At 40.0% G+C, this 105353-nt stretch overlaps 8 protein-coding genes across 16 annotated transcripts; 5 read left to right on the top strand and 3 right to left on the bottom strand.

The window, feature by feature from the left end:
* Positions 1–2088: 2088 nt before the first annotated feature.
* Positions 2089–11667, bottom strand: LOC139813749 (uncharacterized). Its single transcript, XM_071779438.1, has 7 exons — positions 11542–11667; positions 11057–11117; positions 10548–10618; positions 10000–10111; positions 9665–9716; positions 3148–3419; positions 2089–2708 (listed from the first exon to the last, which is right to left on the bottom strand). Exons 6-7 carry the CDS (start codon positions 3210–3212, stop codon positions 2162–2164), a joined length of 612 nt encoding a protein of 203 aa, XP_071635539.1. The 5' UTR covers positions 3213–3419; positions 9665–9716; positions 10000–10111; positions 10548–10618; positions 11057–11117; positions 11542–11667; the 3' UTR covers positions 2089–2161.
* Positions 11668–12479: 812 nt separating this feature from the next.
* Mcm6 (minichromosome maintenance 6) lies at positions 12480–17075 on the top strand. Its single transcript, XM_071779407.1, has 12 exons — positions 12480–12726; positions 12843–12986; positions 13060–13324; positions 13409–13611; positions 13684–13882; positions 13957–14484; positions 14572–14877; positions 14948–15284; positions 15374–15499; positions 15587–15726; positions 15807–15968; positions 16312–17075. Exons 1-11 carry the CDS (start codon positions 12635–12637, stop codon positions 15918–15920), a joined length of 2454 nt encoding a protein of 817 aa, XP_071635508.1. The 5' UTR covers positions 12480–12634; the 3' UTR covers positions 15921–15968; positions 16312–17075.
* LOC139813743 (urea transporter 1) lies at positions 16936–24595 on the top strand. 3 transcript variants are annotated; one of them, XM_071779412.1, is made up of 10 exons: positions 16936–17075; positions 17590–17712; positions 19364–19483; positions 19831–19982; positions 20676–20823; positions 21993–22079; positions 22577–22724; positions 22943–23121; positions 23203–23364; positions 23902–24595. In XM_071779412.1, the coding sequence occupies exons 1-10, from the start codon at positions 16962–16964 to the stop codon at positions 23968–23970; spliced, it is 1302 nt and encodes a 433-aa protein (XP_071635513.1). In that variant the 5' UTR covers positions 16936–16961; the 3' UTR covers positions 23971–24595. The 3 variants fall into 3 exon arrangements, with proteins under 3 accessions (XP_071635513.1, XP_071635512.1, XP_071635514.1); XM_071779411.1 differs by having other exon boundaries at positions 22943–23127; XM_071779413.1 differs by lacking the exon at positions 23902–24595 and having other exon boundaries at positions 22943–23099; positions 23203–23357.
* Positions 24596–27193: 2598 nt separating this feature from the next.
* LOC139813744 (uncharacterized) lies at positions 27194–55799 on the top strand. Of its 2 annotated transcripts, XR_011732230.1 has the most exons (5): positions 27194–30661; positions 31004–31265; positions 34309–34613; positions 47609–47899; positions 55666–55799. XR_011732230.1 is itself a non-coding variant. In XM_071779414.1 (4 exons), the coding sequence occupies exons 1-4, from the start codon at positions 30220–30222 to the stop codon at positions 47686–47688; spliced, it is 1089 nt and encodes a 362-aa protein (XP_071635515.1). In that variant the 5' UTR covers positions 27194–30219; the 3' UTR covers positions 47689–52822. The 2 variants fall into 2 exon arrangements, 1 of the variants encoding a protein (XP_071635515.1); XM_071779414.1 differs by lacking the exon at positions 55666–55799 and having other exon boundaries at positions 47609–52822.
* Positions 52968–61776, bottom strand: LOC139813741 (trehalose transporter 1-like protein). 2 transcript variants are annotated; one of them, XM_071779410.1, is made up of 3 exons: positions 60207–61776; positions 57571–57646; positions 52968–56951 (listed from the first exon to the last, which is right to left on the bottom strand). In XM_071779410.1, the coding sequence occupies exons 2-3, from the start codon at positions 57620–57622 to the stop codon at positions 55570–55572; spliced, it is 1434 nt and encodes a 477-aa protein (XP_071635511.1). In that variant the 5' UTR covers positions 57623–57646; positions 60207–61776; the 3' UTR covers positions 52968–55569. The 2 variants fall into 2 exon arrangements, with proteins under 2 accessions (XP_071635511.1, XP_071635509.1); XM_071779408.1 differs by lacking the exon at positions 60207–61776 and adding an exon at positions 58081–58168.
* Positions 61777–61942: 166 nt separating this feature from the next.
* Positions 61943–67707, top strand: Tsp97e (Tetraspanin 97E). Of its 2 annotated transcripts, XM_071779416.1 has the most exons (7): positions 61945–62255; positions 63113–63280; positions 63567–63665; positions 63746–63850; positions 63913–64050; positions 64273–64400; positions 64644–67707. In XM_071779416.1, exons 1-6 carry the CDS (start codon positions 62196–62198, stop codon positions 64345–64347), a joined length of 645 nt encoding a protein of 214 aa, XP_071635517.1. In that variant the 5' UTR covers positions 61945–62195; the 3' UTR covers positions 64348–64400; positions 64644–67707. The 2 variants fall into 2 exon arrangements, with proteins under 2 accessions (XP_071635516.1, XP_071635517.1); XM_071779415.1 differs by lacking the exon at positions 64273–64400 and having other exon boundaries at positions 61943–62255.
* Positions 67708–68539: 832 nt separating this feature from the next.
* On the top strand, positions 68540–71801 carry LOC139813798 (cyclin-dependent kinase 2). Its single transcript, XM_071779549.1, has 5 exons — positions 68540–68952; positions 70618–70813; positions 70899–71171; positions 71259–71462; positions 71538–71801. Exons 1-5 carry the CDS (start codon positions 68837–68839, stop codon positions 71646–71648), a joined length of 900 nt encoding a protein of 299 aa, XP_071635650.1. The 5' UTR covers positions 68540–68836; the 3' UTR covers positions 71649–71801.
* Tau (microtubule-associated protein tau) lies at positions 69157–91207 on the bottom strand. Of its 4 annotated transcripts, XM_071779519.1 has the most exons (10): positions 91148–91207; positions 84620–84753; positions 81242–83162; positions 80609–80649; positions 80351–80498; positions 79863–80074; positions 79501–79686; positions 78453–78494; positions 77641–77802; positions 69157–73372 (listed from the first exon to the last, which is right to left on the bottom strand). In XM_071779519.1, the coding sequence occupies exons 2-10, from the start codon at positions 84680–84682 to the stop codon at positions 72770–72772; spliced, it is 3378 nt and encodes a 1125-aa protein (XP_071635620.1). In that variant the 5' UTR covers positions 84683–84753; positions 91148–91207; the 3' UTR covers positions 69157–72769. The 4 variants fall into 4 exon arrangements, with proteins under 4 accessions (XP_071635620.1, XP_071635619.1, XP_071635621.1 ...); XM_071779518.1 differs by lacking the exon at positions 91148–91207 and having other exon boundaries at positions 84620–85188; XM_071779521.1 differs by lacking the exons at positions 69157–73372; positions 91148–91207 and adding an exon at positions 74349–76624 and having other exon boundaries at positions 84620–85173.
* Between the last annotated feature and the right edge of the window lie 14146 nt (positions 91208–105353).

The following is a 105353-nucleotide window of genomic DNA, read 5'->3' as shown; positions in this document are numbered from 1 at the left end:
CGATCTCGCCGCCGTAAATCTCGAAGAAACGGACGGCGAACCCCGACACGGAAAACACAATTTTCCGACAATATGCTTTTCTAGCGGACGAGAGGCAATCAAGCGTCACTTAAGAGCACGATCGTCCGTTTTATGATCTCGCGGCGAGTTCCACTTCGGACGGCGAGATTGAACGAATCTGCGAAAACCTGGCCACCGCCTACCAATTCGCGATATTTCCTTTCGCCATCCCGCCACGGGGTCATGTTTTCTTCGAAACGCATTTCGTAATTTTGTTACACGTTCGTTTACAGCGCTTGTCGAATGCGTTATAGTTGAGCGATTCCCGTGTATCCCCGCATCCAAATTTATTACCTGTATCAGCAATGCAAATGTAGACATACGTGGCGGCTGTACACATACATACATGTAACATATATATATATATATATATAACATATAATATGTAATACGCGTCATACAATATATGTATTTATATTTACTGACTAAAACTCGCCAATGCAAATGGAGACTCACATGCATCCGGTTAACGTATGTCTGTACGTACTTGTATATCATATTCACGGTCTAATTCAAAATTTATTCATATAGGATAATCTTGTGGAAACGGATAGATACGTATCCGGGCGTAATGTATATTTGAATATTTATATACAATGGGTCTAGGATATTAATTGCAATGTGTGTTTTAGCTGAGTTTGCACAGTTACGCCCGCGTCAAGGGTGAAATTTGACGTGCGGGTTGAGATCTCTCTGCGCGGGAATCATCTATTTATCTTCATATGCTTGTAAATTTCGCTTCCACGTTATTTCGGTGAAAGTCACTTTTGCAACTAATCATCTCGTTACCTGACGAGTTATTGAATCAGGAATAAATCGATAATTGTTTTATAATTGCGAGTCTACCTCGCCGAGGAAGGACGATCCGCGGTACGCGGTTTAGATAAATGAAGAGCCCGAACGCAGGAGCACCTATTCTGAAACCGGCAAGTGAGACAGAAAGGTGTAACGAGAGTAGTTTACTGCTTAATCGGAGTTTCTCTCGAGCGGATTCTCCAACTACTCCAATTAACCCGCCGTAAAATCCGATTGTGAATAGGATTTGTGAATGATATCAAGGATAAATTCGGTTGCAATATCGATTAACCGTCAAGAACGCGACAGTGAGTTAAGGAGCCCTTTAATAGCGCTTTCTAAAGATTCATGCTGTTAATTACAGCGCAGCCACCGTACGAAGAAGACAATTGTAACGCTAACTGTGGAATCGTTCCTACAGATGGTTTAAATGTGACCGGACTTAAATTCCTACAAAGATATCGATTCCGCCGATCGCGAGCAAATAAAATGTAATGTACGGATACGATAGGTACGTACCATCCGTGTTTAAGCACGGTCAGCAAACGTTTAATGTGAGATTGATCGACGGGACGCAGTTTGCGCTGCGGAGAGAAGTGCTACGGTCGTTCAGGGTCCCGCGCAGGAAGCGGCCGAGGGCCTTGATGGGCGTCGTTATGCCTTTGTGAATGGCTATGAGACAAATTACATTGTGGGCGGCACGGGGAATAGGTGCGGGGAATATTTTTATAAGTGCGAGAGCTCTTAACTGAGGAGAAAAACAAAGGCCTGAACGCCAACCCACGCCTAGAAGACGCGAGTATTTAGAATCGTATTAATTTATTTATTTCCCTTTTTCAACTTTCTTTCGCGGATATAATCAACCGTTTATCTGTTGCAATTAAAATTGATTCTTCCTCCTTAATATATGTATATACTTTGCCTTTCTCTGCGAAAGAATTGGGATAACATCGGATTTATATGGCTCGAGATAAAGCCGGAAGAAGGGAATGTTATGAATTAGGTGCGACAGCCTGAAGGCAATAGCAATCTTCGACTATATATCATCTAATATTTCATCACGAGCAAACTATGAGAAATTCTCGTAAAGCGTATTCCAAGATCTCGGAGCACGACGACAATTTATGTAAGAAATATTTCGCTCGCCTGTCAATCATCTTACTATATTTTCTGACAGACACACTCAAATAAATGCTCTGAGAACGAATTTTTCCAAATAAAGTGTACAAGCTATTGTCATTTTATTGTCATACGTTTGCTTACATTATCATATTTTCAAGTGCATTAATAACATTTGTTACATTCGCTATCTTCTCGCCGTGTAAATTGGCTCCTCGTCGAACTCGTATTTGTACTTGCCGAAGGGTTGATGGTTGTGGATATTGTTCGCCGCCAAATAAGCGTATACGCGAGGGTTTCGCGGTCCAGGCACGTAACGCCCGTATCGGGACAGAACGAGGGCTAGAACGGGATTGGGCGGCGGATGTACCTTGCTATTGTAGCCATCGTCGTTTAGAGTATGGCTCAGGAAGCGATCGAGGGCCTTGATGATTGCCGTTATGTCTTGCGGCCCTCGACGGTAATACGACGCTGTCTCAATTTTTCCACGATACGGCAGTTTATCGTCATACGGCTCGTTCGTCAGGTATCTGTCGAGTACATCGACATCTTGATACGCCAATCGTCGAGGTACGTGGGGTTGATATTCCCGGATACCTCGAGGTCCCGATAACGTCGTCGTCGTCATCGTCGTCGTCGCCATCGTCGTCGGCGCTTGCGGCAGAGGCGACGGAGATGCGTTTGGCACTTTCGCCGAAAGCCAAACGTCGTCCTGGTGAATTTCCGTAGGGAACCTTCGAGTATCGAAGAAGAAGATATAGTATAATATGCGCATTTTTTTGCGAGGGAGATACCACCGCAAGAGTCTTCGTCTCAAAATGAGAATAGTCGACATGTATTTTAAAATTATGTCCATATAGATGTTTTAGAATCGAAATAATTTTCAGTTATATTTTTCAATACGATATTCAAATTTATAAATTTTACTTAAGGTTTTCTCCTTAAGAAACTCATTGTTGAAAATTGGAGCTTTCTGATAAATAATCTTCGACTTTTTTGCTGAGAGAGAATCGATGATAGAGTAATCAAAGAATTCTGTTGAAGTTTTACGCAAGATTTTCAAAGTGCCATCCATATAAATGACGAATATTTTTTGTATAAATATATTCATTACTTTTTTTCCTTCTTCCACACATTTTCGTAATTTAAAAAGCGAAATGACAATTTTAATACCTTTGAGGACCCGTTTGCGATTTCTGCCTGTGATTACTTGAAGTCGACGCGGATTGAAGTCCCATTGGACGCGGTATCGGTAGATCTTTGGAGGATGCTAATTTCTCCAGATCGTTGCCGATCGCGCGATGATCATCGTATTGATGATTCGGATGTTTCGGAAATGGAGCGCTCGTAACCGACAGATAACCGTGCCACAAATGCGGTATGTTCGTCGGATCCGAAGATGCCTTAGTCACCAATATGGCATTCGTCAGGCAGACGTGTATCACCTACATTCAGGCAAGGGTATGTCTGTTAGCCGTATTCGCGTCTGTTTTTCGGAAAGGCATTCCTATCGTGCCGCTCCCGCTATACAGCGGCACAACGCCAGACTCGTTTTAGGACCAGGGTCGATGCACCTAAGCACCCTGAACGAAAATGTACGAGCCGACAGCCAAGTTCACGGCACCGATAGCAAATTTCGTGACTGTCCAATCTTCTACTTCGCGATTCTTATTTTGCGATAAGGGGAACCGTGCTTAATATGAGTATATAGTAAACGTAGTTGGTGTTAGCTTCACATCTCGATTAGCATTATATTAAAACGTATACTATAAAAATTGTATGTAAAATTACATTAACAATAAGTGTAAAATCACTCATTTATAACGAAAATGTATATAATTATTATTTATATATAATTATCACAAAACGGAAGATATACGTCATCATAATGTGAGATATACATTTTCGTTAAATCACATGATTTTTATTTGCTGTTCATCTAACTTCACATACTTTACAACGTATTTTACGGCGCACAACATTGTTACTTTATTTTATTTAAGACAATTATATATTTGTCTCTTGTATATTATCACTACGCGCAGTTTCGTGAACTAAACGCATCACGAAACGCGACAACTTGGATGTTTCGGAACTCTCGTTATACCAGACAGACAATGCCGATTTTCTTGGCAACCGCCATCCTCCGCCTATTTCGTAAAAAGGACTAAAACGGCGGCACGCACTTCGCGTGCCATTTATACAGCGTGCCGTCGCGTCTGCTTAAGAGCCAAGTCTTGTCCTGGCCAGGAAATGCGTAGAGCGACGTTATTCCCGTCTCTGTTCTTTACACGATGATTTCTACACTTTCCCCCCGTTTCTGTGTCAAGACCGGTATACGCGCCATTCACGCGAATTGCGAAGCATTATTAGGAACTTTCCTTTTGTCTCCGAGAAGACACAGTCGCGAGTCGAATTCTGCGTGACGAATAACTCCTGTTTCATTTAAATTTCTTTTGCCGGTTCGTTTTATATTGTCGAACAGCTTTTGTCATGCGGATTGCGGATGCACTTTCGAATTTAGAGTCGAAAGTATTTTTCATCGCTTTGGAGGAATACGTTTTTTTATGCAGAAGAAGAAAACTAAAATTAGAATCAATATCAAAGCATTAATGATTGTTAATAAACGCTGTATTTAGTCGTAAAAGTCAACAAAACGAAATATTTGCTGCGAGAAAAATTACATGAGTCAGTCGTCGAATAATTTATCCATATAATTTTGCAATAATCGTGCGACAAATAAAAAATAATCATTAAGATATTAATTTCTGTCTCGTTTAAACGATAAATGGGACCGACAAAATGGCGACTCATTGGATGGTTTCATTTTATTTCATACTCTTCCTCCAGAGTGCACAACGTTACGGTCGATATCTTCTTGTGCTCTCTGAACAGGCAAATGAATGCTGAAGAGACTTCAGAGATCACAAGTGACCCTTGTACGATATGCGATTCCTTGTAACTTCTTCGATCGACTGCTGGTACATGATTCAGAGAGAAGTCTGAGAGTGGATAATGTGGATATGCCCATGATATTGATTTTTTTTTGTCTGACAATTGTTAGATCAAAAATACATTGCCCTTAGGGAGAGGGACGATACGATTAATAAAGTGGCAGAATGTTTGCTCATTGCTTTGTCGCACATTGGAATACGATTAGTAGGAGTGCACAATTAGCAATTTAGCAAATCCACTTAATTAATTAAATAACTATTCGCAATGATATCACGATGACGTCTATCTCGCGAATCGACTTCTTTCCGCGACACTCTTATTAAATGCAAATGATAAACAGAAATTATGAAATATTTAAATAAAAAATTTCTGTGCAATTGTTAATTTACTGTGAATGGTTTAAATAGAATAAATCTCATATCGCAATTTCTTTTTTCTGTTTCAGCTGTCTCATTATAACTTGCAAATCAACTTAAAATTCCGAGCTCGGAATAAGGTATACGTACATCGTCAAAAAAAGTCAACGGAATTTAGCGCATATTGTATACATATTTTAATTAAAAAAACTGGAAAATATATTCGATTTAAGACTATTTTACATAGTGTTCAATATTTCATGATCATGGAAATACAAGGCCGGCCTTGGCATGTGTTTTTCGTCAGACAAGTTTTTCGTTCCTGATGTCGAAAGCTGTAAAAATTATAATTAAAAATTATAATTAAAAATCTGATGTTTCGATAGTATATATGGGATTTCATTCAGAACGTTAGACACAACACTTTGTCTTGGACAAATGGCTCGGCTCTAATTAATATAATTTAATCAATCGTCACTTCTCTCGTCATGTCTACCAGCCGTACATTCACCAGCCTATAAAAAGCGGATTCGAGGCGTAAATCCCTTTCTAATTGTGAGATGATTAGGCAAAGGTTGGTATCGATTTTACGCGAGTTGAGAGGTTGTCTTCCATTGCCTGGATTGTTAGACATCGGCAATTGCAATAAAGTGCTCGATTATTGTGCCATGCAAAGTTCCACATAATCATCGCATTTGGTTAATTATAATACGCAATTGTATAAAAGTATGCATTTTATACATTCAAAAGAATAGAGAAATGAAAAAAATGAGAGAAGGAGATGATATTAGGTAAAAATTATTTTATAAAGCACTAAATATCTTAAGACCCTAATAGCTTATATGTTTTATAACGAGTATATTTTATTCTTTAATTTTTGATTTTTGATAAAAAATTATTTTAGGGCCCTGTGGGACAGAAGACTGTGTTACCCGTTGGAAATGTTTGTTGCATGGCTACGTAAATCAAAGCACATGATTCGTGCAAATAGAGGCGCTAGTGGATGAGTTCCATCAGAGAGAAACCTGATCTGAGAACGGTCACGCCGCGCCGGGGCGTTTTGCTGTGCTTGATACGACACTCGCATCCATTTTCAACGTGGGTGGCAGCGGTGGCAGTGTAGTCTTGTGGTAAAGCGCCAGACTCGTAACTCCGAGGAACCGGGTTCGAGTCCACCTGATCACAGAAATTTTTATATTCTAAACTGCACCCCCCGCACGATTGGGGCTCGTGCGGAGAAAACTGAGCTATCTTTCGGAGGAGACATTAAATTTGAAATTGGTCGTCAAGCTTTCGGGAGCTTGGGAGTTTCTTTCGGCGTTGGTGGACGCACACCACCAAAATACTCTTATATTGCCTTTTAAATCCTGAACCTCGTTACGCAATATCCTGCGTTCTTGATCGATCTTATCAGTCAATAAAAAAATCTTATCTTCGTATATTTTCTTTTGTAATTCTGAATCTTCTAAAGAATTTTTTAAGATTTAAGATTAAATTTTTAAGATTTTTTTATTGACTGATAAGATCGATCAAGAACGCAGGATATTGCGTAACGAGGTTCAGGATTTAAAAGGCAATATAAGAGTGATTTGTCGAGTGCGTCCACCAACGCCGAAAGAAACTCCCAAGCTTAAAAAAATCTTATCTTCGTATATTTTCTTTTGTAATCCTGAATCTTCTAAAGAATCAGAATTAAAAAGGAAAATATACGAAGATAAGATTTTTTTATTGACTGGTAAGATCGATCAAGAACGCAGGATATTGCGTAACGAGGTTCAGGATTTAAAAGGCAATATAAGAGTGATTTGTCGAGTGCGTCCACCAACGCCAAGCCAAGCTCCCTAAAGCTTGGGAGTTTCTTTCGGCGTTTGTGGACGCACTCGACAAATCACTCTTATATTGCCTTTTAAATCCTGAACCTCGTTACGCAATATCCTTGCGTTCTTCATCGAACTTATCGATCTTCAGAGAGCTTGACGACCAATTTCAAATTTAATGTCTCCTCCGAAAGATAGCCCAGTTTTCTCCGCACGAGCCCCAATTGTGCGGGGGGTGCAGTTTAGAATATAAAAATTCCTGTGATCAGGTGGACTCGAACCCGGTTCCTCGGAGTTACGAGTCTGGCGCTTTACCACAAGACCACACTGCCACCCTGCTCAACCATTAAGTGATTTGCCACATGTTCAGCAAGCGGCATTGTATATAAACATATCTTATTAATTCCGGATTACACGAAAATGTAAATGCGTAGGAATACTAACACATCGTCCGTAATTTATAGTAATATAACTTCACAGAGTATTGATAATCAACATCTATATATAATTAACCGATATTTAATATCAATTACAAACTTAAAATTACGAAGCTTACTCTCTAAATCTGAATCAGTGAATAATACTGCTGAATCAGTAACTATTCACTGATTTAGATTTAGAGAGTACATATGACATATACGCGTTTCGATTTTGTGTAATCCAGTTCACACAAAAATTAAATAAGTACAATTTAATTATACATATACAAATTATACATATACAATTTTGTACAATTGACCATTTTCGCGCGACAGAATATATTGTTTTATACATAATTTTTAGTGTTATGTTATTACAATTTTACACAGATAAATTTAAATGTCTTAAAATTATAAAAGAAATTAATTTTTGTTCATTGTTGAATCACACCCTCCCGCTTTATCCCTACCTACCCGTATCCTTACTTATTCCTACTTAAGTCCCTTACAATTGTAATATTAATAAAGTTTCTTTTAATTGTCGAAAATTACACTCCCCCATATCTCTATCTACCCGTACTTTTGCTTATTTCGTTTTTTTATCTATCCGATTTTCATCTAATTTTTACCCGTATTCCTACCTATCCGTATCTCTACGTATTATAGTACACCTATAGTATATAGTTACAACCGCGATTACTCGTAATCAGGCAAGCGCTCGCAAATTTTAAATCGGGTTTTTAATCGGTTTAAATTACTTAAAAAGATCATTTAAAAGTATTATTGAGAGTTTTATTTATGCGGAATAGAAATGTAATACAAGACACGACACACACAGAAAAATAATCATTCTACAGCCAAGCAGTAAAGCACTTTACTTATTTTATTTTATTCTTTTTAAGTAAGTTTTCGTTCAACTAAAAATATTTTCTTACTAATAGTTTTTAAATATCTTGACACAAGTCAAGAATATTGTTTTGAGTAAATGTAATTCTTACAATGACTTTATGGTAGATTTGCGGATTAAGTAAATGGTAAACTTGTATATCCGCAAATCTACCACAAATAAAGTCATTGTAAAAATTACATTTACTCAAAACAGTATTCTTAACTTGTGTCGAGATATTTGAAAACTATTACTAAGAAAATATTCTTGGTTGAAAGAAAACTTACTTAAAAAAAGTAAAATAATATAAGTAAGTGCTTCTCTTGGCTGCAGAATGATTATTTTTCTGTGTAAATATTTCCGTCTCTCTGATTATATGTACAATCGAACGTATATAGATAACCTTACAAGCTTACCTTTACCTGTATTTTTTATACTTTGGTTGATGTGGTACACCAACCTACCTCGATCCTCTTCGTTTTCATTTTTCTGGCCAGAGTATAGTATAGACTCACCTTTTATAGCACCTGGCCGTATTCTGGCTATAACCAGAGATCGGCAGCAAGGAGAAATACTCCTGCTGCTACAGTCAATAAGCGTAAGATTTTACGCTTTCGTATGATGCGCGAGACACGAACGCGTCGCGAAGAGGCCATCACATTAATTAAATTAATTAAGTACACAGAAAAAAAGAAGTGTCAAATCAACACTTATATGTACGTAAGAATATTTAATCTTGAAATGAGAGAAATTATATTACATTAAATGAAGAAAACTTGCTTGAATAAAGTCATTTATATAATTAAATAAAGTTTTATATACATAGTTTATTCAAGAAAAAATTTTTAATTTAAAAACAAATGAATAAAAATTGCTAGACGCGCTATTCGATAGAATCTAAGGCCATATGCGTATTTTCATCGATTCGAACGGTTTGTTGCTGAATCTCATCTCAAAAGCATGCAGAAATGAGAAATTCAGATAAATGACGTAAGATCCGAAAGGGATAATAAATTTCCCACACAATTAGAATTTATTAAAATTATTTTTTTATATTTTGCAAATTATTAAAATTATTTTTAAATAATATAAAATTAATTGGTTGTAAAATAATTATCTAGATTATTAACTAAGGAAAAATCTTCTATTTTATAACAATAAATATATGTATGTATTAGATCTTACGTCATATTACTACTTTAACTGGTAAAATCCAGTTATCAATTATCTCAATTGATATGTTAATTTATCACTCACCAATCCCGATGCGCAACAGCGGAATTATAACTGCCACGTAGCTATGTTGATTCTGTAACAAACAAATATAAAATTTGTATTAAAACAGTATTCAAAAAACTCAATATTTTAAAACATAATTTATATAGCATCGAACATTTTATTCATTATTTAATTGGATATTTATTTTAATAATTACATATTTCCGAAAATGATATTTACAAGAATCACAATTTTTATAAAAGACTAAATTACTTCTTTTCTTCCAACTATTATTTCTAAATCATGATAAAATAAAAAGGCTCGAGAATAAACAAAAAAAATTACTCTTGCACAAAATAAAAATTAATATTTACCTCAAAGTTGCTTCGCTGGCGCCCGATGCCTCTCCCAGGCCTCCTCCTCCTCTCAAGCTATCCTCTCGGGTTGTCAGCTCTCTCGATGCGACACTTTCTGCGTCGTTTTTTTCTGAAGCATATATATAAATGATTTAATATTAAATAATTTTTACGCACATCAAACTTCTTAATCATCATTTAATTAAAAATATATAATTTATTTAAATAAATATACATTTTCCGAAAAAGATCTTTACAAGGCTGAACTTTTATAAAATTTCACAAAGTACTTCTCTCTAATTATTTTTAAATCATGATGAAATAAAACAACTCAAGAATAAAAGAAAGAGAACTGATTTTACACAACATAAAAAATAATATTTACTGTAAACGACGTCACTAGATTGATTCGCGCGATAGATCTTATGTACAATAGGACGGACAAGGCTTTCGCGAAACACGCGTTCGAACGGATTATCAATTTCCGAGTGCTGAATCTATACTTCGCGATAGCTATTGATTGCTATGAATGTGAAATGCAAAGTTAATGCATGTTACATACTTACCAATTAAATAAGTCGTGCCACTCGTTCGGAGCGGATCCATCTCCGTCTCGTATTCGTCGCATTCTGGAAATCTGGAAAAGCAGAACGTATAAATTAATATAGCGGAGGCGCTTCGTCTCTCGCGCGCGGTTAACTCGCGCCGAAAGCGCCGCGGCGCACGGCGTCACTATACGCGTCCTACTCTCAACTTTACGATCACGAACTTTCCGAACTTCGAAAATTAAATATTATAAACTCGACTGTTATCACGGTTGTTATTCTGCATTCTATCGAATAGCATATTAATATTTTTGGCAAATATCCTTGATATTCGCGACACTCGAAAGTATACGGTCGTCAGTCGTCACTTTCGCGATTGCTCGCGCGACGCGCCTTCGGTCGTACAAAAGTACCGCATGCAGAATACGTATTTCCAAGAAATATATCAATACCCGAGCTCTAAATCTATACTACGCGATAGATGCTGTAGTTAATATAACGCACGCAAGGTTAATATTTGTTGTACGTACCAATTAAATGAGCCGCGACGCCACTCGTTCCGGAGCCGATCCGTTCCGTGTCAGCCGCCTTCTGGAAATGGAAGGAGAAGGTCATACGTCATCAATATGGCGGAGGGTTCGTTCCCGCGCGAGCAACTTTGTGCGCCGAAAGCGCCGCGGCGCGCGGCGGCGGCGCTACGCGTCGCACTCTCAACTTCGCGCTCACGAACTTTCCGAAAATCATATAATAAACTCGCCTATTATTATGATGGTTATTTTGCATGTTTTCTAACGAATCCAACGTATTAATATTTTATCCGCGATATTCGCGACCCTCGAAAATGCGACCGTCACTTTCGCGATTGCTCACGCGACGCGCCTTCGGTCGTACATACGACAAGTACCGCGGAATACGTATTTTCGAGAAATATCAATACCCGAACTCTAAATCTATACTACGCGATAGATGCTGTAGTTAATATAACACACGCAAGGTTAATATCTGTTGTACGTACCAATTAAATGAGCCGCGACGCCACTCGTTCCGGAGCTGATCATCCGTTCCGTCAGTTCCGTGTCAGCCGCCTTCTGGAAATGGAAGGAGAAGGAGAACGTCATACGTCATCAATATGGTGGAGGCTTCGCGCGGGCAACTTAAGTGCGCCGAAAGCGCCGCTTCCGCGGTATTACTACACGTCCCGTTTTTACTTTCGCGTTTATGCGTTTTTCTCATTTTAACAATAAATGCTATACGCTTGCCTCACACAGCAGTCATTTTTCCCTTTATGATCCTGATATGAGTTAAACATATAGATATAAGTTGATATTGTAGATTTGTAGTTTGATATATCTGCAATATTTGCAATATCGTTTAATAATGTGATCGCTTTGTCGAATATTCACACGAAACATCTTCGGCCGAATAGTCTTGCGAAATATGCGTTCTAATAATAGATCGTCAATGTACGAATGCCGAATTTATATATACGCGATGGTTAAATATGTTATATTACAAGGAATATAAAATACAAAGTTGATACGGGTTTTGCTTACTAATTAAACGAATTATGACGCCAGTTGTCCCGAAATCAATTTGTTCCGTGTCCATTACGTTCTATTAATAATGACAAAATATATGAATATATGCAACTTTGATACGTGACACTGCGTGAGTCAAGTGGATGACTAATAAAAGCGTACAGTTTATTATTTATCTTTATTTAAAACAATAAGCTACAATACTAATATCAGAGAGAACCGAATACATCATACATATATATACATATGTGTGTGGCGTGTCAAACGGTCCAATATATACATATTATATTATATTGCACCAAACGGCGATACTTTATCGACAGTGCCAGACAATGTGTATGCCAAATAGTTCCAACGTCGAAAATGATTGTGTGTGGCGTATCAGGCAGTCCAGTAAAACGGTATCAAGCAGAACGCCGCGCTGGCGTGGCCGCCTCATGTTTCTCTCTGATTTCGTTAACCTGTGTCTTCCCGCCAAATTTCCATCATTCTTGTGTTTACATCAGCTTTTATTTATCAGTACTTTTCTGAACTCATATATAACGTGTTTTGTTATAATTCATTGAAACAATGGATGCTGCTCCTCCACAAGCTGTTCGAGCACATGTGCGAGATGAGGTCGGGGTCAAGTGTCAGAAATTGTTTCAGGATTTCCTGGAGAGGTAATTTCTTTATAGGTTGAATATCTTCAACACTACAAAAGTTTATTCAACTTAATTCGTTTTGTTTGGATAAAAATTGGAAACTAATATTTTCTTCATTGACTTTTTTATCACAGATTTAAGGAATTTGAGGTTGTTAAGTATCTAGAGCCAGCTAAAGAGCTTGTCAGTCCAGAACGCTGTACCCTGGAGGTGTCTTTTGACGATACGGAAGCATTTAATCAAACACTCGCTACAACTATAATTGAAGAATACTACAGGTTGTATAATCAGTAATCACTGTCTTTTTTTACTTAGGAGAAATAAAAATAAGGATCTGTTTGCGTGTTCCAGAGTATATCCATTTTTATGTCAAGCAGTGAGCAACTTTGTTAAAGATGTGGGAAATTTGCAGAAGGATAAGGAATGTTACGTCAGTTTTACCGAAGTACCTATTAGGCATAAATTAAGAGAATTAAATACATCGCTGTTGGGTACTTTGACTCGTATATCTGGACAGGTCGTACGAACGCATCCTGTTCATCCAGAATTGGTCCTTGGCACATTTATTTGTATGGACTGTAATGCATATATTAAAAATGTGGAACAGCAATTTAAGGTATATATAATATAAAGTTTATATATAACATAGGATTTGGATTAACTTTTTGGTGCAGCTGTTTCTAATTTTCATTGTTTTCAGTTTACAAATCCAACAATCTGCTCTAATCCAGTATGTAGCAATAGACGTCGTTTCCTGTTAGACGTGGATAATTCGGTGTTCGTCGACTTTCAAAAAGTGAGAATTCAAGAAACACAAGCTGAACTTCCTCGAGGCTCTATACCCCGCTCTGTTGAAGTAATTCTGAGATCTGAGATAGTCGAGATGGTACAAGCTGGCGACAGGTAGGTATAAAAATACAGATGTTTTAACGAATGAAATTGTAAACTTTAATAACCCTATTCTTATTTTTACAGATATGATTTTTCAGGAACTCTTATAGTAGTGCCGGATGTAGGGGCATTAACTTTACCGAGTGCCAAGGCAGAAATTGGACCAAGAAATAGAAATAGTGAACAGAGGGAAGGTGTGTCTGGCCTTAAGGCGCTTGGTGTTAGGGAACTGACGTATAAAATGGCATTTCTCGCCTGCAGCCTTACCAATACGAGCGCAAGGGTAGGCAAAATCAACGAGTAGATAAAATATACGCGTCTATTTTTTAAGAAAATATTTATTTTATATTGTTACAGTTTGGAGGAACAGATGCGATGGAAGAAATTTCGCAAGAAGCAATGAAAAAACGAATGACGGAAGCAGAGTGGAATCGTATCTACGAGATGAGTCGCGATAAAAACCTGTACTCAAATATAGTTTCCAGTCTGTTTCCCGCTATACACGGCAACGATGAAATTAAAAAGGGGGTCACGCTGATGTTCTTTGGCGGTGTAGCGAAAACCACGGAGGAGGGCACGTCGCTGAGAGGAGATATCAATGTCTGCATCGTCGGTGATCCCAGTACCGCCAAGTCGCAATTTCTTAAATGTGTAGCCGACCTCTCGCCCAGAGCGGTTTACACGTCTGGAAAGGCGTCAACTGCAGCTGGTTTGACGGCTGCAGTTGTACGAGACGAAGAATCTTCGGACTTTGTCATAGAAGCTGGAGCGTTGATGCTCGCGGATCATGGCATCTGCTGCATTGATGAATTCGATAAGATGGATCCGAAAGATCAGGTCGCGATTCACGAAGCTATGGAACAGCAGACAATTTCAATTACTAAGGTATTTAATATACAGATAACTTTATACACTATACATCTATATAATGTACAGAGAATTTTATGTACTAGAGCTCACATATGTTTCTAGGCCGGTGTGAGAGCAACTTTAAATGCTCGAACTTCTATACTAGCGGCAGCAAATCCCATCGGTGGACGATATGACAGAAGAAAATCATTACAGCAAAATGTACAATTAACCGCACCTATTATGTCGAGATTTGATTTGTTCTTTGTAGTGCTGGATGAATGTAATGAAATCGTCGATAACGCGATTGCTAAGAGAATCATAGATTTACATTGTGATAACGTGAACGATATTCAAGTCGTGTACCAACAAGATGAGATTATTAGATATATGAATTTTGCTAAACAGTTTAAGCCCATTTTAAGTCAGGTGAGATACATTGGATTAAATTATTTAATGATATCAAATCAGCATTATTGATCTTATCAAATTTTTGTAGGAAGCTGCTGAGCTTTTAGTCGAAAATTACACAGCTCTCAGACAAAGAACAGGTAGTGGAAGCGGCAAATGGAGGGTCACTGTGAGGCAGTTAGAGAGCATGATTAGATTGTCCGAAGCATTGGCGAAAATAGAATGCATGGACGAAGTGACAGTAAAGCACGTCAAAGAAGCGAAACGATTGTTACAAAAGAGTATAATTACAGTAGAACAGCCTGATGTAGACCTCGAAGAAGGAGTGAACGACGCAAACTTAGGAATGGACATCGATGACCAGCCACCTCCGCTCATGGCAGCATTTGTTGCTGACGGCAACAATGATGCACCGCCTTCAACACGTATGTCTACGTAATTCTTTTATTGCATATAGCGTACCTATTGTCTTTATATACATTTATTTTTATATTTACTTTTATTGATTGTTTAGCGTCTAACGGAACGCCGGACGAACCGTCAAAGAAAAAATTAACTCTATCCTTTGAGGAATATAAGAATCTGTCGAATATGTTAGTGCTTTATATGAGAGGCGAGGAAAGTCGTGTCGAAAGTGAAGGTATTTTTATTACTACATTGACAATAGAAATAAGTACCACTATCAACTTTGTATCATATATTATTTGTTAAATTAATATTTTTATAGATGACAATAAGGGTGGCATGCGGAAATCCGAATTAATTGCGTGGTATCTTGATCAAGTACAAGATCAACTAGATTCAGAAGAAGAGTTATTAGACCGGAAAAACTTTATTGAGAAGATTATCGATAGATTGACGTATCATGTATGTATTAGCATATTCATGTATTTTATAGTCGGCACATTTGTATTTTATAACAGTACATTTCACAATTTTATTTTTAGGATCAAATTATAATACCTTTAACAACGACTAGCTTGAAAAGCAAAGATAGAGGAGACGAAGAAGAGGAGGATCCTTTACTCGTTGTTCATCCCAATTATGTCATGGATATATAATTTTAAGAATCGAGGTACCTTGAGAGAAAGCGCATTATTTTATAAAAAGTAATTATACGTTTCAGAAATATTCTTTTATCTTAATGTATTAATGCCATATTTTTTTACCTAAATTCCATAAATGTTATAAATTTTATGGAATTATTTTCAACGATTGTGAAAATGATAAAACACATTTTTACAGCATTGTTAAAGCATTTATTCATTTCTTATATTCCACTTAAACACCTCAACATGGAGGATATAAAACAACTTGTTTGCTATGATCTCACATATTTAACATTGCTCATACATGAAATGAATAAATCAATCTGATTACGACATGTATCAAGATATGAGCAATATCTTTGTTAACACGTCTATTCCTTAGTATTTTGTTTTCTATTTTTAGGATGCAAAGATCAAAATATCTATTATTTGTTTAAACATGACGTACACTCTATTTATGAATCATAGAATGCATAAACTCGGCTTGTACCTATTCCAAGAGTACATCAATTAACATGGTGTAAGTAATGATAATTAACGTACCATGACTTATGGTGCGCTAGTTAACACGCAGTTTAATGTGCCTGTTAGAAAGCGAAACCATCTGTTCTAGATCGAATGTTGAAATCAACAGTAGCTTCAATAGCTTTAGTAGGTTCGGATCGTCGTTTTAACTGCATCTATACGATATTAAAAGAGATGTTTATATGAACTTAATCTATTTTAAACATAAGGCTAATAAATACAATGAATCTTTACATTTCAAAAATTACATCTTATTACAAAGACATTCATATAATCAGTTAATGAAAATTTTTAAATTATAATCTTTAAGATCTTGTCACATGATTCATATAATTAATGGTTTCTATTAAAGTTTAATTATTTATAAATTCACGCGGCTATATGATCGGCAGACTGTTACTTCTATATTAGTGTTCGCAGTTTTAATGCGATGTAGCACGTGAGACTACAGCACGTATGAGGATATAACACGTGCTTTTATTGCTGTTTAAATATACGCAAAGCACGCTACAAATGTGTTAACTGTGTATGGTGGGGGTGCTCTGTGCAGTAATTAAGAACGTCACTTTGCCGTACGATTTTAATATTATTTGTCGATACGCGATGTCTGCGAAAGAGGTACCGATAGCAGAATTGCAACAAGTGAGTTATTTGAAATTTGACATAATATGTTATAGTTGTAAAGTGCTAAATTATTGATGACGCGCAGTTCTGTAACAGCTAGATTATCGAAGATCTGTTTTGATAACTTTTCTATTTACGTGCTCAGTGATACAGTGATACGACTTCAGTCATTGCTGGAAGTACCCGAAAAATTTCATTAATTGTCTTCAACGCGGAACGTAATTTTATATTTAGTTATTCACGATTTATTTATATCTGTTTTTAATATAAACTAATAGCTCCTCTTATTTGGAAACTTGTTTGTATTTAAATTGTATTGTGTGTCATTTCTAACAAATCGCGGTTTTTTTTTATATTAACATCTTGATAGTCTATTCAAAATGGAATTTTGTAATAGAAAAGACGAACGTCTCGCGACACATCGTTTTTTTATTAAAGATTCCCTGAAAAGGAATACTATTTTACATTTGTTGAAAAATATGCAAAAAGTTTTCATAGAAAGTATATTTAACGAATAAAATAAATCCGACAGAAAAAAGTATGGGTACCTTTCGTTGGCGACTTTGCGATTTTGAAGGAATTTTTCGCGCACAAGAGGCGGCGAGTTTGGCACGCAGTGCAATTATTTGACGCTTTTCTGCGAGGATTTGGACAGGTGAGTGGTAAAATTCAATGTATCACATATAATATTCAATATGATATGATTTTCATAATTTGTAGCTATCTTTGAAAATGTATATTGTTACAGTTCCGTTATAATTCCGTTAGTTTTTGCGTTGAGATAAACGTAGAAACAAGAAAATTAGAATATTAAAAAATTTCTTCGTAATTCTCATTAATGAAAGAACACGATATTATATTATTTTTACAAAAATTTACTTTATTATTAATAATACTGAAGATTAATCTGTATCTATATTTTTACCGTAAAAATCAAAAGCAATCTCAAAAATTATAAGTGAAAAAGACGTTACAACAAATAAGATTTATATTTTAGTACGGTGAAATTCTAAATTATGATTCGTGCGTTTCAAATCCCTTGTACTGAATATAGATTTTAATATTTTACTCTTGAGCAACTCAGAAATCAGTCATTTTTCGAAAGCAAGTTATAACTTTGTGATGAAACAGAATTCGACATCAGCACTTGTTCCGCACTTACATATATCTTTCTTTTTCTCTCTCTCTCTCTATATATATATATCTTTCTAAGACAGGTCGCATATGGAGCAATATGCAATATATAGTGTGAACATTGTCTTTGGCATTGATCCATTCATAATCCATATTTTTTCGTTTCCTGTAAATTAATGGCAACAGCAACACATTTCTAATGTATATGTATGAATAGTTTGCCACACCTTACAGGCTATGACGTATTTTTTTTTAATATGATAGCAATTATGTGATACATTTCAGGCGCAATAGTTTGCCACGCCTTGCATACTATGACGTATTTTATAAGATTTCTGTGCATTATACTTGTGTATTATACCTGAGTATTATATCTGTGTGTTATACCGGGACGGGTTTAAGTGGTATTTAGATTGTCATGGAACCACTGCCGAAATCAGCCGTAAGCGTGAGGCGTGATCACGGCTAATGTACACACAATGATTGTGAACGTATGCGCGTGAGCCGAGATTTGATTCTTATATACGGCTGTAGGAATGGGCCGTGGCGTCGGCTCACGCGCGTATGTTCACGATTGTATGCACATTTTAGCCGTGATCACGCCTCACGGCTCACGCCTCACGTTCACGCCTGATTTCGGCCATGATTCCTCGACAATGTAAACACCGTTTTACTTCCAATGCTGAAAGAATCCTAAAAGTTTATAAGAAACGTCTGAGATACGAGATACGAATGTAATCAAAATTTTATCTACATTTTGCGAGAGTTTAAAATAACCCATCCCGGTATATCTATAACAAGTATACTACATAAAAAATCTTAGAAGAAAAAAAGAGAAAAGAGGGAACGAATTTATAAAATTAATCTATATTTATATTTCAATAAAAGTCAGAGGAAAGTTTAGAACCTAAGACGTTTTAAAAATGAGTAATAATTATAAAATATGCCAAGTCATTTTGACCTCCTTGGTAGTTCTAGTGTTAAAGAATATTTTATATGCCATTTTATGAAAGTTGCGTCGAAGGTGATTTTCCGCGACGAAGAGAATCTCCATGTATTTGTTACAGCAGTAAGGTCGGGTTACTTTTTCAATTCGTCGCACTGCAATGCCACACCGGAATTGCCGTACATAATCTTTAATTAACGTCGATTGGCTTTAATTAATGTTGCAGACCGTTTTTGCGAATAATCCTCTCAGCGGGCTGCTGATAATAGTTACCTTGGCTGTGGTAACGCCAGGTACATTGATGTTGTCTGCGGCTACCGCTGGCCTTGGCCTCTTACTGTCCGTGGTATGTTTTATTAATTTATTAGCCGCGGTGTCCAGCGGTCTGTTCTTGGCCAAAAAGATGCAATATACTTTTTTGCCGCATTGCGCTCGAGAGACTGACCCTAGTTTCTACCGTTACTATTCATACGCGACGATGCATCGTGACGACGAACGCTCTCGCTATCTCGTGTTCATCTCTTTTGGACTTAATGGACCGTTTGCGTGCATACGGGGAAAAATCACTGCAATGCGGCACCGCTTTTCGCCTGGTAGCGACCCGAGGAGGGATTTCTAGCGCGGAATCCTCCGCCGCGGAACTTCGCTATGCGATTCAAGAACCGCGCTTAAGAACCCTCCGTTCTTTTGCAGCTCATACGAGAACCCGATGCTATTGTAGAAAACGGATTAAGCGTCTACAATCCTCTACTGGTCGGAGCCGTATCGTACAGTCTGATACCGCAAATTTACGGAGGCTTCGACTCCTTCAGCTTCCTACTCCTGCTCCTGGCGACGATACTCAGGTACATTCAGTTATTTCACGTTTCACGGAGTATCTGGAAAATATTTTATGACGCGGATAATAAACCGTAATTACTCTTCAACTGTCGTAAATTATACAATAAAATGCGCCCGAAGTGCATAGAAACGCGGAAATAATAAACGATAAATACGCTTCCGGAAATGTTGTCCAATGTTCATATAGACACATAACGCCAATATAGGTATGCGTTTGAAATAATTCTATATGTAAACAAATTATTTATTTGTAAATAACATCTTGATGGAGATATACTGACATTTAATTAAGTCGAAATATATAATTAATTATTTATATAAATTAATATAAATTGATGTTGATAATTATGTTATATTGTCAGAGAGAATAACGGTTTATGCATTTAATGCACAGTGGCGTAATAATGCCTTAAAGCTAGAACTTTACGCATTCAGCATTACGGATAATGTTACGAGTTTAGACAACTCGAAGCTGAACGTATAGTACGTATAGATAGAAACTAACGCGAAACGCATCATGACAGTCCCGGCTTGAGATTCGAGCAAGATATCTGGAATAATTTGCGACGGTAGATTATGCGGCAAACCGGATTAACCGGATTACTAGGGTTAGCCGGAGTTCACTCGTCATCCACCACGTTGTGACTGGGTGGTGCAACGTTCACAAATTTCAACAGCTCCTGGTTAATGTTTTCCAGCGTTTATCTCTCACGGTCCCTGAGAAGCGATAAATTCTCATGCACAACGTGGCCATTTAACTTGGTGGAATTCACATTGATTTTCGCTCTCTCAACGCAGAATGGGGCGGATATGGTAGCCAAATCTGTGGAACCAATGTTTGAAATGGTAATTTTATATATGTACATAATAGTTTTGATGATTACACAAGCATACATTATTGCGTAGAAATAACACGCATTTTAATAAAAAATAATTGATATTAAGAGATATATAATCTCCTGAAATGTTACAATTTTGCCATTTGTCAGTAAAGACACTGATGCAATCTGTCTTTTGATGAAAAAAGTTGAAGCTAATAAAAAACTCATTTAATAATAATCTTCTTTATATAAGTAGGTATATAATTTAATGAGAAGAAAACAGAGGGAGATGAGATTAATGAAATACGTCAAAGGTATTTTACTTGATAACTGCTCTCATTTTAAACAACGGGAAATGAGCGCTCGAGGTAGAATCACAATTTTAAGGTGTTGGTCCCGAACGAGAGTAAATTTGATGAGAATAGGGCGGGGGCTTCGACGCGGAATAAAATTCGCTTGGAAAAGCGCTCTCAGTATTCAGACCATACATATTTGACGTGCCTTCACGAGGGAGAATGCTATCCTCCGTGGGTAGGAGCATGGCTTTTCTCCGTATTGATCAAACTCCAGCACGAACAACTCCGTCAGCGATATACTTACCTCGGCTCGGATTTATTTCGACCTAACTAGTCGCCGGTTTGTTTCAGTTAAATATTGGGCAAGTTTCTCTCTGCATTTCTCTTTTTCGCAGACTGTTTTCCGTTGGCAAACAGCACCGCAACAGTGGAATATATGAAAATATTGCTCAGTTGGGTGGCTCCCTTTCGCGTATACGTAAATATATTAACTTCTATGTACGTTGTGCGAGAGCGTGCCATTATTTCTGCCAGCCTGGATCCTCGTGATAACTGATAACACATGAAACATTAACTTTTGTATTCTCGTATAGTTGAACTTCGCGATTCCCGCACGCGGAGTAATATCTAATCATAAACAAGAAAATTTGCAAAAAATCGCAACTGCGCGAAAAAAAGTGTGTACCTTCTTTCTTACAGCTGCGAAAAAGTTTCTTCCTCGCGTTACAAAAATTTACGGCCGAACTCGACGCGCGTAATGGAACATAAATTACTCCTCCATGAAGCATATTTCATCATAAAATAGTTTGAACCTTCTCTACACTCGTCGAGTGACTGCAGCGTGTATTTCTCCGTCATGCACGCGGGTTATTGTGCAAGACTCTCTCATTGTTTTCAGCACAATGCAACAAGTGAGACGATGACAACGGACGGCGCCGGTTTCTACGAGCAGAATGCGACCGGCGTTTACCTCGACTGGGGAATGGTAGAGTTTACTCATGTTCTACTTTTTCAAACTTTACGTACTTGACTTCGCATATATTAGCATCTCGAGGGTCTCAAGAAGTACCACAAAGCTTCATTAGTTGCGCAGTTTCATATTCGAAACCTATGATTACTTTTCCAATTGCAAATATACTTATATACAGTCAAATCTTATTACCCAAGGCATTTCAACAAACTTTCAACTTTCATTGTTTGCATTCCGCTACATTGAGTTTTTCATATATTGGTACAGTGTTGCTAAATAGGAGGTACTTTTAAATTTAGACTTATTGAATATTGTAACAATATCAAGAGACGTTTGTTGAAACAGAATTTCTTTCGTAGCTGTTTAGAATAACTGTGTATTTGTGGGGCGTATAAAAGTAAAATGGAAATAAATATATCCGTACCTCGGTTGCTCGAGGGAAATGCTGGAAAAGGTATATAAATGGAGATATCAATCTATTTGCTTGTCCTCAAAGTTAAATCGTGTTTCAGGTTGTACGAGGCAGCGTTGTCTCTGCGTCACAGCTGTACGGAGTTGATAATGTGGTCCTTGGGTCTATCATGTATCTGGCAATGTTAATATACTCGCCTCTAGCGACCGTGTTTTCGTATTTCGGCGCTCTCTGCGGAACATTCGCAGGTATTTAAATAATTTTTATACAAAATTTACATACAAAGAGATCGGAAAAGATATGAAAAGAAGAGATGAGGAAATTATTGATCTACAATTAAAATGTATATTTTAAAGGGTATATGAAGTAATTAACGCGGCGTGAACTTTCTCACGAGGGATAAAGAGCATTAATTTTAAGATGAAAACTTGAAGAATATAAATTATCATCGTAAATTTTCCGTTAGGTTTGGAGCTCGGAGCGGACAGGCACAAAGCTTACAGCGGGATGTGGGGATACAACAGTCTGTTGACCGGGGCTGCTTTGGGAGGGAATCTGTTAGTGCTGAATGGTCAAACGGCCTTCTCCGCTATCTTGGCGATTATTTACACTCCACTCCTGCAGTACGCCATAGAATCGATATTTGTAAAAGTGACTGAAGCCTCTCTTTCTGCTCGATTAATTCGCAATGTCTCGCAGACTCTTAACATTTTATTAATATTTCAGACGCAGTTACCGGTGCTGACGCTACCGTTCGTGATAGCGACTTCGTTGTTTCTAAAATTAAGTGACGGCAAGGAGGATCCGACATTTCCATGGCCCGTATCGATCACCTTCCCCGAGAAAGAGCGTTATCGTTATCTCGCCCGTCGTACGGCATTTCGAGAGGTACGTCTCTTCCGATATTTCATATGCTCTCTTCGTAGGCCTCTTCTCCTTCGTCTAGACTCTAGACCCTAGACATAAAATTTTATATTCGCGATGATAGAGGTTCGGGATAAACGGCGTACTTTATCATCGCGACTTATATCGAATTCCATCCCAAACCTGATTTGTGACTGAAACTTTTCTCGCGATAATATGGTCTCAGGACCCATCAAAACCACGCCCTACATTCCCTACAAGAAGGATGGAAATTGATTTCTGCCCTACTCTCATTTTGTACGTAGGTCAAATTGTTTACCGGGCAAACGTTTTTTTAAACTAAAAAAAAAAGAAATAAAATTATCGACGCTCGAATCGTAATCATAATTAATGATCTACTTGAAAAACTGAAAAAAAATAAAATTTAAAATTTTATTTTTAAAATTAAATACTAAGTAATACAATTACTACTTTTTTATTACAAGTGATGACACATTAGATTGAATGTACATTTAAGATGTGAATTTAGAACGTGTTGTTTAAATTTGTGCATTATTGTAGGAAGATCCTGCGGAAGAACTTGAGCTCGTCACCCGGAATGAAAGGAGGCCAATCCCATCGGATAATTAATGGCTTGTCCCTCTCTCGGGTGATATATAATTACAATTTAGTATTACGTAGGCGACAATTTTGCACGTTTTTCATATCGCGTCTTAATCTCCTCTTAAAATAATCTCCTATCATTTTTAAATATTTATTCAAATGTAGGTATTTATGCTTGACTAAAAATTGATCATTTAGCTTGATTGAACTCGCCGAATATTTCTGACAATGACATTCAATTTAAGTAACGTCAATTCAACAACCGAATTTATCATTTGTATCTTCTCAAATAGAAAAGCGTATCCTTTTTACTGATTCGCTCACGCGGAATAGATAAAATTATTCTTACGAAACTTGTGAACATACACATCTTTCAAGTATCGGTGAATGTTAATAGGATCGGCTAACAGCTTTGTATTATATAGATAGAAGAATGATAGTTAGATATAACTAATCTATTGTAGCCTGTACAATATTCTTTATAGACCAGTAACAAAGATAATATATGTTAAAACTTTCGAAAAGCACGAGATAAAAAATTTACGAAAACAGACGAATACATAGAAATAATTAAGTTATGCATTGCGCTTACAGTAAAAAAATTCAAAAGTTATAAAAAACATGCAATAATATTAATTTGCTAGAATTCTATTTTAAAGGAAAAAAATCTAATTTTTCAAGCCGTGCACGTACGCTCTCTTATTCGTATGCAGTTCTCGCGCTAACGTCCCAGAAACGTTTCTGATTCCACCAAGATTCTTCGCCGCGTTTCCAGATAATGGCGTACGTGCTAATCGTTTTATCTCGCGTGGGCGATTCACGACAAGGGCGGGAAAATGAGATATGGAGGCTTCTTTTGGTGGAAGGGGGATTTTTTCGGCGGGGCGCCTTTTTATGAGCTACGAGAAGCTACAGGTCGATCGATGAAATTTATTTCAACGCTTTGGCTGTCACGGGTCATAAATTCGATCGCTAGATTTTCAGAGAAAGTGAAATTGTACCAGGGGAGCCATATATGGAGCTCAACTGCTTACTGCTACTGGATTTCGATTCTAGATTCTCGATTCTCACACATTCGCACGCGAAGGCAAACCGCCGCGAAATATAAGGCAAACGAAATTCCGCACATGAAGAAAATAGAGCCCGATTGGAACTCTTTTAAACCGAATGGATGGCGACGAGTAATCTGCAAAAGAAATTCGTCCCGAGGACGTTTTAACAAAGACGAGGCCACCCCGAGGGCCTTCTTCGACGCCGGCCGACCTAATCAAACTAGCGAACAGAGCGCATTACTGCTCGTGTCGGAACGACTGTCACAGTTCGTTCTCGTTCTTCAAGAAAGGAGAGTAAATGAAGAAAAGTGGAGCGAGATTTCTGATTCCTCGCACGATCGTTACTTCTAACGCGATTGTTACTCTGGCGTCATTTTTTAGTTTTAATTTGCAATTAGAGGTTTATCTAATCTTGGTTATTAATATTAAGAGTGCGTTATAGCATGTTACGACGTTGTTAAAATGTAGAATTTTATCTTCGTCTGGTACAGCAAGTATCACAATCTATCTTTATAACGTAACTCGTAAACTGTGCTGCTGCAGCAAGTAATAAAATGATTTATACTTCGATAAGCCTGGTTTAACACAGGGCCCAGATGCCTCCGCAAAGTCGGCTTTTCCTCTGCGAAACCTGTGTAACGGACAATTTCACGTAGATAATTATATGCGATAGTACGTACGTTAAAATTAATGCTGGTAATTTGCGGTTTTCCGACACACAGTTTACTATTTCGGGAGTAATTAAAGACCAATCATTTCAATTTGAAACATCAACTCACTCACTAATAGCAGGACAGTGAGTACGTTATATATTGATAATTAAATTGCGAGTTAAAGTTTAACTACACTAGAAAATTGATTTGAAATTAAATTAATATTATTAATTGTACACATGATTCTCTTTGCATTATTGAAATGTAATACTTGAAAAGTCTCACAGTACTCGAGAACTTTTTATACCGTAAAAGCTATTGATTCTTGGATATTTTAAGAGCTGCCATCCTTTTTAGTTCGGCTTTGAATATTTCTAATCCGGCGAGAAAAGAAGACTGCGCAATTTATGGAGCGTACGATATACCCCGTCAGATTAATTAGCACACAAACCTACATTTCAAAGTTCGCTGAAACTGGCGCGTGTTCGCGTGCAGAAGAAAAAGCGCGTGCGAGGTATGGTAGTAAGGACTTTAAAGGATAAACATCTCGGTTCGTTGGCACCCTTAGAGTCCAGCTCTCCAGCTGGGAGAAGGGAGAGAAGAATCGTCCGTCGACGGTGACGACGGCGCCGACGTCGGGTGGCCGGTGCTGGTGGTGGTAGTGGCGTCAGGAAGGGGTAGGGCTGAACGCATCCCTGCCAGATCGGCTACCTGCCTGCCGCCAACCCTGTCCGTTCCGCGACGCTACCCCAGTACTCGGGCGATCGCTAGCACCCGCGCACGCGACATCCCTCCGTCGGGGGTGCGCGTCACCGTGTGTCTGCATGTATGTGTGTGTGTGCGTGCGTGCTCGCTGAGGGTGCTGCCGATCGCAGTGGCAGCCACCAACGTGGTGCAGCCAGCAGCATGACGTAGCCCACCCCGCGTGGCACGCTAATAGCTCGATCAGCCCTCGCGCCCTGTGCCGCGCGAGGGTGCACAGGGTGCCTAGAAACGTCACGACCTCTCGCACTAGGCGTACGAGAGAAGAGAGAGAAAGAGAGAGCTAGGCTGTGGACCTCTGGTCAGCATCCGCGAGATAGGAGTAATGTAGCGTCGCCAGTAAATGTGTACGGAAGAATCGCGAATAGTGAGTAATTATAACATGAGCAAGTATTGTCTTAGGCCGCGGCAAGTAGTAGTGTCCGTGTTTGTGTGTGACAACAAGCACTCACGTTCGGTTGACAGATCTATTACACTCTGCTTCAGTTCCTGTCTCTTTGTCTCTTGTTTACTCACTTTTCTCTATTCGTTGCAGATATCTCTCATTTTCAACAGTCTACTGTTTCTTAAAAAAAAAAAAAAGATTTTGATGATCAAACTCATACCCGTAACGTTCTCATTGCGTGGTCCGAGATCTCTCATTTCTATCTCTTCGCTTTAACAGTAATCCGATACTTACTTTCTTCGGACATATTTTTAAAAGTTCTTTCGCAAGAAAAAGAAACGCGTGTTTGCGACGTCTCATTTTTCCGAGGCTCTATATCGTCATCTCGTCGCTCTTTTTGTCTACATTCGGCTAGTCCCCTCGTGTACACTTTGTTTCGGCGCCTCTCCCCACTTACGAGATATCATGTGTATCCTCGGGATAGCTATATATCTCCTCCTTTATTCCCTGGAGGGACACGAGAACGGTAAGGTGTTTGGGGTCTGTGGAAGAAGGATTGCTTGGAAAAATTGAGGACGACGTGAGCAGATTGGATACTACGTCATGGTGGTCGTAACGAATAAATTAGGACGATGTTCGGAGATAGCCATCAAGGGGTAGTCTGAAGCTCAGCTCTCGCATTTTCACGTATTCGTGGATATCCGGCTCGCGATACGGACGTAATCGCGAGATCGTCGGATAATTCAAAGCGCGAGAAAGTCCCCACATAGCCCAAGCATTCTCGGCATATCCACATAGTATCGGGTAGCTTTATGGTCAATCGGCTGCCAAAGCGTATTGATGTGTATCGGTTGCGCTAGCCGACCGAGTCCTTCAGATGCTTTGACGCTAGAGCGATGATGCTTGCCAACGAGCCACTTCGCTCGCTCCATCGTTTACCGCTTTTTATGAAAAGAGAAATTTCACCCTCTCTCACCGCATTTAAATTAGAAAGGGGGCTCTTTAAAGAAGTAAAGAATCTCTTTCCAATTTTGTTATTAAAAGTAGAGAGTATATATGTAGATGATGTGATATTTTAAATTCGTAAAATTATATTTTAAGCAATATTTTATATTCGTTGCTAAAACGCTATCAATATTTTGTATGCAATATAACGTATAGTAAATTCAATCGCATTGTTAAGATAATCTGTCGAAGTGGGCCGATAAAATGGCTTTTAGTTATTTATCTGTTGAAAACATTCCTGAAACGCTTTCAACAATACCCACCAGAGAATATTTATTAGTACTCGCGTATAGTTCCAAGCTATTCAAGGTATTTAAGAATCTAAAAATTATCAAGTATAATAGTTTAATCACTCAGTAACACGATGTAGCTAATTATTTGTAATTTTCAATATTTCATCTCGGACTCCAAAAAAGTTTCAAAATTTACGGATCGAAATCCAGGCAATCCCGATTTAATAACAAACGATTATCGCCTAGAATCTCGTCGTTGCGAGATTTCAGCATTGGACAACTCCCAATCCCAGTTTACTCGGGATGATCTCCTCGCGGTCCCTCGCATTCTAGCCGGACATATGGCCTGCGTGTTTCGACCGTCCTTCGCATTGCGTCGTACGGAGAGGAACGGGGTCATTAGCTACGCGGGGGTAGTCGGAATGGGTCGTGGGAAATCGCTCTCGAGCAGAAACTACCCACCACCGGCGCGATTCTGATTTTGTTTTCGAGAGGGTCTCAGTCGATCCATCACCATTGCTCTTGCTGCTTTAAGCTTTGCTTAACAATAATGTCTCAACGTAGATCGTTTCGATTAGCCAGATATCTCGGTAAACCGCGCGACAAACACGATTTTTTATGTTTGCGAAACACGCGATAACATCTACGAGGGTTGTGTCGCCAAACGACACTCAAGTGCGTGTGTCTGGGTGATTTAAAGGGTTCGAAGGACCTCGAGTTTTTCGAAGAGGGCTGAGAGCAGCCTGGGGCGTCGCAGCTGATCGTGGAAAATCGATGGGACGATTGAAGAAGATTAGCTTTCACCGCGTTAAAACTGTATATCCACTGGAAGGATATACGACCAGCGGTGTATCTTGTTAACGGACACCGAGATCTCGCGATGAAAGACTGAGAGGACGTGAAGCAACATCGGCAAACGGCATCGGGGTTTTCGGGCTGTTCTCGACATCCGCGCGTGTATATCTGCCGCGAACAGTGAATCCGATTAATCGTCCCCTCGTAAAGCAGACACTTGTGAAAGCAGATATACTCGCGTATGATGGAAACGCGAGCGCCGGCGGAGCCGCTGGAAAAAATTTACGGCAACCGCGGGGAATCATCCGCCTCGTCGAGCACGGCGAATCATCTGATATTTGCCATCAGATAATGCATAGCCGTCGCCGATAATGGAGCGCGGATCCGGCTGAGAATCGCCGCGCGAAGCTGACCGTTGCAGCCGAGAACGGTTCGCCGAACATCGATTGGCTCCGGACAACCGAACGAATCCAGACTCTTTTTTCTGACCCGACGATCGAGGCGATCGAGCTAATCGGACGCGTGCAATTACATCTGCGGGGAATCCTCGACCGCGACGACCGCCGTGATTTTCGATCCGCGGCGACGGAGAAGCGCGAGAAATTGGAATGCACGTAAGATTGATCAATGTTTCATCTTTCTTGCCAATCGCATCGGTAGAGCAACAAGCAAACAAAATTGAGTCAGATACCGCCGACAGGATGCTTGCGCAAGTATCGGGATATTTACACAAATTGCGCGCATCATTTGGCACGCGAGAGAAATAGAAACGGGCGTCTCTCTTCCTGCTTCCCGCTCGTTTCCGACTCGGTGAAGAAGCAGTCCCAAAGAAAGATCTTTCCCTCGCCCGGCGGCCGTCGGTGGAAAGAAGCAAGAAGCGCTTGGCTGCTAATGCGGACCTATTGGAACAACGGTGATTACCAGCTTTTATGCGGCTTGTAGCTGTTATCGTTACCGGGGAAGAAGATCGTTAACAGCGTCCGGAAATCCTGCGGAAGATTAATGAACGGTGCGCGGTCGGCGGAATAGCATCGCTGCGGCGATAGGGGAGATCCTAACTTAACCGATAAGGAATCGCGGCCGAGAAAGAACAACGTCGCGGGCTTCCTCGCGTTTTCTTTCTCTCTCTCCCTATCTCCGGTGTCGAAGCGATCGGTGACAAAGGCTTGATGTTGTCGCGCTTCCTGCAGGAGCTATCATCAGCGGACAACAGGAGTGCCGTCGCGGCGAAACGGAAGGAGGAGGGTTTGTGATCGTTTCGGCAGCGGGCCGATCGTTCCCGCGCCACCACAACCGATCGCGGTAGCGCGGCGGCGATCGCCACGATCGCCGTCGATGAGGGGGGTGGTGATGTGACAGCGGTGGCAGCGAAGGCAGCAGCAGGCGAAGAGATGACGGTGACGGTGACGCCGTCGACTTCCGACGTCGCCGACAAGGCGGTGTCGACGGACGACGGCGGCAGCGGCGGCATGGAAGTGGCGCGTCTCGAGGCCGTTCTCGCCGCCCTGGTGGAGACGAAGGTAGAGGCGATGAAGGCGTCGTCGACGCTCAGCCGACGTTCCGGCAGCGCGCCCGCCAGTCCACGCCGACCTAGATTGACCTCGACCTCGACGGCCTCCTCCTCATTGAACCATCACCATCATCATCACCACCATCACCATCATCATTCGCAACAGCAGCAGCAGCAGCAGCACAACAAGAAGAAGGGTCAGCATCATCATCATCATCAGCAGCAGCACCATCGCCATCGTCGCAGACGTCACGATTCCGCGCCCTGCGGAAGTGATTACCTCAACAACGTGACGGATCATCCTCAGCACAAGTTGTCTAACGGTAAGAGAGTAGTTGTTAACGATAACGTTAACGATAATCGACGATAATTGGTTTAAACTTTTAAATCTCCAAACACAAAACAGAGTTTAGGTTTTTAATTTTTTTAACTTAAATCCTTTTGCACACAAAGTAAGATATTAGTAGATTTTACTCTACGTGAGCAAATCTGAATAAAAAATTAAATATACGTTTGGTTTAGTTGAACATGAATATATTGTGATAAATAAAAATAATAGCACATAGAGTTCGTCGCGATGCATAAGAATAACGAAAACATTTACAGGGTTAAATATTGATCAAGGCTGAGCGACATTCGCTAATTGTTCTCCTTTTGTTTGCCAGGAAGGGGCCGGAGAAGGGTCTCTGAAAGTCCTCGAAGCCCTCGAAAGAAGCGCAGGCATTCGAGGAGCCCAAATATTCTCCAAGGCGTCGTCCAAGACGTTCACGCCGGCCTCGATTCGCGCTTCGAGCTGCTCGGCATTGACGGCGATCAAGACGTGGCGCTAATAAATTTCGAAAGGGCTAAAGAAGTCCTCGGCGACTCCTGCGAATATCCGCGGCTGCACCGAAGTGCCTGCTACTTTTCTCAAAGCGCAGCTCAATTGTGAGTACTTAAAATATGATTGAACGCGATATGATAACAATATGCCAGTAGGACAAACTTTCGATGGATTTCGTAGGAAGAATCAGATTTTTCCTGGAGCCGAGTCACCCTGCTGAGATATTTTCTCAACGCCGAGAATTAGGACGTCGCGACAAAAACGCCTTCGCTAGGAATAAATCGACTTTAAATTCCACCAGAACTGACTTTATCCTCTCCCGTGGAAATTCGTGGAGCGTCTCAGGAAATCTTCGCATGTACTTTGGCATAGTTTCCGCATTTATCGTTTCGGTAAAGCTGCGTCGCCGCTATGTAACAAACTCTCTCCGTACTCGCGAGTCTTCGCTCGCCGTCTTCTCGTTTATATCGGGATCGCCAGGAGCGTGTTGCCGCGACTCTCGTCCTTCTTCCATATTCGATCGGTCGACCACGAGGAGAGAGAGAAAGACACGGTTTCGGTGAGCCAGCTTATTCGGAACTGGGTCAGCGTGGTGCGTGGTTGCGCGCCTCTGTCACATGCCGCTCTCGGCAAATATGGTTTGGCGGTTGAACGTTGAACCACCTGGGCGACAAAGGACGAGCGCGCCGTTGGAGCGTGTAATGAAACTGAGGAGATAGCCAGCGGCGATTAGCGATCACGAAGAGGCGTCCCGCGTATTTTCTTTTTTAATTTGGCCAAGCAATTTCAAAATCACACTAAAATCATAGGCGGATTTGATAACATTTGATTACGCGACATGAGACCTGGAAGAGATCTCTTATAACTGTTTTATATTGATTAATTTAGTACTGAAATCTCATGGTTTATCACATAATTTTAACAGTTTAGTACAAATTAACAGTTTACATTTAAAAATAATTTTTATTAATGATCCTAAAAGTATATTTTTGTATCGCAGATAAAAGTACATTTAATTAAGCAGAAAGATATTAAAAAATACAATGTTTCAGAAATTTATATAAATTGCAATAATTCGTTGAAAAAAATGAAATATTTTTAAATTTTTAAATTGTACTGTTAAATTGTATTCTATACCGTTTGGTTAAACGTAATATGATGACAAGAGTGCCGTAGATATATGTTCAAGATCGTGGGATAACATATCTTGACAGTTATCAAATAACTGTCCGATATATCGTAAAGGCAATATGAATCAAAACTTTTTTTTGCACGAGAATATAGCTGTCAGAACGACTGATTCAACATCGTCCGACGTTTACTACTTGATACGGTTTTCTCTCGATACGATTAAATCTAGTATATCAATTTACTTTTCTCTCTTTCTTTATCGAATATCTCCTTTTAATTGAATATCCTGTCGACGTAGGTAGAGAGGCTTCTATTTATAAGCTTTTCGCATTTCTCCCGATAAACGTTATTAATAAATGAACTTTGGATATAATATATTTTTAATGCCCAGGAATTAACTTTATCGTTGCGCAAATGTAGAATGACGAAAAACGTGTATTGACGTATTCCGGAAGAATACAATTTCTCTTAACAGACGCGACGAAAAGTGTGCAAGCGGCGATAATGCTCGAATCGCCATTGTCTGACCACACGTCGGCTGTTATCACTACTTCGAATTTCATCCAGTCGTCCACAATGCCCCGACACCTCGGCTATCGTTTTTCCACTTTTCCGTCCTATTCCAGCGGCATTTTCTAAAATTATACTCAGAGAGCACGTGATGGCCTTGCGTGTATGTGTATGTGTGTGACGTAGATAGTCCAACGATTGTTCTTTGTTCAGCTCGATATCGGGGTCTGCTTCTCTCGTTGGCTGTTGTGAACGCATATCGAATTGCTGGCCCGCTTTTCCGTAGTACGTTACCAAGCTTCGATGTGCAATGTGCAATATAGAGAGCAAGTTGAGCAGTTTTATCGCAAATTCATCAAGTAACCTTGTTTGTTGCTCTATATTACTTTTAATACGTCAGCAAAACTATACATAGTTCTATCACACACACTATCTTTATTTTTATCAATACATTTTTAATCATTTTGTGTTGAATATTTTCCATATTTAATATCAAAGACTTATTCACAGTCTACATTTTTATAATATCTAGTAACAATTAAAACTTTTTAATTAATTTCGAATTTTAGTTTTAGCTTCAAGTAGCTTTGAAGTATAAATATTGCGTGAACATTATAGCTACATTATATGTAGCTTATTTTCATGCATTTACGTTTAGTTTCTCAGCATTGCAAAAGCACGGCTGATCTTTGCAAGTTTTTATTCCTCTCGTGCCGTTCAACTTTTTCTCTCGATGAAAAATGGGGAAATAGCCCTAATTCGAAGTCTCGATTGAGAGTATGCAGTACATAACAATGCATGGCCTTTCTGTCGCCGCCACCCGCGTACGGCAAACAGCAACTTCTCGAGATTCATGAACAATGCAGGTACCACGATGATCGATACTCATTCGTCGCTCGCTTTTTTTCGAGCCTTTACAATTGGTGCCAGAATCAGAAATGTATTCCGATTGTTAAACGAAGTGCGAGTGAATGTACATTTTAATTAACGACGTTCTATTATAGCTCGAGACGTCTCATTCAGAAAATGAGTATGAAATCTCATTATACAGACAGCCTGAGAAAAGACGAAGTCAGTCGATTTCTATTTAAACAATCTATTTTTTAGAAATAGGTTTGTTGAGAATTTTTTATATAATTTGTAAATTTATATTAATATTTATATTAACATATTCTGTTATTAGACGAGTTAATTAAAGGGGGAAAAGTCTATTTTCGTATGCCCGCGTGAGATACACAAGAAAAATGTTATTTTTCAATTTAAATTAAACGTCAGATGCAGCCGGAGTGCTGGCACGTTTCATTTCCGAAACGGTATTGATCGAGAGTAACGATTCGACGAACAATGGCAATAGTCCACGTTGTGGGAACAATAGCTCGTGTATTATTTCTGCGGTTTTTGCACGTGTTGTTTCAAAGCAAATCGTCGACCTCACTCGAGGTTTTCAAGTATAAACTTTGATTGACGGAGAAGAATCCTTGCTGATCCTCTCTGATCTACTTTCAGAAAAATTCATTACGACGACGACGACTACGTGGCGTTGAACGTAGCCGACGAGCTGGAAGAGGAGGAGACTCTAAGCGGACCGGAGAAGGTGGAGTCTCAGGGAAGGTATCACCGACCACGAAGAAAGCGCAAACGTAAAAGACGCAAAATCGATCCCGTCGGTCCGGACGAGGAACTCGTCGATCCAGAGGAACTCCCGCCTCGTGCACGATGGACGATCGTCGCGACCGCTTGTCTTCTGCTCGCCATGTCGTTGCTCCTGGTCGGTGTTACGCTGCGAATGGCGCCTATAATTGACGACATGGGTGAGTCGATTGCGACGATAAATCTCTCGTCTTTAGGCAAATGAAAATCGAGCGTTGCGTATTTATTGCATTTATTACATTTAGGGCCGATTGTTACAAACCTGTTGGTAAACTAACTAGTAGTTAAATCATATATATGTCTTTGTTTATCTTTTACATTAGACAAAGATAGATATGATTTAACTATTAGTTAGCTTACCAACAGGTTGGAACAACCGGCCCTTAATAACACATTTCTGTACCTTAAGGGTAAAGAATCGTATCTCCATTTTTTGTCAAAATGGAGTTGATACATTTTTCAATATACCAAGAGCTTAAATTGTATAATGATAAAGGGTCTTATGTCTATTATTATTAGTTTCTAAAATACAATGAAAAAGTCGTGTTAAAAATTTTCATAGTTCTTTAATTTTAGTCAGGTATAGCGTGTTATTGGCAGTTGTGGTATTAAACATGTCAGTTCCTTTATTAAAAATTACTTTATGAAAAACTCAATAAATCAAGCTACTATTTTTATTTTATTTTATTTTATTTTTGTTTTATATCTAAAAAAAGGCACCATTTCGCTATTTAAAACTTTAAATCTTGTTTTCTCTGAATTCATAATAATGGAGATACAATTCTTTACCTCTAAAGTACAGATTTTTATTGTATAATCTACTTTGTTTTATATTTTGTAACCAGTTGCGTTGGCACGATCTTTTTCTTCTTCTTCTTCTATTAAATTTATGGAAAAGACATTCGAGAAGATCTCTTAGAAAGCATTCTATGCTCGATAAACGCGTTTATTCCCTGGCGATTTTATTAGAACGCGATAAAGCGTACGATTTATTACGCACTACGGACTTTTCACGAGCGGAAAGCCATCCAATGGTTGACGTGATGCGTCCGAAAATAGTAGCTAAATAGTAGCGCGGATTTATACGTTTGAGAACGTGGGAGAAAATCATGTCGGATTACCGGCGTTAAAATATGCAAGGCAGTCCCGAGGGTGGTAACCTCCGGATGAAGTTGCAAAGCATTAATGATTTAATGCATCTTTATTATACAATCCTGTTGGAGGAACGATATTGTCGCTCAAGCAGATTTGATTAAGTGCATTAGCAAGTTCTCGCGGATCAAAATTTGATTAATCCTCTTATCATCTACCATTTGCAATTTTATAGTTTCTTTCTTGTACATTGATAATAACTCTCTCTCTCTCTCTGAAGAAAAGTTATTATTATTATATTAGTGTTTACAATTTGTACATTACATATATAGAACAATTATGGGTTATTCTTTTGAACATTTCTGTAGTTTGAATCATGCCATGCGGATTAAAAGAGTTAAAATATTGTATGTACAAAAATCTCTGTCATGAAACATCTTTCTAATTACTTTAAGTGATTTACATAATTTTTTAAATTATGTCTGATCTATCCAATTTTCATTGAAGCACTAATATAATTTTACAAGCGCACAGTATTATAGGACTAATTATGATGAAATTAACGTCCTTGAGAATGTGTGAAGTGACACAAGGCTAGCGTTCGGTGATAATTTGGTTATGGTAATTGGCAGGTTAATTCCGATGCGACAACGGTTCGGTCAACGTCGTTAGCGGTTTCGTGGTGGACGTTTACCTTCCTGAAAACCACAAAACCGCGTTTCATCGTACGTTAGAGGTAGCGAACCGTCAATGGTTCTGTAAACCGAGGCTTTCTCCGTGAAGGGAAGGAGGTCTTCACCAATTAGCTGGGTAGCTTTACGTGCAACGGCGACTGATGATGACACTCCAGAATGTCGCATCCGACACGAAAGTACGCTGCTTCAAGCCTATATAAAGCTGTAAAACGTGCGGAATACATACGTACGTGCAATACACGAATTTCCACCGGCACAAATAAACCGTATGCAGCGTGCGAGGTCGAGGGCGCTCCGCGTTTCTAAATTAAAGGCGCGCACGTCTGCGAATCCTCCAGTCAGCCGTCGGATTTCCGCAGCTGAGCCACCTTGAGGCTCGCACTCGTCGTTCCACGGTCGAAAGGCTCTCGCCGACAGTCGCTTTCGACAAATGTGTGTCGTCGTCTTAGCGCGCGCGCGCCAGCGACGTGTCTCGCTGATCCAGAGTGTCGTTGATCCTGTTGTGACGACCGAGTGCCGCAGGATACAGGATGTTATCCCGCAGCGAACGCGATTATAGTTCCGTCGGGTGACCTTCCCGTCGTGGTCGTGGTCCGGGATCGGGAGAGCACACCACGCGAGAAATGGAATTAAAATTTTGAGACCAGTCTCTCCACACTTCCGGTGTCCGGGTTTTTCTCTCTTGCGATGTGAAATTGTTGGAACGGGTCTACGGGAATTAACTCTCATCTCTCCTCGAGAGGAAACAATTTCCTGGACATCCGTGCTCGAGAGCAGTAAGGCAAAAATAAAACCCGCGCTTTCGTGGAATCGCCGGCGGCAAGAGCAACGCGATTTTAACGCTTCGAGATTCTAAAGATCGCTTAACGGCCGTTAAATCGCTGACACCAGTAACGATTATGCGAAATAAAAAAAGTGGGATTATTTTAGAGATTAATTATTGTCGAGATGAAAAATTTTCCGGAAAATCTCGCTCTGCGATTGGAGAGAGATAGATGTTCAGATAATATATTCAAACACTTTGTTGCCTTAATGCCGTAATAATAATGATTTTTATTTATTGTAAAACTTTTTCGAATTTCCTTTAGACTATTTATCTGAATTCTGCTGAAATGTATTAAAATTTATATTTTTTAAAACTTTTCCTAGCTATCAGCAATATCCGTTTCCAATAGAACGCGTCAAAGTGCGGATGACGTTGTATAAATACACCATCGCGCGCGAAATCAACAAGTCAGAGTCGATACTGGAACTTACATGGTTCAAACGATGTTTCTACGTCGAGAGATTTGCGGAAGCGGATGTCATCGTGTGCGGTAGGTCGGAAGCGTTGCGGTATTATTGATCCAAGGAGATAAGATTATTAATCTCTCCTTTGATGATTCCCGACACAAACGTTTAATAATAATTATCATCGTAGCTAATAAACTCCCAGAAAGAAATCGCGGCAGAATGATTTTAAATCGTGCGCGAAATTAATTTTTCAAGCATCACACGAAAATTGTGAAAATTAATTTTTGTACATCTCTTTATCTTTTCACTCATACTTTGACAGTTTATGCGATTTCAACATTTTCTTGCCATGAGTACGTTTCTCTTGGATAAGAGTATGAATTATTATTAAGCAAAGTTTATAAATTTTCCCGCAAAATGTCATAGGATTGTTAATCTTCGTGAGATCGTGTCGTAAACGGGAAAATTATTAATTGCAGGCTGTATAAATATCCAGCGATATTTGTGTGTCGTGTGTTTACATTTAAATCAAATCTATTGTGGATTTCAATTATCTTCAAATGTCGTTTACATATATTTATATTCATATATATAAGTATGTACAAAATCGATTAATTATTTTTACATTGTATAACTGAGTTTTTACAAAACGCCGGGTTTCAACAGTTAAATGTATTGGATGTTGTCTCATGCTCAAGCGGGGAATTGTTTGCAAAAATGGTACTGTATTGATTTGCACCAGATATACACGACGTCCTTTGCGTCCGCTTTGTCGACGCCAATATCTAGAACATTTTAATTGAATATATATATTCTTCGTCGCACAGATTTGTAACGTTTATATTTGCCACAATTTCGAGAGTAACGTTCAGTCATTCGACATATATATACTGTTGCGTTATCATTGAGTTAAATAAAATGATAAGCTTAACATTTTTGAAAAAGAGTGAGATACACTCTCTTTTTATCTTAATGGATATTAAGTAGTTTATACTACTTAATATCCATAACTTTAACGTTCCTGAATTTGTATTCACTTTTTTTTTATATAAACATCCTAATTATAAAACATCTCTTAATAATATGCATCTGATATACGATACGTTTTTAGACTATTTTGCAGACACATTTAGTCTGTTTATACCGTTTTATAGGAAGGAAATGGATTAATTTAATTGTTTTAAAGCAAATTCAACTCTCGCTTGTTCGGACGTACGCGAATTTGAGGAAACACAGCGAAAGATAGCTGTCGAATGTCTATAATCATTGTAACGTGATCGGCAACATTACCAGGCCTCGTATTGATCTTAAATTCGCAAGATGACTGTCTGCGCGCAAATTTCACGGGAAGGTATCTCGTTTCGGCGATTTACAACATCGCGTTTACATCGTTTCGCGCTCAGAACCGAAAATCAGGTCAGGCCTGAACAACCGCGGTCTGATTTTCGCCACCGTTCGATTTTGACGTAGCACGTCATTAAAGGTACGGATATAGAGCGATCGTCATTGCTGACATTTGGTTACACCCACAACTGCTGCAGTTGATTCATTACGATCAATTTCTCGTCAATCATGCGTTTTACGCGCACTGGATCGAGTGATCAATCAATTAGCGGTCTTTAATTACTTCCACCTGACAATTGTATGTTAAATCCTTTGAGTCAATGCTCGAAACCGAAGTCCATAATCCCGCTTCATATATACATTTCCCACATTCATTCGGAACTCGATTGGAAATCCGCTCGTCGAATTCTCAGTTTCAAGTTAACGTCCATCAGGAATTTATTTTATATACCTATATATCAGACGGCAAATAAAGTTTTACATTTATTCTTCATATAAAACCACGCGTATTAAAGTCGACCGGTGGCATTGTGACTCTTGTGACTCTGACGCGTTAATGCCGCATTGCTTTTACATCGTGCTCCCGCGTAAAATTGCACTACGAAGTACGTGAATTTTTTATCTCGCTGTCACGGCGGGCGGGCGGGGGAGAAGGGAGAGACAAGTGAAATGGAGAGACCAGCGGGGAAGGGTAAAATTTTTAAAGGGCACTATATGGCTTATTTCGCAAGGTCGTAACGCTTGCCGGCCATTATGCTTGCACACAGGGCGCCTCGGCAATATCGTAAAGCAGGGTGTATCGATCTTGTGCAGTTAGGAGATGACATCTATCGCACAAATTATATACGCGTCCGGTATTTGCATAACGCCGGGCTGCGACAATTCGCGCGGCCGCTGCGTCGTCACGCGTGATCAGATGACACCTACGTGTCATCGCGGAACATCGTAGATGTAGACATGAACTACATTTGGGACGCATCACGAAGAATTGACGCGTTGTCATCGTCTCTGAAATGATGATCATTTACGTTCTCGCGACTGTGATTGATTGCGAGTATTTTAGGAATTCGAGCCAACTGATAGATATTGAACGCGCGCACAATTCTCAATTAAAACATGTATTATATATAATTTTTTATTTATTTTATACTTTTACAAAACAAGTTTTTTATATATTGATACGTTTACTCGGCGAGGCTGTTGATTAGAGGGAAACTATCGCAGTTGTAATCCGCCGACTTGAAAAAGGGGGGATCGTTCATTTCATGGATGAGAAATTTGATATTATGCCAGTTTCGAATGCAACGATGTGGTGTATAATATAATGTGGGATAATCCATTTGCATTTGGAAAGAGAAATTTAATGCGACCGTACGTATTTGCGTATTATTATATTATTTTGCGGAATCTGATTGCACTCTTCTACGTCAAATAATCTCTCAGTTTGGCTCGCGGGCCACGCATAGGTGCGAACGCATTAGAATTTCCAAGGCGTGTTTATATATCATTTTCGACATATCCTGGCCGAACATCGGCAGGCAAATCCGCGAAACGGTTTTGGCAGAGAGATTTAAACTTCTTTCGCATTTTAGAGGATTAAAAGCGGTGGGCCGTAAATACTCCCGTCGTAATTTGAAAGCCCTCGTGTGTTCCAGCGCTCCTCGGCGCATGGATTCTTCAAATTGCTCGAGCGAACGTTGCAGTAATGTTGTCGGTGTGTATGAAAATTTCATTTACGAGGAACTAGCCCGGATCTCACGCTACAGCGGCGCCATTAAAATAATGCGATTTGTATACGCGCGCCACTTGGCGCATCGATGTCGACAAGTAGTATAATTTTCCGCTTATGCAATGAAATTTGCCCACCACCCGCACACAGACCGCGTACATATACGCTCATCAGAAGTTTTGACGCCCCGGTGTGTGTGTGCTGACGTCAAAGCGACTTCGCGCCGAAACAGGGTCAATTTCTTCGCTCGATTTCTCAATTTTTCCACTCATTCGTTATTAAGAGGGAAATGGAGAACAAGCGATTTCTTACGTGTCCGCGCAGCCAAGCAGTCGTTGGCTGCTGGCCCGCACGAGTAGTCCATTAAACAAGCGTAAGTTTCGGACCTTCCAGGACGCTCGCACTTTGCCGGTTTGTGATCGATCCGTGCGGTAAATTGGAGCGTGACACCTCGACAGCTCATTGTCTCACTCTGTGTGCACTTGTGCTTAACGCTCGCAGACTGAAGGTAAAGATGCGATATATCATCATGATGGATACTTTTCTATATCTCCTCGCTCTGTGGTAACTGAAACAAAGAGCAATCTGTGAGATTTACCGCGAGATGCAGTGGGATATACGATCTCTACTTCCACTGCACTGTGGCGCAATTTCGGTAAAAGAACGCGCCGGTAATCTCCTTGTTATCCTCCACTTCCTTTTCTCAAGTTGCTGGGTTAATAATCGTAAAACGCTGGCGGGAAGAATTTTACTGGCGGCGGTACTGCGCGTTTAGTCGTCGATGCCAATCGCGATTTTCGAAGTGACGGCGAAACGGTCACTCCTGGCGGAATTGCATTACGTGCGGTTCTCGTTAATTTCGACAGCCGAACCAAAGTCGAAACTCGCGCTGAAATTAGATTGGATAGGGCATGTCGTTCTTCATAACAGACCAATAAAGTAAACAGCAATTGGCAAGTATATCGCGTACCTGTCGTTGAGAAACAGGACGGGTTTAAAGGGAAAAATTTATTTTTCCGAACAAGGCTTTCAGGATAAGTAAGAAATAAGCGTTAACAAGGTGAATTTAATCACGATGAATCTCGCGAGAGGTAACATGGACGTTCTGTATATTGATTTCAATAATTTAAAAGAGACATGAGACTTTTACACGCAATTTCGTTTTAAAAGCTCTGATTTATTTGCGCCTAGAACTTGTTTTCATGACTTTAACGATACATATATACCTACGCGTGTCAAACTCGATAATTTTAGATTTACCCCTTCTGCTCCCTAGAATGGAAATGTTGACGTCCGATGCGTGCAGTCGTCGCGCTATTTCTCATCCCATTCTATTCTCTCAGGCTTCCGCAGCGAGCTCGACAACTCACGCGTGCGCGCGTGTTCTCATCTCCATTCATCTGCACCACGAATTGAGCGACAGGACGGTCTCATCTCCGTTGACGCTAATACCTCTCCGTCTGATCGTAAATCTATCGTTCCACACAGCAGCGTTTAGTTTATTCAGAGTCACTCGCGTCGAGAAACGTTTCCCCTTGGTCATCGGCGTATCCATCGTTGTCGCGACAATATTTCCCTTCGCACAAAATTCGGACAATGTTGAAACAGATGCCTCCTTTGGCGGTGTACAGTCGTTGGTTTATTCAGACTTCAAAGTTTGCGGTCAAAGCCTCGAGTTGCTTTTGATTGCGCTTTTGAAATGCACGAAACTCGGAAAGCGGTTCGACCATTGCGGTCGATATCTGGATGGCCTAACAGAATATTTTGGAGGATAGAATTCTCGCTTTGTACAAATAAACACATCTGACGTAAATAAGTCTGGCGCAGGATAATTTCGTGTCTCTCGGGTTATCTTCGCCCGTGAAAAAAGAAGTATACGATTGATTATTTTTTACTGGTCATCATAACATACAATCTGTCATAACATTGTCTACAGCATTTTCTTTCGAGATAATTACGAGAGAAGCAAAAAGAGAGAGGCTAAAACGCCGCGGCTATAACGACGATTAAAATAACATAGGTCAGGAATTTTAACGTCTCGCGCGTATCATTTGATATCCGTACTTTTAAAAGCATTTTTTCTCGTAGTACTTTTTTTTCCACGGGGAAATGTCGGATTGCAATATGCGCGCGAGTTCCATTTATTCGGACAGGAATCACTTCTTTCGGAGTATTCTCGCTTCGATTCGCGAGCTTCAAATATTAGTCCTCAGTTATTGCACCAAGGTAGAAAGCCAGCTGAGCTCTCATTATTCGTATGCTTCTCATTCGAAAATTGTAAGAGCTTAAAGAATCTGAGAATCTCATGTTTGAAATATATCTACGATTTTTTTTCTGATAAATGTTTTATTAAAAAGTATAAACATATATTTAAATTACTATTCTTTTAATTACGCTATAAAAAACACTAGAGTATACCGTTTTGCAATTGATATGTATATATTTTATTTTAAAAGTATAAAAAAGAATGATACAGATTTAAAAACATTTTATATCAATTTTTAAAACATTTTTTTTTTATTATCACGTTAAAATTACAGTGAATTTATTATTATTTTTAGAAATGACTTATAAACTTTACTTATTAATTACGCAAAAGCTAAATCGTATGTTAATTAATCACGAATATATTAGAACTTGATGTATATGTATGATTCTTGGTTTCATTTCGGAGCCGTGAAAGCAATCTACGATTCATCTTCTTTCAAACTGATTCAGCATTTTTGCCGTTGAAATTGTCGAGGAAAAATCATCTTAGCTTTAACATTTAAAGTCAAGTTTGATACTCGTGGCCTTGAAATCAGCTATACAGATTAAATTTTCTTAAAAAAAAAAAACATTTTTTTCACAAAAGTTACTCGTATATTATTTTAGTTTAGGAAAGAATAAGTCAAAATTTCTAACACAAGGGATCTACATTAATTTTTCAATAGTACACTTACATGTATCAATATTAAATTTAAATTCTTTAAGAATCACTCGCGCCGAGTGTTACATCTTTATTAAAACTTTTATTATAACGGCGCTGCTGTATTTTAAATTCCTGGAATAATCTCTATGCGACCCGAATGACGTAGATCTAACATCGATAGGCACGAGAGCCTAGTTGGGAAATTAATGGACCATTGCCGTTAGTAACTGCGCGGATGCGCAGCATCCGCAGTTTCGGCGGACACTATAAGTGCCTGTATCACCTGTTACGCCTGTCATTCGCTCTTCCGCGCATCTCCGATATCCCGGGCGTTATTAGCTCCTTTATAGCATTCGCCATATATTTCGCTGTGTGCTAACATCTGTAACCGAGCACCATCGATTACCGGTGTCTGGCCTTGCGCGAGGAGACGAGAGATCAATGGGAAATTCAGCGCGCGCGAGACGACGCTGCATGGAGTCAATCTCGAATGCCGTACGGCGACGAGAAAAGTACGCCGGGTACGACGAATTGAGTGAAATCGCATTTACGGTCTCAAACATGATCGCCCGAACAATTTGTCACACAGGCACCGCAGAAGTCTTTCGAGTCGAAATGTCTGTAAATCTTTATTGTCCAGCTTTACGGAGCGCGAGATTTTTTATTCGATTATGCGCTCAATCAAGGTGGATTGCGAAAGAACGGGGTCATGCGGGAGGGGAATCGGACACAACAAAAGGAATCCGTCGATACCGTTAAACTTAGTTTCCGTTTCCGGATGCCAATTTTCCAATCCCACATCCCACGATCCCGCGAGTATCGGAACGCGGTAAATCGAAGCCGGTAGTCATCATTAAGAACACTTCGCCGAGTCGATGACATGCTTCGGTCGCCGGCCTCTACGCGATAGATTTCGAAACGAGAGAGAGAGAGAAAAATTGACGGCCCCCGCCATTGAGGCCGTTCATTTACGCCCCGTCCATTCTGCGAGGCGAACCCGTCGAGGGTCCGTCGAAATCACTTTGCCAAGGAACCTTTGCCAAGGGACGGGCGAGATATCGATCGTCATCTTCGTTCTACACGCCAACACGACGATATTCAAATAATTTCAGCCGCCGGCCACTCGTGGGTGGTGAGTTCTCTAAATATTTGGCCGAGTATATTTAACGGCATGCACGTGAAAATATGTGTGTGCGTGCGCGTCGCACACGCGGGTTTTGGGACGCGGGAAAAGAGATACAGCAGCGAGCGGATCGGCCGCGGCGGTGCCTGCTGAATCTACGTCGCTAAAAATACGCGTCGCAATAAACTCAAGGGTGACGTCTACCACGCGGACGTATCAACGACGTTTTTAGCTGTCCTTCTTCTTCTTCTTCTTTCAGAACTTTTGTTTTTTCTCTATAATTACCGTTCTGCAGTGCTTACGTTTTTACTCGCCGCCGTAAACTTGGGTTAATTTCATCACGGCACCCCCATATTTCTCGAAGCGTAAAAATAAACACGAGAGAAATAAAAATTTTCGATAGCGTTATCTCTAATCGTAATGAGGTACTTTCAATTTACTCCGATTTTGTCTCCTCCGCTTGAGATGCTTGGTGGCACTTAATCGGAGCGATAATAATTTAGAATTAACGCGTATAGTCGTGTTCATTGCGTCAACATTTGCTTTTCGGGCGGGTTTATTATAATAAGATACTCTTCTGCATAACATAACATTAAGGATAATTAATAATAACATCACGTCTTCGGGTTCAAAGTCCTAAAGAACCAAGGCCAAGAACATTATTCTGATCATCCGCATTGTAGTTATACAGTTTAATCATCAATTATAAAAGATTTCAAAGTCGTTCCGATGTTTTCGAACTTGAAGTTATTTTATTTTAATTATAGATAACTTTAATATCCGCATCGAATTTCATAGAGCTCGATATGATAATAAGCGTCGTTAATCCGTTGACGAATCTACGGATAATTAAGTATTTTTAGATTTCCTCGATAAAATAAGATCGTAGATAAGACCAAATAAATTCGCTGACAAATATAATGCGATTCTGGTGAACATCTTATGCATGGGAAGTGCTTATACGGCATTCTTGCAAGAATATTCGCACGCTGCTGACGTTCGTAGAAGACGCAAGAAACTGTTCTATCCTACCGAGATGGGAAAACCCGTGAAAACCGCGGTCGATCTACTTTAATCACCCTTTACGACGCGATATAAATAGCTTTCAAGTTATTTATCACCTACTCTCCATAAAAATCTTTTCCCTCGGCCAACGGCGGGGGTACGACTAAAGTTTCTGCGCGAAATCAATTCGTTATTTCGAGAAATAATTATCCCCGAGTTGATAACGGGGCTTTACGAGTGTCCGATTCTACAGGGACAATAAATGATGGATAACGGCGACCCTCGCGTGGGAAGGTACGATATGCATCATCGATAATGTGACAGGATATGGATCAGTTATTTCATAAGTGTCAGACTTACAAATCCCTCGCGGAAAAATTCATCTCTTAGTGCGAGCCCTCAGTCAAATAAACATAAAGCAATCGATGGCGAAAATGTGACGATGAAGAACGATACCCCGGATTTCTCGACGCGTTGCCGAGGCCATTAATTCACCCGCCATGGATATTAATAATCAGGACGATCGGGATCAACGGTTAAGTGCCGCGTGCGAGAGGATAATTCTCTACGTGGACGATTTCGCGGCGGCGACCGGTCAGGATTTGTCGTCGGGTTTCTATAACCGTGCCAAGGATGTTTACGCGCTGCCCGGCGAACCGGATGGTACACGGACAGGTCATCGTTCCAGTCTGTATCCACCCACTCTCGACGGTCTGGGCTTGCAGCTGGACGATCGTTCCGGTCTTTACCTTCTCGACTCCGGCGATAGATCGCCTTCCCCTAATCTGCTGTACTCTCAGACGAGCACCCCGCGACGCTCCAGATGTAGTTTGGACGTCGATCAGCGTTCCAGCAGGCGTTCCAGCATGTCGAATCGCTCGAGGACGAACAGCTGCGGCAGACCGACTCCTTTAGGTAGGAGATAAATTGGAAGATGACCGCGAATAGAAGAAAATGTTTTTTCCTTATAACTAACTAAAGAGAAATAATCTCGAATCAATATTGCCTTTGCAGAGCTTATATCTAAAATGTTTCTTATATCTAACATGTTTCATGTCTTTTCTCGACATCCAAATGTAATCGGATAAAATATTCGACTTTCTCAACTTGATGCGATGCCGTAGCTCGAATGCATTAAAGAAGTATGGAACATATCGCGTTTTGCTTCGAAGCATCCACGAAAAGGATTGTCGCTTGTATCGATCAATTTGTGTGGGCGCGCGGAAGACGCTTTAACATTAATACGTGACGACGACGTGAAACTTCAGGGGACGATAGAAGAGCCAGCGTTAGCAAGAAAACCAGGCCACGAAGGGCAAGTACCGCAGTTCCTCGAAAGGATTCCGTCCGCCCAATAAAGGTGGACGTCAAGCAGACGCAGAAGATAATAGAGGACGCTCAGCAACTCGAGCAAGCGAGGCGTCATCGACGAATCGCCATGATTGTTCTGGGAACCTTCATCTTTCTTCTGGCAGCCTCGGTGCTGGTGGTGGTCATCACCTTGACGCAAAGCAGCTTTTTGAATCCTGCACCCGACAGCTCGAAAGAGCTGACCGAACGCAATCGTAAATCATATGAAATATGAAAGTTTGAATACTAACTCCGAATCATTGAATATTTTTATTAGAATACCGAGATCATTGAAATTTAAGCTGTATTCAAAGCCACTAACTACGACCCTCCTTATCCTTCGTCGTTTTAAGCTATATCTAAATGGCGTTTCTTCGCGGTTAATTAATTTTAGCTTGCGGATTTAACTTCTGTAATATAGTTTCGCCGCAACGCTCGATAAGGCTAATTTGAATTTTGCGCCACTTCTGATTCACGAGCGATTAAACGATCTAACTCGCCGTCGAAGTTAAGAAAAATTTATCGCGACACGGGAAGAAAGTAACATAAATCTATGTAGTCGTTGTTCGCTCGTATTGAGAAAACGCGCGGGGGCGCGAGATGCTAGTTTTACGTCGTATATCTTCGAGAAGATAAATTTTTCACTTTACTTACCGGTATTCTTATCGTTTCAGTACGAAAGGAGAACGAGGAGCTGCTGAACTCGCTGAACAGAGATATTTCCGTGCCCGAGAACGTCACGGCGCCTCCCTAAGACGAGGTGAATTCTTCCGGACGGAAATGCACCGCTCGTCCGTCGATCTCGATTTGCTTCAGCCACGCGACACGAGAAGTCTCAAGCGAGAAGCACGATGACACATTTCACGATGGCGGACAACGTCGTTTAGGAATCAACGTCTCCACTGCGTTTCGTTTTACCAAGACGTCCGGGCGATTCAGGGGAGAAATTCCGAGACGACGCGATGGTGAGAAAAATCGAGTAGGTCTCGGATCGGCAGCACGCTCCGATTAGATGTAATTTTAATGCATTTTAACGCGAAAGAGACGCGTCCCTGTATACGACGTACATGTATGTCGCGGAAACGTTATTTGCGACGAGCTCGCGAAAAGTCCGATCGCGACATTCGATATACCATGTTGCGTCGTCGATTGTATTGTTCCCGCGTTTCGAGAACGTCGCGTTGGTATATATATATATATATATATATATATATGTATATCTCGTATCGATGCAGATTAGGTGCTTTCAATTCCAGCAAGCTTCGCCAATAAGGGCTCACTTCGATTAGAAACACAAAATCCAGAATACAATCTGAATTATTCGTGAAACTCGGTTAAATTGACCACTGAAACTTAACAGTAACGTAAACTTAATAGTAAAATTTTTATTTGATTGACTAAATACGCTTTACATTGAATTTGGAGCGATTTCTAACGTGATCATTTATCTTTCATTAATCAGTTCAGCAATTGTCTATGGTATACGTGACCTTTCGTGATAAATGCGAAGCGATTAAGAGCGCCTGATCTGCATGGAAGCGAGCTGTAATTTTTCAGGAGCGCGATTACGATCTTTGACGAGAGAGCTCGCGCAGTTTTGTTGCGAAATTTATTCCGACGATAGGTCGCACACCGAATGTGAACAACGAAGGAACGATTTAGAAGTCACGCGAGAGGATGCGGTGCCATAGACGTGGCATTTAGCCCGTCCGTCTGTCGGCGAAGAAATCGGCCGGTGACACGAGACCTCTCGTCTATTTCCTTCCTCGAATACGAAAGGATGTACATACGTGGCCCGAATTAGATATACGCGTGAGTATCAAACACGCACTTCGTGAATTTTACGCGGACCTGCGAGAAATCGTATCGTTCAGACAAAGCCGACATAGGATGTAGATTCCTCGGTGCTTTTTTTACATGTCTTCCAGGACGAGAAAGGACACGAGCTCAACGAAACGGGGGCTCTCGGGCCGCCGATTCCTCGCGCTGACGACGGCCTTTGGACGTTTTCGTGCGTGTAGAAAGCTGTACATAAGAATGTTCGTTATTAACAATCGTTTGTAGTTACGCGCACCGGGAAGATAATCGAGATAAGGGCCAAATTTGTTGTTGTCAATTGTAAAATAACGTGTCATAAAAAGTGCTCAGATTCGCGCGATATAGGTAGAAGAGAGGGTGAAGAAACGGAGCACTATTGGCAATCGATTAATAAAATGTACGTACCTGCGTGTACGCGCGTGTGTACGTACACCTGTACATTACTGTACGAGTAAGGATGCAATTCAAGCTTTGCACGAAACAGCCCAAGTATTTTCATTCTCTTCACTCCGCTATAATTTCCCAGTTCGCTTTGTGACTAATTGCTTAAAGTTTTATCGGATATTTTTCGCTATGACGACGGCGATTCAGCAGAAACTTTTTTCCGATACATTTATTCCGTAATCCCTTTCTATACGAGCATGGAAAATACATATTTGCCGAGCATAATTCGATCCTATAAATCTTATATTTCGCAACTAAGCAATATCTGTAATTTATTATAGCGAAATACGCGAAATGTATATATATTCTGCGTGGTCATAAATTTATTAAATTTTGTACAGGAAACCATCTATTATTTTTATATATACGTCATCGCTACTCGCAGTGAAAACATTCTGAATTTTTATCATTGAGTTTTATCGTTCCGTTTGTTCTGCTCGCGATTGGAATTATTTTAATTTGAAACGTCAGGTCGAATCTGATGTCGCTGAAACGGATGACGTCTCCTGTGACAGGATCAGCGATATATCGATAAAATAAAATATAACTTTCCATATATATGGATACCGTTTATGTACCGATAGATGCAATCAGGTTTATGCTGAAAAATAACCGTCATATTTGGCAACAAAAGTTCTCTGTGACACAACAGAGTCCAATATTGCTAAGGTTGGGAGAAATTTATAGGAATTTCGTGGAAATCTCTCTCGTTCACGAAAGCCTTTCTCGCGTTGAATGCCAGCTAAATTGAATCGTTCAGATTGATATATAAACATTACTTTTTTTAGAACTACGACATTTATTATATTGTTTCTCTTTTTTAGAACGCGAAGCGTATTAAGATGTAAACACAATTTTCGCTATATGCCATTTTTATTTGTCTTTCTACGAATGTGATATTTCTCGTGAACTAATTTCAATTAAAACGTATTGTTTTTCGAGGAGCTCGGCCACAGTTTTGAATTTCTGCGAGTTTGCTAGTGATTATAACGCTACGGTTAACGCGAGATGACTTTTTCTATTTGACAATGAGATAATGTACGATAACGTCTATAAATACTGGAGTTTACACGCGCATATATGTATAATTAGTCTCTAATGCCGTTTCCGCGATGTAAAATTAACGCGGTGCGGCATATCGAGCGGTTAAAGAAAAAAGAAAAAAAGAAAATATCGCAGGCGAATTTTAGAATTTTCATGATTATACTTGTTACCAGGCTCACACGTATACGTCGTATAAGATACGCATATATCTTCGAAATGTTACGATCGCGCGACACACAGATCGATCGCAATGAGGAGCGGCAAGAAGAATTTTCTTCATCTTTCGCGACCAATCTCTTCTACTCGTCAATTTCTCTGTCCTGTGTGCCGAATTAATGCGTCTCTGCGCTGCTCCGTTTCGCTGTCTATTCCTAAAGGTAACCGTCCTTGAAAAATTATGTTTCACTGCGAAAACCATTGTATTATACTTCGCCGATCGCGTGTGATATCCTTTGCTCTATTTAACGACGGGGCCGATGCAGGTTCGATCGATCGCACACATCAAATGACTGTGTCATCGTGGAAGGGAGATCAGTTTGACAGGCACGTTCGCGTCGCACAATCAATCGGCTAACGTAGTCGCCGATCTTTCGCGATATCGCGTAAGTTAGAAATTATCGATAATCGGTTTGTCGGGTTTTTTTTTTCCTAGATAAAATCGGCGCTCGGAGATCGTTACATTCAAATATGGCGCAGCCGATCTCGCTGATAAGCTTGTCAAGGTAGTCTTAAAGCAGCTCACGGCCGTAGATCTCTCGCCGGAAATACCTCGGCCATATAGTTCTCGATCGCCGATCGACTCGGCGATTCGGAGAAACACAATAAGTCGCTACATGCGTGCGCGCGGTTGCGTAAAAATCTTTTCTATAAAGATATTTCCCTTTTTTACCTATAATTAGCAATTTCTAGGGCCACTTGATAGACGTTATATAGCGGATCTTTTTTCCACTTGTAAGCCTGTCCTCTCGCGACGAGCCTTCACTCCCGTCTACTTTTTTGCATTACGCTTGGAGATCACTTGGCCTAACGCGAGAGATCCATTTAATAAAGCGAGCTAATAAATAGCTTAGTACACGCGCGCTCGTGGCTTTTACCCGGGTAGTCTCGAAGAGATCCCACGAGGGCGAATTCGACGGGGGTACGCTCATATAGTGGACGTTAGAAATCTCGAGGACAAGCCGAGAGAAACAAAAGAGAGAGAGAGAGAGAATTATCTGCGCTGGTCGCTGGTTTTTATTTCCTACGACACTATGATACCACCGAGGATACGATACAATCGCGCCGACTTTGGCATTTGCGTGACGATTAACGACGAACGCTCCCTTATTGTCGAGGTCGCACCGTTAATTAAAATTTAAGCCCCCCTCCGAGATACACGAGATGCGTGTGCCAAACCTGTGCGTGTGTACAGTACACGCACTCCAGTTCTCTTTGACAATCATAGTGCCGATGTGAGTACGATACGCGATTGTGTGTGCGTTTTTACGAGAGAGAGAGAAAGAGAAGGAGAGGGCATTTTCTGCGTCGCGCGGCGCGGCGTGGCGCGTGGCTCGTTACACGAGCGACAAGCCCCACTTCAGTCAGGGAGAAAACGGATTGTTCTCCGATCGCTCGGGATTGCCGAGCAGAAATGACTCTCATGCTTCTCGTTGCTTCTTACTTTGTAGCTTCGTTATCGCGCCGGCAGCTACGCGCATCCGTCGGCGGAAAAAATGTGTTCGCAATAAAAAAAGAAGATGAGGCACCGATAAAACGTACAAAATTTTAACTTCATCTACAGTTCCGAGTACCACCAGGTACCGCAAACAAGAGATTCGCGATTGTAAGAGAGGCACACAGCTCAATATTATCGAATTTCTCGAGAGAGATTTCAAAAATCTAATTACTTTGAATAAATATTTTCTGAATGTTTCCATGTAACATTCGCGTAGATGATAATGCCTAAATTAAAAATGCGAAAAGCAATTCGTGTAATTCTTTTCCGTGCAGTAAGAAGGAAAACCTATATCTTTAGGCTTAACTTTTTATCCTTCTATTACGTCAAAACTCTTCAGTTATTAAATATATACTGGAAATGCACCTGGTAGATCTAAAAACGATTATTTTTCTCGTTTATTTTTATGACGTGAGATTAAACTCTGTAATACAATGCATATTAAATAAGAAACCGATTTTGCAGTCTGGATACAACTATAAAATATGCCACGCAAATAAATCTGCGGTTGTTTCTTTTTTTCGGTAAAATTGGGCGACGTGCGTAACGTTAAATAATAAGCGGGATAAAAAGCTGTGTGCAAGGTTTCATCTTGTCGCTCTCGTACGCGAGGCACGCGTGTTTTATTCAAGGAAAAAAAAAGAGTCACGCGAGTGGTGTATTCCGGGCACGCTGACGAGATTTTACGCGAGGGATTGTAGTAGTAATATAATAATCTCGACCACGAGGTGTGTATCATAGCGAAGCGTTGTGAGATGTTACAATGAATGAGATATTATAAAAAGAAGTTTATGTTTCTATATTGTAATAACGTTTATGTATAACGAGATTATTATAATGCAAAAATATACATACTAGTTGTCCGGTTTGCGGTCGCCTCTTTATTGACCTCTCGCCGAATCGCGCCGCCTTCTGAAATGAGTTTCAAAAAAAGAAGAGAGAGAGAGAGAGAGGAGGATAAATCGCGAAATCGTGCACGGAGACGGCAAGAAAAAAGGCCAAAACTCGGTATATCTGCAGATCAAAACGGTGAGTTTCTTTATTTGTCAACGTCAATTGCAAACTTCTACATTGTAGAAATCTGTGGGATCGAGGTGGAGGTTCGATTGGCGTTTGAACCCTGCCTAAAAGGGACGTGTAGAGAGTCATGCAATAGCACGAACATATACTTGACACTCGAGTTAAGGTGTAGCTTATCAAATATAACGTGCTCCGCGCGCGCAACGTGGCCGTAAATGATAAAGGCGAATAACCGACTCTGTCCGCGAATTACTTCCGTAACGAAATGTGATGTCCATTCATTCAACGCTTTCGCTCTGTTTGCTCATCAAACATATCTAGGTTCTTCGGTCTACGTAACAGGTGGATCGCGTCGGCAGGATCAAGAATAAACTTTCCCTTCCCTTCTTGCCCCTTTAGGGCGCGGATCTGCCGTCAGGTCGATCGTGAGAGCAATTTGGGATTTTCCACGTTTCGGACGACCGTTTATTATTGACGACCATTTACACGCGGGAGCACGCAACCCGGGTACTCCGGGTAAGTATATAATCACGCATGTCGGAACACGTGCGCGAGTGTTGTCTTTAACTCTAATAACGGGCCAGTTATATTCTACGCCGAAGCTATTTCTATAACGTACGTATGTCTCTCACCCTGCCTGAAAGGGAAATAAAAGTTAGTCATGCCACAGTGCTCGTCTAAATCCTTCTTGCATCAGGGCCATATAGGCGTGCGCGCGTATACCCGTTTGAGAGATACGCGCGGATCACACGCGCTATTCTTCAATAACGTTTAATCGTAAGCGTTATATCAAGTGTTGCTTTGCACCCTGCCTTAAAGGGATAAGAAAGATGTTTCTAATCGCCATAGCGTCGCGCCGAACAGGACTTTGCTATTTCCTTCCTTTTCTTTTGCTTCTTCAGAGATTCTTTGCACCCCACTCTCGCTCTCTCCATTATTATTTTATTTCTTATTGTATCTTCAATTACTCTTCTTGTATACCACCAGAGATTCTTCACGTTCAGATCACGTTCAAGATGCAAAATTGTTCAAGGATATATCTTATCGCGAAAGATACATTATCGTGCGGAATTAAAGGCGACGGATTCTTTCCGCGTGGAATTTTCCGCGAAAATCTTTGTGCCTGTTCGGAGCTCGGCCATAGCGACAAATAAATACTTTACGATTAATTAAAAACTATCAGTCTCAAGCTTCAGTTTAACCCTGCCTAAAAGGGAGTAAAGGTGGTCATGCAAGATTGCTCTTCCATAATTCGGGACCCTAGCTATAACGCACGTTGAATGCACGATCACTTCCGAAGGAACGGTTCCCCTTGAAACGATTCTTCGGAAATCACCGGACACATTGTAAATTCGCATTATTCGGCCGAGATTTCTTCGCCAAATCGAGATTTTTCGCCGATCGAGTTAATGTTTCCAAGTCGACCGAGCAAACAACGACCATATACAGTCGCCTATACAAGTGCTACAAAAGAAAACGTTCAGCGAGCACGGCAGTTGAATGATCGGTTCTTGAAGAACCATATTTGTTTTGACACATAAAAATCACTCCGATAACAGACAACTGCTGCAACTGCTGCGTACGCTGAAGTCTTCCACTCGACTTGCGTGCAATGTGTATAAATAAAACTCGGCTTTCACGTGTTGCTAATGATAACAAAGAATAATAGTGTACAATTTACGTCATTATTATCCTGTCGAATTCTGCGTAATTCGACACGCGTTTTTGAATTAAGGTGTTTGAACTGTGAGATATCACTCTCGAATTAATAAAACGTTTACACAACTGACAGGCACCTATTTGCGCGTTTAAAGTGTAAATTAATGCAATCCAAACAGATATACGTCATCATCGCGAGTTCTCTTTAATTATAACATCGCACACGATGATATCTAGATCGGGAAAATGCTCCTTTGGCGATCTCGTTACTTCAATCGAAGCGCCTTCTTCAATGGAATATAAGAGCCCTTTCTTAACTATTAAAATCTTATAAACTAGCTTTTCTCTGAGGAATCTTTTCTCCGTATTCTAATAATTAAATTGTGATTCAAATTTCATTCATTCAGTTTCAGTAAAGTGTAGAAAATAAAAAAAATTCGTAAAGCAGATTCAAATCAAAACGCAAGGGACTGACTCTGTAACTAGCAACATAGAGAATCTTGAAATTTTCTTTCAAATTTTTTCTATGAAGGAGCGTGTAAATTCGTCGACCTTTGACAGGGAATGCTCTCCGGTTCTCTCGAATGATTCGCAAACAGTAATAATTCGTTTCCATTTAAATTTTGCGAGCGATAATGTCTCGTTACTAATTAATTACGTCAATCCGAATGTGTAATTACGAAATACGTCAATCCGAATGTGTATTCAAATATTGCAATTGATCTTACCGATGATCGTTGGAAATATCTCTCGCCCTCTTTTATGATCGATCCGGACGTAACCGGAATGGCGATCAGCCGCTTCAAGGTTCCCTGTCAAACGTCCCATAATCCAGGAAACGCGCATCGCTTATTTCTATCGTTTAAAAATTATCCCGCGTGAATTCTTCATAAGCATCGCGGCGGCCTTACTTGCGCCTATCGAGCAATCGTAATCCTAAGCAATCGTACTTATTTGTTGGATTTGCTGCTCGCCTTTCGCGCCGCTCTTCTTCTTTATCTCCTTGTAGTTGAGCTCCTCCTGAATTTCCAGCAGCGACTTGCCTTTGGTTTCGGGAACGATCAGCGCGATGAAGAATACGCCGATGTAGCAGCTGGTGGCGAACCAGCCGAAGGCCGCGTACACTCCCAAATTGTCGGAGATGACTTGATACATCTTGGAGACGATGAAGGCCAGCAACGAAGACACAAGATTGGCCAACGACACGGCGGCGCCCTTGATATTTGTCGGGAACAGCTCGCCCAGCATCATGTAGGACAACGGATTCAGGCCCAAAGCGATGATAAGCTCGTAGAATATCACGGAGGAGTGAAGCAGCCAGCCGTATCCGAGCGTGTCCACGCCGAATTGGCATTTTACGAGATAAAAGACACCAGCGATGGTCAGCGCGACTCCAGCTAGAAAAGAGGTGGTGATGAGTAACGGTCGTCTACCGAGTTTATCGACCAGAACCACCGCTCCGAGGCCGGCGATCAGTTGAAGCGCGCTCAACAGGATGACGGAGTTGCTCGCGGGCAGACCCGCGTCGCCTTCCTCGAGGATCTCCTGAGTGTACGATTCGACCGCGGCGATGCCGCTGAACTGAAGGACGAACTGCAGGCCGATACTGATGATGACGGCGCGTCGGTTGCCAGGCGTGCTGAACAGATCCCAGAATCGGCCGCGATCGCTGAGATCGCGTACGACTATCTTCTGCATCTGCTCCATGTCCGTCTCCAGCTGATTCTGGGAAGCGCAACGCTTCAAACGTTTCAGGTTCGTCCACGCGTTTTTCTGGCGATTCTTCATCAATAAGTAATACGGCGACTCGGGCATCCAGGGGAAGCTCATGAAGAATACCAGCGGGATGAGCAGGCAGCTGTAACCGAGCAACTGATAGGAGACAAACGGACCGATCGCGTGAGCGTACAACTCTCCGAAAGTCACCATCAGCTTGATGAAAGAGCCGAGGGTACCCCTGATCTCCTTGTCGGCGATCTCGCCGATGTACATCGGACAGACGACGTACGCTATGCCCTGGCCGATACCACCGATACCGCGAGCGGCGTAGAGAACGTAGGGATTCCACGCTATAATGATCAGAATGAACGAGAGAGACAGAGGTATGCCGCCTACCAGCAGGCTCATCTTGCGACCTAGCCGATCTACGATCAATGCCGCCACGATGCATCCGGGAATGGTGCCCAAAAGGTAGAAAGAAGCGATCCAGGAGGCGTCGTCGGACGTTATCGGGACATGGGAATCGGATGATTTCAGTATTGGCAAGGTGGGTGACGTCCAGCCTATATGAGATCCGGTAGCTGCCAGCGATAGAGTAGCTGTGGTAAAATTGAACGGATAAATTATAATTTACACTGTTATCCGCTGATTTTCTTGTATTGTAGGAATTATAAGAAAAAATGGTCTCTAAAAAAGATTTATAGATGAAAAGGAAGATTAATTACATAATCTTCTCTAGATAATGTAAAATAATCGGTTTAAATTATTATTTACGTATAGAAAATGTAGATATAAGTTATGAGAGAGAGAATTATCATGCCACACATAACTATAATAAATAAAGGTAGCGTTTACGATATAAATGCGAATCTCCCTCTAATTTGGCGAATGCTTGTGTTCGATCTTACGCTTCGGACTTTGGATACTCTTGACTCCGAAATCTTTTCAAGGTCTGCGGTTACAATTTCAACACAATAATCAAACTGATGTTTATCTTGTATCTTGTAACCATCTATATAAGCCGATATAAAAAATGGGAATAATATTTGCATTCTTAATAATTTTTCTAAATTTGCTCTAAATTAATTATGTAGATCGTAAATCTTTATTAGTACCTACAGCGCTTTAAAGTTCAAATTATTGACAAGATGTTATTATTTTAAATCATTTATATCAATTTCCATTTAAAAAAATTAAAAATAATTTATATTTATCTACCTGTAATCGCTGCTAGATATTGAGGCCACCGTTTAACACGGGATTGCTCCATCTTTTATTTCTTCTTATCCTACGACTGAAGAAAAAACCAGAACGTTTTTATTATTAAAAAAGTACGGATGCGATTTTATTGAAATTAAATACGATATTATAAAAAATATGTATATTTTTTCCCTCTATAAACACATATATATATATATATATATATATAATGTGTAAAATAAAAATAAAAACTTTCACGCATCATTTACCGCGCTTGGTTCTTAGTTATTATAGCCCGTTTTCTATATTCGTACATACATATATGTTCTATTATTTTGTATAAAGAATTTCGAGCAAAGTAGATTACTAATAATTTATCAATATTAGCAGTATAACATAATAATTTACCAGACACACTTTAAAATATGTTCACAGTAAATTTTACAAATTAAGGGCTTAGTTTCACTTCTGTCCCTTAAGCTGTTTATGCAGAAAACTTTACGAAATTTTAATAGATATTTTGCTTACAGAGATAACGATGAAACGCACTAATGCTACCAGAGAAGATGGCGAATTTCCACGAGCCTAACGACACCCGAATTTTAATGCATTTCAGATGGAATAAGAACGCATTCATGGCGCCGTAGATTATATATGTCACTTTATCAGCGCTTTCCTTATCAGCGATTCGTGTCAAATCTGTCGCTCTCTGTCCCCACTTGTCCCACTTGAGAATGTGTTTGCTTATTACTAGTAAGTTAGTTCGGACGAAGGACAGGTAGAATAAACATCGAATAATTTTTCTGTGCACGTGCCATCCGCAAATTATTACGCATGCTTGATTATTCGAGATAGCGACTTAAAATTAACCCAATTAACATGAAGATATAATACAGACACGATGTAATCCTTCGAGTTGTGCAATGTAGGTATACGTTTCGAAGAGGCAATATCTAATATCTCGTGGCGTTATTGTATCGGTACACTTACTCGGTACGAAATGGCATTGTGCGTCTCTCGATTATCTATTTCATTATACGACAAGTTAATAGAATTGATAATATAACGATTAATATGACAATAAGATTTGTAACTATTTTATCGTACGTTGTTGCAAGATTTTCGAAAAATAAAGCGAAAACATTGGCGCCGCGTTCGAGGCACTTGTGCTGACAATTTCTATTTGACATTTAAATGCCATTTTAATTAATTCGAATGTCGCAATATTTATACGAGAAAGATTAAACATACTGGTAACATTCTATATTATTTAACTGCGTTAAGTATCGATCGAATGAGATTTTATTAGAAAACTGCGAAAACGCGATCATCGCGTATTTAATTGTTTCCGTTATACAAATAATAGGATTAATATCTTATATTAATTACAGGGAAAATCCTATACACGGAGTTATTTATAAATAATGCCTTTTTGTTGTCGCTGATTAGCGGCAGGTAACGAACGTGCAATAACATTTTACAAGCTTATTGGTATAAGTAATTAATCACTTTACAGCATCGCAGCTGTAATATAATAGTCTCTCCCTTGGAAACAACGCTCTCTCTGGAACCGTTATGGAATATTGGTTAATAACAGTGGACAACAAAGAGAGCATTAAAAAAGCGAAATTATTATTTTATTGCAATGCATATTTTTTAAACCGTTGTTTACATTCTACTCGCGTGAAAGGGAAATAAATTCTCGTATAGGCTGTGAATTATAATAAGAGCACGCTATTGGTGTATTATCGGATTGACAAAATATAGCATGCGCAATTGCAAATTTTTATTTCATCATCCCAGATAACATATGTGTCTAATGAGACACTATGTCTCACAGATATGTTTTTTTAAGAGAACGTTACACGAATGTCTTTCTGGTTGTTTTATAAAATGTCTTTGATGTTTTTAATGAAATTTTAAGGCGTCTCTTAGATGACTCCAACACATAATGTCTTCCCAATCTCTTTTTTTGATTGTCTTTTTTATCTTTTTACTTTCTACTTTCCTATATATATACCAAATCATTGCACAATCGTAATCTACTTCGAGATTTGTATTATCCGAAATTATCGTATATAGAAGGAGATAATGAAATTTTTGTGCGAATTATAACAATGCGTTTTCGTCAAGATCGTTGTTTATAAACTTTTCTCCGCGGAATCTTTTCTTGGCCACCTCTAAATCAAACGCATGAAACGCACAAGGCAATCGTTATCGCGCCTTGAAGCCTTGATAATTCCCGTCGCAAATATACGCTTTACACATCCGTATGCAAACGTAGTGCATTGCAAGTTTTGTGTGTGAAAACGCGTGGATATTCCTTATCGGCCTAATTAGCCTGCAGAAAGTACATCACGCGTTTTCGCAATATTGTTAGAAAATCTTATAGATGTTCAACAACATTTCTGGAGTGTTTCCATAATGCAAAACTTTTAATTTTAGAAATTAAATCAGATAAAAAAATTGATTTGCAGGAAAAAAAAAGATAGAGAGAAAGAGAGATTGATAGATTGAGTAATATAAAAATAGTAATATAAAGATAGTAATATAAAAATAATTATATAAAATAATTATATAAAATAAGTAATATGAAATAAGTGATATAAAAATAATAATATAAAATAAGATAAATTATAATTACTATAGTTTACCATAAAGATCAACTGTTATTTTCATGTTGCCACCTTGCACTGCCAATGCCTGCACTGTAAGTGCTTGCATCGCAGTGCAATAGCGATATTTATACCGCGCCGCTGAATAACGATCTATTTGTATGTATCTGCTTTGCCACTTGCGTTGAGCCTAATGTCATTATATATTCTATATTCTATATATAACCAGAATAATTAATGATTTTACAAAGCATCGGATATCTTCCGTATTCTTTTGGGCACATGTCGATGATGAAATTGCTGTATGAAATTGCCATATGTGTGCACGCGGAAATGACGTCATACAAGCGTATATTTAAACGGATTCTGTTCACGAATTTCGTATGAAAAAATACACGACAGACAATTAAAAAAAGTACTACCATAAGTTATAAGTTATAATTGGAGGGGTAAGAACCATAGTGGTGTAAGTCAAATTTGTTAAAATATTGACTCGTGTGCATAGATGATGCAATTTATATATTGTATAGATTGCATCTATGCACACGAGTCAATATCTTACTGGTTTTTACCCCTCCAATTATTATAACAGAAAAATTATAATTATATATGTGTGTCTTATAATATAAATGCTAATTAATATATATACTATATAATAATTATATTTATGTATTCAAATATATGAGGTATCATAATATTTACTTAAAAATAGGATTTTTTAGTTTTTAGTTGTTTGTCGATGGTTTAGTGTTTAGTTTAATGATGTCCACAGTATCATGTCATTAGGCAAAACATTAGATTGTGTTCATCTTCAAAGTGAACCATAATTAACCACATTGTAATGACCATAACTTCCCCGAGACCACCCATTGCAATAAGTAAATAACGGAAGAATCGTTTGTCGATAACTAGAGCTCAACGATTGTCGCATAGTTTCGCCTGAAGTAAAATTTTTATTTTTAGTTTCGTTTGAAAAAAATAACCATCGTTCGCGTGACGTGTATGTGCCAGTCTTTATTTCAATAAAATATCTAAAGGCTGGACGTTTCAAACCGTACAGAGAAAAATGCAATATATATGAAGATAGTCGCGTGGTGGAAAACTGAAGTTAAATATGGAAAGTATTTATGCCTTATCTGGGCCAAGCGTTCACGTCGTTAACGTTTAATCCAAGCGAGCTGCGATGTGACATATTTATGACGTCGACGTTCGTCATCAGCCTGTAACGAAACGAAATACGTGCGAATGTTTTGCACAGGTGTATCTCATGCGTGACAAAATGCAAAACAAGCGCAATGCCGGCAATACGGTATTCGCCGATGTTCCTTCTCACGTTTCTTCGCGGTGAAAGAAGAAACAATGAATGTCAACGACCGATAAAGTTATATATAAAGTCCGATAACACCCTATCGCCAAGTAATTCGGCCAGATCTAATCTTTTTCGAAAAGAACAAACGCCCAGACACTCAAGGTAAATCAAATTTAGATGCGCTCCAATGGATATTAAGTCTTTTCACGACTGGCGCGCGTTGCGTCCTCAATCTAATTGATCAACTATATCAACCATCGCGAGCCTATTATTATAAATAAAAAGATCGTTTTCACGTGTCGTCTCGATCTTGATTTACGATAAAGATTTCGCGGTTCCGCACCCGGATCCTCTGCCGGGCGCGCCACGCCGGCGTTCGTGTTTCGCGCGTGACGCTCGCAATCTATCGAGCGCGTAGCGCGTCGACCGCCGCCATCGCGCTGTGGCAGACGTCGGGCCAGTCGCGAGTCGTCTGCCGTGGCGTGTGGCGTGTCGTCGCGCGTGTGACGACTTCGGCGAAGACCTGGTGAAAATACACGCACGCGGAAAACCCCGTACGCGGCTTCGCGAACTCCCCTTTCGTTCAGAACCCCCAGTTCGGTCCCAGGTAAATCCGTGCTCCGATCGTCGCGAATCGCCGCGACCACAGGCCGCTGGCTGTGACGTGCGGACTCCCGCAGGAGATCCGACCAGCGAGGGACCGACGGGCGCAGTCGAAGATGTGCGGCGGGTTTACGTGCTCGAAAAACGCGCTGACAGCACTCAACATCCTTTACATCGTAAGTGGACGTTCTCGAGGACGAGGCCTCGAGTGACTCCGATTTCTTTCCGAAACCCTCTCTCGTCTCTCTCTCTCTCTCCCTCCGATCCTTTTTATTGGAGAGAGAGAGAGAGAGAGAGAGAGAGAGAGAGGTTCTCTTATCAATCGACGCCTCCCTCTCTCGCTCCCGTCCGCCTGACCGCGCGTTTCGCCGTCTCGCTCCGTCCCGACGCGACGTTCACGGACGACCGAGGCGTCCGCGTCCGCGTCCGCGTCCGCGCGTTGCATAATTGTGCAACAGCCGATTTCGCGTACATCCTGGTTGATTAGGGACGCCCCTCGCCCTTCTGCCGCCCGTGCCTTTTCCCCGGGATTGAGATCTATACGCGACGGCGAGAGACCATAGATCGACCTGTGTCCATTTCCATGCAGATTAACTTTAATCTCGATTCAACTCGCTCTTTATCTTGTTCTGGTACTAAGTATTAGAAGAAAAAGAAGAGAAAAGTAACTTGGACCGAGATCAAAGTTGATCTACATTGGCAGAAACGGACGTTAATCTTATTAGCGCTCGTTGACGTCTCTGTCATCCCGTCGGATAATTGCGCGGAGAGTTACCGCGAATTTTATTGCGCTCATGGAACTTGCTCTTATCCAGTAATCTCACCCTTGTATACCTCCACGCGTATAAGAATGATTAATATTGTCGCGAACGAGGGCTATAACTTGACAATTGGTGCACTCGGATTATGCGCAAGTCTGATATGCCAGCTTCGGATTATCCGGCGTTTGTCGTGGATGGAGAGTCAATTTTGCATCACGCTTTAGGACGGTGTGGACATTTTTATATTCTAATTGCCGTTTCTTCTCTTGCAGGTTGTTGCCTTCATATTGATAGGAGTCGCCGTATATGGAAGGGCATCCGCCTTAGTTACAAATCTCCCCATTATAGGTGGTATTCTAGCATGCGGGGTGATCCTGTTTCTCATTTCCATCCTAGGCCTGATCGGCGCCGTTAAACATCATCAGGTTTTATTGTTCTTTGTATCCTTTTCTCAGCTTTTGCGATAGCGGCTTTTGGTGTTGAGCTCGTCAACGGGGATCAGTGTTCGTGATCCACGCGATACCATCGCGATTTTATATCATAAATCTGATATTTGATGAAGAGAACGTTTATTCAGCATACTTTTTTGCGTACTGTTACGTTTGTATATTATTATTGTCAATAATAACTAACGCGTTTTACGTGATTCTTCATTAAATATTTTGATATGGTGTAATATTTTCGACAAAAGAAATGGGCATACGTTTCCTTAATTGTGTTTTACAGTACATGCTTATCTTATTCCTTTTGTTCCTGATTCAATTCAGCATTGCCTGCGCTTGCCTCGCTGTCAATACGAAACAGCAAGAACAACTTGCGGAACAGGTAATTTTTTCATTCGGAAGGCATTACATTTATATATTATTTGATCTAGAATGGATGAGACTTAATAATATTATGTCTAGGGCTGGAGAAGCGTTGGACATGACTTAAGAGCAAAAGTTCAAACTACCTTTAACTGCTGCGGATTTAATAGCACCACTGATGAATCAGGTGGATCTTGCGACGATGTAAGTAGCGACAAAAATGGCATTCCGCGTGAAAATTGTCAAATAATTGATATCTTTTACAGAAGATTTGTTGTCAGTCAATCGATGTCACTCAAATGTCTTGTCCACCTTGTCCAACATGTATGCATAAACTGCAGTCTACCATTGACTATGCGTTCAAATTATGCGGCAGTATAGGATTATTCTTTAGCTTTACGGAGGTAAGGTTCCACGAACAACCGACATGGTATTTTTCACGTGTATATATATCACACAATTTGTACAGAATGCAATATGAAATATTGCACAGAACATGATTTATTTAATATTAATATTGAAGAGTTTTATCTAACTAAAAAGTGCACCATATCCATATTACGGTCGCCGATTACAATGAAAGTACTCTCATTTTTGCTAATGCTAACATGTGTGCCCGATTACAGTTTGTTGGTGTATGGTTGACCGTGAGGTACAGGAACCAGAAAGATCCACGAGCTAATCCTAGTGCTTTCCTCTAGTCTAACACCATCGCCATGTCCTCTGTCACTTCATATGATCCTCCTAACAGATGGTGGGTGGCTTCATATGTCGGTTGTGGTTTTGATCTTTTTTTTTCCTTCCAGCGTTGTAGCATTACCGGTTCAGATATTCATTCGCTAATTGTTCATTCGTAATGTTTTAAAAACACTGTAAATTATGTGCGGTACATAGCATGCAGCGATTTACACGATAGCAATGTCCATAACTTTTGTATTTTTCTCATTTATTCTTTTCTTCGGATGTCTCCGGATCTGATAAATTTAAACATTTTCAGGTGATCGCAGCTTTCTTGGCAAGGCGTTACCGTAATCAATTAGATCCAGAGGAAAAAGCTGCGAGAGCCGTTTTTCCACAGCATAATTATTTATATTGATTCGGCGATACATTCAAAAAAGAATCAACTTTTCCTTTTATTCGTATTATATGTAGTTCATGATACTTTTATCGACATGAAAAGGACAAACATCTGAAATTAATTTTATTTTTGATTGCCCGGGATATATTGTTACGCAACATTTTCCAAGGGCTATTTTAAATTTAATTTAAACTTTTTCTTTTAATGCTTTAACTCTTTTAATTATACATACGTAATGCTCAATAGAGACAGAAGTTAGTACATTCTTTAACTGGGCAGTCATAGGTTTTAGAATGAGTTAGACGAATAATTGAAATGTGTGCTCTAGTCATATACTTAGAACACTCATAACAAGCCTCAATGCGCCTTGTAGTCTAGTGACAGAAAACATCATGTAAGTATAAATTTGTATTAAATTTCGTTGCATAATTTTCTTCAACAATCCGTTGATAAATGGAAGTTGGCGATGAAGCTCTAAATATATTATCATAGTTGTATCGTTTAGTTCCACAATTCGGATGAACCACAAAACTTAAAAGCATTCTAAAAAATATGGAACAACATAAAGAAATGATGTAAAGTAATATGCATATTAATTTTTTTAATATTTTTTCATGAGGGAATGTAGTTTATCATGGTAAAAGCATAGATGACATCCACGATCTTGTCAATCATATTTTTCTCCCACATATAAATGAATCATATTAGATACATATACACATAATTACATTCAATACATTACGATATCTAGAAATTTATATCTTCCCGAGTAAAAAGATTCTGTCATATCATCTTTGAGTACTTTTAGATAAACTTTATAATATTTTTATGTCTGCGAAGAGATTGTTTTTATATTTTAAAATGTTCTATTAGCGTTATGATATAACTTATGTTATATTAAGAAATTGTAATCAAAATGACCCGAAAAAAATTGTAATGTACCCTTATAACAAACCATATCTGATTTGGATGAAACTTGGCTTACTTTTGACAGCTTTCGTATATTTGCATATGATATCGCATGCGTATTATCCAAAATGTTAAGAAATTATACTTAAAATGTATAACTATCGAATTATTTATCGTACGATAATACCATAATCAATAGTAATATAAAATCTATCGTATTTCAAGTTTCATCCTCTAAAAATATCCAATATGAGTGCTTTGCTTGAAATTTATAAATTCTATGCTGATTGTGCACTCTAAGAAAACTTACACTTAATAAGAATCTGAAATGTCCCTAAACAGCCTGGTGGGAAGTTATTGAAGAACTTTATATCAGTCTCATTTTCTTGCATAATGCAAAGTTTTTAATGGATCCTCGGCTTTTAAGCAGGCTTTTAAGCTTTTGCGATCGTAAGAGAGTATTTAAATCATTTTGTTGAATATTATTAGCCCGCACGGGTTTAATTATTATGAAAATTATATTTTATTTATGAAGGAAGACTTTTTATTGAATGACGTCTCGTGAGATAATATCCTTCCAGGTTTTTTACGGACGATCTGCATAATATAAGAAAAACTACGAGAGACACGTGTTGTGAATTTAATGTGCATAATTATTATTACACGATGTACGTTTACATCGTGCCCTATGCTATAGCTATTAGAGAACATAGGATATTTTCTATCTACGCCCTGTCGCGTGAGACGTAGATGGAACGAATCTAGCCGTAGCTATAACATTTTCGTGAGTCTCCCTGCCCGGAAAAAACAGCTGTTAAGATACCAATATCGCGTCTTCGCTGTTCAATAACGAATCGGAACCATCGCTCCATGCGTTGTCGCAATTTGCGTTAAAATTCTGAGAATACAATTAAACGAGAACCGAACAAAATTCATGGAATTCGTTGTTGAACTATAAAACCGTAGTTTGACGTCGCACATTTAAAGATTTTTTTTTTTTTTTTTTTTTTGGAAAATGTCGCTTTGATGAATTACCCAATATCGTTCCAACGAACGATTCGAGTCCGCGCAAATCACGAAACTATGCCACAGTCACGTCTTACGAATAGTAGAAAGTAATTCGCGGATATATCTTCCGACGTAAGCGTGCGAAATAAGATCACGCGAACATTCCGATTTTTATGCGCATTCTTTCCCCCGGCTTTGGTAGAAAACGTGCACGTATTTTGCGTGTGTGCACGGAATAGAGGGCTCGTACACGAGAATATATATACGGTAGCGTAATTCTCCTACATACATATTTTTACCTAAAAAAAAGTACGTATCGTAATCAATCTAATCGTAATATAGATTTAAACCACTGTACGTATATCCTGCGAGCTACGAACAATCGAGAAATGTGTATGGGAGCGATTCACACGCATCTTTGCGTAACTGCGAGATGGAATGACGTAAAAGCACGCCCGATTATATTGTCTATATAATGCAATGCGTGCGTAAGAGAAATCAAAAATATTGATGCGTGCGGGAGGATTTGAGTGTTCGACAATCCTAGGTGACGGAAATCATGTATTGTACACGTTTAGAAATCATATACTCGATTTATCTCCTCACACCGAATATCTCCCGATTCTACAGGTCCGTTCTTTGTAACCGCGTCACGTTACACTTTCTGAATTTAGAATAAAAGAAAAATGTATAATGTATAATTGCGCGCGTTGGGCAGCGATAGATGGAAAGTGTAGAGAACTCGACTACAAGGAGCAGCCTTTTAGGTATTCTCTCCAGAGAGAATTCGAGGATATCGCCTAATTTTAAGGTTCAAAACGAATCGGATCTCGAGAGATGCCGCGTTTAATTCCGATATACTCGCGCATTCCAACGGAAGAGAAACAAATCTCAACTATGTTAAGCACGAGGAATTTTAAAGAATTTTAGTTATGAGATAGGGAAGAGCATGCTATTGCACGACGCTGAAGAAATATCAAGAGCTAAACGATTGCGAGCGATAGAGTCTCAATTGTTAGAGCTCTCGTGTAATGATTGCGATAAATAAATTAGATGAAGGTTCGGATATGTATTTATTTAATTAATGTTGAGGGTGGGATCTTTCCTTGATTATTTTGTTTCAGTTAAATAGTTAAAGCCTCCTTGAAAACGTTTCTTATATTTTCCCAGAAATTTTCTAAGAGTTTCTTCCATTTTAGATTTATGAAAAACTCTGAAAAAATATGTAAAACTTCTCAGATACTTTTAGAAATAACAGGATAAGGATTTTTGAAATATTTCAATATCTATATGTATGAAAATTTCTGACAATAAGTTGCGCGGATTTTTTCATATATTTATTCAGATTTCTACACAGATATGTCGACGGAAAAAATCTGGAATATTTCATTATTATTTTGTCTGAGTATTTTTGAAAAAATCCTAATTGTATAAGAAGTTTGAAAAATTTTCTTAAAATTTTCATAAATATTTTAATTGAGAAAGGTTCTGAGACATTTTTTCACCACTGCGATGCTAAAGTATAAGATTCAGACAAATTCAAATAATTAGCTATCTTAATTAGAACCATCGAAAGATTGTTAAAAATCTTTTTTTCCACAAAGTAGTGAGACCATCACAAGTAGAAATATTTGAATTTGTCTTGTCCTCTGGCATCGCGAAGTGGAGTTCTAAACCAAAATCTCAATTTCTCGCGACCGACCCTCTTTTTTACGATCGATATGCGCTCGATGAGGATTATTTACATTCGCGTCGCGACGCTCGACGAGTTCATTCACCCCCCGTTGCGTTGTCGATTATTTAACGCGGGTTGACGACCATCGATCTCGCCGTCGGACGACGGCGAGTCCATCGATTCGCGCTATCGATTCTTCTCACCATCCCCCCTAAAAAAAAATAAAAATGGCCACCACGGGCGCGCAGCGCGCACAGTGCGCACACCGCGGCCGCCGCGCGCACGTAGCTCCACGGTGTTGATAAACAGGCGGGCGATAAAACGGCCCCGCGTCGGCCGACACTTAATTCTCGACGTTCCGACGCGTCGGCGACACACGGGGTAAAACGCAGCAACGACGGCGTCGATCGTGGAGAAGGTGAGGGAAGGGGCGGCGACGACGACGGCGGCGGTCCTGGCCGAGGAGCGGCGTCCCCGGGCTCATGGTGGCAGCGACGACGAGCGCGGCAACGTTGAGGTTATGGACAACTTCGTGAAAATCGAGAAGATAGGGGAGGGCACGTACGGGGTCGTCTACAAAGCCCGGGACAAGCTGACCGGCAAGCTGGTGGCGCTCAAGAAAATCCGTCTAGAGACGTACGTGCGGCCTCGTAAATTTATACTCGAATACATAAAAAAAAAAAAATTTCTTCTTTCTCTCTGTCTCTCTTTCTGTCTCTTTCTCTTTCGCCCGTTGGGAATGTTACCCTGTAAACCAGGGTGAACCTGATTCCGACCCCCCATCCCGACAAAAGCGTTCTCGGGGGGACGCTAGAGTCAGGCGGGATTTTATTTCTGAAGGAATTTTTGTACAATAATTTTGCTATCAGAAACTTGACAGAATCTAGATGAAAGTAAATTATTGAGTCAATTGTTAATTGTTTTTCAAGAAACTCCTTATACTATATCTTTGTCTTTTTGTCGTTTTGAATTATATCTCGAATAGGAACAATGCAAAAAGTACTTTTTTCTCCCCTTCTCTTTCTCTCATATTTAATCAATAAATATATTATATTCTTTTTGTCGTTGTAAGTTACATATCAAACTAATAGGAACAATGCAAAAAGTACTTCTCCCCCTCCCTCTTTTTCTCTCTTTCTCATATATTTAATCACACAATAAATATATTAATATTATACTAACTCTTAATTTAACCAATTACGCTTCTTAATGGAAAATACATTATATATTTAAAAAAATGTTCTTAAATTGTTTCATATGTAGATTCATAACATAATTATTAAGCTTGTATTAATCTAGCTTGGAACGTAATTTCCATAGCTATATATATCATTAATATCTCTTTTTCGACGCTTGATACGATGCTATTTTAATAAAATATTCTACATTCTCCACTTACAAATAATATCTATATAAAAACACTAAATGAAACTTGTAGGCGCAAGAATATTTCAATTATTTTTTCAAGACAATTATATTTGTCAATTTTTTTAATTATATGCGTTTTTGTACAAGTGAGTCATATTATTAATTTTATTCGTTACTTAAATAATAAGAATAATTTAATGGCGTGATATTAGATTTTTAATGGTGTATTCTTATAAATTTAATAGCATTTAATCCGAATAGCGTTTAAATTAAGATGTAATTCATCCGCGACTTTACAAAATTAATTCGAGATTAATAATTCGGCTATTGTTCATATATGTTAAAAGCGATCAGTTTGCAGAATTGCAATATGAGCTGGGCTTTTGCTTGTGCACACTGCTAACACACTGCTAACAATCTGCATATTGGGGTCAGCTGAATCTGCGGGGGCCACGTTACACTAATTTTCGTAGCACCACATTATTCAGCTTGTCCCATTATGCCATGCTCGCCTGGTATTTGATTTGGTATTTTTTATTTAATACACTGTAATCATTAATTTAATAAGATATGTTCCGTTAAGATTATTTTCGGGATAAAAACTTTATGTATATATATAGATATATCTTCTGCAATTATAACATTTTCACTAAAGATAATATTTTTCCTTGGGTACACAGAGATTAACGGAATTGCTTTTATATTATATTATATTATTATATTTGTCTTCTCACACCGATGCAACGTTGATGTTTTAAGTGTTATGTTGTACATGTCTGTAAGATATTTGTAAGTAAACTTTCCGAGTGGAAGGTTTCGTTAAAAAAAAAAAGAGTGAAACTTCCCTATGAAGAATGAAGGTTTTTTTTTCAAACGTATTCATCAGGTAAAAAGTCACTCAATTTTAAATTAAATAGTGCTGCTTTAAATCAGGGAAAGGGAAGGCGTTCCGTCTACCGCCATTCGAGAGATCTCGTTATTGAAAGACCTCGCTCATCCAAACATCATACAATTGTTCGATGTCGTAGACGGCGACAAACATCTGTATCTCGTGTTTGAATTTCTGCAGCAGGACCTGAAAAAGCTGCTAGACTCCGTTAAGGGGGGCCTAGAACCAGCTCTCGTCAAGGTAATGCGGATCTTAGCCCGCATTTCGCGCCGCGTACGTGCTATACGCGTGGATCTTTTAAAGACGGGGGCGGTTTGTGTTACAGAGCTACCTCTGCCAATTGCTGAAAGCAATTTCCTTTTGCCACCTCCGTTGTATATTGCACAGAGACTTAAAGCCGCAGAATTTACTGATAGATCGAGAAGGTCATATAAAGCTGGCCGACTTCGGATTAGCCAGAATGATCGGCGTACCCGTTCGCACTTACACACACGAGGTCGTCACCCTTTGGTATCGCGCACCAGAAGTTCTCCTGGGAACTAAATTGTACACTTGTGCGCTGGACATATGGAGCCTCGGTTGTATATTCGCAGAAATGGTACGTGAAAATATTGCGCGGACAATTGTATCTGAGTCTACTGAGTATCGGGATAAAATCGCGGTTTCTGCGAAATGATCTTTATAGGCAACCAGGAGAGCTCTGTTTCCCGGAGACTCCGAAATAGATCAGTTGTTTAGAATATTCCGCATGCTCGGCACACCGGATGAAACGATCTGGCCGGGGGTGTCGCAGCTTCCGGACTACACGTCCCGATTCCCAAGATGGGAGGTGGCTGACATAGGCGACGTTTTACCCGCTTTCGACGACGATGCCAAAGACTTACTTTCAGTAAGGGAAAAACCAGCATTATGTACCCCGCGAAAGCGCCCGCGTTTTTTTACACGTTTTTTTTTATGTTTCTAGAAAATGCTGACGTACGATCCTAATCAGAGGATAACCGCAAAAAAGGGATTGACTCATCCTTATTTCGCTGGGGTCAAATTAGTTCCACCTCCACTGCCAAAGAAAAATTGACGTAGATTTTATGGTCGATCGAATCGCTGTATTTTTATATATTTTTACATGAAACTTAAATGCGAAATAATTTTGGATGGAAATAACTTAATACTGCGAGTGTGTTCAAAAGTCTATAGTCTAAATATATATATTTTTACTTGTATAAATTAATTTTTGATTTGTCAATGTTATCTTCCATGCCTTCCTTAATTCTTCCTCATTTTCCATTCATTGCACAATGAATATGAATTTATTCAATTATATTTTTTCAATAATTATATATAGATATATCTTTTATTTATATATACTTTCGAAAATTGTGCGTGGCATTAAGAAGTATAAATTAAATCATTATCAAGCTTATATAAAAAATATCTTTAAAAAATGCGTGATTTATAATGTCCAAATATCGAGAAATTTTTGTGGCCTAAGAATGACGAAGTAAAACGATATAATCATTCATAACATAGAATCGTAAATTCATTGATATTTGAAGAACATGTTTCCGACACCTATTAATCTTCCACATATGGAAGATACGAGGTTGGAAATTATGTGTGGATTTAGTTGGAAAAATAGGACTTGCGAAGACAAGTCCCTGTTTCGTTTTGTCTCGAATTTTTATTTTATTTTCGAACCAATCTTTTCTATTCGGTTGAAATTTGATCTAGAATAAAAAAATTTATTTTTACTTAAGAATAGCTTCGTCAATAAAAAGAAGATATCTGCTCTAGCAAGTGTAGTTATGACTTTCCTATTGTTATTTTCTCTAAATTACTAATTAGTTTGCACTCTTTCTTTTATGAAATGAACAGGATGCTCCAGAGTTCGTGGTTCTTTTATATTTGTATACGAATTAATTAAGAAAAAATTGTGTTCTTTATTTATTGATATCAACACTTTTTTATTTATATGAAATTTGAATTAAGTTATGAACAGTGTTTCATTTCTGAATTTGATTTTAATGGAGATGTTTAAAAAGTTGAATATAAAATAATTGTAACTAGCAGAATGAAATTAAATTTTTGCCAAGAAAAGCTGAACTTCAAATTAATCGCAAATGAGAGAACATGCGAGGAGTCTGTGGCATCCTGTCTTAAAGTGCCAGAAAGCCCGTCGCGTTTTTTGATTCGATAGCTCTAATACGCCATTCGGGCGGATTGCGAGGATGGCTCGATCAACTTCGGTAAAGTAATTTTCGAATGAGTTTCGGCAGCCGCTGGACTTGCTTCTTGCGGTATCGGCGAAGACGCGAGTTTCGGAAGACGCAGCTCCTTGGGGGACGGAGTTTTCCTCGGTGTGCTGGGAGATATTCTACTAGGTGTGCCGGGAGATGGTTTTCTAGGTGTGCCAGGGGATGGTTTTCTAGGTGTGCCAGGGGAGGACTCATCGCCAGCGGATCTAACGCGTAAACTGCTGGGTGGACGCGGGGAAGTTGGCGACCTCCTCGCTGAGCGACCCTTCGGCGTGCCTTTGCTGTTTGTCACATCTGGCGAGGGTGTTTTGAACGTCCGTCCGTTTGCGAGGGTCGGACCCCCCGTTTCCTGCGTGAATTGCCCTCTGGGCGTCGCCGTCGTGGCGTCTGGAGATTTGGCCAGCCCGCTTTTAACAGCTCGGGGTGTCACGACGGACGAGGGTGACACGGCGCCACGGACTTTGGTCGGCGTCGAGGGTGGCGGTTGAGGCATCTCGTTGTCGCTGGTCTTTGAATCGTTCGGATCATCCTCCACGGAAGTCTGAATCTGGGGAGAATCGCAACGATCATTTGTTTATAAAAGTATATTCAACGATAGAATAAGTTGAATAATATATATTGGGTGCATCTAGTAATGTCGTCGTCATTGATTACTTAGCGAGCTGTAATACTTGATGCACCCCTTTGTTACACTCTGTATGTGCAAACTGACCTTTGATTGGCAGGCGGTGAATGGTAGCGATGCTTTGCGGACCTTGAGTGAATTGTACGTGAGGGTGAGGTACAACGCTGTGCGTATTATCCTTTTAATGGCAACTTTTCTAAATACGTCTAGTTGATAAGAATATCGATAAGGAAGGACTGAGGAGCCATTCGTGTTTGTGCTAAAACTGCAGCAGGAATCAGTTTCAGGGTCGTTTCTACTAAGTCGATACTAAATCTTCGTATTGTAACTCTTACACGAAGTGGTTAATTTTTAATTGACAAGCCTGCGAGTTTCTAGTGTTTGATACAGTGTTTCAATCTAATCCTTATGTTCCAAATGTGATATGAAAAGAAATTAATCTTAACAGATCTAATTTGAAAAACCTATTTACATTTATTGTTTTACGTTCCTCCAACAGAAGAGAGTTAAATTTAACGCCTAATTCTGAAGGCAGAAATTTTAATAATTCTCTGAAATAATACAAGTGGTATAAGTCTTCACACACACATCAGTTACTTTTCAATTTTTTAATAGAATAGATCAGACGGATTTTAATAGACCCTAAAAGAGTATAATCAAAGAATCTTGCTCCTGGATGTTACCTATCGCATGACGACGACTATGCATGTCTTTTGCTGCAGGTTTTGTCTTTGGTATTTATATAATGAGACTAAGTAATTACGTTCTACATGTATTTTTATAAAGATGAACAAAGATAAATTTTTATAAAGCTAAAAGGAGATGCAGCCACTTCTTCCTCAGCAAGAAAATTGGGGGGGGGGGGTGGATGTGGGTGTTGAGAAACAAAGAACAAATATAAATTTAAAAACAAAAATATTATTATAATGCCTCTCCAGAGCGATTCTAATGCAGAACGCGCTGCGGGCGCGTAGTTACACTATTGCGTTCGTACGAAGTGGTAACTTGTGACAATTACGAGGATCTAAACGTTAATTCTGTCTCCGTGAAATATCGCAGTACATTAATTGAATCAAATTATCTCTTAATAATCCATGTGGAAGCAATACAGTGTAAATAATGTGTTATATATCTTCCTCTCTCTCTCTCTCTCTCTCTCTCTCTCTCTCTTTCTCCTTATCTCTCGCTTTCTCTCTTTTTAGTGATGTGTAAATTGCACGAGGTACCTAAGGTAGTGTAGTGACGTAAGTGAGAGATTTTTATTTTTGGCGTGGTCGCACGCATTCTCCACCATCGATCCCTCCTTTCCGTTGAACGAACACGCCATCACCGATCGTCTCCCGATGCTGTTTTTTCGCACCAGCGGTATTTTAAATATATACTCATGGGATGCAATGTGTGTGTGTGTGTGTGTGTGTATTGATTACGTATCTACAATAAGGTTTACACGAATATCTCGTATGTCCTGTCGTCTAAGCGCAATCTCTCTAATCAGCCCGATGTACCTGGCGGGTGTGCCTCGCGCGAAACTGTCGCGATTCACCCGCGCGTTACATGGCTCTTCTGGCACTTTTCTTCTCGTCCCTCGCGATCTCGTGTTGCACCTAACTTAATCCTGGATAACTGCGTATAAAGCTCTGAGATATAACGACCCTTTCATCCCTCGCGACCCTTTCTGTATCGTGGCCGCGGCTACAGTGATAGATATGGTGCAAAAAGCTAAAGTTATCCACGATTAATTGACGCCGGTGCAATGCTTGGCTCCCTTACGATTCATCCGTGTCGATCGAGATTGCTGCCTGTCTAGTCTTCCGTCTCCTTAGAAATCGTTAGAATTCCACCATGTGTCGGAGATTGCAACACGTGAACGATGGCTACGCATCGTCGTTCGCGAATTAACTATATTCGAGATGACGTTCCCCGGCGTAATTCCGGTGAAATGCAACGTACGCACGATGTCGAGGGATTGTCGGCTGTTAGGACTTCCTCAGGCGGAAATTAATGTACGCGCGTTTGTCTAACGTCTATTCCCCCTGAGAGGACGCGATGGTTCTTTCTGCACATGTTTCATAACGACGCACGGGTTTATGTGATTTTTTGTACTTTCATTAGAATCTTCTCTACGTACAGATAATACGAAAGCGAATAAGACACTAGCGACAAATTAAATAAGACAGTTGTACACTCGCGAAATTAAATTAGCAATATTGTAAATATAAAGAATTTGAAGAAAAATTTAAACATTTATATATATTTTGTTCTATTCTCTGTCGATACGTTTATCTTATAGAATTTATTTTCACGCGCATTGTTGGGCTTAACTTTCTTAAGCGATTATTATGATATATTGGAACAGATTAAATTTATGCATGAAAGAGTTCAATTGCAGTCGTGATACATGTCAATTATGGCACAAATGCGTATCAAAAGTCGATAGTTCGCAAATATTAATATTTACGTAGCGAGGGCGCATGAGAAACGCGTCGACACAATGATTTAGAAAATCGCAAAGACGAACGTGACAGAAATCTTTGATAGAGGAAACTGTCGCTTAAAAAGACAAAGAGCTTCCATGTGTTATATGCGCGTGGAAGTTATTTCTCAAATCCATTTCTTCTTTATGTCTGTATATATTAAAAATGAAATATTTTTCTCAGTTCTTTTTTGCTTCTCTCGCATGCCACATTTGCGTGTTTAATTCTGTTTTCACGCAACGCATAATAATTTGCTTAATTTTTCTAAAGATAATTAAAATTGCTATGAACACGGATGCAGATACCCGGAAACCTCGCCTTGTATGTACTTGATAACAAATCAACATGATAATAATACGCGAACGTATTATATTGCCTCGCTCGTCGATTTAATTGGCCCGTCGCGCAAATTTCATCGCTTGCGTATGCGAAATATCGATCGCGATCCTCCTTTTTTCTTTCGAGGAGTTCCGTGCGCCGTATACGCCTCGATGTTTCTCTCGATCGCGCGAGGACAGCGCTCGTTTCGTCCTCCAAAGGGGGGTTAGATGGATAAAACGTGATTAATCACATGCAAATGAGATAATTAAAGCGGGTCTATCGGCCGACTTTTCGTGACCTAGCATTCCTGGTTCAGGTTCTCGTCCGAGGCTGGCAGGCCGTTCTTGCCATCGGTGATCGCGCCGGAGGGCACGGGGCTCTGCGGGCACAAGACACGATATCAGGATTAAGCCTGCGGCATCCTTGCTGAACTGAATAAATCGACTGACAAATGAGTAAAGTATAAATAAATGTCCATCTTTTAATGCACATTAACCCTTTCATAGGCTGTGCGACAGGCTAGCATTCCACCAATATTGCCATCAAACGTTATTTTAATAATTCAGACAGCGTTTCACAAAAAATTTTCCCATAAAACAAATTTTCCCATCTCATGCGGCTTATTCTGATTAATCGTTAAGTTTAATCGTAATAATTACGGCGCCGGGGTAATAACCCTTAATATCTGCGATATGGAGACCGCAATTGCGTAATTACGATAGGCGCAGGTAACAACCAGCAGAAATATAGTTCAAATTGGTAGAAAACATGATATGAAGAGTAGAAAAGAGATGAAGTAAAAAAGTAGAAGAAAGCATCACTTTATAAAAACGGATTCGAACAAAGCAGAAAATCAGTATAGTCAACAAATAATATTATTATGTCCCGCTAAATTTTTTAAAGAAAGAATTTCCCCCAAGTTCATAGAAGCCGTTATAATTTTATAATACTTCGCGGTCAGAAATATTATGAAATATCATGACATTTGACAAATAAATGATTTTTTTATGTCTATAAAATTCGGAGATTAATTTTATCAAAGAACTTTTTAAATAAATTTCTAAGTTGGCCAACACGATATTTCGAGGGTTACTTCATCGGTATATATATATTTAATTTTTGATAATAATTTATCTATGCGGATCAATGTTTGAATGTGCTGTGTATGGCATTACGAATACGCGTGCGACGCGTGTTCAAGCACGTGGGTGCAGATATTAGATTGAGAAAAATCTCGAGAAGTAAAGTTACTGGACTGGAACTTTTCGTCATCGCGACAAGTTCTTCTGCGAAAGAACACGCCAGAGATTCTGTCGTGTAAAAGTTCTCAAAGGAGAAGCAACGAAGTTCCCATGACGGGATTATTCTCAAGACTTTTACGAAGAGACATCATACCTGGGACCCGCTGCCGTTCAAGCTCTCAACGTTGGAACTCGTCTGCCGAAGGTAATCCCTGTCGTTGAAAATCTTTTTGTCGCCACCGCCCGGCTTGTGCTTCACGTTGTCCAACGAACCGATTTTGCTCTCGGCCTTGATATCTATTTTTTGCGTCGGGATCTAGGAAAATAAACGACGAACCGCATTATTTATTTGACAATAAAATCCCATTTGATAAGCGGCTAGAGGAAAGAAAGAATAAAAAGCTAAAAATAGAATTTTTTTTCTCTGTTTCTCTCACGTAATCGAATAGACGATAATAGAATATATTTATTACAATATATTGTCAATAAAATTAGATTTAGCAGTAGAATTGATCAAGAGTCTAAATAAATTTGGAAACATGCAGAAACACATGCTTATATCTTCCATCCAACATACATTTTACTTACTCACGTCTATATCCGGCGATATAGATAGAACTTTACCACTTTATTGCAAAGTGATGATAAGCACATTTTCGTATCTCGTAAATCGTGAAGGTAAACTGGTTAATCTATCACGCTGATTATAAATAGCGATTTCCAGTGCGGAAATATCGATGTTAGGCGATGTGTGCGGTCGTACACGCTCGTTTTACTAATTTCGCTTTACTTATTTTACCTCCACGATTTTGACGAAGTACGAGAAATTAATTTCAATCATGATGTCACGATCAGACGACGAAGACGTCCAAAATGGATAAAGAGCGGAGTGAGGAAGATAGAGAGAAAGCGACACGTGACACACCTAATTTGCACGCTATTTCGTTAGCTGTATGATATACTTACGTCGTTCTTCGTTTCCTGCGGTGTCTTTGGCGGAGTTGCCGACTGAACATCAAGAAATAACAATGGCTTGTTAATAATGACAATAGACAACACATGCGTGGACGAATTAGCTGCACAATTGGGTTTTGCGGCTTCCAGTGACAAGTGTTTTTCGATTCGGGTTTTAACGAAATTAACGATGCCGCGCTCGTCGGACCAACAAACGTTCCTCTTCGCTAGAAATGTCGGACTATTGTAAAGAAGAATTAATAATTCCAAGTTGAACGGTTGGTCTGCAAAGTCATGTACAACTTGAAATTATTGATTCTGATTTAAAACGGTCAAAATACATATAGCTGTTCCCTTGCTGGATCATCATTCTTCTTTCAAAACTAATAACTTCTTTCGGAATATATGTATAATGGATGTATGTATGTATATATATATTTTACTATCTATGCCAGCATTCCGCATGCAATGAAATTTGGACTAGCGCATTACTGGGTAATTATCTCGGATATTTTTGTGACATAAAATGAACGAAGCGAGCACATTGCATTTGTAATGGATTCTACGCCAATTAAGCTTCTGTCACCGAATCAGCCATCCGTGAATCGTGAAGAAATAATATTTGTGTGAAGAGGAGAACTTACGTAGTTTCTATAACAGTTAACACATAGCTTTATCGTTCGACTTCATTTAGTTAATTATTAAACGTCAAAGGTAAAGTACTAATGATATAAATGTGATAAACGCATACATATAAATGCATGCAACAGATTGTTAATAATTTCTTTCGGAGTTAATTGCTCGAGGCAGAGAATGACATGACCGTGCTAATATTAATCAAAGCGTCGTTAGAATTGAAAACAATATTTTATATTTGAACTAAGGATTTCGATTAGCCAAGAATCTCATTCAATGTCTGCTTGTATGCAGGAATGGATCAGAAAAGTAACAACATTGATTAATAAACTAGATTAACTAGAAAAATGTATGTAACTGGCTTATAGTAAAAATCGATTTTGAACTACAAGTTGCAGATACGTAGTACTTTAACGAATTTCACCTTGACAGTGCCGCCACCGGGAACGTGCTTCGCGTTGTCTTTGGATCCGACTTTTGGCTTCGCCTTGTCTTTGAAGTCGAGTTTTACCGTTTCGATCTTCTTGTCACCACCGCCCGGTTTGTAAGTTGCGTTATCCAAGGAGCCCACTTTGGGCTTGGCATTCCATTGAAGTTTCACTTGGGAGATCTGTGATTGAAATTTGATGATATTTATAACAATGCTTGACATGTACTTTCTTCTTGATCTTTTGATGATATTTTTTTATAACTGATGGGAGATATTTTCTAAGAAACGCGGGAATAATTTTTTTTTGTATCGGCAATAGGATGATTAATTCAATACCGGGGTCGAAAAGGATCAACCTTTTTGTCGCCACCGCTGGGCGCGTATTTCTCGTTCTTCGCGGCGATCTTCGGTTGCGCTTTGCTGCCGAAGTCGAGCTTCCTGTTCTCAATTTTCACTTTACCGCCGCCCGGCTTGTAACTCGCGTTGTCTAGGGAGCCGATCTTCGATCGTACAGTCTTCAGGTTCGGGGAGGGCGCAGCGCCGACTTGAACTTTATTCATCGGCAGCTCTGCGGGGTTAAAAGACAAGATCGTTTGGACGCACGTTACGTTAATGTAATATGATTTTTTAAACATTGTTCTTACTCTAATTCTTTCTATGGCATTCAGTCCGATTTCTCAGCGATGTAAAAGAGACGCAATTTTATTTATATGAAACGAAAGGACCAACGTTAAGGATATAGTAACCAAATACTTTAGCGCTGATGGCGTATGTTAGATTTTTTTTCCCTACGCAAAATAGAGATCTAACTAACTAATGCTAATACGGAACAAGAAATACTTACTTTTTTTCTCTTGAGCGGTCGACGAAGGTGTGTCGGGAGTTCGCGGTAATGATTTAGCGGATTTCGTAGGCGATCCGGCATTCGATCTTTTGTCGGCGTCCTTAGACATTTTAGTTGGCGATTCCGCATCTCCATTCGTACTCGCCACCTATTCAGAACAATTTCAATTTATCGGAAAGAGATATTTCTGATACAACGTATATAAAAATAGAAAGAAAAGAGAGATATAAAAAGATAGATGTAAATTAAGGTATTTACCCCGCTAACTTGCAATTCCCTTCCTCTACCGTTTTGGAACGCTGTGAGAAAAAAAACAATATATTATTATATCATAATGATCAGTAAAAGATATACATGCATATATAAAAATCGCGTGCCGCACCGAAGCAAAGTCTCAAGAGTCTCGAAAATATCGGAGTAGTTCAATTTTTTTAAACTCATCGATTTATTTTACATAAATTTTGAATATTCTGTAATGCCCTGTCTAGACCAGAGGATGATCCTACTTGTGGCTCATCTTATGATGCATTCCGTTTCACGCATGATGCATCACTTTTCCATGTTTAACATTCGGTAAACAACAAGGATAAATGATGCATTATGCATATCGTGCGTGAAACAAAATGTACACTACTCACTAGGATAAGCCACAAGTGGGATCATCCTCTGGTCTAGACAGGTCATAACAGAAATAGAACTTCCTTCTTTGCGAAATTAGTTTTATATTTATCTCATAACATCGAATTTTCGATGAGAGACTGGAGGGGTGGAAATAGCTTCTCTCTGAATCTTTAAAAAGTGAGCGAATGCAACCAAATTAATATCCGCGAAGCAAACGAATCCGGGATCTCCGTTTTGTTTTATTCAATTTGCGCGCTAGCGCGCAACGACCTTTTTTCTCCGCAGCTCTCTTCTCAGCCTTCTCCTCGTCTGCTTTCGTGCGTGGAGTTTTAGTTGTTAGAGAGGTGGGCTTCGACAACGCTGTCGATGTCTTGTTCGCCATTCCCATCGCTTTTTCAACCGAGTCTTCGACGAAGGACGTTTTCTTCTTCCCGTCCTCTGTCTGTTTCCCGCTGTCGACGGGTGATTTCGGTAGTCGAGGACTATGACTGGAAGACAGCGTTCTCTGCTGTCCGTTATCGTAACCCTTTACACCCTCGGGCGATCTCGGTGAAATCAACTCTGACGGTTTGTCTCTGTGCCCCGGTGTCGTGGGCGACCTCGGGGATTTCGGTGATTTGCCGCCTTTCTCGCTCGTCGAGCTTAACGATGACGCTGGCCTACTGGACTCTTTCTTCACTCGCAGAGTGTCCTCGGATTTGTCGCGATGCGGATTCTCGGAGGGTTTATCCGGCTCGGCGGAGATCTCGTTGTTGCTCGATTCTGTCCCAGCTCGAGGTGACTTGCTGGGCGTTCTCGCCGCGGTTCCCGGCTCTCTTTCCGTATTCGGTGACGGCGCCAACTGCGAAGCCGGGGTACTCGCGCGCGATTTATCCGGCGTCTTCGACTCCGGCGTTCTCGTTTCCTGTTCCGCATTTCCGGAGGATTCCAGACCGGCTGGGGTACCCGAACGCGACTTATCCGGAGTCTTGACCGGAGACTTCGATTCTCCTTCCGCGTGTCCAGGCGGCTCCAGTCGGGCCGGAGTGCTGGAACGCGATTTATCCGGATTTCGATCCTGTTCCGCGTTCTGAGGTGTATCCAGATGAGATGGAGTGGCTGATCGCGAATTGTCCGAAGATTTCGAAGGAGTCTTCAAGCTCTGTTCAACGTTCTCGGTATTATACGGGCTGTTGGGTTGTTCCTCTTTTTTTTGCTCTTTATTTACTGCGGAGGATAGTCTGCTCTGAGAAATGAGCGTCGCCGTATCATCGATGTTAGCAGAAATTGGTCTTGAGGGGATGTCTCGCTTGTCGTCCATTTTTTCGGTCTTATCCTCGATAGTGGCCGTCCCCGGTCGGCTTGTAGGTCTACTAGCGTCATCGACTCTCCTCGGGGTTGAAGGCGACTTGGAGCCGTTCACCAGTCCCTCGGGAGTACCGTCGCCAATGTGTCGCGGCGACTTCTTGTTATCCATCACGACGTCGTCGTCGTCGTCATTCTCGCCGTTCTCGCGAACGTCGGACTTCTTTCTCTGCAGATAACCCTCCGGTTTATCAAGACCCGCGCCGGGGGTCTCATTGATGTCCGCCATTTTCTCAATAACAATGCGCGGTCGTGTCGGTTGCTTGATCTCCTCGTTCGACAAAAGATGCTGCCGCTGTAGGCTCACCAACGAGTCATTTCTCAGTAACGGTCGCGGGAAAACGGATTCTTGGCTGGGTCGTCGCAGTTCGTTTTGAGGAGGCGCTACGTCCGGTCGCTGAAATCGCGGATCGTTGCCACCTCGCTGCTGCTGCTGTTGCTGCTGCTGGTGCTGTTGCTGCGCCTGATACGCCTGTTGGTTAACGACGAAGGGTGGCCGTTGACCTCCCGCTCCTTGCGGCGGGGGACCTCGAATCCCCGGAGAATACACGAAACGTTGATTCGGGGGTAGTAGCGGATTCTGCGGAGGCAGAGGCTGGCCGGGTTGAGGCGACCTTGGAGGGAATGAGCCCCCCGGTGGTCTTGGTGGACCGTAAGGTCTAAGCTGCACAAACTGACCCGAGGCCGGCGGTGGACCTAGAGAGGAACGGCTGTCCAATCGCCGTAATGGTGGTCCCGGTCGAGGTGCGCCTATGGGACCATTATTTATCGAATTTCTAGGAGACGGAGCGGGACCTTGCGGTCGCGCCTGAAATCCTTGCGGTGGTAAAGGAACGTTTGGCTTCACCTGCGGAAAAATAGCATGTGTCGCGTACATCCGTGCGGAAATATGTGTATTCGTCGATGAGTCTGCTATGATAAATCAGTTTGACAGAGAACAGATAAACTTGGAAATAGCTTGGTACATTCGCATTACATCATAAGCTGTTTATGTCCTTTTATTTGAAAAGGTGTCGAATATTTTATATTTGCAAGTTTAATGATATGTCGGGCTGTTTGCCTTAGCCAAATACATCATTTTTATGACTGCGGTGCGTCATAATTTGATTAAAACGCAGGGAATTGGAGATGTCATAATCTGGTGAAATCACTTTTTAATGCTATAGACATAATTATCATCAGCTTAAATTAATAGTCACGTTTTTATTTGTCGTGAACAAATATGGATTATATTCGTGCGTTTCTGATGTCGAAATCTGAACTCAGCGATCTGAATTCCGATCTCTACTTGAAAGCGGTCAGAACGAATATATTCAATTTATTCCAAGTTTCCTTCGTTTAAACGTTGATTTTATCTTCTTTTTATTAGACGAATTTAAATAAATTATGATATCTTAATTCGACGTGTCAGACCTGAAATTAATGATTTGGCAAGAAAAACGTTCGCGACGCGATTACAATACGATTCCTAATCTCGACATTGGCACATGAAGAAACGAAACCGAAGGCTATCGGTGCAACGAGGCGCACAAATTGTGATCGACAGTATTAACCTTGACCTAAGGTCCCATCGATCTTTTCGTCATGCTGCGATTCAAATTGCGAGCGCAGACTCAATTTTCTGCATTATCCTACAGCCGTTAACTTCCGACGCAGAACCACCGTTGACTTTCTCGTTATGGAATTTCGACTGGCGCGTTTTGCTGGCGCCGCGCCGCGTGCTAGCAATTGTTTACCATCGTCATCAGTATTTTCGCAATTCAATTTCGTTAGTTTCTAACGCGACACATTTCATGTTGCCGGCTAATCCGCACGACAATAAAATGTATAAACGTTCTACGATAACAACGTAGAAACCGCGAGATAGCTACAGTCTCTAACCGGGAGTCGAAATTCGTGAAAATAGTGGCCCTGAGTTTATCGATCTTTTGATAATGCGGGTCGGTGACGTCTCGCCGTGCCGTTTCCACCGTGCCTGCCACCGTTTTACTTTTGGCTCATTATGGGATCGAGCCACGAACGACTTGGCTTCCACCGCGATCCATTCGCTTCGAGGGATGCGCCACGAGCGACGTTATGTTTGCGGGCAAAATTCTCATTGTTCTTCCAAAAAAATTCGTAATTTTTATGACACGAATTTTTTATGGCGAGATTTATTAATTTGTTAGAATTAATTAAATAACGTACAATAGATGTAGAATTTATATAATAAAGATATGATCTCTGTCATCGTCATGGATTCTTTGTTTAATGATGGTTGAATGTGTTTCGATCTACGTAAACTCCTCGTCCTATGCTGCTTACCATAGTTTCTCCGTGGCCCGAAGCAGGTTCGGCCACGCTGTTCGCGGTTTCCTGCGAGTCCATATCAATTTCTTTCACGTACTCTTATGGGGTATACCTCAACCTCGCCTCGGACAATACGTTCCCCCGTAAACCTGTTGCGTAAACATGTGACCAGCGAGTCTTCATGAAGGTTCACTAGCCAAGCGATCGACATCAATGTACGCTACGTGAATGAATGTCGCAGCGTGTCGGACGAGGACTATCCTTGTCTCGTACTACTAGAGACACTGCCTTACGTGTGCACGACGTATGCACGTGATAAAAGCGAAGAAAACATCGGAGGTGTGCCAGAAGAAAATACACTTTGTACCAAAAGCGAGCTAATGAAAAGTTGTTTCAGTATTAAATTTTACGCCGAACGTGAGAAAAACGCGAAAGAAAAAAATTTTAATTAATAAACTAGGTCAGATCTTAGCCAACCTAAGAAATTTATATTACGTTATTTTATAATACAAAATTATTGGCGTATAGTGTTTATCGTTGTTTGCTATTTAACAAAAAGACTAATCTTCTATCAACACAGGAAACTTAATAAATGTTGATTGCAATGATAAATTAATAATTAATATAAAATTTACCGATGAAGAAACTAACAGAGAAAAATTGTATAATATATTCTACTATTGTATTATTTAGATTTTGTAATATTTAGATTTTATCAATTCATTATTTTAGATAAACTTTGTGATACGTGAGGCACATAATTTATTCTCACATCAGAATATTTGGAAAGTCTCGGACATTTAAATATTATGAATAATTCATAACCGAAATATGATATAGGTATTCGACAGTTGTATATATGTGTCTACTTCGATATAAATATCCTACAATACGTGCAACGACGATAGCCTACAATTACAAAGTACCACCTGTTCTCTACGTGCCACAGATATTACGTGCCGACGACGACGAGATTACAGCAATCAAACCGACAGCAATTACCAACGGTGTTTTTACAAGTGCGGATACTCTATCGGTGAATAAACAGAAGTGTGCGTGATCAATTAGTTACTTCAGTTCAACGATATTAAAAACAGAATGTATATCAAACAATGCGTTTGAAGTTATCTTAAATGGAAATTAAAAAGTATTTTCCCTGTTCCTGTTTATTGCAAAAAAAGTATTTTTTTTCTTAAATTTTTATAAACGAAAAAACTACTCAAACTAGATTTTCGCGAGATATTCGATAACGTTTATAAAATCAAATCAGTTTTCTATTTAGAAATTTAGAATTATATTAAAATATCGTTAGCTACGCGACACTCTCGAGAATGCCGGAGTAAAAATACGTTCTGCCTAAAAAATCCCATCAATTTATTCTTACATTAGGAACGAACGGCCAATTGTCAGACGTTGAGTACAAGCCTTCGTACGTACGATACATCACAACTAACTGCGTACGATCAAGCGTGATTTCGACCGGCGTAGACTTTAAGGAGCGGAAGGTAAAAGTGGTTGTGAGAGTTGAACATAAACGGAGGAAGACACGCGAGCGACCATAACTGGCGCGAAACGGCAAAACAGATCGTATTGCTGTAGATCGACGTCGATTAACCTTGGCGAGCAACATCGTGAAATTACTCCGCGAGACGAGAAGTCCCGTGTTCAGAAACGATAACTAAAGGAGCAACGTTCCCCTTGAACGGGCCTAACAATTACCCCTTTGCAATCGCCAAATCGAAATCGATCCTATTCGTTCTTTCGTATTTTATGTATCGTTGCAATTTATATATCGTTCTACGTGTCGTTTCTCTTGGTCTCATCGCTCCATTAATCATTATGCTGTGACATTATTGTACAACGTCAGCCACGAGTTTGCATTCGGATTCGGCATTGACCTTTTTTCTCGAAGCAAATGTTTTTGTCATCTTCGTTCCACATATGTGGAACGTTACTTCGTGATATTTACCATAGATTACGTATCAGTTTGAAAATATAATAATCTTCTGTCGCGCAAACAGGAAAATTTATTTTAATCAATATATACACGGATATCAACTTAAAAGAGCGCAGATCCGAAAGTGTCGTCAGATTCTGGAAATAAACTTCATTAAAAATGATTTTCTAGGGAGGAGTAATTTGTTGACCGAGATAAAAGCTTTCGCGAAACGCGGCGGCTATGAATTTCACTTTCAATTTACGGCATGCGACTTTAGAGATGGATCAAATTACCTGTGGGTTGATCACGTCACCGTAGCTGCGAGTAATTAAGCCAGTCGGAGACACGAAATAAACCTTAAATATAATATTTCGCACGCATAAAGTATAATCGGGCCTGGAGTGCCCAATAAAATCACATTTAGTAGAAGGCGGTATAACATAAATTACGTGTATCGCGTGAGATTTTATCTACATTTAACCTTGTGCGAAAATCATCTAGACATTTCAATATTATTCTTAATATATATATTTATATCATACATAGACTCTTTTTTGCCCTTCTCCCGAACTTTCTTTCAAAAAGTACGACGGTTTCCAAAAAAATATTTACGTCCAATATATTTTCATTTCTTTTTACTATATTATTGGGATAGAGGAATCTATAACACACGGTGGGAACTTCACGGAAACTCTATCACAGCAAACACGTGGCCGATATACCGGATCGTTAGAAATAACTGCACCAGCGAAAGCAATTCATTCTGTCAGATCGTGTACCTATGCTTTACGACAATCGTGATTACTGCCGGTGATTACGACCGGCAATCGTGATTACTGCATATTCTAAAAATTCAGATTGGTGGGCATATCATCAGATCACTTCAATACATACGTTTTATCAAACATATGTTCTTGTTATATGTATAACAATACTTGCTAAAATATATATACATGTAGTAATAAAAACATTCTAATAAATATGATTTTCATCTAATCATTTTAACAAATAAAAAAGGGAGCATAAAACCACAACAGTGTTCGTGTGCCGTAATATTTAATTAAAATAATACTTTACTCACGTTTCTATTATCAGACCATCTTCAGTGTGATATATTAAGTTAAAAAACATAAAAATCGGTGAGCACAAAGATAAAAAATAATAATTATTTTAATTTATTTTAGTAATTTTAATTTTAATATAATACATACATTCTTGTTACGATATAATCAAAGGTCTCCAAAATGGAGAACAATACTGCACGATGAGTCTTCAAAGTTGCAAAATTTTATGTAAAGATATATTCGTCTGATAGACCCATTTTTCTGAGTAAAAGTAAAATTCGATCTATTTCTTGAAGAAGATGCGACCGTTCCTTTTTCAAGTTTGTGGATTTACGTGAGAGGTATCGCGAGAATACGTCCGGGTGGAATTCCTAAGCTACGTCGGCCACTTCCGCTTTCATTTCCGACGGGAAGACCAGAAACAGGGGCTGCTCCGTACAGAGCAGCTTTGCCAGCCGGCAAGTGCCCATTCCTAGAGTTATTGATCCGACCCGGTGAGCGTGTTCGACTCCGTCGTTCACGTGTGCACACATGGATGCGTCATATAATATGACTAAGTTGACGCGTTTAAACAAGGGTAGTGGACTCCCCGTCGTCCCCGTGAAGGGAGAAGATGAAGCTCGTCAAAGCTCGATTGACCAAATCGGCCTCGATTTTAGCGCGATGCAAAACTTCGACCGGCTTTTAATTAAAGGAACGATCATGGATGCGATACGAGGTAATACGAGGTAGCACAAACCTTCCTATTAAAACCAAAGTTCAGGAAAATAGGATATTCCATCAAAGGTGGAAGGTTGAGTCTCGGCACTGTTGCGCAGTTAGTCGTTAAATTAATTGATGACACATCGGATTTATCGATATATAATCTGTGACGCGCTATAATAATTTTATTAGACACAATTAATTAAGCTATAAAAGTTAGCAAATATTAATCAAGTAAAAATATTATGACAAAAATAAATTTATAACTAAAGAGGAAAAATTACGATAATATCTTTTTAATGCATTTAATGACTTACAATAACGCTCGCAGCGTCTCGATTAATTTACTTCTAATTGATTTTAAGAAAATTAAAGTCTATTTATCTTGCTATTCATTACTCAAATTAATTTCAAGTAACATAATTTTATTTCCACGTGTAATACGAAAGAGATCAATTCGGTTAATCCCGAAATGCTATAGACACGAAGCAGCTCTGTTATTGTCAGCGGTGTATACCATTCTCTTTTTTTTTCTTCGCGAAGGAGGACGTTTCGCGCGTGAGACATGCATGCGCTAATTTTGATTTTTTGTCGATTGCACGCGATCGATACCCCCGAGCTCACGCAATGCCTGGTAATTCTGCGAGGAGACCTACATTCGGGTCATCGAATGGCAAGTAATACAATGCAATTTTCCTACCGAGTCTTCCTGGCGCAGCGACAAATAAAAAGGAAGAAAAAGAAGAAGCTCGTAAAACCTCGCTCACGTCACTCCCCTGTAAGTGCACTTTCGATGTCATCGCTGCTGTACGCGATCGGAACTCATTCGACTAATTGCTACTAACGATGAGAAAAATTATTCTTCGTTATCGCAACGCCATCGTAACACGTAATGTTTATCGATGTTCTATAAATAGTGCTCGCAGTATTGTGAGACGAGTGCGAAAGGAAAGAAAGAAAATATAGAATTTGGGTTACGCTGAAATAAAAATATGACACATTTTGCGTAATAAATTACACGTTATGCTCGCGTTTCACGTTGAGTCATTTTTACGCTGAATCATACGCTCGGGGATGGCTCAATTAATTATAGGTTTTTTGCGCTCACTTATTGTGGAACATTGCATGGTACAACCGGCGCTGTTAGATTTGATTAAGACAAAGATATGTTCCAGCAAATAAATGGAATAAAAAGTCGCATAAATTCGTACCTCGCCCGTAGGAAAGTTTTGAAAATTGAGACTCATTGCACGGATCGTTGAAATTTACGAGCGACACTTTGGCGAAAATAAAAGTACATGTTGAGGGGGTAACGACAGATAACGGCTCGATAGTGCTTCACAAGGGTATAGTATAGTTTATCGCGACGTGGGTTTTTATCGCGACATCTTTGAATCACCTGCGGCAGGCCTGCAATTGTCACGTGCGTTGGTTTATCGATAAAATGCAACAACGCTTCCTGGATGTTAACCCATTTACCTGGCTTACGAGCTTTTCGCCAACGAGATTCGTATGGATAGAAAAACTTGCATTAAAGTTCAAAATTCCGGTAAGAATCGCCACATTCGCCACGACGATATGTCACGTTTGAAATATCGTTTCTCGGATATTTGTAAGTAGTAAACCGGCAAAAAATTACGACGCTCAAGTGACATAAAACGAATGCAGTAACATGAAACTCAGGTCGATTAAGATCTTTCGTGAGTAATCGTTCCTGGGAAAGCCAGAGACATCGCGCTTCCATTTCGACGGCCATGAGAAAGCGCGATACGATTTATTCCTCGATCAAAAAAAAACACAAGAAACAGAGATGGCCGCGATCTTGAGGTGGCGATAGTAACGATACGTGTGCGTGCCGTCTAAGTCACGAAAGAAGTGCCGGATTGAATAAGGTTCGAGTGCCAACGGAGAGACTGGTACTGGTCGATAATCAATGTGATGCGATCGGCTTTCGAAATAAAATTCCGCTCGTAGACGCACCTGGTACAGCCCTTCAGCAGTGCCTCCGTAATAGTTTAAGACGCTTTTATCGAGCACGCTTTTTGACGGAGAAACGAGAGGGCTACTTTACGCTCTTTACATAAAGTTTCATACAGGCTCTTAATCATTCTGCATTTTAATTAATGTGTTTCAACATGAACATATATACCGCTTCCTATTATTATTTCATCTAATCAATGTGATTATTACGATCTGTATTCTTTATTAGTCATTATTATTTCCATTTTGATTTTAATAATTACTGCAACTGTTATTATTCGGGAGTATCGAGTGTTTTAAAGCTTTATTGTAACAAAAAATATTGTTACAGATAGATATACATATATATAAAAGTAAATAAGCCTTCAGTTGATTTTATAATTGAGAACGCTCAGCGCCGCCTTCTACCCTTCCCTTATTTTCTGGAAACTTTCGTTGCATCACTGGGAGTTTCCACAGCAGTTACGTTTCCGAATATTAAGTGACAAGAAAAAATGTGTCAGTTGCTTACACCAAAATTTTATGGAAATTTCTATGTTTCTAAGCGACTTTAAGATACAATTTTATCGTGCCGCTTAATTTACATAAAAGTGAAGTATGTAGCTTCGAGAGAAGAGAATCTTTTACCGTAATCGACTAAAGCGACAGTACTATTGTACGCGTGTAGTTGCTTAATGCGGTAAATATTCTACGTGCGTAACATGTCTACGACGGCTACTGCTACGATATGTGATTGAACTATTAATTTGTATCCTCGTGTAGAGCGGTCAATTAGGAACAATTTGCTGAGCAGCAAGATCTACGAATTGCACAAGCGATGTTCCTTCGATGGCAAGATTGACTGCGTTTGATAATTACCACGATTGAACAGTGACTGTGACAGCGGCTTGCGTTACTCCAATGCACTATCTCCTGCTCGTACACACGATAAGCTTACGTCACTTTTAATGCATGGCTACTTAGGGTCTAAAACACCCACGAGCTCAATTAATTTTCGGGCGCGGGCAAGAGGTCATCCGTGTCATTTAGCCTCATTTACGAACCGGAAAGTAACGCGCTTGATGTTATTCAACGTGTCGTCCGGCTTTCAAATTCTCGAATGAAACTCTTGAACTATACCGCGTTTAATTATCCGGTCAAAGACATCGTGCGCCTTGAAACGGCTGGAAGACGCGATTTCCGTGCGCGGATCACACACCCGATCAAACAATCAAGACGAAAATTTTACATCGAAAAAGGGAGCAACGTGCTTCGTCAAAATAACTCTCTTATCTCGCCGAAGATGATAACGATTTTGCAGACACGCTAGTAGCAATTACCGAATATGGACAGACGCGAAGAAGAGCTCTGCGGCGAGGTGGCTCTTCGTTTCGGTGTATTCTACGATTATTTTTGGGCTTGTCGGACGACGTCGCGGCCTGGTCCCGTCGAAAAGGTCAGCTTACCTGGCGTCGTCGGTTTCACTTTCGTCGAGCCTCTTCGATCTACGTCGGTTCATGAATCACTAAGCTCGCGCGAATACCCTGCGGAAGCCTCTTCGGCAAAGAACGTACGGAGCTCGCGGAGGTCGGCACGTTTGCGCCGCTGAACGTCCGTTTGTCCTGCCGTGTTCCTCTGCTCCTGCGCTCCAACGCCCAGCCGGACTCAACCTTACCCTGCGCCACTACCCACTCGACGATGTCTGCTATGTACAAGGCGGATCCGCGAGAGACAATCTATCGATAAATTATGCACGTTCTCGCGCCCATCCGTCGCTCCCTTTCGTCGCAATTTGCTACGCAATTTTTTAACAACATGGTCCTATATGTATCTATATCCGGAGGGCGAAAGAATTTGACGAGCCTTTGTACATGCATATGCAGGAACTCTATTTATATAATATTTAAGTTCTTTATTTATTTAAGAATTAAGCAAGCGACGTCAGACGCGCGACTGGATACTTAAACGATCTTAGAAACGTCTTCCATTCTGCGGAAGATTATACGTGCATTTGAGTATGCCGTTGCTTTTCATTCGGGGACATTCACCGCGGCACGTCGCGTCGCCCCAACCGCGCTGCGGATTCGTGCTCGATAAAGCAAGCGTGCCAAATGCTCCAACGATTAGGACGCGTTCCAACAATCGAGACGTTGCTCCGATGATTGCGAATAAGGGGGGGAGGGAGCGAAAGCTGCATTCCAATACAAACTATCTAATTATTCCATTATTTCATGCTTTCACTCGAGGTGTTCGCGAATTCTGCGCGCGTCATTGCGAGAAGTGCCCGTCATCTTCCGCTATCTCTAGGGAGCGTATGAACGCACCTCGAACTCCCATCTGGAATTACGATCGTGCTTTTTTATGTCGAAGCATGGTTTTAGTGTCCTGCTTATCTCTCGCACATAATATTTGCTAGCGTAAATGAAGTCAGAGACGCACCCTTGCATGCGGTCACTCCAATTCTGATGTTATTACCTTAATGCGTCGGGCACGACTGTTTTAGTATGTTCGTCGGGATAGGAGGAGCTCATTCAGAAGGGAGAGAGTCCGAAAACTCGCGCCCTTTCCCTTTAATATTCCATAATCTTGGCATTTACGATGTTGTTAGTAGATTTATCGTTTAATTTAGTAATGAGTAACAACTGTACGAGAGAAAGTCGTGAAAGAAATGATCATGACGTATTTTCCTATTGTTTCTTTGTGTTCATTGAGAACAATGAATTATTTTAAACAGAAATTAAATGTTTTTACAAATTAATATTTAAGAAATAATTTATATATAATTTCATTCAATAATTAAAATATTAAAAGTGCAGTTCATAAAATGTTCATGTTTAATATTTTAACATTCGAATTTAATTATGTTTTCTTCTATTTGTTGAGAAAATATCTCACCCAGACATGAGAATTTTTATGAGAATGCAAAAATATTTAAAGTCTTATATAGTAATCAGTTACATAATTTTGAGTGTGTTATTAAGTAATTTTTCTGCCGCAATTTTCCAAAACAGACATTAGAATGCAAATAGTTCAACATGATTGCAAATATTCTAGCGCAGTTTAACGGCAAAAGCCGATTATTACGTCGACGCGGAAAAGCCTCTTTGATCATCAACAAGCTTGAAAGCTTTTCGACGCCCGCGAGACGTTGTTGGCGCAGCTTTCCTGAGTCGATCTTTCATCACGCCTCGCCGTATTACCTCGTCTTAGAGTTATCGCGAGGCAGATCGCTATTCGCTCGCGCGGAGGGCGAACTTTTCTCCGATCTGAAAACAGTTCGGCCATTCATCTGGCCGTTGCAGCCCTCGCCATGGATGCCTCGACCACGATGCTATCGATGAGCAGACCGACGAGTGCGGTCGCGTCTTGGAGTCGCCGCATCCCGTCGGCGGAACATGCGGTTCGAGATCGATCGGTGCGCTTCCTCTCAGCGAAAGAGAGAGAGAAAGAGAGACGTGTTTATCCGTTTCCTCGAGGGCGAGACGAATCGAGACTTTGCTTCGGTGTTTTGCTCGCGCGATGACGTACGCCCCGAAGGAAGGAACTCGGTTGTAACCCTGTTGCCCTTACCTAGAAGAAGAATTTTTCGGTTTATTATCAAGATCGGCAGATGGTCGGAGATAACGAGAATGAAAGATGGCATGTAAAATCGATTGCGCGAACAGTTCTCGCTATAGGTCGCCCGTAAAATCAGTCAAAATCACCGAGACGCGCGAGTATAGAATTTGACGGCTGTTAAGTCTGTGCGAAATTGGTATGATGCTAATGCCGTGGTTAAGAAATCGATGCCGTGCGCACGGCAGGAGTGAAAATGCTAGTACGGAGAAATCGTTTATCAATGTATATAGTTGTTGTAACATGTATATGGTTGTAGTGACCCAGTGACACATAGGAAATTTATATATTCGTAATTTTCCTATCATATGCATTGTATATATGATGAGCAATATGATGATATGATAATATATTATCAATACGATAATATATATAATGACCTTTTCAAGTGGCATTACCGCTATTATAGATGTTAACAAATGATCGTCTCGAATAATTAATACTCGAGACGATCTAACGATAATTTCTAACAATATTAGATTTTCCAAAATAAAGGAAGCGAAAATTCTAATCTCATATAAATAATAATAATATAATAATAAATAATAATTTCATAAGAATAACATAATAAAAATATTTGAATATGTATTTTAGATATGCACGCTAAAATGTTTTATGAAGACAACTTGTAATAAATCGGTGCCTGTTGGTGATACACGATCAAGAAACAAGGATTTTGCTATATGTATAATAGAAGATTTAACCCTTCGGTTGCATGACAGTCAGCGTCGTCACCGATGAACGATCGTTTAAAATTTCCGCTGTTGGCTTCCACTATCCTGTCATGCAGAATCGATCGCTTGCAATTAATAGCAGCACGAATTCAAACAAATGTGAGATGAAGCGCAAAGCAAATGCGAAGAAATGTATTATCGAAATATGAGTTATGATTGTTTTAACAATTACGAATTCTATTACTGTCTGTTTATATTTTCACTGATGTGTCATTTTTTAAATTATAATATTGTAAATATAATAAATCTAGAATTCACAATAACGCGGATTATAAGTTTGCGCAATTTTTCCATTCGCTAATTTACATTTCTAGGAAATATAAATGCTCAGACATGCGAAATTCAAATAATTTCTGTACCTGATTGCACTTTCGTGCCACGTGAGTCATACGGAAAAACTTTGTTCATTAATATTCATATGGCACATGGAATTAATTTAGCAATGCTTTCTTTTGCTCGGATTATTGATTTTTGGTGAGTGACCAAACCCACGTATGGTATAATTGAATTAGCACACGGTCGGTAGGACGAGGCCAGATCAATATGGGAATTTCTTCAGTAGGAAAGCACAACTTGCAGCAAGCTCAAATGTTTAAAACGCGTACCAGTCGAGCGGAGCAGGTGATACCGACAGAGTGTAAAGCTTTCGTTTATCATGAGCTTTCGCATCCCACACCTGATCATTATAGTTACCTGAAGCACCAAGTGCGCGTCAAGTAACTCTTCTGTACGAAATAGGTATACAAACTGTTTTATTTTTAAACAAAAATATATAAATATTAAAAATTTGATGTATTAGCATCTAATTTTGTCTTCTACATTATTCGTATTTAAAAAAGCTCACATTATTTGGTGAAATTTAGCTTTTATAAACAATAACTATTATACTTGTATTATATATTATTACACATTCAACGGTGTTTTATAATAATATAATTATTGATTAAATTTCATAAGTAAACAATTGTTTACTTCTTTTATTTAAAACAAATTTTTTGCCATTAATCGTAAAATCTTCTTCATACAATCTTCTTTATTGGTTTCATTAAAATTCAAGATGAAAATAAAGGAAGAAAATAGTTGTTTCTTTCGCGTATAAGGGTTCTGAGCAGCCTTGTGTTCATTCGAAGAGCATTAATCCACCCCGGCGGAAACCCTGCAAGGTTCCCTCTTGAAACGTGCCTACTGGACAGTCTCTTATATCGATGAGAATCGATAGTCTCGCCTGTCTCTTATGCTACGCTGTGCGGTCACACAAAGCTCGTCATTGATATTTATTACACGGTAAGTCGAGGCGGGCTGCAAAATTGATATTTGCATGCTCGGGCTTCCCTCAGCGGATCAACAAACATGAACATTACGTAATCTTAACGCGTTCTTATCAATTTATCTAATATTCTTACATTTGATATGTTACTTTATATACTATTTTGTACATTATTGGTTTATATACTGCGCGTTTTTCGATAATCCATACAATTTTTCATCAATGTAGATTTTTTCTTCGTAAAATAGAAAATGTTTCTTTTGATTAAAAAATAAACTGATCAAATTATCGATGTCGTAACATTAGATCGTTTTCATAAATAGAGTGATCGCGATATTTTTATATTCTCGCACACGCGTGACAATTTTATAATGGCTCTCGAAAAACTTGATTGTATAGACGTCCCTTTTTTCGCATAAAAATTTATAGTACATAACGGTATTATCTGACATCTGTGCTAAGTATATGTATGTTCAAAGAAAGATATCTTGTAATAAGAATGAGATAACAATAGTTTTAGACAAATAGCAATAGTCAGATATATAAAATAGACGGATCGTACAGTCAGTAAACAAGCTGCTATATACTTATATTGGACGTTTGAAATTAGTCGGTGTATAACGAAAAGGTGACACGCTGCTATTCTTGGCGCGTGAACCGGTAGACCGGTAGATACCTGTTTAAAGCCGTTGGATTCGATGGAGACGCAGTCATGCAATCAGGCACGCACGGATGTACGCACTCACGCGCGCGCTTTTTGCTTCTCTTTCTCTTTCTACCCGTATTTAGATTCTTCAGCACGAATCTATTGCTGCCGCACGAAAGTGTTATCTTGCCTAAATATCTAGGTAACTCAGGACTCTCAACTCATCAACGTTAACATTTAACATTCAATTATTTTAAAAGTTATTATTCTTCTAGCATAGATAACTTTCGAAAGATGCAAACAACGAAATTTTGATGATTTTTGTTATTTTTATATTCGAAATTAGTAATTACAGTAAATAATTAATAAATACTTCTTTGTTTTTATTTCTTATTATTTAATTGTTTATAGTTATAATGCCACGTAACTGCGAACGGAAATTTTTTGGAAAAGAATGTTGCATCAGAAATAGCTTCGCTATAATTTCGTCACGCCCCTAATAAAGTAACGTGTACGCGTCGTCTACACAAAAACGTGCATCGATCAAGGACAGCAACGATCGTTAATTGAGCCGAGAGTTTTTTAACATTGCGAGTAGCGACGGCAGTTCGCGAGGGCCGATTATATGCCAGTAAGGCATGAACAATTAGGCGATCGGGACGACGATCTGGTCCATTAGCCGCTTGTCATAAAATTATCGGTAAGGCGATATCGCGCAATGGCAATCCTATACGCAGCTGCAATCGGTCACGCCTCGACATCTCGGGACGTACAATAATGACGATTGCCACGGGTGTGTCGCACCGATCCTTTCAAGCAAATTAAAGGCGATCACTGTCCCTCTGCTGTCCCGTCTTATTAAACGCATTATAAACGACGTCGATTCGTTGAGGGATCGCACAGGACAGTTTCACGCGATACCTAATGCAATTCTTCGCTCGCTTTAGAGGGTCTTCTCGATATAATTACAAGGATTTCCCTATTTTATACCGGGTGAATATACACAGACAAAAAAAGAAGTGTTAAATCAAGACTTATATTCTTGTATATAAGCAAGAATCTATAATCTTGAAATGATATATAAATTGCGTTAAACGAAAAAAACTTGTTTGAGTGAAGGTATTTATATAGTTTATCAAGAAAAAAAGTTGAAATAAAAGGTTGAAATTCTTATAAGAAGATTATATATTCTTGCCTATATACAAGAATATAAGTCTTGATATAGCACTTCTTTTTTTAAGTTGAATAACGTTTTGTTATTTTTAACTACTTAAATTAACATTGTTTTAGTTAAATTAACGACATATTGAGTAGGAGCAGTGGCAACCTATAGGAACAGTGTAAAATGACTGAATTTGAGTATAAAGACACTACGAATTTAACAGTGCTGGCGAGAAATGAAAGGACAGATATTGCAAGTTACGATTAAATATTGCAAACTTATTACTTTTCAATGCTCTATCTTATCCATTTTTTATTCTCCGGCGATAGTGCTGAAATGCTTCGTGCAATTACGCACGTAAGTGATTTTTAAAAAGTTCGATTTGAAGAATGTTTTTATCAATAACATATATTCCTCCGCGTCAGCGTATTTCAATTGTCAATTTAAAATTCGTTGTGCGCCCTTCTTTTCATTCTATAAAGGGGCGCAATCCACAACAAACCTTTAAACGTTTAAACATCCGACGCAAACCGACTCCGCTGTAGCACGGATGCTGCGCGCCGCAGCTCCGTGCACGTTTTATTATCGATTCCCGCGTCTACTACCACCGACAAACCCCTCGTAGAGTTTCTACCCTCGCCCTTTACTCAAGCCTTTGTACGACTACGCGCCTCCCTTTCCCTACCCTCACCGAGACATGGCACGCGCTGTGGAAGGGCATATTGACGCTAACATACTGCACTTTCAATGCAAGAAAAGTTTGCCTTCCCAAAGCTTACACTCTAAGTTTGTACGAAAGTTCCGTGTCGAAGATAAGATTATTCCTTAATAGCGTTTTAAAATGGTTGCCATCCCGACGAAAAATCTAATAGCATTATATTTTGCCATAAATGCATGTGAGATACATTTATGTACGAGGCGCATAAATGTATCTGTATTACTATATTTGAAAAATATATAGATATAAGTACAGAAACTGCAGTATTTAAAGTTAATTAATTTGGACAATGTTAATTAATACTTAATTAATGTGTATGTAAATGAATGTGTATTTACGCGCGTTTAAAATGGACATATAAATAAGTACATTAGCGCGCGAATTAAAATTCAATTTTTTAACTTATGTTTCACGGTTAGCAGTCAATCATATTACTTGTAAGCTTGAGATCTACTTTGATATTCAACAAAACCTGACTGATAATACTTGCGTATGCATGTTTCATACGAATAGATATCCTTCCGTGATGTAAACATGTACAGTCTCTGACAAAACATGCTGACTACCTGTTTTGTAACTTCTTTATTTCCTACAGTCGTCCACACGCATTATGAATATTAAATACGAAACCATTATGTGCCAGTTGAAGTCGTGAAACCGAAATAGCCATAAATATAATGTCCCAGTGTTCTCAGCCACTTACAACTCACATTCACAAGATATGACGTCATCGATTATTATGACCAAAGTTAGTCTAAATGGCGTCACGACTTGTTACGAAAGTGTCTAAATGCTAATAATACAGAATTCTTTAAAATTGTTTCTACTTCCAAGATTTAAAATACTTATTAATTTTATTTTTACTTTTCACTATTAACTGTAATACATTTTCTTGATCGTTTAATAAAATATAAAATCAACTGTATATTACTGTGCCTATTAATTGCGTCTATTATTCGCTTCTTTGGACGATATGTAAGTGTATTTTCGAGACATTATTTCAGAGTTTTTTTTAGGAAACATTATTTACGTATGCGTATTGCTCAATGTCGCAAGTAAACATTGGCTCGTCAAAAGTGGGTGTAATTTTTGTCGAGATAAGCGAACTACCTTGTGGCACTCATTGACAAGATCAGTGTGCGTTACGAGAGAGATACTTTGTGCGTTACATGCTCGTTTATCTGCGCGAACGATTCCGGCGATTATGTCGCGCGATATAATTTTAAAGCTGACGTAATCGCCGCTGCGTATACGCTTCGAACTGTTATCGCGGTGCGTTTCGCGCGTTTACACAGGTAGACGGGCACGATTAGCGTCCTTGACGTAACGTAACGGTAAATTGTTTCGTGCAAACGACAATTATCGCTATAAATATAATTCGTCATAACGCGTGAACCGCAATATAGGTTTGATGAGTATACCGTACAGGTTCTTTAATCTTTTCCACCGCAAGTAAATCTTCTTCTATAAATAGCTCGTTTTTTACATTGCATATTGTGAATGTAGCGAGAGAGCGAGCAAATTACGTAAACAAACATTTGTGCCTTCAAAATACACATTGCATTAATTTGCAATTTAAATAAAGAAGAGAAGACAAGCAACTTGCTTTTCTCGAACGCTTCCCATGCGCGACACGCGTAAATAGCTGGCATTTTAACTCTTGCGTTAAGCGTCGCGCGCGTTGCCAAAGTCAGATATTGACACCATTAACTAGAGTATCGGCTCGGCCGAGTTCTCCTGAACAACGTGACGCTTAGCCGATGGGGCTCCCCGTTGGAAAGTAGACCCTTCCTCCCTTCAACGGCGAGAGAATCGCCGATTGCTGAATAGGTGTCTGTCGCGCTGAAGCCGCGCTCGAGAGCAGCGCTCTTTTCGCGACAAGAGATCCCCCAACCGGTCGCTGAACCTCAAGTGCGGCGACGAAGACTGCCAACGGAGACGATCTCCCGCTAATGGGACCGACCACATGCCGACGTTTCGCAATTTGCGGCAGGTCGTTGCGACGACGTTTCATCGAAGAGTTTGGTCGATACCGCGCGCCGTATACCGAGCCATAATTTATTCTCCGAGTTTGCCCAACTCTTTCATCTGCGCCTCCGCTAAGGTCGGATAATTGTCGGTGTAGCGTGTTCGTAACGCGTGCGTTGAAAATCAACTGACGTTCGTCGCATGCTTCGCGTTATCCTAATACCGAGTGGCGCATTATTCAGCGAAAATGACATAAAATTAAACTGTGTCGAATAGTAATGAGATTCTGTCAACGCGCTTCTTGCGCAACAGGTATTTTATTTTTTATGTTTAATATCCTGCTAGAGGAAACAATGGAGAGATATCGGGGAACGATTGATGGAGAGATGTGTCGAATCAAATGGAATAAAAATCGCAGTCTTTTTATTCGCATAGAACGCTGATAGAACGAAAGGGGTCCGCGAATATAGCACGACGCGTGTGTTTCAGTAATGATCGGGCGTTAGGGCCCGAAGCGGGACGTGGGTAACGAGCAGAACCTTGGCCTCGTACTCGCGTAAGTATTCACGTAACTCCGCGCGAGTGCTCGCGTCGCGTCGCCTGGTTACGAGCCATTAATCTCGAGTGTAATGACTAGCGGCGAAGGATCTATTTGAACCAAATAAACAATGTGAAGAACTGATCTCAACATCAGATTAGCGCCCCGTCACGCAGATTGCGATTGCATAGCGATTATATCTCCTCTAATGTTATCGTGATTTAATCCTTCAAATTAGTTTTACGCGATCGTACGTCAAAATAAGGTGACTTAAGTAACATAATTAATAGAGTTTTCATAGACCGTGGGCGTAAATATTCTATTTCGAAAAATTAGAAAGGTTTCGATTTGACAAAATGAAGTCATATCTGCGTGATAATCGGGACAACCGCGAAATCCCCTCTGGACCGTCATCATCGTATCCGGAAGTGGCGGACAAACAGCGGATGCCTAATGTCCGTCCGAAACATCGTCCCATTCGAGAATGCTGGCGACACTCCGATTAAAGCCATCGGAGGCGAGTCCTGCCAATTCCGGCGCAATTACACGCCCACGAAACGTCGTTAGCTTCATTGACGCTCATCAATTTCCTAATTGATCGATCGCGATGGCCGATCCTCTTCTCGTGAGCCGATTTTTCTGCTCCGTTTGCTGCGAAGAGGCGAAGCTATACTCTTCTCACGTTGAAGTTCGACGATCCGACTCTACGGCTCCTCTTTAGCGTGACCTCGTATTAAAGTTTGCGCAGCGATAAGTCGATGAATTACGAAGAAACCGTAAAAATCCGCCGTGACTCGCGGAAAGAGCTCCGTGGATCGCTCGCGCGCGATCGTTACTCATCGTCGAGACCTTGTGGATCTATTTGACGTAGATCGGGTCTGATTTATAGCAAATTGCAGCACAAGCCAGACTATTTGAACTACCGAGAGCGTAAAGTTTGTGAAAATTTTTAAAGCAAATTACTTCTTCTCCCGCCTTAATTCTATCGCTGATTATCGTTACCACTGAAATGGCAAGTGTCATGCAAACCGCATTTTAGATAGTGATAGAACAGATAAATAGAGAGAGAGAGAGAGAGAGGGGGGAGAGGGGAGAGAGAGAGAGGGGGGGAGAGAGAGAGAGTGTTCGTGGATTACAGGTAAAATCGTGCTAAGTACGACACAGATGCAAGACTATCGAACTTCTCCGCGGAGTGTCGATGGTAACAAACGAGAGACGAATACTACTTTTTTTCTCACGGTCGCGTCTGATGATTTCCGTATCGCGATTGATTCCGCCGCGCCGGCAGAGAAGAGGGCCAATTGCGTACAAGAGCAGCGGCGGAGAGCACGGCTAAGATTAAAGTGGCTTGGTTAAAAAAGCTTCCTAGGTCGTACGGTTCTACGTTACACGCTGGATTTTCTCATCGCGCTCCGGGTATAATGCTCCCCCAGACGTTGAGGCCACCGTACAGTCTTCCTCATAAATCTGTGCAAGCGGCGTAATGATACTTCTTACTCAGTTCCCATGCGCGGCCGTGCATTCGGATCTCTTCGATAATTAATGCTGACAGACGCGCATATATACTCCACGTAATATTTTATAATGCGTTTCGACTCCGCGAGCAAGAGTCCGTATCGCAAATAGATGCAATTGACATAATGCACAATCAGAAAGGTGTTCGTTTGTGTACATATGTATGTACATTACGCAGACTTGCATGTACATACATGCAATTCTGGAATCAAGTGTAGGTATAACAAGTCCGTTCTATGTCATATTTTCCCTTATCTCTTATCAATAAAAATGTATTTTATCTTTTTACGGCCGTCGGCGAAACCTCGAATTTCTATTTATAAATTAATAAATGGACATATGTATGTACATTACGCAGAATTGCATGTATGTATACATGCAATTCTGGAATAAAGTGTATAACAAGTCTGTTCTATGTCATATTTTCCCTTATCTCTTATCAATAAAAATGTATTTTATCTTTTTACGGCCGTCGGCGAAACCTCGAATTTCTATTTATAAATTAATAAATGGACATAGCAGGTAGAGTTTTGTATATTAAAACTCTTGTGATGTATTATTTCCTACAAAATACACCGATACGTCTTTTTGTTATTTTAACTAGAAATATTTATTAGTGTTAAGAGAGATAAGTGGCAAAATTGACTTTCAGCGTGCATTATTTAAAGGTATTAAAGCTAAAAATAGATAATATTAAAATGGATAATGGAAAATAGGTCATTTCATTATGTCACGTGTTTCTTCGTTTGACGGTTGCAATTTATCCGATGTTTTTAATACGTAAATAAAAATTCAGACACCACAAATATATGTCGTAGAACTACAAGATTCTTGTTTGATCGACTCCATTGCGGTGCCAACTCGGAAAAGATACGTATGATAAATTTCCGTAATATAACTGTGAAAGTACGATGTAATTATTACGAATTATGTAAACATTATTACATGCACGCTGATAAGCACGCTGTGATACTAAATGAAGATTACAACGTGTGATAAATGACACGGAAATTAACAAACATGAGCACAACAATTGAGTTATTAGTGAGAAAATCAAATAGACAGAAATCAATGTTGATTAATTCGTAACGAGTTTCAATTTTATATCACAAAGAATGTTTTGCTAAAATGAAACGACGATGCGTTTCGAGAAGAAATTATCCATCGACGTTTCTAGAAGGCTAATGAACGAGGATGCCTCGCAGGGATCCAGAATTGCATATTTTTAACGAGTCTTTCATTCGTTTTTAAGACAATTTTAGTTTCCGGAAAGAAATCTAATAAAGCGCTACACATTTCTCGTGCTCTCGAGTTTTAACGAGCGCTCGAAAGGGTTGAAATAGAGTCGTCTGTCTCTCTGGTACTTATCGCGCGCGCGTTTCTCATGGACCGCGCCCGGCGTTATCGCGCAAACGGATCAGAAACACCGTATAGTCCACGTACGTGTAGCTCATTTTAACGATCGCGTGAGAAGATCAGCGGTCGCGGGGGAACAATGCGGCGGGTGCGGAAAAGCGCGATTTTTCCCGCGAGATCGGATCCTCTCTCCTACGCGGGTCGGGTCAAAATGGCGGAAGGCGCGCGCGGCGCGCTGCCCGCTGCTCGAATCGGCTGTCCGTGGACCACGGAGAGACGTCGCGTCTCAAGGTTGTCAGCGACCGCGAAAATAAATGTCGACGCGGTGGAGGAACCGCGCGCGCGAGAGAGAGAGAGAGAGAGAGAGAGAGAGCTAAATTTTCGCGAACGTGGACCAACCTGTTTGCTGAACCGCTCCGCTCTGCTGCAGTCTGCCGCCGGCGACGTCCTTGCCCGGGTTCACCTGGTGGACGTCCGTCATCCTTCGCGGGCGCGTCTAGGCGGTGGTCGTCGTCTCGGGGACGCTGCTCTTCGCGGAGATCTCTCTCCTCCCGCGACCTCACTCCGCGTCGAGCACTCCGCTTCGACGTGCCCTCTCGCGCTCGCGCGCGCGCGCGCGCGTTGCGCAAACGGCGTTCAAGGATTTTTGCACGCGTACGCGAAGCGTTGCGCGCGAGGACGAGTGAACGGGAAGTAGTACAAACGAGCTGCGAAAGTGAAGCAGACGATGACACCGTTGACGGGAGATGATGACTCTCGGGAGACGCGCTGCGCTTGAACCGACGCGTTTGAACCGACTGGCTCGGGCCGCCGGCTCGCCGGGACGAAAAGCTGTAGTATGGCCCCACGCCTGTCTCTCTCTCTCTCTCCTCTGTCCCTGTGAGCGAAGCCTGCCGAGCGTGTACGAACGGACGCGTCGTGTCCGTCCACCCACAACAAACGCGCGCGCCATCAGGCAGGTATACGATGACGATGAGCGACAAGAGGGGGGAGGGAGAGAGAGATCTCATTGAAATCCGCGCAGATTTATCGATCGAGCCGTGCTGTTTCTCTCTCTCTCTCGCTCGCATAGGATGCTGAGGAGATGCGTGCCATGATAAATATGCGCCGGAGATCAGCTGAAGATGTTTCTCGATTTGAAAAAAAAAAAAAAAAATTTGAGCCGGCCCCTGAATCTAAACTGATTCGCGAATGACTTTGCGCAAAAATATCATGAGACTTGTATCGTTTTCCGTTATTTCCAATTTCACGCGAGAATTTCATTCAGTTAAATTCCACTCGCCGTTTTGCGAGCGAAAGTTACTCAAGTCTTGTCCTTTAAACTTTTGACTCAACTAAAATCAAATTTCCAAGATAGTTTCCAAGTACTTAAATTATAATTATTCGGTAATAAGGTACGGCTCTTATGAAAGTACGTCGAATAAAGAGAAAGAGAACTTCTACTTGAACGATTAACGGCGATATCATACGAAATACGTAAAGTCTAGAAAAGATAGTATGCGATATATAAGAAATCGAGCGTGCTGATGCAACTTTTAAATAGATTTCGGCAGTGACAATAGTGGC

Source organism: Temnothorax longispinosus, chromosome 5 (genome assembly GCF_030848805.1).
Source record: "Temnothorax longispinosus isolate EJ_2023e chromosome 5, Tlon_JGU_v1, whole genome shotgun sequence".
NCBI lineage: Eukaryota > Metazoa > Arthropoda > Insecta > Hymenoptera > Formicidae > Temnothorax > Temnothorax longispinosus.
Note: the sequence above shows the minus strand (reverse complement) of the source record. Positions and strands in the feature narration are given on the sequence as shown.

Bases quoted from the DNA above. Each gene is read 5' to 3' on its own strand.
- LOC139813749 (XM_071779438.1), bottom strand. From the start codon at position 3,212: ATGGGACTTCAATCCGCGTCGACTTCAAGTAATCACAGGCAGAAATCG. The intron at 2,709-3,147 runs GTATTAAAATTG...CGATACTCGAAG, and splicing joins TCGCAAACGGGTCCTCAAAG to GTTCCCTACGGAAATTCACC.
- Mcm6 (XM_071779407.1), top strand. From the start codon at position 12,635: ATGGATGCTGCTCCTCCACAAGCTGTTCGAGCACATGTGCGAGATGAG. The intron at 12,727-12,842 runs GTAATTTCTTTA...TTTTTATCACAG, and splicing joins TTTCAGGATTTCCTGGAGAG to ATTTAAGGAATTTGAGGTTG. The intron at 13,325-13,408 runs GTATATATAATA...CATTGTTTTCAG, and splicing joins ATGTGGAACAGCAATTTAAG to TTTACAAATCCAACAATCTG.
- LOC139813743 (XM_071779411.1), top strand. From the start codon at position 16,962: ATGGTGGGGGTGCTCTGTGCAGTAATTAAGAACGTCACTTTGCCGTAC. The intron at 17,076-17,589 runs GTGAGTTATTTG...TAAATCCGACAG, and splicing joins CGATAGCAGAATTGCAACAA to AAAAAAGTATGGGTACCTTT. The intron at 19,983-20,675 runs GTACATTCAGTT...AATGTTTTCCAG, and splicing joins CTCCTGGCGACGATACTCAG to CGTTTATCTCTCACGGTCCC.
- LOC139813744 (XM_071779414.1), top strand. From the start codon at position 30,220: ATGACGGTGACGGTGACGCCGTCGACTTCCGACGTCGCCGACAAGGCG. The intron at 30,662-31,003 runs GTAAGAGAGTAG...TTTGTTTGCCAG, and splicing joins TCAGCACAAGTTGTCTAACG to GAAGGGGCCGGAGAAGGGTC. The intron at 31,266-34,308 runs GTGAGTACTTAA...ATCTACTTTCAG, and splicing joins TCTCAAAGCGCAGCTCAATT to AAAAATTCATTACGACGACG.
- LOC139813741 (XM_071779410.1), bottom strand. From the start codon at position 57,622: ATGGAGCAATCCCGTGTTAAACGGTGGCCTCAATATCTAGCAGCGATT. The intron at 56,952-57,570 runs GTAGATAAATAT...ATTTTACCACAG, and splicing joins ATATCTAGCAGCGATTACAG to CTACTCTATCGCTGGCAGCT.
- Tsp97e (XM_071779415.1), top strand. From the start codon at position 62,196: ATGTGCGGCGGGTTTACGTGCTCGAAAAACGCGCTGACAGCACTCAAC. The intron at 63,666-63,745 runs GTAATTTTTTCA...TATTATGTCTAG, and splicing joins AAGAACAACTTGCGGAACAG to GGCTGGAGAAGCGTTGGACA. The intron at 63,851-63,912 runs GTAAGTAGCGAC...TATCTTTTACAG, and splicing joins CAGGTGGATCTTGCGACGAT to AAGATTTGTTGTCAGTCAAT.
- LOC139813798 (XM_071779549.1), top strand. From the start codon at position 68,837: ATGGACAACTTCGTGAAAATCGAGAAGATAGGGGAGGGCACGTACGGG. The intron at 71,172-71,258 runs GTACGTGAAAAT...TGATCTTTATAG, and splicing joins GTTGTATATTCGCAGAAATG to GCAACCAGGAGAGCTCTGTT. The intron at 71,463-71,537 runs GTAAGGGAAAAA...TTATGTTTCTAG, and splicing joins ATGCCAAAGACTTACTTTCA to AAAATGCTGACGTACGATCC.
- Tau (XM_071779519.1), bottom strand. From the start codon at position 84,682: ATGGACTCGCAGGAAACCGCGAACAGCGTGGCCGAACCTGCTTCGGGC. The intron at 80,650-81,241 runs GTCGTTGCGCGC...TTTTTCTCACAG, and splicing joins GAGAGCTGCGGAGAAAAAAG to CGTTCCAAAACGGTAGAGGA. The intron at 80,499-80,608 runs GTAAATACCTTA...TGTTCTGAATAG, and splicing joins GGGAATTGCAAGTTAGCGGG to GTGGCGAGTACGAATGGAGA.